At 42.2% G+C, this 144,179-nt stretch overlaps 5 protein-coding genes across 13 annotated transcripts in view; 3 read left to right on the forward strand and 2 right to left on the reverse strand.

The window, feature by feature from the left end:
- The first annotated feature begins 2,309 nt into the window (after nt 1-2,309).
- On the forward strand, nt 2,310-31,136 carry LOC135544324 (nuclear protein AMMECR1-like). Its single transcript, XM_064971843.1, has 6 exons — nt 2,310-3,836; nt 16,599-16,709; nt 26,543-26,657; nt 27,770-27,860; nt 27,968-28,064; nt 28,364-31,136. Exons 1-6 carry the CDS (start codon nt 3,391-3,393, stop codon nt 28,476-28,478), a joined length of 975 nt encoding a protein of 324 aa, XP_064827915.1. The 5' UTR covers nt 2,310-3,390; the 3' UTR covers nt 28,479-31,136.
- Nucleotides 31,137-41,686: 10,550 nt separating this feature from the next.
- On the reverse strand, nt 41,687-82,491 carry LOC135544325 (transmembrane protein 164-like). Of its 5 annotated transcripts, none has more exons than XM_064971848.1 (6): nt 82,459-82,491; nt 62,695-62,744; nt 57,636-57,702; nt 47,079-47,157; nt 42,665-42,765; nt 41,687-42,211 (listed from the first exon to the last, which is right to left on the reverse strand). In XM_064971848.1, exons 2-6 carry the CDS (start codon nt 62,706-62,708, stop codon nt 42,005-42,007), a joined length of 468 nt encoding a protein of 155 aa, XP_064827920.1. In that variant the 5' UTR covers nt 62,709-62,744; nt 82,459-82,491; the 3' UTR covers nt 41,687-42,004. The 5 variants fall into 5 exon arrangements, with proteins under 5 accessions (XP_064827920.1, XP_064827918.1, XP_064827916.1 ...); XM_064971846.1 differs by having other exon boundaries at nt 82,444-82,491; XM_064971844.1 differs by lacking the exon at nt 82,459-82,491 and adding an exon at nt 81,323-82,437.
- A 16,687-nt stretch (nt 82,492-99,178) lies between these two features.
- On the forward strand, nt 99,179-107,237 carry LOC135544326 (FUN14 domain-containing protein 1A-like). Its single transcript, XM_064971849.1, has 5 exons — nt 99,179-99,277; nt 103,291-103,456; nt 103,594-103,669; nt 103,870-103,998; nt 106,058-107,237. Exons 1-5 carry the CDS (start codon nt 99,259-99,261, stop codon nt 106,133-106,135), a joined length of 468 nt encoding a protein of 155 aa, XP_064827921.1. The 5' UTR covers nt 99,179-99,258; the 3' UTR covers nt 106,136-107,237.
- An 819-nt stretch (nt 107,238-108,056) lies between these two features.
- cmc4 (C-x(9)-C motif containing 4 homolog (S. cerevisiae)) lies at nt 108,057-108,918 on the reverse strand. 2 transcript variants are annotated; one of them, XM_064971214.1, is made up of 4 exons: nt 108,887-108,902; nt 108,671-108,774; nt 108,496-108,560; nt 108,057-108,383 (listed from the first exon to the last, which is right to left on the reverse strand). In XM_064971214.1, exons 3-4 carry the CDS (start codon nt 108,551-108,553, stop codon nt 108,238-108,240), a joined length of 204 nt encoding a protein of 67 aa, XP_064827286.1. In that variant the 5' UTR covers nt 108,554-108,560; nt 108,671-108,774; nt 108,887-108,902; the 3' UTR covers nt 108,057-108,237. The 2 variants fall into 2 exon arrangements, with proteins under 2 accessions (XP_064827286.1, XP_064827285.1); XM_064971213.1 differs by having other exon boundaries at nt 108,671-108,918.
- A 171-nt stretch (nt 108,919-109,089) lies between these two features.
- LOC135544327 (lys-63-specific deubiquitinase BRCC36) overlaps nt 109,090-144,179 on the forward strand; it is a 46,172-nt gene continuing 11,082 nt past the window's right edge. The window contains exons 1-8 of one of the 4 annotated variants that reach the window (XM_064971852.1): nt 109,090-109,300; nt 109,664-109,783; nt 109,981-110,265; nt 110,357-110,412; nt 110,641-110,772; nt 112,190-112,233; nt 112,368-112,525; nt 112,960-115,070. In XM_064971852.1, coding sequence (XP_064827924.1) covers nt 109,196-109,300; nt 109,664-109,783; nt 109,981-110,265; nt 110,357-110,412; nt 110,641-110,772; nt 112,190-112,233; nt 112,368-112,516 — 891 coding nt within the window. In that variant the 5' untranslated portion in view covers nt 109,090-109,195 and the 3' untranslated portion in view covers nt 112,517-112,525; nt 112,960-115,070. Of the gene's footprint in view, nt 109,301-109,663; nt 109,784-109,980; nt 110,266-110,356; nt 110,413-110,640; nt 110,773-112,189; nt 112,234-112,367; nt 112,935-112,959; nt 115,071-144,179 lie in introns of those variants that run through there. The other 3 variants (XM_064971853.1, XM_064971851.1, XM_064971850.1) reach the window with 3 other exon arrangements.

The raw sequence follows: 144,179 nt of genomic DNA on the forward strand, positions 1-144,179 counted from the left end.
CCTAATGTGAATAGCAAGTAGAACTTTGCTATTAATTGTATTTATCATTTTTAAAAGACAAGTATACTTTTTTTAAAATTACGTACAGTGCATATAGAAAGACTACCCCTCTTGAACTTTTTTCATATCAAACATAGAATATATCTTTAAGCATGGTCAAGTTAATAATTATGCTGTTGATGTATTAAATGGCCCGTGCAATCCAGAATCCTTGGAACGTCCCTACCCCATTGAAGTTGAAATTTAAAATGGTAAGGGTTGGGGGTTAGGGTTTAGCACTGACATGTATAAAACCACCCAGACACATCAAAGATGCAGTCGTCCTTCTGAACTGAGCTGCAGGATAGGAAGGGAACTACTTGGGTGATTTTAAAATAGCTCCGGAGTTCAGTGGCCATCTGCCCGGTAGTTGAAACCAGGATCTGTGAAGAGCACACTACTCTAGTTTGCCAGTGGCCATTGAAGTTGAGCATTTGCCCACTGAAGTAATTTATGACTCCAAACTGCAGTCAGGTCAAGACGTACTGGACGTACTGCTGTTTGGGGTTTTAGGCTGGGTTTCTGTACAGCACTTTGAGATATCAGCTGATGTACAAAGGGCTATATAAATACATTTGATTTGAAATTCTCTAAAATGACATCGGGTGCTGTCACAGGAAGGCCAAAAAGATGTATTCGACGCATATGACAAATAAAATTGGATTTGATGTCTCAATCAATTCTTTGTTCTGGGACCAGGGATCGGAGTGAACGGTTGTCATATTGCTGAGTCTACCTTTTATTAAAGGACATGTGGCAAGTAGTTTGCTGCTCTTGCAAAGAACCATCTGCAATATACAGTAGTTCAAAAGAAGATGGGCAACACACTGCAAAAGGTTTGAGCGCTTCAAGCTGATGCTCATTCATTCAGCCTAGCAGCTTAGAGGGCTCTGTATGTGTGTTCTCTCCAAACCTGCCTGATCTGATCTGCCTTGCTCAGCGCTGAGAAACCTTACTGTCATCCATTTTAAGCCCTCATTTAGGGAGCAGCCAGTCATCTGCAGAGGTGTAAACATTGCCTGGCTACCCATCCACATCGCTACAGCCAACTAATGTTTCTTCTCCACGATGAGTCTGGATTCCCCCCCCCCCCCCGATGATTTCTAGCACGTCAACACATTCTGACTTTTCAGATTGGTCCCAGAAACCGATGGGTTGGGCCAGAGCCGGCCTACATGACGATGTTAACTTTGATACTCTGATTGGTTAGATTTGTTAGAGGCGATCCAATCGCTGATGAATTTTTGTACCTCATCCCTCATTTTGAAGTCACACAAACGACTTATAGGATGGCAGTTTCAGACTGAATGTACTGTATGTACCGATCCATATAACAGTGTAATTAAATTCAGAGTGAGTCCTCAGGCAAGTGTAAACCTACACTTTTAGTGCAAGCATCTCATGTTCTGACCTTGGTATCACTCCCTCACTTACAGTACAAATGTGAAAGATCATAAGAGAACGGTCTTTGGTTTTGTGAGCTTACTTTTGCCATCTTTGGGGTCAATGATTAGGATAGGAAACTTTCCCAATATAAAGCTGATTCGTCCTTGTACGGCAGACCTCACTTGGGGATGTGAACCCTCGTTCATAACAACGACAACACTACTTAAGGTTTCAGGGGTGTTGATGTCATTGTATGATCATGGCTAGAGCTCATTAGATAACTAGTTTACGTCTACACCCCAACAACTGTCAGAGCCCACCATGTGATCTGAGTTATGACACCACGAACGATGGTTCCCAGTTGGTCCGTTATAGCCTAAAACCAGGCAGGTACTGTATGGTGATGTACCACCTAGGTTACACAATTATTACACTGTACATGCCTGTGTAACAGCAATATAATAAAGAGTTTACATTTCGGTTGGTAACTTGAACAGCATGGACCAATCTATTTTCAGTAGCCTATATTGGTATTTTGATAGTCTAATATCGTGAGGAATCGAATCCAATTTTCAAGTCTGCTATTCCTAAATCCCTCGCGCGGGCAGTCGATTCTGGAGAGCAGCTGATCACCTGCAACAAGAGGGCGGACGGCACATTTTACGACTGCAACGAAAAGGATTTGAAGGGATGCATGTTTGCTTTCTCTAAGTGAAGTCGGATACAAATTGTCTAAAGGAGCACAATTAGTAAATGAGAAATTGCAATCGAACATCGGCATCCTCACGCAGTTGAGGCCAAGTTGATTAGGAACTGAGGATAGCACAAGCAGCATTTTTTTCTGCGTAATTCGCAGCAAGAATTCTGATTTGACACGGACAGCATACGGTGAGACTACGCATTATGCGTAGGAATCGATCGCAAAACATTTCCTGGATCCTATTTCGGCGTTGAGAAGGTAAATACTGTCAGTGACTACAGATGATCACAGGTCCCCCCCTCCCCAACAGCACAGGCTATCAGGCAAATGGTAGCCGCTGTGAGTCGGGCGAAGAGCGAGAGACCAAACCCGGAGGATTTCGGACAGATGGAATAGAAAGAATGCTGCTCTCTCAAAATGCAGCACAGTAGACGGATAAGCTGACCAAACAAATATACAGCAAACTTTCAGCGCTGATTATGACGCTGGGGTTTAAATAATATGTTTTAAACTGTCCGAGAACTGACAAAATGCATGTGCAAACTGATCAGCTGGATTGTTGAAATGACTTGGTCGGCGCTGACGCTGTCTGATGGCTCAAACTGCATAATAGCCAAATGGCATTTTATTTTGCGTCGACTTGACGTTTGGATCTCCAATAGTGGATCAGTTGTCTAGCTAAAAGTTCGGATGAAAGTAAACACCTGGTGCAATGTTAAACTACATGGTCCGGAGCGTAATGTACTGTTCGTGCTGAAGCGTATGGGTCCTGCGTACTCAAGCTCCCGACTCCCACACAAAAAGGATTGTCTCTGTTGCGGGGGGTGCAGTGCAGTAGCTGTCACAGCTCCACATCTGGCTACTGACTGGATAGTTAACTAGCTAGCTAGCTAACTGTTTTTCCTCTTGGGAAGCTAGTGAGGTTGAATGAGTTTCTGCATCATTCGAGAGAAAGATTGCTTTGTGAAATCACCTCGGTGGTTATCGTGTTCCGAAGGGACCTGTATTTTGGACAATATCTGAGATCAATCGAACAGTTTGAAGTGATTCACGGCTGTCTTCTTAGCGAAAACACATAAGGACTTTGCGTAAGTCACGTATTTTTAAAGGTAAAGATAGGGTGACATTGCAGTCTCATCATATTGGATATAACGTCGCCCGACAAAAAAAAAGTGAAAGTGGGGCATTGTCCGTCACACGTATTAACGCAGTGGGATTTGTACGTCTGGTCGGCGTTCCCCCCCACCCTTCCCTTGGTGACGGTGATGGGTCGGAAGCGGTGTGTCGGTGCAGATTGTTCCAAGATGGCGGCCGGGTGCTGCGGGGTGAAGAAGCAGAAGCTGTCGGGATCCCCCGGGTCGGGGGGTCCTGGCGGGGTGGGGGCGGGAAACGGAGTGGCAGGGACCGGACATTGTGGATCGGACTTGGGGATTGGTTCCTCCTCGACTGTGGCGGCAGGGAACATGAATCGAGTGAACGGCCTGGGGTGTCCTGGGGGTAGTAGTAGTAGCACCAACGCGTTGTCCCCAACCCCGGGAGGCTACAACTCAACTGGCCTCTCCCCGAATCTAAGCCCGGGATCTGGTTCGGGAAGTGGAGGCAGGAAGATGGTTGTTTCGGCGGAGATGTGCTGCTTCTGTTTCGACGTGCTTTATTGCCATCTGTATGGATACCAACCTCCCCGAACACCTAGGTTTACAAACGATTCCTAGTAAGTTTCGTCCTAATATTATGTTGTTAAGTAGTAGCTACTATTGCTAACGTTAATGACTGAATAAGCAATGTTATCGACTGTGTAGTAAACGTTCTTACCTAACGTTAGCCAGCAAGTTACAGCAAGCAGATAACTAAACAATTGTAATGTAGTAGTGAAAATAAAAGTAAATTGGTTGAGCTGTGCAACTTTCGTAAATTAATATATTGCTGCTGCTACTTGGATAAAGTTTACTTTCACTGGGCGGTGTGGTGCTTACGTCTGCTAGCTAGCTCAACAAAGAAAAACAGTAGCTAGTTAGCATTAAAGGCTACGTTAGCTTGGTAGCAGCAAGGGCGAGTTTCAACTTTACAGTTTAGAAAGTTTAGAAAACACCACACAATTGTTGTGTTACGGCGCGTGGTGTGTTTGTCTATTTTTTTCCCGTGTTGTGAAAATGACACGGCTTGATTTTATTCCTTCATCCAAAGTCGAGATCTAGAATTTAACTAGCTGCCTTGTCTGTGTCAATCGACCATGACAGAGGACGGGTTTCCACTAGATAGGCCAGCGGCAAAGTCAAAAAATTGGCTGTATCGTATAAAACCAACGTTTTACCTTTTTGGTTTTAGTTCAAGGTTAGGGTTAGGCATACAGCTAGCAGCGTGTCTCATAAAGCCTCATTACACATTGACTTGCTCGATGTGGCAACACCAAAGATGCTATTCGATACGCAAAAAAATGTGAACCACATCGACGGAGTTATACCTGACAGGTATAATCGACGATTCTGATCAGTGATGACACAGGGGCCTACGATTAAAATACGATCTAGCCTGTGTTTCAGACAACTATAGACATACCTATTTGATGCAAAGACTATCAGGCTGTGAGATTGACTATACCTAACTACATTGCTTGTTTACAAAAACCGTAAGGATTAATTATAGAGACCCCCTCTAGTAATTTAATAGGATATGTCATAAACCCTCAAAGTTACAGAATGGATTCAAAATGGCAGCCATATTGGTCAGGGAGAAACCCAAACCAGTCTATTTGGAATGAACAGCAGAAGAGGTATAGTCCTGATTTTACTTTTGCAGGAAAATAAATGTACCTCATGTGATATGTACATTGTGTAATATAATTATTGTCATATGATTGTGTTTTGGGTTTATACACATTATGGGTTTTATATGCGTTTTCTGTATCCTCTAAAAATATGTAAACCATAAATGTAAAAAAAAAAATATTTATTGGAAAGCTGCAAATGATATTATATGATACAATATCAGTGCTTATTGCATTTACAACTTGTCTAAATCCTACCGTCAACTGATTTGACAGTGTATGGCTGTGGATTGACGACATTGTTTGAATGGAATGTTATATTGGCAGTTAATTTGAAAAATGTATGGAACCATTCCTCTAAAACTGTCTGGCTAGCTGACAAACATACAGTGCAGATAAATTCTCCAAATGCATTTTTATTTTTTTACACTGTTTTATCACAGCACTGGTAAGCCATGGTTGCTCAATTACCTGACCAACATGGCTGACCTTTGGACCATCATATGAAGTTTCATGTCCATTCTAGTATTCTTATTAGTAGCCTACAACCTTTGTTTTGGTTTATGATCGTGTAATTTACAGTTGTCCTAAACTCAAGTCATAACTGACATTCTTCAAGAATCCATACAGCATTGAATGTAATAACCATTAAAAAGCTGGACAGCTTCTACATATTGTTCATTTAAAGGGGGTGGTTTGTCCACAACACATTCATGACTAGAGACAATATTTTATGCAATATTAGGCCTACATTTACCAATGGCATTGTGTTAAAAACCCAATATGTGTATTTTGTGTTGGTAATGACAGTCTACACACTTAGTTAGGCATACATCATTACATCATCAGTTATTACAGCCAATCTACAGCCAAAGTAGCTTTAGGGAGCTGTTGTCATGGTCGCCTTTCCTTGCTCACAGTAAACATTGGGATGATATTTTTAATGAGATGCCAATGTACTTTTCTCCTCTAAGGCTGTTAAAATGGTAATTGGCCATTGTACAGCTAGATAACTGGGAAGCATTCTCTGCATACTAGTGTGCAAGACCACATTTTAACAGATAGGCATGTCAATAACAAACCAAATATGGCTCTCAGCCACCTTTTTGTAGCATTGTTACAACCATATACATTTCACACGGACTTTGTCTATACACACAAGTGTTTATTAAAAGAAAACACCAATGGGGGGTACACACAAGTGTTAACTAGTATATTAGTGCTGTGCCTTCATTTCAAAGTAAAATCAACATCCTGTCCATTCTATATCAATGTAGATGTTTGAAACATTAATGGGAGGCCTGGAGACAAACTCTATTGATACCATTCATTTCAACATTGTTTTCTTCTTTATAGCAAAATCCTGACAACATGCAGTCATTTCTTCCTTACTATATTTAACACACCATTTTTTCCAAATGTATAATAATTGCCTGCTTAAAACATACTTATGCGTCAAGGCATTTTGACATGTTTTTTTTAGGGACAATAATGTATGACTATCTTATAGATACAGAGTTTTACCACCCACCTTTATCATCATGCCTTTTGGAAATGGCCAGACATTTGTTTCTATAGATATGTCAGCGAAAGGATGCATATTTATATTTAACATATTCATCTCTTTGCAATCTCCCTTTTAGTTATTTAGCAGACGCTCTTATCCAGAGCCAATTACAGGAGCAATTATGGTTAAGTGCCTTGCTCAAGGGAAATGTCGACAGGTTTTTCACCTAGTCAGTCCGGGGATGCAACCTCTCAGTTACTGGCCCAACGCTCTTAACCACTAGGCTACCTGTCGCCCTGCTAGGCTACCTCACAAAAATGCATAAACCGGATCACATAAAGTATATGCTTCCCATTTTTGTTAATGTTGGATAGAGGAAGAGTAGCGGTAGAGCCATTGATTGAGAGTTGGACACTTGATTCCAGGTCTCCGTTTACACGCGCTGGGATTTCTTGACTTAGAGGTCTATGTATAGACTTACTAGTGTGAGAATCCTGGTAGCTGTTAGTTTATTGGAGGTGATTTCCCCTTGATTCCTAAGTACCAGCTCAGTGTCTGTTTAACAGTGAAACTAATTCAGCCTCAATAGACAGTTCTGTCACAAGTCGAACATCTTGTGTATGTTGGGGATACTCCGTATTCACCCAGTCTGAATCAGTGTGTTTTGTGAGTGTTACATGAAGCAGTAACCTGATAGTGCTCAGGGCCATGGTGATGATGCACTGTAATCTGTTGATCCGTTTGATGAACACTGTCCTAGGATTTAGGGGTCAAGTGAAAGTTCTGCCTGATGTCAGAAAATGGGACCGAAAATCCAAGCAGAGTGAGGCAGATGGAAAGGGGTGGAGGAGGTTGAAAGCCCAGTTTCATTTTCATTCATTGGGAATTTCCATGTGAAAGAATTTATTTGATATCCAGTTCCGCTCTTTTGGGAAGATTGAAACAAAACCTGAAAAAAATGTGTTGGGCTGTATTTCTTCAATAGAAGGCATCTCATACATTCACATTCATATGCTTGTTTGAAGTTACACATTCTTAAATAGGGAATTGATCACCCAGAGGTAGTTGTTTGCAACATGCTTGTAATGTTGGGATGTAATGCAGAGGGAAGAGATGAGTAATGCCATGACGGGTATACTAGAGGCAACAGCATACACATATGTTCAAGCCCCTCCCTGCTGTTCTGGCATTAGTATGGTACTAATACAGAGAGTGCTGTCTGCAATCTCTTTCCAGCTATGAAGACAAGGAACTGAACACCGCTCTGCTTTTCTATATTTTAACACCGGTGTCATCTTTATGCTAATTTTAGATTTGAATGGCAAGGGCTTTCCCTGTGTTGAGAGACTCAGTTCCTCTCCAAGTCTACCCCCGCTTGCATTAGCCTATATGTCTAAAATGGAGATGGGAGTAGTCTGATCCATCCAGGCCAGTGTGTTTACCACCAGGAGGATTCACCTGATCAGCGTGGATCAGCTCCAAGAGGGGGGTTGTTGACATAACCATGGCTGTATAATATAGTTGCTCTACCAGGGCTCAAATGAACATTAAACTTACCTCAGGCCTCGTGCTCGATTTATTCTAGACTACTAGAATGTGGTAGATGAACTGGGCCTGCCAGGTTGAAACCGCGTGCCACACACAACATGGTGGTTTCTGCTTGAGGAACTGATGATGTGAGGAACATGACACCAGCCCCCCCCCACACCCCATCTGATCTCTGCACACACTCCTGCCCACATCACCAGCTCCACCTGTGACCCATAAATCAGAAGCCAAAGGAGTGTAATATGTGCCCATATGCATGTGACTTATGACAATTTTGAATCTCCTGAATAATTGCCCCCTCAGTGTGAAAGCTGGCACTAAGCTGGGACTGGGTGCTATAGTGCAATGTGTAATTGTGACTATGGTGGGCAGTGATGTCATCAGGACTGATTAGTAGTCAGTCTGCAGTGGGAAGGTGTCTGTGTGTGAACTGGGCTCCAGATGTAGCAATGCGCATTAAAACGCCCCTGCAGCCTTTTCTAGTGTTTCCACTGTTTGGGGATGGCACTTATTTGAATGGACTGATTGGTATAGAGGAGAGGATTTGAAGCACCTCCTAAAACATTTCATGCGATGACATACCCCTTCATCTGAACTAATATGTACCTGTCAAGTTCTTCCATTTGGTTCGTTCCTCGTCAAAAAGCACCAGAAAGAGGATTGACACCCACCATCTTAGATGGTTCTGAAATAGTTTCTGTTGTTAGAAACAGATCAGATTAGCATAACTTTAACATTATTTTGCCGCAGCACCATACTACTTGTTAGACATAGGGAACTGATACTGTATACTCATTGGTGTAGTGGGTTTGGTGTCCATGGGTGGTCTTTGACAATTTATTGGGATTCCTCATGTCTCAGTCATTTATAGAAAAAAAGTTTGGTCCCAATTGACTGTTGAGTACTATATTTATTATATAAGTCCTATAAATTAAAAGGCCAATTAAGGTGCAATCAATTAGCTTAATTTCTCACAGATCAAATAATATACAAATAAAAAATCAATGTCGCAGGATTGCTAATCTTATATGTTTCTAACTATATATATATTATTTCAGACAATCAGAGATGGTGTGTGTAATGGCTTGCTGAAATGTATTTGACTTAGTCACTCAGTCCTAATTTAAAGCAGTGAGTAACTGGGCTCAGTTAAATATGCTTGACAAAGCTTTTTAAAAGCAGCCCTTGTTTGATGTGGGGGGACACTGTCTGTGTCCTCAGGGTTGGACCTCTGCAGTGCAGAACGCTGGTTCTCTGACTGGATTCCATCCCAATGTGTTTTTGTGAGTTGAGATGAAATCGTTTAGGCCTATCACGCGTTGCTACCCATCCATCACCAATGATCCATTCATCATGCTCTACTTTTTTTTATTTTAAATATTTACCTTTATTTTACTAGGCAAGTCAGTTAAGAACAAATTCTTATGTTCAATGACGGCCTAGGAACAGTGGGTTAACTGCCTGTTCAGGGGCAGAACGACAGATTTGTACCTTGTCAGCTCGGGGATTCGAACTAGTCCAACGCTCTAACCACTAGGCTACCCTGCCGCCCCAATCAGCAATGGATGGATACCAAATGGGTAGTGTTGGATCACCCTTTTACTCATGTACACTGAACAAAAATATAAACATAACATGCAACGATTTCAAAGATTTGACTGAGTTACAGTTCATATAAGGTAATCAGTCAATTGAAATGAATTCATTAGGACCTAATCTATAGATGTTACGTGACTGGGAATACAGATATGCAGGTAGGGGCGGGGATCAAAAAACAGTGCACATCTGGTGTGACCACCATTTGCCTCATGCCATGTGACACATCTCCTTTGCATGGAGTTGATCAGGCTGTGATTGTGGCCTGTGGATTGTTGTACCACTCCTCTTCAATGGCTGTGTGAAGTTGCTGGATATTGATGGGAACTGGAACACACTGTCATACACGTCAATTCAGAGATTCCCAAAAATGCTCAATGGGTGATATGTCAGGCGAGTTATGCTGACCATGGAAGAACTGGGACATTTTCAGCTTCCAGGAATTGTGTACAGATCCTTGTGACATGGGGTGTGCAATTATCATGCTAAAATATTTGGTGATGGTGGCAGATGAATGGCACAACAATATGCCTCAGGATCTCGTCACGGTATCTCTGCATTGAAATTTCCATTGATAAAATGCAATTGTATTTGTTGTCCATAGCTTATGCCTGCCCATACAATAAACCCACCACCACGATGGGTCACGGTGTTCACAATGTTGACATCAGTAAACCGCTTGCACACATGATGCCATCTGCCCGGTACAGTTGAAACCGGGATTCATCTGTGAAGCAAGCACTTTTCCAGCATGGCAGTAGCCATCGAATGTGAGCAGTTGCTCCCCATCGATGAGCAAATGTTGAAGTTTCAACGCTGAACTGCAGTCAGGTCAAGACCCTGGTGAGGACGACAAACATGAAGATGAGTTTCCCTGAGACGGTTTCTGACAGTTTATGCACAGTTTCATCAGCTGTCCGGGAGGTTGGTCTCATACGATCCAGTGGGTGTAGAATTCTGGTGTGGAGGTCCTGGACTGGTTTGGTTACACGTGGTCTTCGGTTGTGATGCCGGTTGGACATACTGACAAATTCTTTAAATTTACATTGGAAGCGGCTTATGGTAGAGAAATTAACATTCAATTCTCAGCCAACCGATCTGATGGACATTCCTGCAATCCGCATGCAAATTGCACGCTCCCTAAACTTGAGAGATGTGATATTGTGTTGTGTGACACAACTGCAAATTTTAGAGTGGCCTTTTATGGTCTCCAGCACAAGGTGCACCTGTGTAATGATCATGCTGTTTAATCAGCTTCTTGATATGCTACACCTGTCAGGTGCATGTATTATATTGTCAAAGGAGAAATGCCTTTTAACAGGGATTTAAACAAATTTGTGCACATAATTTGAGAGAAATAAGCTTTTGTGCATATGGACAATTTCTGTGATCTTTTATTTCAGCTCATGAAACATGGGTCCAACACTTTACATGTTGCGTTGATATTTTTTGTTCAGTGTAGTTTAATCACCCTTTAACACATGTTTAATTGAAATCATTGAGAATGTGTCTGCTCTTCACTCTTCAGGCACACACAGCAGTCTGGATGGGGGCTGGTATGGTATGTGAAGATGGTGTTGGCTGTGGGTGGGTGGGGGAATGGATGATGAGTGGAATCGTCAAGGACACAGTATGGCACGTGATGCAATAGGACATCCCTTTAGTATGTGGCCAGAAGGCTGGGATTACTCTTCAGAATGGGCACACAGAACCGAGTGGGAGCTCTGCCAAAAAAAGCTAGAGTAGAGGGACAGAGGAAAAATTGCCTGAATTACGCATAGCATAGTGAGCATCTAATAGGGGCCTGGGGAATATAATAATTTAATTTTGATTCTCGGGGGTCAGTGGACACAAAGACAATCATTCTGCTGTGTTGTTACCTGCCTGAACGGCAAAGATGATTTTTATTTTTTCTAGCTTTTTAAACCCAGGACACTCCCACAGTCTCCCTTTCATATCTGAAGTGCCCAATGGTCTGGTGTGCTATTTTCGTGACTCGGCCATGTTTTTTTTTTAGAAAGATTCTTTTGTTTGCTCAGACCTCATGGTGTGATTGATTTATCAGCAGTTCATTAAGATAAATCCATGTTGACTCGCAGGAGTCTGGCTTTTGTAACACACTGAACCCATCAACCCTGTCACCCCTCCCCCCAGAACTCTTAACACTCACCATAGAATGTTTAGTTAGCAGGCATAACTGGCCGCTCACTCGCAAGAGATTTATCATGGATTCTTGTCAGGAAACTGTATGATAGACAAATGTTCTAACTGAAATCCTTTTGAAGTAGAATTTCACGGTTTGGAAATGGAACCTCCGCTTTTGTCAGACCAATGGAAAACAGTCATTAAAGGTGGTCTTTCACCCCACAATGGTGACTGGGGTCACAACTGTAGCTCTTGTCAAATGTCCCTACCTCTGCACTTGCTTTCCCATAGATTAATGTCTTGGCTCACACAGCCTCTCTCAGGCTGCTGCTCACCTTATTTGCCAAGAGGTTCATCAGCCAGATTAAAAGCGATTCATTTTAAGTAGGGAGCTGCAGGCTGCGACCGTCAGTCTCTTGGGTTGGGTAGGTCTCTACTGCATAGCCAGGAAGTGGCCCGCCTGACGGATGGACTGACTCACTCACTGGCTGTCTGGAGGAGCTTGTCTGTCTGAAGTCAACCTATTACAGCAGAGCTGCCCACTCGCTTCAAAAGTATGGAGTTGTCTGTCTGTCCCTTGAGAGATCACTTCTTATTAGGATCAACTGACATCAATCAAGCAAGTTTGCGATGCCTCTGTCTTACACACACACTCACTCAGACATACTTTTTTTCCTCTGTGCAGTCTTCCTCCTCTCTACAGTCTTCTTTCAGACTGTGAAGTGTTTGTCCACTGTTGTTATTTCCAGGCGCTTATTGAGTGCTGTCTGTGCAGTCCAGAGAGTACTTGATTTTAATGTAGATTGCTCCTCAGCTATTCCTCACTCTGAACACATGTTGAGGATTAAGAATATTGACATTGTTGATTAGTAAGCAACTGACTTCTCTCTCCACCTCCTTTCCTTACTCTATCATATTCTTTCCCAAGACCGTCTTTCCTCCCTCCCCTCTGTATTGCCCCGGCTTTTAAATATACATGAAGTCATGAGCTTCAAGAAAGGCATTGATACTAAGAATAGGTACATTTTCTTTTCCTGGCCCTTTCTTTTTGAGGTGGTCATCATGGTAGATGTATCTACCTCCACATTGTGCCCTACTGGACTGATGTAATTCTTCTTCTGGGGAAGTGAGCTCATACAATGGAGAGTGTATTAATACTCAGCTCAGAGACGTCTCCTTAAGTATGAATGAGGCTGGAACCCTCATACGTCATCCTTCTCTGCCCAGATCAGGACTAGTTAAGCTATTTGAAAGTGGTCTATATTAACAAAGTGTATTAACCCATGCAAGTATTAGCCTTTTGTGTGGGAAAATACTTAGTTAGTGACAGTAATCCTAGGGGTAATTGAGAAAAGGTGCAAAATCTCTTAGGTGATTTGAGGGCTAAGAGGTGGAGCTGCTGCCATGCTTTTAGGTGATTAATTGGACACGCTAATCTGCAATATTCCCTGCATATAAACATATTGTGTTGGTGTGTTAAACATGTACAGTTGAAGTTGGAAGTTTACATACATTTTAGCCAAATACATTCCATCTCGGTTTTTCACCATTCCTGACATTTAATCCTAGTAAAAATTCCCTGTCTTAGGTCAGTTAGTATCACCACTTTATTTTAAGAATGTGAAATGTCAGAATAATAGCAGAGATAATGAGTTATTTCAGCTTTTATTTCTTTTATCGCATTCCCAGTGGGTCAGAAGTTTACATACACTCAATTTGTATTTGGTAGCATTGCCTTTAAATTGTTTAACTTGGGTTAATTGTTTTGGGGAGCCTTCCACAAGCTTCCCACAATAAGTTGGGTGAATTTTGGCCCATTCCTCATTCCAGAGCTGGTGTAACTCAGTCAGGTTGGTAGGCCTCCTTGCTCGCACACGCTTTTTCAGTTCTGCCCATACATTTTCTATGGGATTGAGGTCAGGGCTTTGTGATGGCCACTCCAATACCTTGACTTTGTTGTCCATAAGCCATTTTGCCACAACTTGGAAGTATGCTTGGGGTCATTATCCATTTGGAAGACCCAGTTGCGACCAAGCATTAACTTCTTGACTGACGTCTTGAGATGTTGCTTCAATATATCCACATCATTTTCCTTCCTCACAATGCCATCTATTTTGTGGAGTGCACCAGTCCCTCCTGCAGCAAAGCACCCCCAAAACATGATGCTGCCACCTCCGTGCTTCACGACTGGGATGGTGTTCTCAGCTTGCAAGCCTCACAACATGATGCTGCCACCTCCATGCTTCACGACTGGGATGGTGTTCTTCAGCTTGCAAGCCTCCCCCTTTTCCTCCAAACATAACAAAGGTCATTATGTCCAAACAGTTCTATTTTTGTTTCATCAGACCAGAGGACATTTCTCCAAAAAGTACGATCTTTGTCCCCATGTGCAGTTGGTTGCAAACCGTAGTCTTACTTTTTTATGGCGGTTTTGGAGCAGTGGCTTCTTCCTTCCTGAGCTGCCTTTCAGGTTATGACGTTATAGGACTCGTTTTACTGTGGATATAGATACCTTTGTACCTGTTTCCTCCGGCATCTTCACAAGGTCCTTTGCTGTTGCTCTGGGAATGATTTGCACTTTTCACACCAAAGTACGTTCATCTCTAGGAGACAGAACACGTCTCCTTCCTGAGCGCTATGGCGGCTGCGTGGTCCCATGGTGTTTATACTTGTACAGATGAACGTTGTACCTTCAGGCGTTTGGAAATTGCTCCCAAGGATGAACCAGACTTTTTTTTCCTGAGGTCTTGGCTGATTTCTTTTGATTTTCCCATCCATGATGTCAAGCAAAGATGCACTGGGTTTGAAAGTAGGCCTTGAAATACATCCACAGGTACACCTCCAGTTGACTGAAATTATGTCGATTAGCCAATCAGAAGTTTCTAAAGCCATGACATCATTTTCTGGAATTTTCCAAGCTGTTTAAAGGCACAGTCAACTTAGTGTATGTAAACTTCTGACCCACTGGAATTGTGATACATATATTATTTCATTTATAATTCAATCTGTAAACAATTGTTGGAAAAAGTTACTTGTGTCATTCACAAAGTTGATGTCCTAACCGATTTGTCAAAACTATAGTTTGTTAGCAAGACATTTGTGGAGTGGTTGAAAAATTATTTTTAATGACTCCAACCTAAGTGTATGTAAACTTCTGACTTCAACTGTGTGTGTTGTTTTTTGTTGGTAGAGACTAAACACAACATGTAGGCTACTGAGGGTACGTTGTCAGTTTACAGAGAACACAAAGCAGTATATCTGCTGGTGCACAATTCTCTGGGCACACATAACGCAAGACAAAATGTCACTGACTGCTGCCTCGCTTGATTTTAAAATGGATTTTAGCTCCCAATGCGCAGTCAAACTCAAACTATGGTGCTGACTGAGTCTATATGGCCATGACAAACAGGCAGAGTAAACTGGACAGGTTGCTGCTTTGACAGAAAAGGTTAACTGTACTTTGATCCAGAGAACACCTGAATGTAAAACCAGAGAGTTATGCTATGCCTAATAGCAAACTGTAACAGAAACCTCATGTAGCAATCTTATTTTTAGTACTTGCTATACACATTGTCAATCAATATCTGTCAGTGCAATGTTAGTTGAGAAAGACCTTTGTTGTCAGTGTCACCACTAGGAATGTGAGAAATCAATTCAAATATTGTGTCCACAATTGTTTTTCTCAACCCTACAGCGCATTCAAAAAGTATTCAGACCCCTTGACTTTTTCCACATTTTGTTACGTTATAGCCTTATTCTGAAATCAAATAAGTAGTCCCCCCCATCAATCTACACACTATACCCCATAATGACGAAGCAAAAACAGGATTAGAAATTTTTGCTAATTTATTAAAATTAATTTTAAAAACTGAAATATCACATTTACATAAGTATTCAGACCCTTTATTCAGTACTTTGTTGAAGCACCTTTGGCAGCGATTAAAGCCTTGAGTCTTTTGGGGTATGATGCTACAAGCTTGGCACACCTGTATTTGGGGAGTTTCTCCCATTCTTCTCTGCAGATCCTCTCAAGCTATGTCTCGTTGAATGGGGAGTGACGCTGCGCAGCTATTTTCAGGTTTCTCCAGAGATGTTCGATTGGGTTCAATCCGGGCTCTGGCTGGGCCACTAAACGACATTCAGAGTCTTGTCCCGAAGCCACTCCTGCATTGTCTTGGCTGCATGCTTAGGTTCGTTGTCCTGTTGGAAGGTAAACCTTTGCCCCAGTCTGAGGTTCTGAGTGCTCTGGAGCAGGTTTTCATCAAGGATCTCTGTACTTTGCTCTGTTCATCATTCCCTCGATCCTGACTAGTCTCCAAGTCCTTGCCTCTGAAAAACATTCCCACAGCATGATGCTGCCACCACCATGCTTTACCGTAGGGATGGTATTGCCCAGGTGATGAGTGGTGCCAGGTTTCCTCCAGACGTGATGCTTGGCATTCAGGCCAAAGAGTTCAATCTTGGTTTCATCAGACCAGATAATCTTGTTTTTCATGGTCTGAGAGTCTTTAGGTGCCTTTTGGCAGACTCCAAGCGGGCTGTCATGTGCCTTTTACTGAGGAGTGGCTTCCGTCTGGCCACTCTACCATAATGTCCTGATTGGTGGAGTGCTGCAGAGATGGTTGTCCTTCTGGAAGATTCTCCCATCTCCACAGAGGAGCTCTAGAACTCTGTCAGAGTGACCATCGGGTTCTTAGTCACCTCCCTATAGATTGATGAGAAAAATAAATAATTGAATCAATTTTAGAATAACACTATAATGTTGAAAAAGTCAAGGGGTCTTAATACTTTCCAAACACACTGTAAGTGAATACTGGACCTTCAAACTATGTATTGGGCCAATATTTTAACTGATGTTCTAATGTGTTTAACTCTAAAGGTCCTAACATTGTCTTCCCTTCTTTCTCTTACAGCCCGCTGTTTGTCACATGGAAAATAGGCAGAGACAAGCGGTTGAGGGGATGTATAGGTACATTTTCTGCCATGAACCTCCACCCAGGACTCAGGGAGTACACCCTTACCAGGTACGCCACTCTCTTAACTTGATCATACCCAGAGTTCCAAGCATGTACTGTATTCTTCTTTAGGCTGAACCACTGATATCAGTCTTTACATTGTCTGGCTTTTCCCCTAAACACAAGTCTTCCCAGGAACCGACATTAGCGCTGGCCCGGGGCCAATGAAAACATGTCGGATTAGTGGATCTCGTCAGTCACTGTCCCGACTGGCCCAGTAACTTTTCAGTTTATTTTTGCGTTCCAGTTGAACATTTACCTGCTCTGTTGCAATCTACCATTTATGTAAAACCATTGAAGACTACACACCGAACAGTCATGGTATTTGTATTTGAGCAATATGATTGGCCGCTCATTCAAGCATCACCACACTCCCGCAATTGACATTAGTTGATACCTTAAGCTGTCCAGAGCAAAAATATGCATTCATTCATCCATTTGCGGAGCTTATTTATTTTAGGGAAGGTGATTTACAAAAGTAAACCTTCAATAGTGAACATACTAGCAATATGCTGGCTACTGTTGATAGTCTGCACAAAAACACCTACTATTCATCTTGGCTGGCCTACTGTAGCCATTCGATATATTGCCTTTGTCTTAAAGACTAACTTTCATTTAAAAAAAAAAAAATTTGATCGAAAACCAGATGATTTAGACATAGTTGTATAGAAATATGTGAATTCTGGTCTTTATTTTGACAGTTCGTTACAAAATGTATATATTTTGGACTTTTAGTAGTAGATCTAGCTCTTTTTGCCCCTAGCGCTTCAACTCTTACCATTGATAAAGGAACTGTAGGAACACTTATGTCATCTCAAGGGAGGGGTTCGGTATGAAATACATTCCCTTCTAGATGTGCTGGGTGGTACCACCTCAGGTCTTACTATAAAATCAGGTGACAGTGTGCCTTATTTGGCAATGGACTTGGTAAGTGGAGTGTGCCACTATATTTTGCGTGACGCTTCCTTGACTAGACTACTGACGTTACACAATTTAAAAGGCAGTAAGGCACATTTCCGTCTATGACCAAATTAGAACTTTTTGCTTAGCGTTTCATAAAGATCTATGCACTTTTTTTACAAAGGAAAACAACATGTAGACTTTGAGGATTCTACGTTTATATTCATAGCTACATTCATTTTAAGAAGAAATAGATGACATTGGTGGTCATGTCAAGTCGTTGTATTTTTTCCCAACTGCTATGCCCGATCGGTGGCACAGTCCGCTCGACGGTTGCAGTTCAGTGGTTGTGAATTCTAATCCCACATGGGGCAGATATATATATTTTCTTCACATCCTTCATATTATGCAAACCGTGCCCACTCACTTCTAATTCTGAAAAGTAAAAGCATACCTGGGAGAGGGGTCGGCCTGGTAGTAGTAGGGGTTTGGGCTTGGGTACCGTATAAATCTGTGAGTTCATTTGACCATTGGAAAAAAAGCAACTGCGTAAAAACTGTAATGCAGATCGAAATGAATTGAGCCTTTAATCTTAATTTTCAAGGTGAAGATGGCACTTTTCTTCCCAACACAATACCGCAATGCCTCATTTCAAAGATTTGTTTTGCACACCATGGGGATGGTGAACTTTGACCGCAAGTGGCAATACATGTCAGGAACTCTGTGCCTGACCATCATGTTATTATCAGAGCATGTCAGTGGACTTCTGGTAATTATGTTTTAGTGAGAAAGTGTTGGGATCAGGTACAACTATTTTTACTCACCCCAAAAACTAATATTTATGAGCAGTAAATTCTCACCTTTGATGGCCACTGGCACGCTGGAGTGTGCTCTTCAAAGATGAATCCCATTTTCAACTGTACAGGGCAGATAGCGTGTATGGCGTTGTGTTAAGCGAGCGCTTTGCTCAACGTTGTAAACAGAGTGCCCCATGGTGGCGGTGGGGTTATGGTATGGGCAGGTATAAGCTACGGACAATGAACACAATTGCATTTTCAAATAAAAAATAGAATCAAATTTTATGTCACGTGCCGAATACAACCTTACTGTAAAATGCTTATTTACAAGCCCTTAACCAACAATGTAGTTTTAAGAAAAGAAGAGTTAAGAAAAAGATTTGCTAAACAAAAATAAAATAAATGAGCAACAATAAAATAACAATAACGAGGCTATATACAGGGGGTACCGATTCAATGTGCGGGCTACATGTTAGTCGAGGTAATTGAAATAATATGTACATGTAGGTAGGCGTAAAGTGACTCAATGGCACTTTACCGTGACGAAATCCTGAGGCCTAATGTCGTGCCATTCAGCCTCCGCCATCACCTCATGTTTCAGCAGGATAATGCATGGCCCCATGTCACAAGGATCTGTACACAATTCCAGGAGGCTGAAAATATCGGCAGTTTTTCCATGGCCTGCGTACTCATCAGACATGTCACCCATTGAGCATGTTTGGGATGCTCTGGATCAACATGTATGACAGCGTGTTCCAGTTTGCCAATATCCAGCAATTTCACACAGACGTTGAAGAGGAGTGGTACAGCATTCCACAGGCCATAATCAACAGCCTGATCAACTCTGTGAAGGAGATGTCGCACTGCATGAGGCAAATGCTGGACATGCCAGATACTGACTGGCTTTCCGATCCACGCCCCTACTTAAAAAAAAAGGTACCTGTGACCAACAGATGCATATCTGTATTCCCAGTCATGTGAAAGCCATAGATGAAGGCCAAATTAATTTATTTGAGTTGACTGTAGAATCTCAGTAAACTCTTTTTGAAGTTGTTGCGTTTTATAGTTTTGGTTCAGTGTGCATTACACAGCTTTTTATTACATATCATAATAACCAAATGTAGCCTATTAATAGCTGAATGCAGAGAGAATCATGGCAACCTATAGGCCCTGCATGAACCCAATGCATTTAAAAACCATGTCCGGGCAAGTAGAAATTATTTTTGGGCCAATGAGAAAAAAAAGTTAACGTTGGACCCTGCGCCCTCAGTGGAAGATAAAAGCAGAGCAGCTGGTTCTGACCCGTCAAGTACTATGAGACGGAGGGTGGTGAGCATGTGACTGGGGAGACGATTGTAGGCACTAGCAGGAGCACCGTGTCTGTGTTCTGTCTCCTGCTGGGATATCTCCACATTTTTGCCTCATAGGCATGAACAAAAAGAGAGGAGGGAAAAAAGGGATGACAGCAAATCTTTTGGGAGAAAACATTCACCCAACAGTTCCCTTTGGATATATTCAAGTAAACAATATGGCAGACATATTTTGAGTTCTCTGGGTGTGAATCTAGCTATCTTTTTGCGTTCTTATTATTCTGTCACTGAAAGGAACACCCACCATCATCGAAACAATTCTGTGTTGTTGGGTTTTGTAAGGAAATTGCTAATTCATTGGGGAGAAGCAGCATACCAGGTGGACAGGAACAAATAACACTATTTGAATGGGTGGGGGTGCACGTGAGACTGATCTGTAGCTCTCTATCTCTTTCTCACACACATACAGTGGCAAACACATTCACTCACAGGCACACATACTCACTGACATCTGGAACTGGTCTCCTATTGGCTACAAGTTAAGACTCCTGCCAGCCTCCTATTGGCCAGCGCTGTTGCTAGGATGACTCCACACGGAGGCCTGTAGAGGAGGTCATGCACTGCAACAGAGTTCAAACTTCTGCTGTCACAGAAAATGTCAAGTTTACTGGACTAAATCACTTAATTCATTTGATCTGATAACATAGGAGCCCTTACATTAATACTTAAGCAACATGTATTGTATTTATTTAGTTGGCATGCATATTTTTGAACAGCGTCAAGCAGAGTATTGGTGTGTTAACTGTGTTTACCCTACCTTTTGTTTTGGTTGAGTTCACCGTAGGTACAGTCGAGGTTTGAGGAGAATGTTTAAAAAAAAGTTTCCTCAGTGGATTGAACTGTATCTAGGTACCACAAATGGCAGGCCTCTCGGTTCATTTGTTTTTCAAGAGTTGGGAGGTTGGGGGAGGGGGAGAGCAGTGTGTTGTGAAGGGGAACCAAAAAAAACAGGACGAAGCGTCCAGATGAGGATGCCAATAAAGCTGAGGGTTTTGTTCACTCAGCCCGCCTGCCTCTGTGGGCACTAATGTCATTAGTGAGGCCTGGGGTACTTCTGGGAAAAAGGGGGCCTTTTGGTGTTTAACTCCAACAGTAACGTTATCAATATAACTGGCTTCTTTGATAAAATCAAAGATTATCCTTCATGTCTTGCATAAAAAAAGTAATGCTATGATTTTCTAGCTTGTTAGCCGTGTCTGACCATAAGGGCTGGGAGTTGCTAGGGAATCACGATACGATATTATCACGGTACTTAAGTGCCTATACGATATGTATTGCGATTCTATATGTATTGCGATACCGATGCTCCAAACATACGGCTCCCCATATGTCTGCTGCAGAGGAACAAGAGAGAGCCATGAAGAAAACTAGTTTTGTTCAGTAATGGAAATAAAAGTGCTGAAAACAAATTGGCTCCCTGTTTAAAAAGAAGATGGAGAACAAGCAACGAGGAAAAATAGTAAAGTTTTTGTGGAGGTACAGCTAACTAGCGCAAAATGTATATTAGAATATTGTCAAAACTATACAATCTATCGTCAAAAAGTAATATCCCAATATGCAACTACAGTGGGGCAAAAAAGTATTTAGTCAGCCACCAGTCGTGCAAGTTCTCCCATTTAAAAAGGTGAGAGAGGCCTGTAATTTTCATCATAGGTACACTTCAACTATGACAGACAAAATGAGGGGAAAACGTCCAGAAAATCACATTGTAGGATTTTTAATGAATTTATTTGCAAATTATGGTGGAAAATAAGTATTTGGTCACCTACAAACAAGCAAGATTTCTGGCTCTCACAGACTTCTTCTTTAAGAGGCTCCTTTGTCCTCCACTCGTTACCTATATTAATGGCACCTGTTTGAACTTGTTATCAGTATAAAAGACACCTGTCCACAACCTCAAACAGTCACACTCCAAACTCCACTATGGCCAAGACCAAAGAGCTGTCAAAGGACACCAGAAACAAAATTGTAGACCTGCACCAGGCTGGGAAGACTGAATCTACAATGGGTAAGCAGCTTGGTTTGAAGAAATCAACTGTGGGAGCAATTATTAGGAAATGGAAGACATACAAGACCACTGATAATCTCCCTCGATCTGCGGCTCCATGCTAGATCTCACCCCATGGGGTCAAAATGATCACAAGAACGGTGAGCAAAAATCCCAGAACCACACGGGGGGACCTAGTGAATGACCTGCAGAGAGCTGGGACCAAAGTAACAAAGCCTACCATCAGTAACACACTACGCTGCCAGGGACTCAAATCCTGCCGTGCCAGACGTGTCCCCCTGCTTAAGCCAGTACATGTCCAGGCCCGTCTGAAGTTTGCTAGAGAGCATTTTGACGATCCAGAAGAAGATTGGGAGAATGTCATATGGTCAGATGAAACCAAAATATAACTTTTTGGTAAAAACTCAACTTGTCGTGTTTGGAGGACAAAGAATGCTGAGTTGCATCCAAAGAACACCATACCTACTGTGAAGCATGGGAGTGGAAACATCATGCTTTGGGGCTGTTTTTCTGCAAAGGGACCAGGACGACTGATCCGTGTAAAGGAAAGAATGAATGGGGTCATGTATCGTGAGATTTTGAGTGAAAACCTCCTTCCATTAGCAAGGGCATTGAAGTTGAAACGTGGCTGGGTCTTTCAGCATGACAATGATCCCAAACACACTGCCCGGGCAACGAAGGAGTGGCTTCGTAAGAAGCATTTCAAGGTCCTGGAGTGAGCCAGTCTCCAGATCTCAACCCCATAGAAAATCTTTGGGGGGAGTTGAAAGTCCGTGTTGCCCAGCAACAGCCCCAAAACATCACTGCTCTAGAGGAGATCTGCATGGAGGAATGGGCCAAAATACCAGCAACAGTGTGTGAAAACCTTGTGAAGACTTACAGTAAACGTTTGAACTCTGTCATTGCCAACAAAGGGTATATAACAAAGTAATGAGATAAACTTTTGTTATTGACCAAATACTTCCACCATAATTTGCTAATAAATTAATTAAAAATACTACAATGTGATTTTCTGGATTTCTTTTTCTTATTTTGTCTGTATATAAATTGTTTTCCCCCATCACTATTGATCATGTATTTATACTGAGCCTTACAGACAGGCCAGCTTTAGTTTCTGTTTCGGGGCTTGTGCTAACCATCTCGGGGTTGTTTTAGTTTTCAGACACTTTCCCTCCCACTGCATTACAATCTCCCTGGTTTTTGTTATTCATATTTATAGATTTCCTAATGCCACAATCTCTCTCTCACCAGGCAGAACAGAATGCATGCTTAGGAAGATGTTCATGTGTTAAACACACAGTTAGGCTATCTTCTGACTGTAGGGAGGACAAAACGGGCACAAACAAGAAAATAACCATTGTCAAAGCACGGCACACCTCTGCCGTTGCGACCTGGTTTAAATGCTCATGTTTTTCACAGAGCATAATGTTCATGACAAAAGTACAGGATGATTCAAATGCAGATGGCTGCAAGCAGCTATTGTAACCAAGTAACGGTTGTCCTTTAATTATCCAGTTAATGTTTAGGGACTTTTGGCTTGTTACTCAGCAATTCTATAGAACACCCCTCCATCCTACCATATACAAAAATATAACTAACATAACCTTTTGAGCTTGTGTGTGTGTGTGTGTGTGTTTTCGGTTTTGTCTACGTCAAAAGGACCTTTAGTGCTGAATAAATAATGCAAAGCATGTACATGGAGCGGAGGAATGGCATTGCCCCAGGGACCTCCGGGAGGGTTTTACCTCACTGAGAGATGCTGCTCTGTGCTCAGCTTGCCTCAGAAATGTATGGAACTCATTTACACTGTGATGCCCTGTTCAGTTGCACCATTGCCTGTTTTAAAGGGAATTATTTAGCAGGGCGTTCATTTGATGAGTGGTCTGTCTCCCTAGAGGGGCCAGGCCTCCTGGGGTTAATATCAACCTTCATATCAGTATCGACCAGTAAAGGATATAATACAGTATTTTATGCAAAGTAGGCCTACTAGAGTGATTTTGTATTAAATTCTTTTTTAAATTCGTTTCTAGAAGTCTGTCTTGGTGTGTGATTTTAATAAACCTAATAGCCTCTCTGGCCCACAGTGGGAGAGAGAAGATCTGGTTGAGCTGTGTGTATCTGTCTGTGTGTGTGTCTGTCTGTGTGTGTGTGTGTGTGTGTGTGTGTGTGTGTGTGTGTGTGTGTGGGGGGGGGGTGCAGGGGATGAGACCGAGTATCTGACAATCCAATAAAGAATGCATTACCTTCAGAATCTGGGCAGAACTGGTTTGAATATGTCTGCCTCTCTGTCTGTCTGTCTCTCTCTGCCTCTGTCTCCTTCTGCCTGTCTGTCTTTCTGTCCATCTGTCTGTCTCTTTTTCTCTCTGTCTGTTTATCTGCATGTGTCAGTCATGTGATCTGCACTACTGTCAACAGGGCCTTTCAGCCTTGCTGCATGGCCTCACCCTCCCAGTGATCTGACATGCACTGTATCAGTGTCATACATGAGTGTGTGTTGGTTGTCCTGTTTCAGTAAACTATGAAGTGACTGACAATGTTCTCATCTCTCTAATTTATCTCTGCAAACATTTACCTTCCCCTTCATTGGTATTCCCTGTCTACAACTGGTATTAAAATGGCTTTTCCATTTCAGATTATAGATACCAATCCGATCACCGTTTAGCATCCACATCTGGTATTTAATCATTTAATTCTGTCCCTTGGATAAGCGTGCATCAGGAGTCTTGGTCTGTAGAGGAGGAACAGGTTAACGTCAGAGGATCTTACAAAGCATGTTTTGTCTCTGTGTTACACTTGAAGTCCAGAGCAGCCATTTTGTAGAGGTTGCGATCATCTGTTTGTTTTAGTAGACAGCCCTTTTAGAGGGCTGCTAGCGATGTCAAACTCAATGACCTGGTGCTCTGACACTGCCAGCCAGCCAGGCTAGTTACGTTCCTGTTGTACTCATTCTCAGGTGCAGTCTTGTGTTTGTATTCAGCTATAGGCCTATAAATGTGAACATGTGTGAAATGCAGTATTAATACAAGCCAGACCTATTTGGATAAAAGGGTCAGCTCAGTAAAAAGACAGATTTATTTCTTTAATGACTCTTCTGAGAGGATAAGCTTCACTACCCTCCTGTGAGTGCCAGAGGTATGTGGGTGCTGTTGTTTGTATCCGTCTCCTGTCTGGTTAAGATTTGCCAACCCTGCCCTCTAGTCAATCAGTCGGACCTGCAGCCAGCAGCATGTAGAATTCCCCTCTCTCACATGGAATCTTACACTGGCACTGCAGAGAATGGCTGCAGCAACACAGACGTTACAACGTCTCCATGGCTGTTGTTAAGCCACTGAGGCTCTGAGAGCTAATGTTATAGCAGGTCAGGACATTCTAGAATATGGGTGGACTGTCTAAAATCCAACTCACCACTAGGCTAACCATGATGTTAGCACAGGAAAAGGGAGGGGCCAGTGAAACAGGAGAAATTCCAGACATTGGAGGGGCCTGACTCGTGGGGGATGTCATTGTTGCTTGCTAAGGGCCTCTGTGAAATGCAAGATAACCTTCTGAAAGCTCTTCTGTCTAGATTGAAGCTTCTGAAAGTGTATTAGTGTAGGCTTGTCTGTTTGTTCTGTACAAGAGTGCTGTGTTGTCCTCCTCAATACTCACATATACACAAAAATGGATTTCCTTCACTCTGCCTTAGCTGCCCAGTAATCTGCTGTCTTGTCAGGTCCTCTGCTTATCATTCCCTCAGCGTGCCCTCAGCGTGCCCTCAGCGTGCCCTCAGCGTGCCCTCAGCGTGCCCTCAGCGTGCCCTCAGCGTGCCCTCAGCGTGCCCTCAGCGTGCCCGCAGCGTGCCCTCAGCGTGCCCGCAGCGTGCCCTCAGCGTGCCCGCAGCATGCCCTCAGCGTCCCCCAGCGTGCCCCCAGGTCCTAAGAAGTCAATTACTCTCAGGGAACCGGCCTGTTTTATGTCTTCACTATGTTGCTTCTCCATGCTCCTCTCCCACATTTCCCTCTAGTAAGAGAAATGACTGGGCCTCTTTCTACTGAACTCAGCTTGTCACTCCCAAGCTTGTCCTATTTAACACATCACGGACTTAAAAGGGATGCTGTTCAGTGTTCACAGTTCATCCCGTGTGTTGTTACCATATGAGTCTTCTAACAGTACAAATATGTAGAAGAGGCAGCACTATGACAGCATGCCATCACCACATGGGGCATTTCACTCCTATTGGTGAATTAGGACAGCGTGTGGTGGTAGATTATGGCTCATGGAGACTGTAACTGACTCCATTCATCTGCTGTCATGACATGAGCAGGAAGATGATGTGCCGTCGTGTGCAGAAAGGGTGGTGGCAGCAGTCTCTTGTTAGGATGGAGTGGAGTGGGGGAGAGAGGGAAAATTAGAATCTGATATGAAGAGTCTGTGGGTCCAGCCAATACGGAGACTCACCTGCCATCAGGTCATTCTATTTTTACATCCCCTCAGATAGGCACTTTCTGAAATGTAGCACGAAAATATCACTTCATGGCTAATGTCTTCTGAAAGGATGAAGGAAAATGCTTGCAGGGTTTCTTCATTTACATGTTCTCTTATCAGAGAGATTTGGTCTTTCTTTTCATTATAAACATAATGCCCTGTGGCTCATAGTAAGAAGAGATGAAACGCAAATATGGACTTTGGGTGGACATTGTCCTTGATAATCTGTTGGTCTTCCAGTTGAAACTGGTTCAAAGTAGTGCAGCTGATGTTGTCCCTAAATGTCCCCTGTTGTCTCCACAGTGCCCTTAAAGACAGCCGCTTTCCCCCCGTGACGAGGGACGAGCTGCCACGCCTCTTCTGCTCGGTGTCTCTGCTCACCAACTTCGAGGACGTCGGTGATTACCTTGACTGGGAGGTAAGAGACTGAAACAAGACAGGTAGCTATTAATTCATCTTATGCAATACTCTTCCGTCATTTTATTTTTTATTGAAATTAAATAGCCTTCACATATGTGAATCCAGCAGTTGAGGTTTACAGTGCACCGGAGAGCAGTACACTCCACTCAGAGCAGTACACTCCACACAGAGCAGTACACTCCACACAGAGCAGTACACTACACACAGAGCAGTACACTCCACACAGAGCAGTACACTCCACACAGAGCAGTACACTCCACACAGAGCAGTACACTCCACACAGAGCAGTACACTACACACAGAGCAGTACACTCCACACAGAGCAGTACAGAGCAGTACACTCCACACAGAGCAGGTGACTCTCCACACAGAGCAGTACGCTCTCCGCACAGAGCAGTACGCTCTCCGCACAGAGCAGTACGCTCTCCGCACAGAGCAGTACGCTCTCCGCACAGAGCAGTACGCTCTCCGCACAGAGCAGTACGCTGGGAGAGACAATCTCCAGTGTGAAGTAGAGATGAGAATGAAATAGGAATAGGCCTCTGCTGCAGTTTCTGGTTCTGAATGAACTGGTCCCCATTGCAGTCCTGGAGATCCACACAGCAAGCATGATTTAGGCCGACAAGCACCATACACAGGCAGTCTGTCTTTTATGTGAGGACGTAAGCAGTGACCTTGCAGACCCAGGGGGGGCGGGGAAAGGGCCCGTGGCGTGGGTGGGTGATTTTGAATTATAACTGAACAATCCCCCGAGTTATTTTGACCAGATCCTGACCCTCAACCAACAATCTGATTTGCCCAAAAGGCACCAACTCTTCCAACTGTAGGGTGTTCTGTAGGTTGTTCCATACGTGAGGTACGACGAAACTAAAAGCTGTTTTTCCTAAATCTGTAGTGACAGACGGAATTTCAAGAGTTAGCCCTCCCTGTGACCGGGTATGGTATCTCATACTTCTATAGGTTAGTAACTCTGTTAGGTAATGCTGCAGTTTTTCTGGAGTGTGTGGCCGAAGACATGTAGTGTATATAGGCATATGTCTGTTGTTCCTGTCCATTCATGTGATGTCTGTTCTGCCCTCTGTCTCTGTCTCTCCTTTCTCTGGCCTGTAGGTGGGTGTTCATGGCATTAGGATAGAGTTTTTCAATGAAAAAGGATCAAAGCGTACCGCCACCTACCTACCAGAGGTCGCAAAAGAGCAAGGTAAGTGGAATCGTGTGTCCCATCACCGTTGTATAATGTCTGTATGACTGAAGGTCTTGGTTCTAGAGAGAAGTGGGATTCAAGGAGATATAACCTTCTCTGTGCAGGATGGGACCACATTCAGACCATAGATTCCTTACTACGAAAGGGAGGCTACAAAGCTCCCATCACAAATGACTTCAGGAAGACCATTAAGTTGACCAGGTAAGAGAGGCTGCTCTCCTTTCACACCGGTTGCTGTCTTCCACTGCTGCTGGCCTTGGTTCTGCCTTCAGTGTAGATGATGAAAGTGTTACTTACTGCTGGGAATATGTGACTGGTGCATCATTACTGTAGGGGAACCTCCCAAAGCTCACCGTGGTCCTGTTTGCCACAGTACAGACAGGAATCAGTGAAGGAGCACTGCTGGATCCATAGAGCATTAGGGTGTAGAGATGCTAGTGCCACTGCCAGGTAAGTTGGGGTAACTGTTCCTTCTCTAACTTCCCTCTCCTCTTGTTTAGGTACCGTAGCGAGAAGATGACAATGAGCTATGCTGAGTACATTGCCCACCGCCAGCACCATCACTACCAGAACGGCACCGGGCACCCTCTACCCCCATACAACCATTATTCCTGACAGCGAGCCGCATGACCAATCACTGGACCTCTCTGCGGACCTTTTCCCAGGAGAGCCCGCCCCCTCCTGGTCTAGTTATCTCTACTACTGTACCATTTTATGATGATAGTTTCCGTTGCCATGCTGACGCTCTCCCAGACGTTGACGTGGCAACGGGTGGCAAAATGAGCATCAATTGATAATGACGAGAAAAAACAAAAATCTTTTATTTTTTATCTTCCTATTGATTTAGTTTTTGCAGCATATATATCAATATAACCCCTTTAGTTTTTATTTTTGTTCACAAATACTCAATTTTCCGAAATGTATTATTTTCAAACAATCCTAATCAGGCTTTTGATTCTGTGGATGGAAGCAAGTCATATATATGGTGAATTTGTAATGCATAAAGGTATAGGCTCATATTTCGTGTAGGCTTAGCTACAGTGTCCCATCTATTAGGGAAATGTTTTTCTTTTTCTGTTGAATCCTTTCTTCGTAGCCAGCTTGGCATTATGTGTGTCATGTAGCAAGCCAACAGCTGTTCTGGAAGACTCCATCTTTTCCTCAATTGTGCGATTCTTCTCAAGAAATGGACTTAGGTTGGTTTGGCCTTTGTAACCCTTGTAGTGCTGTAGATTGTAGGGTTGTGATGCCACGCCACTAGTATTTGCTGGTCTTTTTTATTACATTACCCCACACGTGTTTGCTTTTCTGTGTGTGGTTAGAAGTTTGTTGATAAGTTCACATCCGACAGGAGATTGAAAGCGCTATATTAAATCATGAATAGGATCGTGACAAAATGAAAGATGTTCATTTCCACCCCTGAGTGTTCATAGTGTTTTGTAATGAAACCTGCAAAACTTGAATTGAATTTGTACGGCTCCAGCTCAGATATTTTCACCCGCTCTTCTTTCCAACTTGAGAAACGTATGGAGGAAGCCATTTTAGCTGCGTCAAAGGAGGTTGTCTCTGTCCCTTGTCTCTGTGAAGCAGGCCGCTAGTGAAAGTGATCCACAGGGCTGGAGGTTGTGATAGGGTTGGAGAGTTGACTGGAGGTTGTGATAGGGTTGGAGAGTTGACTGCAGGGCTGGAGGTTGTGATAGAGTTGAAGAATTGGCTGGAGGTTGTGATAGGGTTGGAGAATTGGCTGGAGGTTGTGATAGGGTTGGAGAATTGGCTGGAGAGTTGACTGGAGGTTGTGATAGGGTTGGAGATTTGACTGCAGAGCTGGAGGTTGTGATAGGGTTGGAGAGTTGACTGCAGGGCTGGAGGTTGTGATAGGGTTGGAGAGTTGGCTGGAGGTTGTGATAGGGTTGGAGAGTTGGCTGGAGGTTGTGATAGGGTTGGAGAGTTGGCTGGAGGTTGTGATAGGGTTGGAGAGTTGACTGCAGGGCTGGAGGTTGTGATAGGGTTGGAGAGTTGACTGGAGGTTGTGATAGGGTTGGAGAGTTGGCTGGAGGTTGTGATAGGGTTGGAGAGTTGGCTGGAGGTTGTGATAGGGTTGGAGAGTTGACTGCTGGAGGTTGTGATAGGGTTGGAGAGTTGACTGCAGGGCTGGAGGTTGTGATAGGGTTGGAGAGTTGACTGCAGAGCGCATTGTCCTCTCATTCATTGTCCTCTGAGAAAAATACCTTCATCCTGTTATTTCATGCTAGTTGGTTTGAGAGGAAAAACCAATGAGGGAGACTTGAGTCTAGTGACAGGGATATGCTACAACTACTTAAAGCCATATTCTGTTTTTAATGCATGTGGTTGTTTTGTAGGCTTAAGATGTTTGCCCCCCCCCCCCCCCCTTCTCTGTAACCTCTGTGTTTACTTCCTCTACGAGTTTACTTTATTCTGGTGGCTTTGGTCCCAAAAGTTGGGTTTCCTCTCAAAATTTGTGTTTTGGTCCTGGCTAGGAATCTGGGCCTGTGAGACATTATCTGGACTTACTCAGTTAGTATGGGTTAGCATCAGGGATGCATTTATTAGCCGGAGTCTGTCGCAAAAAGTTTTGCAATGAAACCTGTTTACTGTTTGGTTCCTAGAGTAAACCGGCAAAATGGAACAAAACAGAGAGGACTACCTGAATTTGTATAATAGAAACTCATTTTCATTGATGTAAGTTTTACATTTGCAACGGAATCCGACTGATGAATACACTCCAGCGTTTGAACTCCTTTGTGCTGTTTGTTAAGAGTCCTCATCACTTCCGCTGCTTTTATACCATTTTAACTGAAGCTTGTGGCCACAATGACAAATAATGAAACCTGATGTCGGCCTAATCAATGTTTTACATCCACATTTGGCATTACATGCTTGATGACTGACGGTTGCCATAGTTGTGCACTTTCATGTGCTCTCGTTAAAACGCTATGAGATCTTGTGGAGGCTTCTGGAGATGGCATCTAGCTAGTCAAAACGCTATGAGATCTTGTGGAGGCTTCTGGAGATAGCATCTAGCTAGTCAAAACGCTATGAGATCCTGTGGAGGCTTCTGGAGATGGCATCTAGCTAGTCAAAACGCTATGAGATCTTGTGGAGGCTTCTGGAGATAGCATCTAGCTAGTCAAAACGCTATGAGATCCTGTGGAGGCTTCTGGAGATAGCATCTAGCTAGTCAAAACGCTATGAGATCTTGTGGAGGCTTCTGGAGATGGCATCTAGCTAGTCAAAACGCTATGAGATCTTGTGGAGGCTGGAGATAGCTTCTGGAGAAACGCTAGATCTTGTGGAGGCTTCTGGAGATCTAGCTAAAAACGCTTAGATCTTGTGGACATTACATTAGCTAACCTTAAACCCTTGGCACTGGTCATCGTGGGTTGATTTGTTCAAATCCGTTATTTCCTCATGACATGCTGCTGTTTGTTGAGGTGCTTGCCGTATTCAGGACCAGTTGCTCCCCGTCTCTGTGTCACTAGAAACCATGCATGGGTTGTTGGTCTGTCTTGTCAGCTGTTTTGGCAGAGGAAACTGGGAAAGGGTGGTCAAGCTGCATTCAGTCAAACCCTACATAAAGAACCAGGGATTTCAAGCAACCAGTTAGTCCATGTCCTCTTCAAGTGTTCCTTTTTGTCAGTCACATCTGTGCCCAGTAGTTGGTATGTTTTAGCAAGTGTAGTTAATGGATTAGCTAATGATCTCTGTGTCGTGTACAGGTTTGAGAGGTGCTTGTACAACAACAAAAAATAACAAACATATTTTATAAAACATCTTTTACCAACTGACAGTAGGGTTAATCCTTTTTATTTTATTTTTATATGCAAAATGTTAAGGGCTTTGGCACTCCATCCACAGTAACCCGAAATGACCCATATTTCAGTTGTGTTGATTTAATAAATTATGGACCAGTAAAATGGTGCCCTGAATGTTCCTCTGTCCTGTACTGTCTAACACTGACCTCAACCTACAGGGCAGTGAAGGGCCTTAAAAACCTGATTCACCCATTCACCTTCAGATAGACACATTGTAGCGGGAGGCAGATGGGAACCTTTCTTCTAATCATACCTGGACATTAGAAAGCTCCAGCTTACTTCATTAATCTAGCCTATTGTAGAAGGGGTTTGTCCACAGACATGCTTGGTTTCGATGTTATTGTGGTAAGGGCCTATCTATCCTGTTCTCTGTGCTTCCCTGCTCAGATATTGGATGGCATTCCCTTCATATTATCCTCTTGTGGTCAGGGAAATGCTGCTCAACAACATTGACAAGACAAAGGAGGCCTACTTAAAGAGATATATTGGCCTAGTAGTTTGTCACAAAAACAGTTTTCAGAGAACTGTAGGACAAGCTTTCCCTGTTGTTGAACAATCTGGTAACCTTTTTCTGGTCCATTCATTACAGCACAACCTGAATATTTTTCTGCTGCAAAATCAAGTCCACCATTCTCTTTTACATACTTACCGATATATGTATACACAAATGCAGTCCATTCTGTTGCATGTGTGTGTATCAAACATACAGTATGGTTTAATCCCTGACATCGAAGGCTTAGAGACTTGTATAAATCATCAAAAATAAATAAAATGGTGCTATTGGACCTCATGTTGGGGCGGTCGCAGGTTTCGTGACTGGTCATGCGGACTCATCGATCATATCCGACTTATTATCCTTGATATATGCAGATCTGTTCAACAGGTGTTTTTTTCCTACCAGTGTAAGTCAACACCCTGCAGGTTTGAAAGGACAAGAAGTCACTACTAATCCCCCTCCCCCCAACTCCCTGCCTCATGGCCTGGGGGTTAAAGGTATAGTCTGTCCTTCAGTAGATCGTGGCATCAGAAGGGGACATTCGCTCCTGGGCTGGGACAGTAAAGAGTTGGAGTAAAAGGGGTCTATCGCCCCTCCTCTCCAGTCTCCCATCGTAGGCCCCTTTCCCTGTCCAGCCCACGATTGGATGTTCCTCTTAGAAGCACACCCATAACACTTCATGTTTTACTCTGTTAATAAATCGTGAGTTTTTATAGCTGTCCTGTATCATTTACTCATCCATGGAGTTGATTATCAGCTTAAAGGTCATCTGACAGAAGGTTCTCACTCAACTCTGGCTCTTACAAACTCCCTCAAAGGAAGTCGTGCTTCTCATGTAATATTGTCATTCATGTAGCCCTCTATAACAGTGGTTTCTTTAAGCTGGACATGAGTGTGTGTTTAATTGGCAGGTTTAGTGAGCCAGATGAGTGATTGCTGATATCATCAGGATGCTCACATAATTATTGTATTTGACTTGGACAATTCGTTGCCATTCATGAATCACTCTTCCGTATGACCGTAAGTGTATCATGTAACGTAATTTGAACATGGAAATGACTGAACGTAAAGGTTCATGAATATCAATAAATCTCAGTCAAATGTGATGTGATTTTCCTGGTGTCCTTCAAAAGATTATTCTGAATGCTAATTTGCAGTTAGTTTAAACACACCTCTGCCCATGGACGAGTGACCATTGTTCATACTGACACAACTGGGATAATGTGTAAAGACAATGTCATTTGGTTCCATTGCCCGGTTTAGCCCCTGCATTCCTTGTATGTGTACCGGTATGCATATGTTTTTGTGGAATACTTAAGCTCCTATTACCTTTGTATGTTCAACCGAACCAAAGATGCCTCTGCCCCATAGAGATGTATAGAGATCATAACATGGAAGTAACCTGTTTTTGCATGGACATTTAGGGCTTCCTCCATTTTAAAATGGTCAACTGGGTGGAGATTCCTATGGTTTGGGAGTGATCGACCAATGAGCAGAGCATTGTTTTCTTCTTCAAATGAGTTTGTAATTGGCTTTAAGCTATATGACTGCCATCTAACGGCCACAATAAATGTAACACAATTTGGTTCAAGACTCCATCACTGCAGGTGGTAGTAAGTCACCAATGTTAGCTTTACACTTTTTTCAAACATCAAAAGAAGAAAAAAATTGACTACATTAAAATGGAGAAAGCCTCAATGGCACTGTGCGTGCTGTCACAGTCGCCATAATGGCATAGATACAACATAGCGATTTCTATACATCTCTATGTTCTGGCCAAGTCCAAATGCTGCTCTTCAGGCCTGGCTTCCTGTCCTTCCAAAAAACACCCCTGCAAGAGACAAAATGTTATTTTTTTCCGTCTGTTTCAGATTTTTTTTATCTGTTTTTTTTGTACAATTTCTAACTTGTCTTTTGATTTCTTTAGCAACCTCTTATTCAATGAATTTCATTGATTATGTCTGAAGCCTTACCCGGCATCAAGGACAGTGAAATTACTTGGTTGCACACAGTTTTTTTTATTTTGTTGTCGTCACTTGTATTTTCATTATTTTAATTTTTTAAACAAAAAAAACCCCCATAGCGTGCCTCCTAGATGTATGAGTTTCTGTGTTTCTTTCCTAAAGACCAGCAGTTATACTTTATATAAAAGATGAGTTTGTCCTTATTTTTTACGCCGTTAAAGATGAAAAAAGACCTCTTTTCTTTACTCTGGACCCAGTAGCTGCGCTGGTATACAATCGCACTAATAGATAAACAAAAAAAATACAAATAAATGAATCAATAATAAATGAAATAAGAACTACAATAAACTTGTGTTTGGAACTTTTATAAGATTTACTAAAATAAATAAATACTGTTTTTGTACATCAAAATCTATTATTTTCCCCAAAACTATTTTGGATCTAGTTTCTAAATTATTTGAGTTGTTTTCTATGTTCTGAAAATGTGTCGCTGTGCAGAGCAACTGTCTCTGCTGTGGTGGCATGACGGGGCGCGGGGTTGCCTGGTGTAACCCCTCACACCCACCTTTTATTTCTTCTACTTTTCATTTTTGGTTCCGTCTCTTTCTCTGCTTTAGTAACTTAAATGTTGATGGAATAATATGAACTGGGGGAAAAAAAGACTCCTTTAGAGCTAGAGTCTCCTTCCTCTCCCATTGAATTGCTGTTAGTGTGATGAGACTTGAAATGGGCATTTATGATAGTATGGCTCCAAAAAAATACAGAAAATGAAAAATGTTTTTAAAAAATGTGTGGGGAGGGAGAAAATCTTATATATAGATGGGTTATCAGTGGGTATGTGAGCAATGGCTGTGGATATGATCATGTAGTTTTAAACATTGTTATTACCTTTTAAATTCATTTAGCCAATAAAAATGAATAAAACCACGTGAAAAGATAAATGTGTGTGTGTGAGTTGTGTAATGGGTGTTTTTCCATGTTAAACGACTGATAATGTATTTGGTTGTATCCTTGGAAAGTTGGAGCCTGATTGCATGTCATACAAAACACATTAGGTTATATTTATAGCTTGGATAACAAGTCCATAGTAATGGGAAGGAAATAATGTAGGTGCTACACATTAGTGGTGTTAGAGGTGTTTGCCTGGAAGGACTGGAAAAGAGCTATATAACCTACACCCGTAGTGATGCGTGGGTAAAATCGTAGGAAGCCATTTTACAACCAATGTGCTGTGATAATTACTTTGTTTGCTTTATAACCTGTTAGTTCATATAAGCCACAGTGGCAGAATATATTAAATCACACATTTGTTTCATTGCAAAACCGGAGAGCAACATCTGTCCGATGAAGTCCACTAAACATATTTCATGTAACAAACAGTTAATGATCTACAGCATGGTCAAGCAAGGTAATGTTTCCAACATTTTCGGACTACTATTGATTTAGAACCAGTTACCGCAAGTCACAAAGAAAACAGGAGCTGCCTCAACTATTCCAGCACCATTTCAACTTCAACATTATCTAATAACCTCCACTTAGTCTAATGCAGTGACAACTAAAAGATACCAAAAACGATTTAGTCAAATTAACTTAAGCTAAATGTGATGTGGCTGAGCTCACTCAGTTTAACTCAATGCTGATTGGCTTTTATTATTGAATTTTTTATCAAGGGAGGCCAAATGCTCACTGACATCCCATCCCAGGCAGCAATAATGTCCTACTCTTTTTGACCTGACTGCATCATATACAGTTGAAGTCGGAAGTTGACATACACTTAGGTTGGAGTCATTACAACTCGTTCTTCAACCACTCCACAAATGTCTTGTTGACAAACTATAGTTTTGGCAAGTCGGTTAGGACATCTACTTTGTGCATGACACAAGTGATTTTTCCAACAATTGTTGACAGATTATTTCACTGATAATTCACTGTATCACAATTCCAGTACGTCAGAAGTTTACATACACTAAGTTGACTGTGCCTTTAAACAGCTTGGAAAATTCCAGAAAATGATGTCATGGCTTTAGAAGCTTCTGATAGGCTAATTGACATCATTTGAGTCAATTGGAGGTGTACCTTCAAACTCAGTGCCTCTGCTTAACATCATGGGAAAATCAAAAGAAATCAGTCAAGACCTCAGAAAAATAATTGTAGACCTCCACAAGTCTGGTTCATCCTTGAGCAATTTCCAAATACCTGAAGGTACCACGTTCATCTGTACAAACAATAGTACACAAGTATAAACACCATGGGACCACGCAGCCGTCATACCGAACAGGAAGGAGACTCGTTCTGTCTCCTAGAGATGAAAGTACTTTGGTGCGAAAGGTGCAAATCAATCCCAGAGCAACAGCAAAGGACCTTGTGAAGATGCTGGGGGAAACAAGTACAAAAGTATCTATATCCACAGTAAAATGAGTCCTATATCGACATAACTTGAAAGGCTGCTCAGCAAGGAAGAAGCCACTGCTCCAAAACCGCCATAAAAAAGCCAGACTACGGTTTGCAACTGCACATGGGGACAAAGATCGTACTTTTTGGAGAAATGTCTTCTGATCTGATTAAACAAAAATAGAACTGTTTGTCCATAATGACCATCGTTATGTTTCAAGGAAAAAGGGGGATGCTTGCAAGCCGAAGAACACCATCCCAACCGTGAATCACGGCAGTGGCAACATCATGTTGTGGGGCTGCTTTGCTGCAGGACTGACTGGTGCACTCCACAAAATAGATGGCACCATGAGGAAGGAAAATTATGTGGATATATTGAAGCAACATCTCAAGACATCAGTCAGGAAGTTAAAGCTAGGTCGCGAATGGGTCTTCCAAATGGACAATGACCCCAAGCATACTTCCAAAGTTGTGGCAAAATGGCTTAAGGACAACAAAGTCAAGGTATTGGAGTGGCCATCACAAAGCCCTGACCTCAACACTATAGAACATTTGTGGGCAGAACTGAAAAAGCGTGTTTGAGCAAGGAAAAACTGAGTTTAAATGTATTTGGCTAAGGTGTATGTAAACTTCTGACTTGTAGATACGCTACACATACTAAGACAGCTAGTTCATTCGCTCTGATGTTTTCTCCAGTGAGATACACTTCCTTCAATTCCCAAGAGGCTGAATGTATGAAACACAGAGAAGGGGGGGGGGGCATTTTTAGGGAAGCCTGGCGTCCATAAATACACGCCACTAATCTACACTTAAAAAAATATAAACACAAGATTTTACTGAGTTACAGTTCATAAAGGAAATCAGTCAATTGAAATAAATAAATAATGCCTTCATCTATGGATTTCACATGACTGGGAATACAGATATGCATCAGTTGGTCACTGATGCCTTAAAAAAAAAAGGTAGGGGCGTGGACCAGAAAACCAGTCAGTGTCTGGTGTGACCTCATGCAGCACGACATAGCCTGATCATTTGATCAGGCTGTTGATTGTGGCCTGTGGAATATTATCCCAAACCTCTACAGTGGCTGTGTGAAGTTGCTGGTCATACACGTCAATCTACAGCATCCCATACATGCTCAATGGGTGACATATCTGGTGAGTATGCAGGCAATGCAAGACGTGGGACATTTTCAGCTTCCAGGAATTGTGTACAGATCCTTGTGAAACGGTACCGTGCATCATCGTGCTGAAATATGAGGTGATGGCGGTGGATGAATGGCATGACAATGGGCCTCAGAATCTTGTCTTGTCAACTCCGTGCATTCAAATTCCCATCGATAAAATGCAATTGTGTTCATTGTCCGCAGCTTATGCCTGCCCATATCATAACCTCACCATAGGGCACTCCTCTGTTCACTATGTTGACATCAGTAAACAGCTCGCCCACAACGCCATCTGCCCAGTACAGTTGATATCGGGATTCATCCATAAAGAGCACACTTCTTCAGTGTGCCTGTGGTCATCGAAGGTGAGCATTTACCCACTGAAGTCAGTTACAACCCTGGTGAGGACAACGAGCACAGAGTCTGTTTCTGACAGTTTGTGGAGAAATTCTTCAGTTGTGCAAACCCACAGTTTTATCAGCTGTCCGGGTGACTGGTCTCAGACAATCCTGCAGGTGAAGAAGACGGATGTGGAGGTCCTGGGCTGGCGTTGCATGTGGTCTGCGGTCATGAGTCCGGTTGGATGTACTGCCAAATTTTCTAAAACAACGTAGGAGGCGGTGGTAGAGAAATTAACATTCAATTCTCTGGCAAATGCTCTGGTGGACTTTCCTGCAGTCAGCATGCCATTTGGACACTCCCTCAAACCTTCAGACATCTGTGACATTGTGTTGTGTGACGAAACAGCACATTTTAATGGCCTTTTATTGACCCCAGCACAAGGTGCACCTGGGTAATGATCATTCCGTTTAATCAGCTTCTTGATATGCTACACCTGTCAGGTGGATAGATTGTCTTGTCCAAGGAAAAATGATCACCCACCCTAATGTAAACACATTTGTGCACCAAATGAATTAAGCTTTTTGTGAGTATGGAACATTTCTGGGATCTTTTATTTCAGCTCATGAAACATGGGACCAACACTTCACATGTTGCATTTATATTTTTGTTCAGTGTATTATTAGTACCTGAGGTATTCACTGAGAAAATACAATTAAAGGGCAAAAATCACTTTTATTGTCAATAAATACAACAGTGCACATTCACCCAGAAAAAAACAAGTGTACAAAAGTAAACCATATCACTTTTTTTCTTTACATGTGTACTTGTTAGGTAACACAAATATCCCTCATTACAAAATGGGAGCGATCCAATGATCGAAGTGAATAGGAAATGAAAATGCTACTTAAAACCTCTTCAATTGGCTGTAATACTTCCCTTATAACAGGGGTTCCCAGTTACTGTCCCAACGTAGAGCTATGCAGGTTATCAATAAACAGATGCACTATGTATTTAGAACATATATATTGGGCTACATGTATGGACTGAAACTGGGATGGCACACATCAAGAACTACCAAACTCCAGAAGTCTTTCCCATTGTGCATATAAGCGCCTGAGCAATGGGGAAAATGGAGCAGCTACAACCCCACTTTCAGAATAGAGGTGCAAACATCGGTTTTAAACCCCACTTTTTTTTTACCAGAAAATGATCATCTATTGGATAATTTTAAATGATTAGTAATGTTTGTATTAAAATGTAATGTCCATTTGATAAATAATCAGAAGGCCTAATATTACATGCTTACATCTGTGAAATATTCCCCAAGCTGTTTACAGGCATTTAACACCATTCTGCATTTTTGTCATCTATTTTCCCCAACTTCAAATCAATTAAATCACATTTGCTACTTAATGGAAAAAATGGAACAATGGAACAGTTCTGGCTGAGCCCCATATGCCAGTTCACAATGGCCGCTTCACGGTTATAATGTAGCCAAGTGATATCTGTATGCGACTATGTTCTAAATAAAAAAGCACAGGGTATTTGGATCTCCATAAAACAGCTCTGCTTGCGGACCCGGCTCCACGAGGGGGCAAAAGCGGGCTTAGCCCCCTCAGTTAAAACGTGTGCCACTTCAGTTTTACGTCTCTATATAAAAACAGCAAAAAAGTTCAAATTATCGAGTGACAGGTTGGCGCAAAATCAGTATCTGCGCACCTCAGTGTATGTATATGTGTAGGGGGGGCTATGGAAAGCTACTAGGCGGTTAAGTATGACTCCTTTGGGGTTGGTTTCCATAATACGCGTGGGGAAAATGATGCTCATCTGTGGTAGGCTACGTGAATAATGTGATACGCCTCTGCCTGTAATAGGCTCATTTGATTTTGATTTATAAGGGCAGGTCAAGTTCAGTTAAATCCCCACCACTACAGAGTTTAGTTAGCTTCTTAGCTAGCTGTAAAAGGTGTTAGTGTTATTAGCCTATTTTGCTCTAACCAGCTAATCTGCCACGATGGATATCAGAAACGAAACCGCCGCCAAACCCAGCAGCGATGATGCTGCCGAGCTCCAGCTCGCTCAGCGTGAAGAGCCTGCTCACTCTTCCACAAGTGCCACAAGCATAATGTCTCCACAGACCCCTCCAGCTGTTCCTGATCTTGGAACAAAGAAGCCAGCCCAGGTTAGCAAAGAATTCTACCATAGCTGCAGGTTTTCTGGGCCTTATTCCAAGGCGGGTATTGTAACTGGAAGCATGCTATTGATAGAATAAAAGGATGCGCTTGGAACGCATAAAGCATTTGAAATGCACTGCAGAAAGAAAACAAAGTTTTAAGTGCTATGGGAACTGAGGTGTCAACACTTGTTAATGATAGGCAACTGGCACAAACTCCTTTTCCACTTTGACAAATGTGTTTAGTCAGCAGACGAAGCATGCTACACCCAAGGAAAGCTCAACTAATCCAACTGGCATTTGTGTGGGATTTTACTAGAAGATTTCAGGGAGAATGGAATGATTGATTACTCAGGAAGTTCCACAGAGCATCAAGGAGGCTGCAACTCTGAAAAGGTAAGAAACAATCTAGCTGGTTGGTTTTTATCATAATCTTGGTAGTATAGCCAGTGACATCCTTTTCAGCAACAACCTAGAGTATGAATGGCAAATGTATTTTCATTGCCAAAAAACAAAAAGGGCTTGCTTAGTGTGTAGGGTGCTGTACATGGTGCTGATAGAGCACTCAATGGTCTCGGCCTTTGAACTTTTACGTTTATTGTGATAAGCAGAATTCATTATAATTCTAATCGAAGGACCCAAATGATAGCTACATATCGATACATTTCACCATAGAAATAGAACGTAGGCTTTCTTGGCAGCCTATTGGTTTTCATGTTTTTAAAATGGAACTGAAATGGAAACGTATTTATGGTAGGCCGGCATTGCTTAATTGATTACAGGGGGAGGAACAGGGTTGGAGAGCCCTGCTGTAGGATGTGGTCTTTTGCATTCTCCTTTTGTTACTGTAACTAGCCCAGATTCTGTCATGCCTTTATCAATCCGCTTTTGTTTATAGGCCTATAGTAGAACTAACTCTTTTGTTCTGTTCACATTCATTTGTTCACATTCGCTGTGTCATTTTTCTAAGCCAAACTGCTATTCAGTATTTTTGTTTGCATGATTAACTAGTCTACTACTTTCAGCATTTAGTTTGCAGTATTTTGGTAATACGGCTGTGTGTACGCCTGCATTCACATTAGGCAATTCACCTATTATAAAAAGCCTATATTGTAGCCTATATTCATTACCAAAATGGCCTTGTGTAGGGCGCTGTCCATTGTGCTGATACAGCACAGTGGAGCTGGGCTACAGATTTCATGTTAATCTGTCACTTCAAAAAGCACTCACTGGTCTGAGTCTCTGCATTTGAATTTAGTTTATTACGTTATAGCGTGATAAGAATTCAATATAATTCCAATGCAAGAACCCTTAAAAATTGTGTCCCCCTCACCGAGTTCAACTGCACCCCTTAATCACTTGAAGCCTGTCCTGGTGCCGGGTCTGTGTGCTTGGCTTGGTAAGTCATTTTGACCAAATAAGCCATTTCTACCCTTTTTTAATCAAATATGTACACTGCTGAGACAAGTACATTGTTTTATTGTTTATGGTGACAGCGCTTCAAACGGTGCCAAAAAAAGTCAAGCCCCCCTCCAAGCATTTGCACCCCCACTTTCAGACAAAATCAGGCGCCCATGATTGTGCATGCATATAATGCAATCCAGCACAAACACTAAAGGAATGATATTTCATTGACTCTGAAATGATTATAACTTTACAGTAAATAAATATGGTAAAGGTGGTACAGATGCATTAAAAATGTGGATAGAAAATCCCAACATAACAGGCGTTTGGATTGGAAAAGGCTACGTTCGTGTTTGTCTCTGTGTGTGGATGTTCAGTCAATCTTCTTGCTGCGCAGTCTGGCGGTGTCCAGCAAGTACCTGCAGGTGGGGCCGGTGTGTTGGGAGAGGAGGGTCAGGGCCTTCCCATGGACCAGGGTCAACAGAGTCTGGTGACCCGCAGCCCAAACCCGGTACCAAGGCCCATAAAATGGATCTGACACTGCTGGACACAGCATGTTGTTCAGATTGACCTCGGTCATCTGGGAAGAGGGAGAGAAAGAGACAAAAGTGAGAGACTATGTAGAAGGAGACACACTGAGGCCACAGGAGGTTGGGGAGGACTGGCTAGTGGTAATGACTGGAGCGGAATTAGTAGAATGGTATGAAATACCTTAAACACATGCTTTCCAGGTGTATAATACCATTCCATTTGCGCCGTACCGGCCATTACTATGAGCCGTTCTCCCTTCAGCAGACCTACTGTAACGGTGGCCTTGCTTGGTGTTTGTTTCCTTCGTGCCATCAGTCAGGCAGAGTGGGAGAAGAGCAGTCCGCTGTGTCATGCAGCTCATTAGTCATGCTAGTGTGACCTGTACATTAGTGTCAGACTCCTATATCTGTGTCATGTGTCTCGTTACTGGCCTCTCTTTTAAGAGCGAGTGAAGAGGAGTTGCACCGAGTGTCCAGTAGAGGGCTCCCTCCATCAATCTTACCAGGCCCAGGCCCTGCAGGAACAGGAAGTGATAAAGGAACAGGATGCCAGTGGAGAGGATAGCCCACCACATGTCCCCCAGGGGCTCCGGCTTGTACACACCTGGGGGAGGGGGAGGCAAGAATAGTAAATGTATGAACATAATTCAAAACAGAACTGAAAATACAGTTATGGATTTCTTCCATTTTATGGCAGACTAATCAATATGGGTATTCTCAAGTTCCCTTGAAAATTAAAGAATGCAGCTGGCAGTGGATTTTTTTTGTCCCGAGACCCACTATTGCATGCCTTTTCACAATGGGTGTGCCGATCTGTCATACTCATATTCGTAATGGGAATGACTTGTGATCGGAAAACCCGGAAGTGCAATTTAAAATGCCGGTAATGGCTATATCTCAAATGTGCATTACTGCGCTATATCACCCAGAGTACATCATTAAGTTTCTTCACTCATTGTAAATAAAAAAATGCCCATGATTTACTTACTTGGTCCTATTCAATTATGAATGGAATAGACTAATAAATTGCCTAATGCATGGCCAGTTACTACGGACTGCATTTATTCCAGACAGATTCAGATGAAGGCAGGCACATTTTTTGCCCCATTTATTGTTTCACTTTCGTGAGAAGCAAAACTTCTCTCCCAACACTTTTACAATCAAAATAAACAATCTACATTTGTGATATTATTTTCTAATGATTTGTTGCGTGGCAAACATGCCTGTGCGAGAAAAAGTAGCGAGCAAGCAGGGGCTTGGATCATGACAAAACGAGAGACTTATACATATTATGCGGACAGAAAGTAGGCCTACTAAACAAGGCAAAGTAGACAGACAAAAACAACTTATGGCCTCAGCAAAGTGTGAGAGCAAAATTGCTAAATGATGCTATAATACTGTAATTGCATCAAATGGTTGTTTTATGCAACAGAATAAGGGGTTGTTAGAACGCTCATCTGTGTGTTCTACTGAGGGTGGGCCTCTGGGAGATTAAACACTGACAGGAGATTTATGTCTTTGTGTGATACCGCATCTCCCACTGGGGTACCAGGGGGAGATGGCTCCAGTATGGAGTTGGGGGGCCAGACCCTGGTCTCCATACAATGAGGACAGTATTTACAGCAGATACTGTTTGCTGTGAATTATTAGCAACCTTGTGACCCATCCATACAGCCTTTGTTTGTCACAAACATCCAGGGGGATGGACTTTGCTACAAAACGCTGTCGCTCAAATCCGCTGGTTGAGTTTTCAGAGGTGATCACCACCAGCTCCATTACTGCACTGATGAAATAATAAAGCCTGATTGTTTTGAAGAAATCTAAAAGTCTCTCCTTCTGATAACAATAATTCCACCACAAAGGTCAAAAGGAAATAAATTGATTTAACAATGACTAGCTACGGATTGTGATTTATACACGGAGAAAGGGAGACTTGTTCCCTGAGACGAGTGAGTGACATGAGAGCGGCTTGTTCTAATCTCAACGTTGCAGCAGGTTTAACCAATCCCCCGTCCATTTTATTTACAGACAAAAACTACCTAATAGTAGTTTAGAGCACCCAGCGCCTCACACAACTTGAGTGAAAGAAAAATACGTGCTGTCAGCTCCAGATTACAGATAATTAGAAAATACTTGTCATAATCGTATTTGAAAAATGATCCATATCCTTTTTGATACTTGTTTTGTCCGAGTACTCAGCACAGCCCTACTTTTCACTATGTTAAAAAACAGTGTTGAGTAGATAAGTGTGTGCATGTACTAAGAACGTTTGTATTTTTAATAATATTTGTATTGAGTTTTATTGAATATCACGTAAAAATGTGTACTGACAATGCAATTGTTTGTCCAATGCGGTTGCTTAAACATAACAATAATAATCAAATGCAGCCTTGGCTTTAATGAGGCCCTTCCCATCCCAGACTCCCATTTTTGTTAATATATTACAATGATTCCCTACACTATTCAGTGCATGTTTTCTCACAAACTAAAATTGAGCAAACAGTGCATAATGTTTGCAGCCAGGAAATGAGAGCGATTTCTACATTGGCCACTTGACCCGATGTCCACTAGATAACAGCCAAAAAGTCAAAACAGCTTTCCTACTTTGACAACAGGTGCCGGCCCGGCGGGAGATATCAATAAGCAAATATCACAACACTGGCCAGCCAAACACAACACTGGCCAGCCAAACACAACACTGGCCAGCCAATCACAACACTGGCCAGCCAATCACAACACTGGCCAGCCAATCACAACACTGGCGGGTAAATAATACTGTGAAACACTATCATTCCACTATTACTGCAGATATACAGTGTCTTCGGAAAGTATTCAGACCCCTTGACTTTTTCCACATTTCATTATGTTACAGCCTTATTCTAAAATGGATTAAATAAAAATCATCAGCAATCTACACACAATACCACATAATGCCAAAACGAAAAAAAAAAAAAGGTTTTTAGAAATAGTTGCAAATTTATTACAAATAAAAAACAAATACCTTATTTACATACTGTAAGTATTCAGCCCCTTGCTATGAGACTCGAAATTGAGCTCAGGTGCATCCTGTTTCCATTGATCATCCTTGATGTTTCTACAACTTGGAGTGTCCACCTGTTTCTGGAGGAAACCTGGCAACATCCCTACGATGAAGCATGGTTTGGAGGTGTTTTTTCAGCAGCAGGTACTGGGAGACAAGTCATGATCGAGGCAAAGATGAACGGAGCAAAGTACAGAGAGATCCTTGATGAAAACCTGCTCCAGAGTGCTCAGAACCTCAGACGTGGGCGAAAGGTTCACCTTACAACAGAACAACGAGCCTAAAACCACAGCCAATACAACACAGGAGTGGCTCTGAATGTCCTTGAGTGGCCCAGCCAGCGGCCAAACTTGAACCCAATCAAACGTCTCTGGAGAGACCTGAAAATAGCTCTGCAGCAATGCTCCCCATCCAACCTGACAGAGCTTGAGGATCTGCAGAGAAAATGGGCAAAACTCCCCAAATACAGGTGTGCAAAGCTTGAAGCAGTATTATTAGAGAAGAAAGATAAAGGTTTTGTTCGGGCGCCAAGCAGGTATTAACCAAGCCAAAGGAAAAGTGTAGAATAGAGTGTACCACTACCAGACCCACACACATCAGCAGAAGAGACTGCCTAGAGTGTAGCCTGTTTACCAGAGGAGAGAAGAGAGAAGACACACCATATAAACCCACATCACAGCACAGGGTGACCCTACCAATAATACCTCATACAATAATAATAATAAATGGCAGAGCAATTGAACCGCAACTTTATTTCCTCCTTCCTTTACTGCTGAAGCGCTCTTAAAGAGGCAGCGCACAGTGAAGGCTCCGTGCAGGATTTCTCCACAAGCTTGTAGCATCATACCCAAGAAGACTTGATGCTGTAATTGCTGCCAAAGGAGCTTCAACAAAGTACTGAGTAAATGGTCTGAATACTTATTTAAATGTCTAAAAAAACCTGTTTCTGCTTTGTCATTATGGGGTATTGTGTGTAGATTGACAAAGAAAATCAACAATTTAATCAATTTTAGAATAAGGCTGCAATGTAACAAAAAAGTTGAAAAAGTTAACGGGTCTGCATACTTTCGAATGGCACTGTATTACGGACATTTTCTGAAATTACAATGCAGAAAAATCCTGCGTGTAGCACCTTTAAGCCATACTGTTAACTCTACAGTACAGATATGGACTTGGTTTTTGTTTAGTTTTTTAGCTCGCCAGTGATGCTGCTATGACAGGGATATGAATTATTCCTTATGTTCACAGATATGTTGTGTTTAATACATCAGACTGTTGTTCCAAATGAGTTTGAATTTGTTAGGAGCCAGGGTGGTGTGTGACCGTGTTTTTTCGGTTTCATTTTGAAGCAATTTAGCATTTTCATCCTATTGGAGAAATGGTAGATCACGATGGATAGTTCATTCCATTCTCTTTGTTCAAATTGTAGCCTAGTCTGTTGACCCAATTTGTAAGTCGCTCTGGATAAGAGCGTCTGCTAAATGACTTAAATGTAAATGTAAATGTTGACTCCCGATGTATTGGAGCTAATTCTAACAGTCTCTATTCCTCTGAATTGTTAAGTTCATTTAGTTTTTATTGCCATATTAGGTTTGATTTTAATGTTAAACATGGATAATTATCACATTCTCACAGAAAATAAATAATGTCAACAGTGTTTGCAAGAATCGCATCACAACACTAGATGGCAGTCTAGTTTACTCCAGGGCTCTGCCTCTCTCACTGCAACAATTTCATAACTGGGAGGAGGGTTTTGATTGGTTAAGGTAGTAGTGAGAAGTAACTCAAGATGGTTCAAATTCTTAATGATAGTGAAGCACCCATGGAATGGAGACAGAGCACAGAATTCCATAAGTACAAAAGAAGCTGGCACGTACCTCCTTTCCTGAAGAGGTATACAGGCACCAGGTAGAGCAAGGAATGCTGGATGTAGTAGACCTCCTTCTCAAATGGAAGCTGAAGAAACAAAATGGACCAGTGTTCAGTATCTACATGATCATCATCAGCTTCATTATAGCAGTACAGATATGTACATGTCAACAATTAGTGTTTGCCTTACTATATTGAATGTTAAACAATGCCCTGCTCCTGCATTTCACATTGTTTGGCTATGGAAATATTTGAAACTGTGTGTGTGAGAGCACAATTGGATCAAAACATGACTGGTGTTTCGGATTCAGTTAGACTAACTTGCGTAGAAAACAAAGAGAACCCTTCCCTAGGCATGAGTGTAACCAATCTGTAAATTGCCAGCCAGCCTTAACAGTGAAAGGATCTGTGAGTGAGATGGTGAGCTGGAACGAAAGGTGAGAGGTCGGTTGGTAAAGCACTGGAAATCCACAGCAGTTTCTCTCTTGTCATGTCAGTCACTTACAATTAGGCCATATCAGCTTATTGTTTTTAGATTTAGTCAAGTAGACAGCCTTCTTTTTTTAGTCACTCAGTAAGATATTAAAACTGCACATGTTTCTCTCCACCCCATGGCAAAATGAGTAACCGGGTTCCTTTGACATGAACTTTTTTTAGCCAATTGTCTTTTTTTTTTTTTTTTACACCATAGAGAATCAGATAAAAATGTAGGCTACACTGCCCATTGGCTTCATTGCATATTCAAGCCTGTCTCAAAATACAACACTCCCCTTTTAAAGCTCTCCTAGAGGATGGTTGGCCACCCTCTGTAGTCTGTAAAATATTGCAACATTACAATTACAAACAAATACTTTTATATATATTTAAAAATAATTCCCTCCAGGGCTTGAAATGAAGGACGCCCCGTCGGTGTCTATGGTTGAAAATAGACTCTGGGGCAGTTCTGGGACGACAGAACGTAAAATCATACAACCACTGTACATTAAACATGTATAATTAAGCAAATGAGGCTGATGTAACAGATCAGTCTGTTTAGCCTAAAATATTGATACAGTTTTAATTCTTCATATTATAAACTCAACAATGCCGACATGGCTGTAGAATACGTGCGAAAGTTCCAAAATGCAATTAGCGGAAAACACCGTTCTCAAAAGCGCTCCGCATGTGTGAGCGGTTTCATGCGACATTGATGAAAATATCAATTCGAAATTAAGAAAGACTGGAGCTCTAAAAATGCATCAACTAGCAGGGGTTACTAATATTATGCCTTTGGCTTCTGGACAATAAAATACTGTTGAAAACCAATGAGAAAAATGCTGGTTTCAAAGTCATGATGGTGTTAATAAAATAATTCCCTCAACATTTCTATGGTTGTATTTTGGTTAGGCTACTTTGAAACAAGACATGCTTCATAAAATAAAACATTCAGGGTTTCAACAATTAAGTTTATGGTTAAATAGTCGTAAAATGCTGACCGCCTCCACTCTGATTCAAGTTGTGTTGTGACCATTTGATCTAAAACGAACCGTGCCTGGAGGACAACTTGTAAATAGCCTCGTTATGTGTTATTTGTGTTATTTTAGTATTACTATTTTCTTTTGATCAATTTGTTAAAATGTTCTTTTTCGTACTAGTTAAATTAAAATTATATTAACTGCATTGTTAGGAAAGGGTTCGTTTAGTAATAATTTCATTAAATTATTTAGACCTTAATGTTAATTATTATTTGTCAAACATGACTAGTGTTTAGCCTCGATTTTCTGTCATTAAAAAAAAGTCTAACTTATGTTTGGCCACATTTTCTGGCGCCTCCATCACGTCAGTATCAGTTTGGACATGAAGCTGTAGAGAATATGCAGAAGGCCCAACAAAATGTAGATTTGGGGCCCCCAAAATGCTCTGACTGCATGTGTGGGTATGGATGAGGGTATGCAGATGCACCGAGCCATTACGCCCCCCCCATGATGAGTTCAGATTGTATGTGGCCCCCACCCCCATCAAAGTTGCTCATCCCTGCCTTGGATGACCGTGTCTGTGCTGTAGCATACACCCTTGCCTTTCGTGACCACGGACTTTGCTGATAGTAAATACAATTTCTCAAATACAATACAATTTTCCTCACTGTTTTGTCAGGGGTTCCTGAGAGTGTCCTGTCACATGTTGCTGCTGTTACTCAGCCAACAACACAATAAACCCTGACTGCCTGTCTCTCGACTGCCAGGCAGCAGTAAAAGAGGTAGGAATTGGTGGTCATAGGCCCAGAGCAAGTCAAGGGGACTCAACCATACCGAAGGGCAACGCCACCTAATGAGGCCATAGTTATGCAAGTAGCATTTGTCTTTATTGCTGTTCAACATTCAATACAGTTGACACAAATGGCTGGAAAACTTGACTTGAGACATTCAAAGGATGCATCCACTTTTTAAGAGAGACAAATCTTCTGTATGAACAAAACCTATTCCATATCCTTACTGCTCATCAGAATGACCATCTGTCCAAACCGGACAGCATAGATAAACAATCTTCAGGAAATAAACTAATTCCATTCAGGTATTGTGAACGGGACTAAAATTAAAATAAATGTCTTGTTTGGTTTGGATATTTACCACCATTTTTATTTATTTATTTTTATTTCACCTTTATTTAACCAGGTAGGCAAGTTGAGAACGAGTTCTCATTTACAATTGCAACCTGGCCAAGATAAAGCAAAGCAGTTCGACACATACAACGACACAGAGTTACACATGGAGTAAAACAAACATACAGTCAACAATACAGTATAAACAAGTCTATATACGATGTGATCAAATGAGGTGAGATAAGGGAGGTAAAGGCAAAAAAAAGGCCATGGTGGCAAAGTAAATACAATACAGCAAGTAAAACACTGGAATGGTAGATTTGCAATGGAAGAATGTGCAAAGTAGAAATAAAAGTAATGGGGTGCAAATGAGCAAAAATAAATAAATAAAATACAGTAGGGAAAGAGGTAGTTGTTTGGGCTAAATTATAGGTGGGCTATGTACAGGTGCAGTAATCTGTGAGCTGCTCTGACAGTTGGTGCTTAAAGCTAGTGAGGGAGATAAGTGTTTCCAGTTTCAGAGATTTTTGTAGTTCGTTCCAGTCATTGGCAGCAGGCGGCCAAAGAAAGAATTGGTTTTGGGGGTGACCAGAGAGATATACCTGCTGGAGCACGTGCTACAGGTGGGAGATGCTATGGTGACCAGCGAGCTGAGATAAGAGGGGACTTTACCTAGCAGGGTCTTGTAGATGACATGGAGCCAGTGGGTTTGGCGACGAATATGAAGCGAGGGCCAGCCAACGAGAGCGTACAGGTCGCAATGATGGGTGGTATATGGGGCTTTGGTGACAAAACTGATTGCACTTTGATAGACTGCATCCAATTTGTTGAGTAGGGTATTGGAGGCTATTTTGTAAATGACATCGCCAAAGTCGAGGATTGGTAGGATGGTCAGTTTTACAAGGGTATGTTTGGCAGCATGAGTGACGGATGCTTTGTTGCGAAATAGGAAGCCAATTCTAGATTTAACTTTGGATTGGAGATGTTTGATATGGGTCTGGAAGGAGAATTTACAGTCTAACCAGACACCTAAGTATTTGTAGTTGTCCACGTATTCTAAGTCAGAGCCGTCCAGAGTAGTGATGTTGGACAGGCGGGTAGGTGCAGGTAGCGATCGGTTGAAGAGCATGCATTTAGTTTTACTTGTATTTAAGAGCAATTAGAGGCCACGGAAGGAGAGTTGTATGGCATTGAAGTTTGCCTGGAGGGTTGTTAACACAGTGTCCAAAGAAGGGCCAGAAGTATACAGAATGGTGTCGTCTGCGTAGAGGTGGATCAGAGACTCACCAGCAGCAAGAGCGACCTCATTGATGGATACAGAGAAGAGAGTCGGTCCAAGAATTGAACCCTGTGGCACCCCCATAGAGACTGCCAGAGGTCCGGACAGCAGACCCTCCGATTTGACACACTGAACTCTATCAGAGAAGTAGTTGGTGAACCAGGCGAGGCAATCATTTGAGAAACCAAGGCTGTCGAGTCTGCCGATGAGGATGTGGTGATTGACAGAGTCGAAAGCCTTGGCCAGATCATTGAACACAGCTGCACAGTAATGTTTCTTATCGATGGCGGTTAAGATATCGTTCAGGACCTTGAGAGTGGCTGAGGTGCACCCATGACCAGCTCTGAAACCAGATTGCATAGCAGAGAAGGTATGGTGAGATTCGAAATGGTCGGTAATCTGTTTGTTGACTTGGCTTTCGAAGACCTTAGAAAGGCATGGTAGGATAGATATAGGTCTGTAGCAGTTTGGGTCAAGAGTGTCCCCCCCTTTGAAGAGGGGGATGACCGCAGCTGCTTTCCAATCTTTGGGGATCTCAGACGACACGAAAGAGAGGTTAAACAAGCTAGTAATAGGGGTGGCAACAATTTCGGCAGATAATTTTAGAAAGAAAGGGTCCAGATTGTCTAGCCCGGCTGATTTGTAGGGGGTCCAGATTTTGCAGCTCTTTCAGAACATCAGCTGAACGGATTTGGGAGAAGGAGAAATGGGGAAGGCTTGGGCGAGTTGCTGTGGGGGGTGCAGTGCTGTTGACCGGGGTAGGAGTAGCCAGGTGGAAAGCATGGCCAGCCGTAGAAAAATGCTTATTGAAATTCTCAATTATGGTGGATTCATCAGTGGTGACAGTGTTTCCTATCTTCAGTGCAGTGGGCAGCTGGGAGGAGGTGTTCTTATTCTCCATAGACTTTACAGTGTCCCAGAACTTTGAGTTAGTGTTGCAGGAAGCACATTTCTGCTTGAAAAAGCTAGCCTTGGCTTTGGGGAGGTACCTGGTAGGTTCATTGATAATTTGTGTGAGATTGAGGGCATCAAGTTTAGATTGTAGGATGGCTGGGGTGTTAAGCATGTTCCAGTTTAGGTCGCCTAGTAGCACGAGCTCTGAAGATAGATGGGGGGGCAATCAGTTCACATATGGTGTCCAGAGCACAGCTGGGGGCAGAGGGTGGTCTATAGCAGGCGGCAACGGTGAGAGACTTGTTTTTAGAGAGGTGGATTTTTAAAAGTAGAAGTTCAAATTGTTTGGGTACAGACCTGGATAGTAGGACAGAACTCTGCAGGCTATCTTTGCAGTAGATTGCAACACCTCCCCCTTTGGCAATTCTATCTTGTCTGAAAATGTTGTAGTTTGGAATTAAAATTTCATAATTTTTGGTGGTCTTCCTAAGCCAGGATTCAGACACAGCTAGAACATCCGGGTTGGCAGAGTGTGCTAAAGCAGTGAATATAACAAACTTAGGGAGGAGGCTTCTAATGTTAACATGCATGAAACCAAGGCTATTACGGTTACAGAAGTCGTCAAAAGAGAGCGCCTGGGGAATAGGAGTGGAGCTAGGCACTGCAGGGCCTGGACTCACCTCTACATCGCCAGAGGAACAGAGGAGGAGTAGAATAAGGGTGCGGCTAAAAGCAATAAGAATTGGTCGTCAAGAACGTCTGGAACAGAGAGTAAAAGGAGGTTTCTGGGGGCGATAAAATAGCATCAAGGTATAATGTACAGACAAAGGCATGGTAGGATGTGAATACAGTGGAGGTAAACCTAGGTATTGAGTGATGAAGAGAGAGATATTGTCTCTAGAAATATCATTGAAACCAGGAGATGAACAAAGCACACAACATGGTTGACAACTATTTAGAAAATAGTTTGGAATGAAGTATAAATGTGCTTTCCTTGCTATTGAGATATGAAATTGAAAAAGTGCTTGATGTGTGTTCTGGACAGAGAGCAGATAGTTGGATATAAAACACAGGAAGATAACAGTGATCTTGTAATTACAGTGAGAAATGTTTTAGCAACACTCACTATAACAGGCCTCACATACAGAAATGACAAGTTTTAAAACACACCCAATAGGCCTATCTAAATGTATAAAATGAAAACATCTTAAAAATGATCAACACACTAACACAGCCATATGATCTCTGGTGACCATGTGACCGTTGAGAAATAGCAATAGCATTACAAAGCACAGATCAGTGTGATCACAGATCACTTTGATGACGCAGTGTATGTGTGAACCCTCCTCCCCCTCACCATGTAGCTCAGATTTACCAAACTCAGTCCTGGTGACCTCAAGGGGTACACGTTTTGGTTCAGCTGTGTAGTGTTAGGGCAAAAACCAAAACGTGCACCCCTTCAGGTCACCAGGACTGAGTTTGGAATATAGCTTTACAAGACATACTCCAGCTGGACATGTGGCTCCTCCCCAGGACAGAGCACGCCCGTCCCTACACACCAAATCAAATCAAATTGTATTTGTCACACATGGTTAGCAGATGTTAATGCGAGTGTAACCCCCCCCAGGTTTGCGCCAGCATCAAGGACAAGACATGGTTCATCTTCCCTCTCTATGATAAAGGAATTGATAGACTGTTCAAACAATAAAAGTACTGGGAATTTGAGATGTGTGAAATTAATCTCTATGCTCCACTGACACCTCCCTTTGGTTAAATCCTGGCAAGGATCTATCATACAAAAGGCCACTAAAATATGCAGTTGTCACACAACGCCACAGATGTCTCAAGTTGAGGGAGCGTGCAATTGGCATTTGAATGCAGTAATGTCCATTAGAGCATTTGCCAGATAATTGAATGTTCATTTCAATACCATAAGCCTCCTCCAACGTCATTTTAAAGAATATGGCAGTATGTCCAAACGGCCTCATGACCGCAGACCACATGTATGCAACTCCAGCCCTGGACCACCACATCCGGCTTCTTCACCTGCGGAATCATCAGATCATTCACCCAGACAGCTGATGAAACTGTGGGTTTGCACAATCAAATAATTTCTTTGCAAACTGTCAAAAACCGTCTCAGGGAAACTCATCTGCATGCTTCCTCACCCGTGTATTGACCTGACTGCAGTTCGGCGTCATAACCAACTTCAGTGGGCAAATGCTCACCTTAGATGGCAACTGGTATGCTGGAGAAGTGTGATCTTCACGGATGAATCCCAGTTTCAACTGTACCATGCAGATAGCAGACAGCGTGTACGGCATCGTGTTGGCAAGCGGTTTGCAGATGTCAACGTTGTGAACAGAGTGCCCCATGGTGGCAGTGGGGTTATGGTATGGGCAGGCATAAGCTACAGACAACAAACACAATTGCATTTTGAATGCACAGAGATACTGTGACGAGAGCCTGAGGCCCATTGTTGTGCCATTTATCTGCTGCAATCACCTCATGTTTCAGCATGATAATGCACAGCCCCATGTCGCAAGGATCTGTAAACAATTCCTGGAAGCTGAAAATGTCTGTTCTTCAATGCCCTGCAAACTCACCAGACATGTCACCCATTGAGCATGTTTGCGATGCTCTGGATTACAGGTCAACCGATTTATGATTTTTCAACGCCGATACCGATTACTGGAGGACCAAAAAGGCCGATACCGATTAATCGGCCGTTTAAAAAAAAAATATATTTTTTTTTATTTGTAATAATGACAATTACAACAATACTGAATGAACACTTATTTTAACTTAATATAATACATCAATAAAATCAATTTAGCCTCAAGTAAATAATGAAACATGTTCAATTTGGTTAAAATAAAGCAAAAACAAAGTGTTGGAGAAGAAAGTAAAAGTGCAATATGTGCTATGTAAGAAAGCTAATGTTTAAGTTCCTTGCTCAGAACATTTTTTTTATTTTTTAACCTTTATTTAACTAGGCAAGTCAGTTAAGAACAAATTCTTATTTTCAATGACGGCCTAACATGAGAACATATGAAAGCTGGTTGTTCCTTTTAACATGAGTCTTCAATATTCCCAGGTAAGAAGTTTTAGGTTGTAGTTATTATAGGAATTATAGGACTATTTCCCTCTATACCATTTGTATTTCATTAACCTTTGACTATTGGATGTTCTTATAGGCACTTTAGTATTGCCAGTGTAACAGCATAGCTTCCGTCCCTCTCCTCGCTCCTCCCTGGGCTCGAACCAGCTACACAACGACAACAGCCACCATCGAAGCAGCGTTACCCATGCAGAGCAAGGGGAACAACTACTAGAAGGCTCAGAGCAAGTGACGTTTGAAACACTATTAGCGCGCGCTAACTAGCTAGCCATTTCACTTCGGTTACACCAGCCTCATCTCGGGAGTTGATAGGCTTGAAGTCATAAACAGCGCAATGCTTGACGCACAACGAAGAGCTGCTGGCAAAACGCACAAAAGTGCTGTTTGAATGAATGTTTACGTGCCTGCTTCTGCCTATCAACGCTCAGTCAGATACTTGTAAGCTTGTATGCTTAGTCAGATTATATGCAACGCAGGACACGCTAGATATCTAGTAATATCATCAACCATGTGTAGTTAACAAGTGATTATGATTGATTGTTTTTTATAAGATAAGTTTAATGCAAGCTAGCAACTTACCTTGGCTTACTGCATTCACGTAACAGGCAGTCTCCTTGTGGAGTGCAACGAGAGAGAGGCAGGTCGTTATTGCGTTGGACTTGTTAACTGTAAGGTTGCAAGATTGGATCCCCCGAGTTGACAAGGTGAAAATCTGTTGTTCTGCCCCTGAATAAGGCAGTTAACCCACTGTTCCTAGGCCGTCATTGAAAATAAGAACGTGTTCTTAACTGACTTGCCTAGTTAAATAAAAGTATAAAAACAATGACAAAAAATGTAAATTATTATTATTATTTTTAAAATCGGCAAATCGACGCCCAAAAATAACGATTTCCAATTGTTATGAAAACTTGAAATTTGCCCTAATTAAATCGGTCGACCTCTACTCTGGATTGATACGTACGACAGCGTGTTCCAGTTCCCGCCAATATCCAGCAACTTTGCACAGCCATTGAAGAGGAGTTGGGCAATATTCCACCGGCCACAATCAACAGCCTGATCAACTCTATGCGAAAGAGATGTGTCGTGCTGCATGAGACAAATGGTGATAGACTTTTTTTTTTTACCCACGCCCCTACTTTTTAGGTATCTGTGACCAACATCTGTATCCCAGTCATGTGAAATCCAGACTAGGGCCTAATGAATTTATTTCAATTGACCGATTTCCTTATATGAAGTGTAACTCAGTAAAATCTTAGAAATTGTTGGATGTTGCGTTTATATTTTTGTTCAGTGTATATACAGGGTCAGTGCAAGTACCACATTTACACAGTGTGCTGTACTGTAGTAGTTGAGGTACATTCTATCTGAAACTTATGTAATGTTCACTTTCCTGAACAGCCCCAGGTACGTCCTGAAACATGATATTCCACACTGCCCACGAGCAGGTGCCATTGACACATGAATGGATGTCTGTTGCATGTGTATGAGACACAATGACTTGACACAAACAGAGAAAGTCTATAGCCTAGAGAACATGCCCCACATGGGATGGAACCAAGAGACTGAACTCTTATAACCATCTGACCTGTGGCATTCAAAAGCGGAGTTGTTGACCCATAGAATACAGTAAAAGTGCACTTTCACATCAGATCATCAGACCTACAGGTTGTGATCACAACACCTCTACTTCCCAGAGGTATGTAGGGGGATTGGAACAAAACCAATAAGGTAGAAGTCTAGAGGAAGCCAAAAGAATCCTCACATACAATGTTGTCAGAGTCATTTCAGGGGCTGGGCCAGACTCAGCATTGAATTGAGTATTGTTCTTTTTTGAACAAGAGAAACTGAAGTGCTTTTGTGTCATTGATGGATGAATGTTTGGGAAGGTGGTAATGAAATGTGGAAAGGGCCGAATAGGCCTAATTGAATTTGGGCTTGGTTTCCATGGCTGAGATGTGATTAGTAGCAAGAGAGACATGATTCAAGAGCAGGGAGCAGAGCTACTCTTGAGGAAAAGGGAAATGCAGTAAAAAGAACAGCCTAAGGACAGAGAGAAAAAGAGCAAGTGGGGGTTGTGAAAGGGCAGCTTCACAGTTATTCTGTCAGCAGCAGCCAAGCACAGCTACTGTAGGGCTCTGCTTTTGCTGTTTCACATTCAATTACTGAGTGCGGAAGGCTCAGAAAAAGAGTATCTTCTCCCGATCCTATTCTGTGACCACGTCACCATGGTTACATTGGATTGAGAGAAGTTGATATTTTCCGAGATGCATTACACATCTGCCATTGTCAACTAGAGACGGTTACATTTGCTTACAGAAAAACATCTCATCAAGTCCCTGAGAACAGTTGGACGTCATCGCTGTGTTCATCTTCTGCACAAAGGACAGTTATGTTGCTTTCCCACAAGGCTAGGAGATGCAACCTTGAGGTTTTTCTATGTCCTGATACTGTATTTTTCAAACAAACATGGTATTTCAGCTTCCTGATAAAGTTGTATTTATTTGAAAAATACTTTTTAACCATAAGCAATGCAAGATGTGTTTTTCTGTGCTTCACATACTAGGCCAAAATGTGTATTTGATATGCATAATGAAATATGCTCTTTGAAACTATGAAAGAGTGGAAGTCTAATTGTGAGTGACTGCAGTGCTCGCTAATACAGTGAATTTAACAGATAGGTGATGGTTTCTTACCAGCCTAGTGTTGACCACAGGGAAGACAAGGGCCAGTAGGGCACCGTTCAGCATATGGACCTGAAGCCTGCAGACAGAGAGTACACGTCACACACTTAACGGCAAAATCAACAAAACCAAATAAGCGTTTGCTTAAGATTCTGAAAGCCAAATGCATCATATACCATATGATACCAACCAGCACCTGTCAAAGTGCTAGGCTAGTATGGAAACGTGCTACACTTGGACCGGTGGTTTAATTCAATGAACTTGGGCATCCGCAGATTTGAATTTAGGTAGATTCATTGTTTGTGTATCTTATATACTGGTGTATATATCCTAATTTTGTAGTATAACCAACATCTGGTTGTTGATCATCTTCAGCATGGCCCATGTGACATAATCCTGTAGCTTTTGCATTACATCTCATTTCCTTCCCTCAGGGAACCCAGATTAGTCTTCATATCCTTTTCAGTCATTTTGTTTCTATGCAGACTAGTTCATCTACATTTCAATTCTCCTATGACTGCATGGCAGAAGGACAAGGCAAGGTCCTGATTGGAACAGGGAGGGTTTGGAGGCCAGCATGGCTGTGGTCCAGCTCCAACCCTCCTGATTAAGTAGAGGACAGAGAACAGGGCCCAGGTGTTCTGTACTGACCCCTACCTTAGGGTTCCTCCCTCTGCTATAAGACCCTACCCACATAATTAGAGGCTGACAGGCATGTCTGCAATTTGGGAGTGATTGGTGCTGTGATACAGATCCTAGTTGGAGTCTCAATGACTTTGAGTGATGTTTGTTATCTACAACTAATGGCTCTGCTCTTTTCTCTATGGGGATCCTTTAGGGATGGAACGATTCACCAATACGCATCGGTCCACGAATCAAATGTTTAAGATCCAAGTGCATCGATTCGTGGACCGCAAACCCGACGCAAATGTAGCATGCGTTGGTCAGAAAATCTATTCAAATGTTATGAATAGGCAGTTATATATTTATACACACACACACAGCTCCAAAAATAAAGGGAACACTAAAATAACACATCCTGGATCTGAATGAATGAAATTCTTATTAAATACTTTTTTCTTTACATAGTTGAATGTGCTGACAACAAAATCACACAAAAATTATCAATGGAAATCAAATTTATCAACCCATGGAGGTCTGGATTTGGAGTCACACTCAAAATTAAAGTGGAAAACCACACTACAGGCTGATCCAACTTTGATGTAATGTCCTTAAATTAAGTCAAAATTAGGCTCAGTAGTGTGTGTGGCCTCCACGTGCCAGTATGAACTCCCTACCACGCCTGGGCATGCTCCTGATGAGGTGGCGGATGGTCTCCTGAGGGATCTCCTCCCAGACCTGGACTAAAGCATCCGCCAACTCCTGGACAATCTGTGGTGCAACGTGGCGTTGGTGGATGGAGCGAGACATGATGTCCCAGATGTGCTCAATTGGATTCAGGTCTGGGGAACGGGCGGGCCAGTCCATAGCATCAATGCCTTCCTCTTGCAGGAACTGCTGACACACTCCACCCACATGAGGTCTAGCATTGTCTTGCATTAGGAGGAACCCAGGGCCAACCGCACCAGCATATGGTCTCACAAGGGGTCTGAGGAATTCATCTCGGTACCTAATGGCAGTCAGGCTACCTCTGGCGAGCACATGGAGGGCTGTGCGGCCCCCCAAAGAAATGCCACCCCACACCACGACTGACCCACCGCCAAACTGGTCATGCCGGAGGATGTTGCAGGCAGCAGAACGTTCTCCACGGCGTTTCCAGACTCTGTCACGTCTGTCACATGCTCAGTGTGAACCTGCTTTCATCTGTGGAGAGCACAGGGCGCCAGTGGCGAATTTGCCAATCTTGGTGTTCCCTGGCAAATGCCAAATGTCCTGCACGGTGTTGGGCTGTAAGCACAACCCCCACCTGTGGATGTCGGGCCCTCATACCACCCTCATGGAGTTTGTTTCTAACCGTTTGAGGAGACACATGCACATTTGTGGCCTGCTGCAGGTCATTTTGCAGGGCTTTGGCAGTGCTCCTCCTGATCCTCCTTGCACAAAGGCGGAGGTAGCGGTCCTGCTGCTGGGTTGTTGCCCTACTACGGCCTCCTCCATGTCTCCTGATGTACTGGCCTGCCTCCTGGTAGCGCCTCCATGCTCTGGATACTACGCTGACAGACACAGCAAACCTTCTTGCCACAGCTCGCATTGATGTGCCATCCTGGATGAACTGCACTACCTGAGCCACTTGTGTGGGTTGTAGACTCCGTCTCATGCTACCACTAGAGTGAAAGCACCGCCAGCATTCAAAAGTGACCAAAACATCAGCCAGGAAGCATAGGAACTGAGAAGTGGTCTGTGGTTGCCACCTGCAGAACCACTCCTTTATTGGGGGTGTCTTGCTAATTGCCTATAATTTCCACCTGTTGTCTATTCCATTTGCACAACAGCATGTGAAATTTATTGTCAATCAGTGTTGCTTCCGAAGTGGACAGTTTGATTTCACAGAAGTGTGATTGACTTGGAGTTACATTGTGTTGTTTAAGTGTTCCCTTTATTTTTTTGCGCTATACACACACACACACACACACACACACACACACACACACACACACACACACACACACACACACAGAGCTTTAATTAAGCGCAATGTTCGATGAAACAAGACAATGACTCAAAAAGGAAGCCAGAGATCAAGATAACTAGAAGGGGGGAAAAAATTAACTTGACGAGCGTCCTCCTGCTCCTACTGGCATTCGCAGACTGCCATTACTCTCCTGAAGTTGCCAGTAATAGGTTGCCGACTCCTCATGTGGAATGCCAATTTATTTGACTAATTCTACTGATCTGCATGCCAGTTATGGTTATCATATGCACATTTTTGTGGAACAGTTTAATTTAATTTATAATAAAGTCTATCTCAAAATAATTGGTCTGTTAATCAAAATACTGTCCAAATCTAAAATCAAAATAATACAAACTTAAAAAGTAACTTCAATTGCCATTGCAAACTATGTAAAAAAATTGCCTATAAAGCCAACAAATAAAAACATTGCTGCCTACAGGTAGAAAATATCCTGATAAAAATAAATATCCTAGGAATCACATTGGAACATTGTATCAACTATTAACTTTGGTCCAGCCCGAAGTGTGCTATCAAATTTGCAAAATTGTATAATATATTTTGGGCCCTCAGAGTTTCCTGCACCAGTGAGCTCGGGACAGACACAGCTGTAGGCTATTTGCGCAAGGGATAAGAAGTAATCAGGAAGGCATATTTTATGATGTTTCCACTGGATCAGAGCATGATATTTTTCATTTTCACGCTGAGTGGTTATGGAAAGGGAGAAAGCTGGAAAGATTTTTCAAATACATTGAGGAACTATTGTCATTCTCAAAGGATGTAAAAACAGCTTGCTGTTTGAGGTGAAGAAAACATTACTTTGAGAAGCTCCACAGCTCATTAGTGGTGGTGCATTAAGCCAATCAGAAACACTATCAGATCCCCAAATGGGCACATTTATATGCCCACATTTGCATGCTGACACGTTCGCCAGGTGTACGTTTCCTCCGACACATTGGTGCGGCTGGCTTCCTGGTTAAGTGGGAATTGTGTCAAGAATCAGTGCGGCTTATGTTATGTTTCAGGGGGACGCACGGCTCTTGACCTTCGCCTCTCCCGAGTCCGTACGGGAGTTACAGCAATGAGACAAGACTGTAACTACCAATTGAATACCAAGAAATTGGGAAGAAAAAAGGGCAACAAAAAAAAAATTGGGGAAAAAGAGGGACTCCCAAGTATACAGACTACACTGTTTGACTTCAGTCTTGTTGTGCCCCACATGTCCATTGTTTCTGAAGCTGTGTTGTACTATAGCAGCTTTTTCCAAAATGAGCTTCAATAATGATAGTCCACTTGTTTTTGAATTACTGTACTAACAAAAACTCTTATGGGATGTTGGCAATATTACACACCTCGGCTGTGATTATGAAATGTCCTGAGAAGGAACCGCAGCCTGACCGCCAGTTGATGGAACTAAATTTGCATGGCATTGGTTTGAAATGTCATGCTCTGGTGTGGTGAAATGTGCACGGTAGTCATACATCAACAGCATAGTCAACTGTTGCTTGTGACATTCTAAAACCACAATGTTCTTTTCACTTCCGTGGCAGTGCAAAAGTCCTAAAAAGGTTAGTAAAACAAGGAAAATTCAGACAAGTGGGGACATTTTGTCAGACCCCATAAGGAAAAAGGCTATTTTAGGGTTAGGGAAAATAGGCTTTTGAAGGGGAATAAATGTTTTGGTCCCCACAAGGATAGTAAAACCTGTGTGTGTGTGTAATTAATGTTTGTGCATGTACTACGTAGGCACCTGAGCTGAGCCATAGGGGAGACTAGGCATCTACCACCCCACTGTCAGATTAGAGGGGGGGCAGTGTTGCCTGTTTTTTGTCCACCCCACCTTGGTTCTGAAATTACCATCCCCCACTAACTTGTAATTTTAGCATATTATGTTTTTGAGCTAGTAATTTATCAATATTTATTGTTTACAAATTAAAAATGGGCATTAACAGATATGTGGAACCATGAAGCCAGTGTCCAGTCAGTCTCATTGGATCTCCCTCCTCATCTCTCGAGTGTAGCCTAATGCATGCAACCAGCTAGAGCAACTTCACAAGGAAGAGAACCAATTCAACAGATTGTGGTAAACCCTCAGAATTCCCCTCAGCTTCACATATTGTACATGCAGTTCCTGGTTAAGTTCAGTGTCCTACTGTGTTGGGACTCAGTAAGATGAGCACTGAGGTGTTGACAGGGTGATGGTCTATTTTAAGAAGAGCTTTGACAGTCAGTTGAAGTAATGCCTGGGAAACTCCAGTCACTGGCTAGTCTGCGTTCTCACATAGCTAACTCAGCATGACACCTTAATACATGGTGTGGTCAGGAGGATAGAATGGGTGGGTACTTGGGGTGAGGGTGGTTGGATACGTATGAGGGTGGTGGCTTGTTGAGGTGGGGTTGGGATTTCATGGCAGTGAGAGTGTGTAAAATGGAGGTACTCACCTAAAGAGGACCATGGCTGTTTTACATGGCGGACAGGCCAGCAAGAAGATCTGTGGAAAAAGATGAAAGAACACTGATAAAAAAAAATATGCTACTGATATATTCAACTCCAAGTCGGGTCCTTTACGGATACTGGGTAGGCCGTGGTGCTACACGAGATACTGGGTAGGCCGTGGTGCTACACGAGATACTGGGTAGGCCGTGGTGCTCCACGAGATACTGGGTAGGCCGTGGTGCTCCACGAGATACTGGGTAGGCCGTGGTGCTCCACGAGATACTGGGTAGGCCGTGGTGCTCCACGAGATACTGGGTAGGCCGTGGTGCTCCACGAGATACTGGGTACTGGTGCTCCACGAGATACTGGCCGTGGTGCTACTGGGTGGGCCGTGGTGCTCCACGAGATACTGGGTAGCTCCACGAGATACTGGGTGGGCCGTGGTGCTCCACGAGATACTGGGTGGGCCGTGGTGCTCCACGAGATACTGGGTGGGCCGTGGTGCTCCACGAGATACTGGGTGGGCCGTGGCCGTACTGGTGCTCCCACGAGATACTGGGGCCGTGGTGCTCCAGGGTGCCGTGGTGCTCCACGAGATACTGGGTAGGCCGTGGTGCTCCACGAGATACTGGGTAGGCCGTGGTGCTCCACGAGATACTGGGTAGGCCGTGGTGCTACACGAGATACTGGGCCGTGGTGCTAGGATACGTGGGTGCTCCACGAGATACTGGGTACGACGAGATACTGGGTAGGCCGTGGTGCTCCACGAGATACTGGGTAGGCCGTGGTGCTCCACGAGATACTGGGTGGTGCTCCACGGATACTGGGTGGTGCTCCACGAGATACTGGGTAGGCCGTGGTGCTCCACGAGATACTGGGTAGGCCGTGGTGCTACACGAGATACTGGGTAGGCCGTGGTGCTCCACGAGATACTGGGACGATACTGGGTAGGTGGTGCTCCACGGATACCGTGGTGCTACACGAGATACTGGGTAGGCCGTGGTGCTACACGAGATACTGGGTAGGCCGTGGTGCTACACGAGATACTGGGAGTACTGAGATACGCGGCAGTCCTGCGTGCCCGCGCACACATGCAGCTTAGAGGGCACATTGCTCCTCAGCACCCTCCAAATTGCATGATCCCTCAACTTGAGACATCTGTGGCATTGTATTGTCCCCAGCACAAGGTGCATTTGTGTAATGATCATGCTGTTTAATCAGCTTCTTGTCAGGTGGATGGATTATCTTTGAAAACGAGAAATTCTCACTAACAGGGATGTAAACGAATTTGGGCACAAAAGTTGGGAGAAATAAGCTTTTTGTGCATATGGAACATTTCTGGGATTTTTATTTTAGCTCATGAAACATGGGAGCAACACTTTACATGTTGCATTTATATTTTTGTTCGGTTTATTTAACTCCTTATTTTTGGCACTAAACAGTCTCCATATGTACTTCCATTAACTTTTTCAACTGGTACTGGAGGACCTTCAGAACGAGTCTTGTGAGGCCTGTGGTCGTCCTAGAGCAAAACATGTTTGTGAGAGTTTCCCCTTTGCACAGATCGGGTCATATTAGTGTGCAGCCCAAACTGTTTGGACGCTACAGACAGAAGTTGGCAGATCGGCGGAACCGTCTTCAGTCCCAAGACGCTTGTGGGGGTCGTAGAGCAATCACAATAGTTTGTAGGCCAAACCGTTCGGACACTACATATGATTTTCTGAAAGGGACGTCTCATGGCCCACAGCTGCAGAAGTGTGACAATGTGATGGATTGAGACGTATCCAATGCAAACAAAAAACATCTCCAGCTTAAACTGACTGATTTTTATGGGGACAGTTTTTTTTTACTAATTCTATTTCAGCGGGGGTGCTGACATTAGGGGGTTTAAACACCTAGATTTCTGCGTAATCTAAATTCCTTCAAGGTCCATTGCTGATATAGTCCCAAAATGTCATATGATTTCAAAAGCAGGATTATATAATGCAAAATGCCTCATACTGGCTGTATTTCTGTATTTTTGAAGTTATACATCTTAAACTTGATTGCTGACATGCAACATTTCGTGGGACTATACTCTTATCTAATCATTTGTCAATTAGACAGGGAAGTTGTTAAAAGATGACTACACATCAGTTCCAGCAGTGTGATCTGCACAAGCAGCTCAAGCCACCCACTTTTGCGGGAGGGAAGTGAGTTCGGAAAAACTGAAAGTATGCACTCACATACAAACGTCTCCAAAAAGAACATGGTCGCTGTGATAATGTTTATTTTGATTGCCAATTTTCTACATTTATCAAAGTCCCATCAGGTAGTCTGATTTCAGATGTGTCCATGTAAACAGGATTGAGGGAAATCTTTCTTCTTGCAAAGCAGGTACACTTTTTAAACTATTATATTAAATCTGAGTATTCACAATAATCGTATTATTGTGTGCATGTAAACGTACCGAACAATGGATAAAGTGAACACTTACAACCTTCTCAACTGTCATTTGCTGCATAAGCTACTAACCTAAAGCAGATGACATTTTAAAATGGCAGATGCTCTGAATGATGGAGCCGAAAGGAAATTAGTATGAATATTTTATTACCATCAAACCCCTGCAACTTATCCAGAATGCCACAGCCCGCCTGGTGTTCAACCTTCAAGTTTTCCCATGTCACACCGCTCCTCCACATACTCCACTGGCTCCCAGTCAAATCATCACTCACATCCACTACAAGACCATGGTACTTGCCTACGGAGCAGCAAGAGGAACTGCCCCTCCCCATCTTCAGGCTATGCTCAAATCCTACAACCGGACTACTCCGTTCTGGCACCTCTAGTGTCTTGGCCCTCCCACCCCTATGGGAGGGCAGCTCCCGCTCAGCCCAGTCCAAGCTCTTCTCTGTCCTGGCACCTCAATGGTGGAACCAGTAAACTAACTCGCATTTGACTCTTCCCACCCTACTAGCGCTGACTTTGCTGATAGCTACTTTGAGGAAACGTACTTACTATGACTGAGATGTTGCTGTCCTACCTAGCTATCTTAAAGGGAATCTTTGGGATTTTGGCAAATGAGGCCCTTTATCTACTTCCCCAGAGTCAGATGACTGCACTAACTGTAAGTCCCTCTGGATAAGAGCGTCTGCAACATGACTAAACTGTAAAATTACCAGTTTGCAAATATTTGTTCATTGCACTTGTGCGAGCATGCCTTCGTATCTGTGAGTATTGTGCTAGACTGCTAGTAGTGTTCTGTTTTGGTGGACATTTTCTCAGCCAGATGTGACATTCTGAATATCTTGGTCTGTCAAGGCCAGAACCCTGTTCTCATGCTGCTCACTGCTCTTCCCCTCAAGAAGAATAGGCCGCTTTACACACTCATCCTTCTCCAGTCACAGAGCTGCCTGCCTACCCACCTCTCTGCCCAGAGACTCTGCATGGGTTTTGTAAATGCCTTAACACAAAACAGGAACAAGCATGTCTTGGATGTAAATTAGGGTTTTGCCATACAAATTTGCAGGTTTACTCACTGGTATGGTATCTGACAACAAAGAGTTTTTGGCCAATACATGTAAAGACTGGTGCGTGCTTATTTGCATGTTGACGCAGGTAGCCTAATTGAATATGCAGCACCAAGAGAAGGCCCCATGCTATACCCTGCTGGGTGGGGCTGTGATACTAGAGCAGTGTTTCCCAGGACCAAGGTGGGCAGGCAGGGAGCTTAGTTTTTAGACCTAGCACTTTTAAGTGGATTCAAATAATCAAAGTTTGATGAGTTAGTTATTTGAATCCGCTGTGTAGTGCTGGGGTGGGAAAAAAACTACATTTCCACTGAGTGTGGGCCCCAGGAACAGGTTTCCTTGTACTAGAGCACTATAGCATTCTACCCTTAGCTTGACTGGGCTATGGCATGCTGAGCCATGTTGTCATCTACTTAGTTGTTGTTCAGTGCAGTAGACCCTTATGGAAACCATAGGTGGACCCCCCCCCCCAAAGACCAATTAAAGAAGCATTCGTTCTCAGGATAATTGATCTCCAGAGAATGGTTGTTCCCATTCAATCGAACATCCTGAGACATACACCTCTGGAGACCTCCTTCCAGGGACAACATCTTGAGTTCTATCTAATGAGATAATGACAGGGCAAAGCATTCGTTATGTGTGCATGCTGTGCTTTTGTTCCAGCGAGATGACACAGTGGTGAGTAACAATGGGAAGCCCCCCGCAGAACAGCCTCAATTTGACGGGGCATGGACTCCACAAGATGTCGAAAGCGTTCCAAAGGGACGCTGGCCCATGTTGACTGGACGTCCTTTGGTTGGTGGACCATTCTTGATACACATAGGAAACCCAGCAGTGTTGCAGTTCTTGACACAAACCGGTGTGCCTGGCACCTACCACCATACCCCATTCAAAGGCACTTACATTTGTTGTCAATCCATGTTTTAATTGTCTCAGCTTAAAAATCATACTTTAACCAGTCTCCTCCCTATCATCTACACTGACTGAGGTATATTTAACAAATGACATCAATAAGGGATAGAGTTCACCTGCTTAGTCTGTCATGGAAAGAGAAGTGATCAACTGACCAAGGTATCCCTGTTTGATATTACCCACAGCCTTGTAGGGCTGACCCCATTTAGTAGACTGATCGATAAGCTGTTGGTCGACCGAGATTAGTCGAGCAATAGCCAAAAGAAATATAGACATACAGTACCAGTCAAAAGTCTGGACACACCTACTTATTCGAGGGTTTTTCTTTATTTTACTATTTTCTATATTGTAGAATAGTGAAGACATCAAGACTATAAAATAACCCATATGGAATCATGTAGTAACCAAAAAGTGTTAAACAAATCTAAATATATTTTACATTCTTCAAAGCAGCCACCATTTTTCAAAGCAGCTGCCTTGATGACAGCTTTGCACACTCATGGCATTCTTTCAACCAGCTTCACCAACTGTCGTGAAGGAGTTCCCACATATGCTGAGCACTTTTTGGCTGCTTGTCCTTCACTCTGCAGGTCCAACTCGGGGAGGCAGGTAGCCTAGTGGTTATAGAGTTGGGCCAGTAACCGAAAGGTTGCTAGATCGAATCCCAGAGCTGACAAAATAAAAATCTGTCGTTCTGTCATTGTAAATAAGAATTTGTTCTTAACTGACTTGCCTAGTTACATAAAAGGTAAAAAAAAAAAAAAAAATCATCATCCCAAACCATCTCAATTGGGTTGAGGTTGGGGGATTGTGGAGGCCAAGTCATCAGATGCAGCAATCCACTCTCCTTCTTGGTCAAATAGCCCTTACACAGCCTGGAGGTGTGTTGGGTCATTGTCCTGTTGAAAAACAAATAATAGCGCAAACCAGATGGCGTGGCATATCGCTGCGGTAGCCATGCTGGTTAAGTGTGCCTTGGATTCTAAATAAATCATTGACAGTGTCAACAGCAAAGCACCCCCACGCTTCACGGTAGGAACCACACATGCAGAGATCATCTGTTCACATACTCTGCGTTTCAAAGACACGGCAGTCAGAACCAAAAATCTCAAATTTGGACTCATCAGACCAAAAGGACAGAATTCCACCAGTCTCGTCTTCATTGCTTGCGTTTCTTGGCCCAAGCAAGTCTCTTCTTCTTACTGGTGTCCTTTAGTAGTGGTTTCTTTGCAGCAATTTGACCATGAAGGCCTGACTCACGCAGTCTCCTCTGAACAGTTGATGTTGAGATGTGTGTTACTTGAACTCTGAAGCATTCAATTGGGCTGCAATTTCTGAGGCTGGTAACTCTAATGTAATTATCCTCTGCAGCAAAGGTAACTCTGGGTCTTCCTTTCCTGTGACAGTCCTCATGAGAGCCAGTTTCATCATAGCGCTTGATGGTTTCGCGCTGTTATTGCCATAATATGGATTTGGGCTTTTATCAAATAGGGCCATCTTCTGTATACCACCCCTACCTTGTCACAACACAACTGATTGGCTCAAACGCATTGAGGAAAGAAATTCCACAAATTAACTTATAAAGAAGGCACACCTATTAATTGATATGCATTCTAGGTCACTACCTCATGAAGCTGGTTGAAAGATGCCAAGACTGTGCAGCTGTCATCAAGGCAGAGGGTAGCTACTTTGAAGAATCTCAAATATATGTTGATTTGTTTCATACTTTTTTGGTTACCACATGATACCATGTGTCTCATTTCATGGTTTTGACCTCTTCTCTATTAGAAAATAGTAAAAAGAAAGGGAAGAAATTCCACACATTTCCCGACCCCATAGGCCTCTCTGGCACTCCCCCCTCTGCAAGTCTGCATGGCTCACGAGTGGCAGTTAACTAGTGTTCCTACAAGCTTTAACATCACTGCATCTCAGTGAAGAGGAATCACTACAGTCCCTGATTCGAATCCAGGCTGTATCACATCCAAGCTAAAACTTTAATATTTGTGTAAAGTCTTCACAGTTGTTCTGTGGGTGTCACAGAGTAGACTGATACCCCATTTCATTGCTTCACATTCCAACCTTTTTTAAACATTATCTAGTCTAAATATTGCATGATTCCACCAATTGTAACCTTCTGCGTCACTTTCAAAGAGGTCCTTTTATTTTGAGGGCAAACCACAAACTCCACTGTTGTGCCTAATCTTTATTGTGGCTAGCTTCACAACACAACCCGGTCCGGTCGAGCCTCACTGGCTAGATGAAGCTAGCTGGCTGCTTATAACGCTAGCTTTGGGCAACAGGGTTAAGTAGCTGGCTAGCCATTTATTTTCATGAACTGAAGTTCAATTTCAATAGGAAAACAACAATACTTCACAATGATTTAGGAATCCTTGTGTGTAAGAACAATGAAAATGACTGCAGTTCCTACTGGCCATTATTTTCAGGCTGGTTGTATTGGTGCTATCTCGGTACCAAGCTAAAGCTAGCTACCCCAGAAGTTGCGGTCAAACAAATAATGCTTTATTAGCTAATAGCTATTACTGTGTAACTCTGGTAGAGCAAAATGTGTACCGCTGCTCGACCAGTCAGCGAAAGCCAACATCACCCACGACAGAGAACAGTTGATAGCCAAGGTCAATGAATACCATCATCTTGGCGTGAATGGATTTTGCCTTTGAGTTGTCTCACTGAAACTCTTTCAAATGACTGCTCGACTTGTTGACTGCTCGATCCAGGCAGCAGACATTGTGGGCTTGGTTAGGAATGCTGTGTTGCATGTGTAGTGCAACATTTTACGTGGTGTCATTATGTCATGTACCTATGTTATAAAAGGTATGCACGTCAGCTTTGACATCGGTTTTGCACATCAGTGTTAAACTAGACACCGGGCCGATACCGATGTTGTCATTTTTAGCTAATGTCGGCCGATTCCGATATGTTCACCGATATATTGTGCATCCCGAATTCAAATATATTAAACTTAAAATAAATAGTTTCAACGGTATTGTGGCTTTTACCGAAATACTCCGGTATACCGGCCAAGCCTAGTTGTCGTTGTTGCATATTATATAGCAGAGATTCTCAACTCGTGGGTCTCGACCCCGCAGGAGATTTTGAATAGGTTGTGGGTGTTGGAGGAAAAAAATGAAAATAATAGCCGAGGGGGGGGGGGGAACACTCCTGACTGAACTTAAACAACTAAAACCAGGAAGTGTAGAAATTATAAAGAACCTAAAAAAAATTGGATTTAAATCTGAACAATTTTTCTTCAATCACTGTATTTTTAATATAGAGCTGTTAGCAGAGCTTTTTAGCGGATTTGGTTGATTTTGTGATCTCAAACCAGTGAGCTTATTAACATTCTTCATCAAGAATATGGACAATATTTAAATTATTGACAATGAAAAAGGTGGGAATGTTGTTCCCTTGTCAAATAATTGCTACATTTACTATCAATATAGAATTAAAAATAGTTTTCCAGTTTGCATTTTTGGCATAAAAATAAATCAGGATGCGAATATTTGCTCGAAACTGACAACCTGGTGAAATTTGGGTCCCAAAATAAAACCTGTTGGGACCCACAGCAAAAGAATCCACTGTTCCTTTCCACGCAAAACCTCCAACTTACTCCACAATAAGTCACAGCAGCTTATCTTTGTCCACAGACTGACCAGACACGAGACATATGCTAATGAGGGGCCACAGCGCAGACCAGTAACTCTAAACCTCTGGTTAACATTGACCAGGATACAAAGAGTTTCCAGAATAGTAAACGGTAAGTGGAATTGGCAGTGAAAGGCATCTCCCAGTTAGTCTCTAGGAGGCGGGCAGAACTATGACTCCTCCTTATTTACCAGACAAATATTGGTCTAGTGCAAACAAGTCAGATAAACAGTCAAACAGCTGGCAGCCTGTGAAAAGGTGCTTCATATACAGTCATCAGAGTGACTGATTGCATAGATATGCCTGTTGGTCATTGATACAAGCAGAATTGTACAAATTTAAAAGATTAGACTGCACTCACTTTGCTTGATGTAAATGCTTATTTAAAAAAATGTATCACTGGAGGTACAGTGCCTTGCAAAAGTATTCACCCCCACTTATTTTCCACCATATTTTGCAAATAACTTCATAACAAATCCTACAATGTGATTTTCTGGACTTTTTCTCATTTTGTCTGTCATAGTTGAAGTGTACCTATGATGAAAATTACAGGCCTCTCATCTTTTCAAGTGGGAGAACTTGCACAATTGGTGGCTGAGTAAATACTTTTTTTGCCCCACTGTATACACACACACACCTATTCTGAAAGGCCCCAGAGTCTGCAACACCACTAAGCAAGGGGCACCACCAAGCAAGCGGCACTATGAAGACCAGGGAGCTCTCCAAACAGGTCAGGGACAAAGTTATGGAGAAGTACAGATCAGATCAGCGCATGTCAGACCATAAACCAAGCAATGAGGTCGAAGGAATTGTCCGTAGAGCTCCGAGACATGATTGTGTCATGGCACAGATCTGGGGAAGGGTACAAAGAAATTATGCAGCTTTTAAGGTCCCCAAGAACACAGTGGCCTCCATAATTCTTAAAATTGTACAAAACTTTGAAAGTTTAGTCAAGTACAGATGCATAAACGATCAAGCGATGACACATTAGAGAGGAAAGAAATTCCACAAATGAACTTAAGGCACACCTGTTAATTAATTGAAATGCATTCCAGGTGACTACCTCATGAAGCTATTTGAGGGAATGCCAAGAGTGTGCAAAGCTGTCAAAGAAAAAGGTGGCTACTTTGAAAAATCTAAAATGTATTTTGATTTGTTTAACACTTTTTTGGTTACTACATGATTCCATATGTTGTTATTTCATACTTTTGATGTCTTCAATATTATTCTTTATTGTAGAAAATAGTAAAAATAAAGAAAAACCCTGGAATGAGTAAGTGTGTCCAAACTTGACTGATACTGATACTTCCGGCGCCGACAGAGATTGCCGCCTCGCTTCGCGTTCCTAGGAAACTATGCAGTTTTGTTTTTTTACGTGTTATTTCTTACATTAGTACCCCAGGTCATCTTAGGTTTCATTACATACAGTCGAGAAGTAAGATCAGCGTCAACTCACCATCAGTACGACCAAGAATATGTTCTTCGCGACGCGGATCCTGTGTTCTGCCTTACAAAACAGGACAACGGAATGGATCGCATGCAGCGACCCAAAAAAACGACTCCGAAAAAGAGGGAAACGAGGCGGTCTTCTGGTCAGACTACGGAGACGGGCACATCGTGCACCACTTCTTAGCATTCTTCTTGCCAAAGTCCAGTCTCTTGACAACAAGGTTGATGAAATCCGAGCAAGGGTAGCATTCCAGAGGGACATCAGAGACTGTAACGTTCTGTGATTCACGGAAACATGGCTCACTGGAGAGACGCTATCCGAAGCGGTGCAGCCAACGGGTTTCTCCACGCATTGCGCCGACAGAAACAAACACCTTTCTGGTAAGAAGAGGGGTGGGGTTGTATGCCTTATGGCTAACGAGGCATGGTGCGATGAAAGAAACATACAGGAACTCAAATCCTTCTGTTCACCTGATTTAGAATTCCTCACAATCAAATGTAGACCGCATTATCTACCAAGAGAATTCTCTTCGATTATAATCACAGCCGTATATATCCCCCCCCAAGCAGACACATCGATGGCTCTGAACGAACTTTATTTAACTCTTTGCAAACTGGAAACCATTTATCTGGAGGCTGCATTCATTGTTGCTGGAGATTTTAACAAGGCTAATCTGAAAACAAGACTCCCTAAATTTTATCAGCATATCGATTGCGCAACCAGGGGCGGAAAAACCTTGGATCACTGTTACTCTAACTTCCGTGACGCATATAAGGCCCTGCCCCGCCCCCCTTTCGGAAAAGCTGACCACGACTCCATTTTGCTGATACCTGCCTACAGTCAAAAGCTAAAAAATGAAGCTCCCACGCTGAGGTCTGTCCAACGCTGGTCCGACCAAGCTGACTCCACACTCCAAGACTGCTTCCATCACGTGGACTGGGACATGTTTCGTATTGCGTCAGATAACAACATTGACGAATACGCTGATTCGGTGTGCGAGTTCATTAGAACGTGCGTTGAAGATGTCGTTCCCATAGCAACGATTAAAACATTCCCTAACCAGAAACCGTGGATTGATGGCAGCATTCGCGTGAAACTGAAAGCGCGAACCACTGCTTTCAATCAGGGCAAGGTGTCTGGTAACATGACTGAATACAAACAGTGCAGCTATTCCCTCCGTAAGGCTATCAAACAAGCTAAGCGTCAGTACAGAGACAAAGTAGAATCTCAATTCAACGGCTCAGACACAAGAGGCATGTGGCAGCGTCTACAATCAATCACGGACTACAGGAAGAAATCCAGCCCAGTCACGGACCAGGATGTCTTGCTCCCAGGCAGACTAAATAACTTTTTTGCCCGCTTTGAGGACAATACAGTGCCACTGACACGGCCTGCAACGGAAACATGCGGTCTCTCCTTCACTGCAGCCGAGGTGAGTAAAACATTTAAACGTGTTAACCCTCGCAAGGCTGCAGGCCCAGACGGCATCCCCAGCCGCGCCCTCAGAGCATGCGCAGACCAGCTGGCTGGTGTGTTTACGGACATATTCAATCAATCCCTATACCAGTCTGCTGTTCCCACATGCTTCAAGAGGGCCACCATTGTTCCTGTTCCCAAGAAAGCTAAGGTAACTGAGCTAAACGACTACCGCCCCGTAGCACTCACTTCCGTCATCATGAAGTGCTTTGAGAGACTAGTCAAGGACCATATCACCTCCACCCTACCTGACACCCTAGACCCACTCCAATTTGCTTAACGCTCAAATAGGTCCACAGACGATGCAATCTCAACCACACTGCACACTGCCCTAACCCATCTGGACAAGAGGAATACCTATGTGAGAATGCTGTTCATCGACTACAGCTCGGCATTCAACACCATAGTACCCTCCAAGCTCGTCATTAAGCTCGAGACCCTGGGTCTCGACCCCGCCCTGTGCAACTGGGTACTGGACTTCCTGACGGGCCGCCCCCAGGTGGTGAGGGTAGGTAACAACATCTCCTCCCCGCTGATCCTCAACACTGGGGCCCCACAAGGGTGCGTTCTGAGCCTTCTCCTGTACTCAATGTTCACCCACGACTGCGTGGCTACGCACGCCTCCAACTCAATCATCAAGTTTGCAGACGACACAACAGTGGTAGGCTTGATTACCAACAACGACGAGACGGCCTACAGGGAGGAGGTGAGGGCCCTCGGAGTGTGGTGTCAGGAAAATAACCTCACACTCAACGTCAACAAAACTAAGGAGATGATTGTGGACTTCAGGAAACAGCAGAGGGAACACCCCCCTATCCACATCGATGGAACAGTAGTGGAGAGAGTAGCAAGTTAAGTTCCTCAGCATACACATCACAGACAAACTGAATTGGTCCACTCACACATACAGCATCGTGAAGAAGGCGCAGCAGCGCCTCTTCAACCTCAGGAGGCTGAAGAAATTCGGCTTGTCACCAAAAGCACTCACAAACTTCTACAGATGCACAATCGAGAGCATCCTGGCGGGCTATATCACCGCCTGGTACGGCAACTGCTGCGCCCTCAACCGTAAGGCTCTCCAGAGGGTAGTGAGGTCTGCACAACGCATCACCGGGGGCAAACTACCTGCCCTCCAGGACACCTACACCACCCGATGTTACAGGAAGGCCATAAAGATCATCAAGGACATCAACCACCCGAGCCACTGCCTGTTCACCCCGCTATCATCCAGAAGGCGAGGTCAGTACAGGTGCATCAAAGCTGGGACCGAGAGACTGAAAAACAGCTTCTATCTCAAGGCCATCAGACTGTTAAACAGCCACCACTAACATTGAGTGGCTGCTGCCAACACACTGACACTGACTCAACTCCAGCCACTTTAATAATTGGAATTGATGGGAAATGATGTAAATATATCACTAGCCACTTTAAACAATGCTACCTTATATAATGTTACTTACCCTACATTATTCATCTCATATGCATACGTATATACTGTACTCTATATCATCGACTGCATCCTTATGTAATACATGTATCACTAGCCACTTTAACTATGCCACTTTGTTTACATACTCATCTCATATATATATATATATACTGTACTCGATACCATCTACTGTATCTTGCCTATGCTGCTCTGTACCATCACTCATTCATATATCCTTATGTACATATTCTTTATCCCCTTATACACAGTGTAAGACAGTAGTTTAGGAATTGTTAGCTAGATTACTTGTTGGTTATTCCTGCATTGTCGGAACTAGAAGCACAAGCATTTCACTACACTCGCATTAACATCTGCTAACCATGTGTATGTGACAAATAAAATTTGATTTGATTTACTGTATATGGATCATTTCTAAAGCCAGGCACATTCAACAGTTAAGCTATTGATTACAGTCCTAGTTTAGTTGAGGTTTCCTCTCCTCACTTTTCTTAGACAATTAAGGCAAGGACTGTTTTCTCGTTCCCAAACTCTGCTGCTTCCCCCGCTGCACTGTTCTCAACACCAATATGCTGGTTAACTTGGCTATTATGCACATAGCAACATGGTCTAGGAAAAGGCACCAATTCAACAAGCACGTATGCGTTTCAGAACCGCGGACATAGACCATTATCCAAATGCGGGAGAAAGAGGATGCTATAAAATGTCATTCTAACCAAATATAATACCCATATACAATTTCAGTAGCACGTCTTAGACTGATGGACTGTGTCATCCCAACAGCCTCCACAATGGATCAGTCCACTCACAGGCACGAATCAGACAGGTGTCTTGTACACCATGATTTTTTAAATATTTTTTGCTGCTGCTCAACTAAAGAAATCTTGGTCAATTAACAGCTTATCAACCAAACTAATCAACCAGTGGACTAAATGGTGTCAGCCCAAGTAACAGGTTCTAACTACTCTTTCCGTTGACATGTTGGATAGCCTTGGGCTTCAGAGCCAAATAAAACATACTTTCTTGATGACTGCAATATTGTAATCATAACATGCCCTTTTTCTGATCAATGATCTGAAACTGATGACATTGCCCTTTACATGATTCAACATGATCCTCTTAGTTAAATTGAGTGGGATAAGATCAGACAATTACAGTGCACCGCAGCACACCACTTTGGGAAGAGGGGGATACTCATGCACAACATTACAACAGATGAGCCCCTACCTCCTCAACACCCCCTGTGTTGAGTGCTCTCCAAATGTCAGCTCAGTAGACACACTCACAGCCCACACCTCATGTTCAGACTGAGGCTGACTGAACATCAAACCCCTCATTGTGTACTAGGTGGGCAGCTAGTCAAGATACATTCCTCCTACCAGCCAGCATTTCTTCTCCTTCACCATGTGTTTCTATCTAGTCCCCTCCTCGCCATCAGGACTCCCTTAATTGAAGCTACAACATGATAACTCAAGGAACAGGGAGAGGCTAGTGAATTGGTTTCCCATGTCAGATTGTGCATGCAGCTTTCACTGGTTAAGGAATGTTTCATCCTATTAAAATACATTACTTTGACTTCAATTTCCCCCATCACTAATGCATTCATAAGTGATACAATCTTTCTGGATGCCACTGCAAGTAAAGGCAGATTCCGTTGTAAACAACATAGGTATTTCCATAGCCACGTGAAAGATGTTCCTGAAATCAGTGCACAATAAGATGTGTTTATACTCTACAAGGTAGAAAGTTAACATATTGGACACGATGGTAAACCTATGCAGAACGGTTTTACAGAGAGGCAGATAACATGCTTACTTAAGTGATAATGCCCGAGAAGCCGGTGTTTGGAGGATATATTGGCACGGGCCGGCTTCTGCGGCATTATCACTTGTGTACAACCGGTTCCTAACATATTAAAATAATGTTTGACATATTCCCATTAAAAACGTTACTTAAATTTAGTCATACTATTTCATCCTTCCACAAGATATAGTCCCGACACAAATCTAGGGTTTCTACCCAAGCCGGCTGGTCGTTCATTCTATCGGTCCGGTTGCCAGAGACGCAACCCAGTCGTTCAGTCTTTTTGTTCTGTATCTATGGACGCGAACCAGTCGTTCGTTCTAAATGTTCCATTGCCATACTGGCTGGCAACGTTCTTATCCCGTGCTTGCTAGCTAGCCAACTACGGCTAACTTAGTCACATCAAAAAGTGAAGGCAAAAAAACAAAGTAGCTGCATTTGCAAAAGCTGTTTTCTAGTGACATTTATTTGGATACAACCATAACAATGAGCTAATGAAGCGCGATTTCGCCTAGCATAGAAAATGTGCTCATTCGTCAGGACACTTGATCAGAGGACCTAGCCAACAACACAGCTAAGACAATTATTTCAAACTGAAGCTGGAAAGTAGTTGCACCTCATTTCGTTTCACATTTTTTAAAACGACATTTCATTGTATATAGCCATAAATTGATGCCAGCTGATTCATTCATGATTTCGACTGACTGAGAAACACTGCCTGCCTGTCTGGTCCCGACTCATTCATTACTATGGGACAGCTGGAGATCGAATTTGAATATTGAAACAATGTTCCAAATGTCAGAGACCAACTAAGGCTTACACAAATCTCCACTATTGAAAACGAAATGTTAGTGTAAAAGAAATATGAGATCATGTCTGGATGCTTTTTATAGTAGAGATCAAGTTTATAAATTGCCTGGCTGGGCTGATGAGACAGTGGATTGCACAGTCAGATAAGAGTAAAATCGGCTAAATCTATGATGTTAAAATGCCTGTGGTAATTTGTGGAATAGACACCGGCTGGAATATGGTTTTCACCAATCAGCATTCAGGATTAGAACCAGCATAATGTGCTTAGTGCATAATGTGCTGGAACAGAGAGAGACAATCTTTGTATACTGACCGATTAATCAGAATGGCCGATTGGGGCCGATTTCGAGTTTTCATAATCGGTAATCTGTATTATTGGACACCGATTTGCCGATTTTTATTTTTTACACCTTTTATTTAACTAGGCAAGTCAGTTAAGAACACATTCTTATTTTCAATGACGGCCTAGGAACGGTGGGTTAACTGCCTTGCTCAGGGGCAGAACAACAGGTTTTTACCTTGTCAGCTCGGGGATTAGTTTTTGCAACCTTCCGGTTACTAGTCCAACGCTCTAACCACCTGCCTTACATTGCACTCCACCTTTTATGCGAGGGCAGCAAGAAGCCAAGGTAAGTTGCTAGCTAGCATTAAACTTATCTTATTAAAAAAAACAATCAATCTTAACATAATCACTAGTTAAACTAGTAATATCATCAACCATGTGTAGTTATCTAGCATGTCCTGTGTTGCATATAATCGATGCGGTGCCTGTTAATTTCTCATCGAATCACAGCCTACTTTGGAGAAACAGGTGATGATTTAACAAGCGCATTTGAGGAAAAAAAGCACTGTCGTTGCACCAATGTACCTAACCATAAACATCAATGCCTTTCTTTAAAATCAATACACAAGTATATATTTTTGAACCTGCATATTTAGCTAATAATGCCTGCTAACATGCATTTATTTTAACTAGGGAAATTGTCACTTCTCTTGCGTTCCGTGCAAGCAGTCACGGTATATGCAGCAGTTTGGGTCGCCTGGCTCATTCTGAACTGTGTGAAGTCCATTTATTCCTAACAAAGGCAGTAATTAATTTGCCAGAATTGTACATAATTATGACAAAACATTGAAGGTTGTGCAATGTAACAGCAATAATTAGACTTAGGGATGCCACCTGTTAGATAAAATACGGAACGGTTCCGTATTTCACTGTAAGAAGAAACTTTTTTTTTCTCGAAATGATAATTTCCGGATTCGACCATATTAATGACCAAAGGCTTGTATTTCTGTGTGTTATTATGTTATAATTAAGTCTATGATTTGATATTTGGTAGAGCAGTATGACTGAGCGATGGTAGGCAGCGGGCTCGTAAGCATTCTTTCAAACAGTACTTTCGTGCGTTTGCCAGCAGCTCTTCGCAATTCTTCAAGCATTGCGCTGTTTATGACTTCAAGCCTATCAACTCCCGAGATTAGGCTGGTGTAACCGATGTGAAATGGCTAGCTAGTTAGCGGGGTGTGTGCTAATAGCGTTTCAAACGTCACTTGCTCTGAGACTTGGAGTGGTTGTTCCCCTTGCTCTGCATGGGTAACGCTGTTTTGAAGTGTTCCTGGTTCGAGCGAGGAGAGGGACGGAAGCTATTCTGTTACACTGGTAATATTAAAGTGCCTATAAGAACATCCAATAGTCAAAGGTATATGAAATACAAATCGTATAGAGAGAAATAGTCCTATAATTCCTATAATAACTACAACCTAAAACTTCTTACCTGGGAATATTGAAGACTCATGTTAAAAGGAACCACCAGCTTTCATATGTTCTCACGTTCTGAGCAAGGAACTTAAACGTTAGCTTTTTTACGTTCTTCGCCAACACTTTTTTTTTGCATTATTTAAACCAAATTGATCATGTTTCATTATTTATTTGAGGCTAAATTGATATTATTGCTGTATTATATGAATTTAAAATAAGTGTTCATTCAGTATTGTTGTAATTGTCATTATTACAAATAAATAAACAAATAAAATAAAAAAATTGGCCGATTAATCGGTATAGGCTTTTTTTTTTGGTCCTCCAATAATCGGTATCGGTGTTGAAAAATCATAGTCGGTTGACCTCTAGTGTGGATCAGAAAACCAGTCAGTATCTGGTTATGGGTATATGCATAATTTGCCTGATGCGAGAGTTGATCAGGCTGTTGATTGTGGCCGGTGTATCGTTGTCCCACTCCTCTTCATTGGCTGTGCAAATTTGCTAGATATTGGCGGAAACTGGAACATGCGGTCGTACACCTCTAGGACATTTTCAGCTTCCAGGAAGTGTTCACAGATCCTTGAGACATGACACCATCTATCATCATGCTGAAACATGAGGTGATTGAAGCAGATGAATGGTACAACAATGGGCCTCAGGATCTTGTTACAGTATCTCTGTGCATTCAAATTGCCATCGATAAAATGTAATTGTGTTAGTTGTCTGTACCTTATGACTACCCATACCATAACCGCAACGAGGCACTCACATCAGCAAGCCGCTCGCCCAGACAACGCCATACATGTGGTCTGTGGTTGCGAGGCCAGTTGGATGTACTGCCAAATTCTCTAAATGACGTTGGAGGTTGCTTATGGTAGAGTAATGAGCATTCAATTATCTGGCAACAGCTCTGGTGGAAATCCTGCTGTCAGCATGCAAATTGCACGCTCCCTCAAAACTTGAGACATCTGTGGCATTGTGTTGTGTGACAATATTGCACATTTTAGAGTTGCCTGTTATTTCCCCAGCACAAGATGCACCTGTGTAATAATCATGCTATTTAATCAGAATCTTGATATTCCACACCCGTCAAGTGGATGGATTATCTTGGCAAAGGAGAAATACTCACTAACAGGGATGAAAACAAATTTGTGCACAACATTTTACCGAAATAAGCTTGTTGTGTTAGTATCTAAAATGTCTAGGATTTTTTAATTCAGCTCATAAAACATGCGACCAACACTTCACATGTTGTGCTTATATTTGTGTTCAGTGTACATTGAGTAGGTCTACTCTACACAGAAATTAGTAGGCCCATCTCAAGTTCACACTTAAAATTTGAGATACGAGTCCCCAAAAGACAAAAGTAACTTTAACGGGCAATCAGCAGTTGAAACCATAGTCAAGCCCCCGTTTCCGTAAAAAAAACTGAGGGATGGGGCTGGAGAAATGTAACCACTCAAATTTAAAGACAGCGCTATGGATGAAGGACTGACCATCCATGATATCAAAACTATAGTTTTAACCATGTTTGGAAGCTATAGTGGTTGTTTACAAACATTGGAGAAAAACATGGGTCAAGTTTTGCTTCTGATGGGTTACAACAGTTATACTTAGCTCGAGTCATTTAGAAGTTACATTCTTCAAGAATCAAATGGGTACATATCATTCATGTATAAATGCAAAATGTATACATGCAACAGCAGATTGCCCCTTTAAAAGTACGTTTAAATCCTGTGTGAATAACACCATGTATGTTTGCAAAAAGTGGTTGTTGCTAGTATTCCCAGCCCTGTAGCAATCTTACCTGCAACATGGTCACAACATGACAAGGATTCAGTAGGTATATCACTGTCTTTTTGGCGAATTTGAATCCAACCTCAACTCCAAACGTCATACACAAAGCAACCAGCAACAGGTTCTTGCCCAAACTGTCCTCTTTTATGCTTGGACCATCTTTCGCTATCTCTTTGAGTTCTTTAGAAATGTTGATTTTCCTCAGTGCGACGACAACTTCCACGATGGAAATCAGAACCATGACAAAACTCTCGCCGATACGTTGTTGGGGTACAAGAAAGGCGGCACATTCTGGGCCCCCGTTGCCTTCAAACTTTGGGTCCACGCCGCCATACAACCAGTCTAAAAGACTGTAAATGTTATATCTAGACATATTCCTCTTCTCGTTTTGGAAAAGGTAAGAACAAGACGGAAATAAAATATAGTACACTGACTTCTTGTCGAAACATGAACTGTAGTATTTCACCCTGGCAGTGATCTCTATAAAGAACGCACAAATGTACACCCCAGTTGCCACCGCCTCCTATTCTTGACAAGTAGTAGAAATTCAGCCAGCTAGACTGCGTGTGTGTAACTGTAACTCGGAGGCCGCCAGTGCGAGACCAAATTGCAGTGTGGGAGTAGCTAGTTAACTATAGCTGCTTCCCAATCATATGGAAACCTGGTCATTCATATTAAAGCTATGGTTGTACCCCCGTGTACATATAAGTAACCAAGTGATTAGCTACCGGCATGTCGACCAAGTCACATATTTGCAGTGGCATTTTAGGCGTTTAGCTATTCATTAGTTGCAAAAATGAAGTTAGCTAGCTGGCAGCAGCATCCAAAGATATTGCTACGAGTAGGATAAATAGTAGCAAATTCAACAGTCCAGTTGTAGTTCTTATGTTGCTATATCTCATCGAGAGAGGTCATCGTTGGTCCCCAGTTGCACTATTCAATCCAACCATTTATCACAAGCCAGCAGAATCGCGAAGATTTAACATCGTTCGATCAAGCACGAGACTGTGATGGTAGCTTACTAACTGGTTACATTACAACTGATATAAGAGTCCACGTGCGTTGTAACATACGGTTCTTGCTGCCTACAACGCCGCTTTCTTTCAGATATGTTTGTATTAAAGAATATACCATAGCTTTCTTTACCAAACCAGTTTAGCTCTATCCATCAAGTTCCTTCTAACCCATTTAAAATTTCGTCTCTACACACTAGGAAAATGACTTCCTAGGGGATAGTTGCGTTTAAACCCCGCCTTTTTCAGTTAACCCCTGGCTACTAGACCCCCTTTGTATACAGATGTCTATACATTTACAATCTGCTGTATCTGATATGTGTAAAAAGACAACAACATAACATTCATTGACAATAACAAGTGTTCTATATTTAAGAGCGGTAAACATCATTGAGGTTTTTTTTTTAGATGGAAACCAATATATTAAGCTGTGCAAATAAAATGTATCATTATTATTTCAGTCAACAATAAGTGACATTTTAATGGACCTGTGCTGGGTGTATCCATAGGGTGTCGCTCTCGCAGTATCTCATTAATATAAGTGCAGGCTCGCCCTCTAGTGGTTCTTCATCACAGCTGAAGAAGTGACCCCAGGAAATTTGATAGGGGTACATATCAGCACATACAGAACAATTAGCCAGATATTTTGCTGAATGTATACATGTGAAGCATCCGGTTGGCGTTTCCACTCACTACCAAAATTGTGATGAGAGGAAGCCCAGTGACCGGCAGTGGAGAAGATGGAACGATGTGGATTTTGTTCGACATTCTGCCAATTGTATCACTGATGAAACATTTGATCTCCATCTAATTTTCTGTTTCCAAAACTAGAATCTAAAACAAACAGAGTGGACTGCGTTGTGTAGACGTTACCCTTTGCCAACGTAACATAATAATGTTTTTGGACGAATTGTGCAAGGGCGAATTGAGTTATTGCACCCGCGCATTTAACAGAGTAGCGTTCCAAACGGAAATATGCAAATAAAGGCTAGAACGCGCCAATATGATCTCACGAGCTCGTGCTTGGTTCTGCCCGCTATGATTTATTTGCTCCCATTGGAAACGACAGACTTCTGGTCTGTTTTAGGTTAACGTTAGACTGATGTCAAATATTTGTATAACTATGTTACATATTGATCTCGCCAGCTTGTAGTCCTAAAACCCGGAAACGAGTAACCTCTAGTTCGTTCACCCATCCCTATGGGAAAATAATAGGATTTTGGAATAAACTTCGAAAATAAGGTCTGAGGTTAACACAGGTTTAGGAGATCTTATACGTTTTGTTCTATGATACAGCAGCAGTCGGTTAACATGACCTTTATGAATTATGAAGCCTTTATGTGGTTTTTAAAATAAAAGTAATTTAAAAATAATCACCAAAGATATGTTAGCTGATAAAGAGTCTCATTGAATAAAACACAGTCTCGTATGCTTGTGTTTACGACAGACCTTCCTTTGGGCGTTTATACAAAAACGCCATTAATTTCTTCCATAGGCTTTGTTTGTCCAACGAACCGAGACAGAGTTCGTTCCTACAAAAATATAATGTTACTATTTCTCTCTATACCCCATGTCTGCACTCCCCACCCAGAAGCAATGTGCTTTCCCACCTGCCCGTATATAGAACCTACAGGAGATGGTTAATTCATACAATTGATTTGTAGGGCTCATGAAGCAATGGCAGTGTATTTTTCTGAGAAGAATATAATTTTTTTGCACAGAACCTGTACAATATGTGCTGACTGTAACAGTGGAGGCTCCTCAGAGGAGGACCATCCTCCTCAGTGAATTTCAGACATTAAACAAGTTATCATTTTTAGATATAACTATACTAAATATAACCAAATAATTGACTATTAATAAATAAATAACACCATTTTGCAATGAAGGTCTACAGTAGTCTCAACAGCACTCTATAGGGCAGCACCACCACTCTGGGTACATTGACTTCAATACCAAACCGAGGAGGCTCATGGTTCTCATTCCCGTCCATAAATGTACACAGTAATTATGACAAATTTAGGAGGACATCCTCCAACCTATCAGATCTCTTTTGCAGCATGAATTGACATGTTGTCCACCCAATCAAAAGATCAGAGAATAAATCCAGTACTGAAAGCATAACTACAGCTAGCTAGCACTGCAGTACATAACATGTGGTGAGTAGTTACCTCAAAAAGAGAGAAAGACAATAGTCTAACAGTTTTGAACAAATTAATTTCTTCCAAAATTATGGAGAAGTAAAAGCAGTTTCACTTACTCAGCTAGCAAATGCAGCTAGCAAGTTTAGTCTACTCAAACACTGCTCAAACAGGGGGGTGCTACGTTAGCTAGCTGGCTATGACTATCCAAACAACTCTTCCAAGTCAAGGTAAGCTTTTGGTTTTACTAATTTATTGCCACCGGGTCCCGCCGGTGTAAGTGCTGAACTGCTTACTGACTGTACGCTGTAATGTTACTGCATGATTGTAGCGGATTTACCAACACGTTAGTTCTATTAGCTATGTTGACTATGACATTTCTTTAGCTAATATGGTAACAACAGCTTGGCTTGGAACAGCTGATGTGTTGTGCATTGAAGTCCACAAGCGAAGGGAAAAGGTGAGAGGGGGGGAGTGCATAGATGCAAGAATGAATACAAAGTGGCTGCTATGAAAGTGGAGGGATGTACATCAGGGATGTATTCATTCTGCCGATTCTGTTGAAAAACTTTTCTTAAACATAAGCAAACGGAACAAAATGGGGATAAACATACCTGAATTTGTCCAATAAAAACTCTTGTTTGAAACTGTTGGACTAATGATTACACCCTATATAAGCTAGATGCAGGCAAGAGTGTGCAAGGCGGTATTGGATGTGTCACTGTCTGTTCGTGTGTCACTGTCTGTCACCTCAACATTTTCTCTCAACCTGTGTGCACCTACATGGTAAACTTTCATTCATAGGCTAGGTTGTAGCAACTTCATGATGGGTGTAGGGAAAATTTGAGTATCATGTATGTAGTAGCCTAAACCTATCGCTGTTACATTGAACTGGGTGAATGGAATATGAATGACAGTGATCCAATATGATGTAATAGAAATAAGGCCATGCCCATTAACAAAAACAAATGTGTCCTCCCTCATCCTAAACGGCACTGACTGCTACTGGACTGTAAATTGCTAGGATTAGAGATTGCAATCAAGACGTAAAGGTAAATGTGCAACCCTTTCTTGACTTAAACTGCCTATGGTTTGGATTTTCTTTGTCTGATCTAATACTGTCTCCATAATCATCAAAGACCATGTACATACAGACAGAAAAAAGCCCCACCCACCCTCTGGGGGTGGGCGGTAGTGATGAGCAGTTACTTCCTGTACTTTGGGCTTCAAAACACTAAAACGTTTCCCCTCTATGGATGTTGGTGTCAGTATGATTCACCAAAATGTTTATGCAAATAAAAAACTTCTAATGGAGTGCACAGCAAAAATATTGACATTCAGATTTCCTGAAAAGATTATGAGATCACTCCAGCACTAAGAGCTGAACTGGGCCCACACCCACCACACTCTGTTTTCATAGTTTTTATGTCAACTAATAGTCTTTTTTTATGGAGATAATCCATACTTGGGAATATCAAGCCATATCAAAGGCATAAACGCTGGTAATAAGTTAATGTTAAGATATCCTTTCCATCAATACTGTCTCTACATCAACCATCAGGGTCAGTTGTATGGCTCTCTGGCAAATGTGTTATGAGCCTGTCATCATGTGGTCATGTTTCCATGTCTACATAAATAACATGGATTCTGCCTGTTCATGCCCTCTGTTCCTGTATGCGGACGATTCTGGTTTCACATAAGAATAAGGAGACAGTTGAAAAGACCCTAAGCAGCAAAAGTCAGTGAGTGGTTATCCGACAACAAACTGTCTCTGCATTTAGGCAAGACAGAATGTATCCTGTTTAGTTCCAAACACAAAGTAAGAAACTTTTCCAACTTCTAGGTCAAGTGAAGTGGTGAACGGAAAATGCTCTGTTACATACTTGGATATGAACTGGACCAACACGACAGGTGAACTCATGGCTCTGAAGGTCATTGGGAAGGTTAACTCCAGGACAAAGTTCCTGGATACAGAGACTATGAGGACCCTGGAAACATCTGATACAGTGCCACTATGAATATGCTTGTATCTCATGGTTCAGTGGTATAACAAAAAATATGAAGTACAAACTTCAAACGGCACAAATCAAACTAATGAGAATTATACTCAAGCTCTTCCCTAGGACGCACATTGGTCCTAACCATTTCAGGGAACTAAACTGGCTTCCAGTTGATCTCCGGGTGGTGCAGATCAAACTGTTGGTGGTTTTAAAGTTATACATGACCTTGCCGCCAGTTACCTGTCTGGTTATTTTTATTTCATTAGAGACTCATAGCCATCACACCAGAGACAGTGTTGCCAATATCAGACCACTCTGCTATAGGAGCATGGCTGGAAAAAGCTCTTTCCTTAACACTGGCGTTGTGGAATGCAATGGTGTACCAAACCATATAAAATCCATTCCTATGCTAGAAAGTTAAGATAAACCTTAAGAAATGGTTTATGGACAAAATGTTATAAAACTGCACAGGCTTAAAGGAATGTATAATTGTTTTCAATGAACATTACATGGTAATCTATTTTATTCCTTTTACGGTTTCCTCCCTATTGATGAGATGTGTTTGAGATGTACTTGGTTTTCATGTTATAATCTTGTGTATATTTTGTTTTCATTGATTTTCATGAGGACCACAATGGAAATACAAAACTTCAAAACACTAAAACGTTTCCCCTCTATGGATGTTGGTGTCAGTATGATTCACCAAAATGTTTATGCAAATAAAAAACTTCTAATGGAGTGCACAGCAAAAATATTGACATTCAGATTTCCTGAAAAGATTATGAGATCACTCCAGCACTAAGAGCTGAACTGGGCCCACACCCACCACACTCTGTTTTCATAGTTTTATGTCAACTAATAGTCTTTTTTATGGAGATAATCCATACTTGGGAATATCAAGCCATATCAAAGGCATAAACGCTGGTAATAAGTTAATGTTAAGATATCCTTTCCATCAATACTGTCTCTACATCAACCATCAGGGTCAGTTCTATGGCTCTCTGGCAAATGTGTTATGAGCCTGTCATCATGTGGTCATGTTTCCATGTCTACATAAATAACATGGATTCTGCCTGTTCATCCCTTTGTTCCTGTATGCGGACGATTCTGCCCTCTTGGTTTCACATAAGAATAAGGAGACAGTTGAAAAGACCCTAAGCAGCAAACTGACTAAAGTCAGTGAGTGGTTATCCGACAACAAACTGTCTCTGCATTTAGGCAAGACAGAATGTATCCTGTTTAGTTCCAAACACAAAGTAAGAAACTTTTCCAACTTCTAGGTCAAGTGAAGTGGTGAACGGAAAATGCTCTGTTACATACTTGGATATGAACTGGACCAACACGACAGGTGAACTCATGGCTCTGAAGGTCATTGGGAAGGTTAACTCCAGGACAAAGTTCCTGGATACAGAGACAATGAGGATCCTGGAAACATCTGATACAGTGCCACTATGAATATGCTTGTATCTCATGGTTCAGTGGTATAACAAAAAATATGAAGTACAAACTTCAAACGGCACAAATCAAACTAATGAGAATTATACTCAAGCTCTTCCCTAGGACGCACATTGGTCCTAACCATTTCAGGGAACTAAACTGGCTTCCAGTTGATCTCCGGGTGGTGCAGATCAAACTGTTGGTGGTTTTAAAGTTATACATGACCTTGCCGCCAGTTACCTGTCTGGTTATTTTTATTTCATTAGAGACTCATAGCCATCACACCAGAGACAGTGTTGCCAATATCAGGCCGCTCTGCTATAGGAGCATGGCTGGAAAAAGCTCTTTCCTTAACACTGGCGTTGTGGAATGCAATGGTGTACCAAACCATATAAAATCCATTCCTATGCTAGAAAGTTAAGATAAACCTTAAGAAATGGTTTATGGACAAAATGTTATAAAACTGCACATGCTTAAAGGAATGTATAATTGTTTTCAATGAACATTACATGGTAATCTATTTTATTCCTTTTACGGTTTCCTCCCTATTGATGAGATGTGTTTGAGATGTACTTGGTTTTCATGTTATAATCTTGTGTATATTTTGTTTTCATTTATTTTCATGAGGACCACAATGGAAATACAAAACTTCAAAACACTAAAACGTTTCCCCTCTATGGATGTTGGTGTCAGTATGATTCACCAAAATGTTTATGCAAATAAAAAACTTCTAATGGAGTGCACAGCAAAAATATTGACATTCAGATTTCCTGAAAAGATTATGAGATCACTCCAGCACTAAGAGCTGAACTGGGCCCACACCCACCACACTCTGTTTTCATAGTTTTATGTCAACTAATAGTCTTTTTTATGGAGATAATCCATACTTGGGAATATCAAGCCATATCAAAGGCATAAACGCTGGTAATAAGTTAATGTTAAGATATCCTTTCCATCAATACTGTCTCTACATCAACCATCAGGGTCAGTTCTATGGCTCTCTGGCAAATGTGTTATGAGCCTGTCATCATGTGGTCATGTTTCCATGTCTACATAAATAACATGGATTCTGCCTGTTCATCCCTTTGTTCCTGTATGCGGACGATTCTGCCCTCTTGGTTTCACATAAGAATAAGGAGACAGTTGAAAAGACCCTAAGCAGCAAACTGACTAAAGTCAGTGAGTGGTTATCCGACAACAAACTGTCTCTGCATTTAGGCAAGACAGAATGTATCCTGTTTAGTTCCAAACACAAAGTAAGAAACTTTTCCAACTTCTAGGTCAAGTGAAGTGGTGAACGAAAAATGCTCTGTTACATACTTGGATGTGAACTGGACCAACACGACAGGTGAACTCATGGCTCTGAAGGTCATTGGGAAGGTTAACTCCAGGACAAAGTTCCTGGATACAGAGACTATGAGGACCCTGGAAACATCTGATACAGTGCCACTATGAATATGCTTGTATCTCATGGTTCAGTGGTATAACAAAAAATATGAAGTACAAACTTCAAACGGCACAAATCAAACTAATGAGAATTATACTCAAGCTCTTCCCTAGGACGCACATTGGTCCTAACCATTTCAGGGAACTAAACTGGCTTCCAGTTGATCTCCGGGTGGTGCAGATCAAACTGTTGGTGGTTTTAAAGTTATACATGACCTTGCCGCCAGTTACCTGTCTGGTTATTTTTATTTCATTAGAGACTCATAGCCATCACACCAGAGACAGTGTTGCCAATATCAGACCACTCTGCTATAGGAGCATGGCTGGAAAAAGCTCTTTCCTTAACACTGGCGTTGTGGAATGCAATGGTGTACCAAACCATATAAAATCCATTCCTATGCTAGAAAGTTAAGATAAACCTTAAGAAATGGTTTATGGACAAAATGTTATAAAACTGCACAGGCTTAAAGGAATGTATAATTGTTTTCAATGAACATTACATGGTAATCTATTTTATTCCTTTTACGGTTTCCTCCCTATTGATGAGATGTGTTTGAGATGTACTTGGTTTTCATGTTATAATCTTGTGTATATTTTGTTTTCATTTATTTTCATGAGGACCACAATGGAAATACATTTTAAAACTTTTTTGTGTCATCCTCAATGATTTGAATGGCATTGTACTGTATCCATGTGTGGTTGTTTTGTGTTTATAAAATGGTCAAATAAATCACACAAAAAATGTAATCACAGAACACAACACCTGTAATGTACTTAGTTTCAAGAATAAGTCATAACAAAGTTAATAATTATCTGAAACTTTGAGAAATAGGTTTTAATGACAATAACCTTTTTTGTTTTGTGATCGTTCTGAAAGTCAAATTTTATTGACATTTTAATATCAAATGAATTCATGAAATAAAGTTGTCCTTTCTTTTTTCCCTAAGATCTTTTGCAAAGAAATGTGAGGTGACTAGGTGAAAAATCTGTTGATGTGCCCTTGAGCAAGGCATTTAACCCTAATTGCTCCTGTTAAGTCGCTCTGAATAAAAGTGTCTACTACATGACTAAAATGTACATGTCAAAATGTAATAAAGTAATTCAAATAGCCTTCATCATATGACCAAATCCTCTTTTCATTTTTAACATGGCTCTGATACCGTAGTTGTAATAGAGGTCAGAAATCAAAAGGAAAACTTTCGCTAGCATGATTCATTGTCTGTTGTATGCTGTTCATATGGAATAAAAAGACACAAGATCATTTTGAAAAAGCACTAAAATCAGAAGTCATAATACACAATCCGTAGAAGATGTCAAATTAAATACTGTTCTCTTATCTTGACAGAAATATAAATTCTGCTAATGTTTGAAAGAAAATGTTGTTATTATACTATATGCGTAAGAGTGTGTCAACGAGCTGTAAGAAATGGCTGTAGGGACAGTACCTAAAAAGTGACAAATTCATAATTCCCATCCAGGTGCCGGGAGAGACCCAGGGGAAATTTGATTGAATGTGACAGCTGTCCCCTCCTCTGTCACACACACTTTTTAAGGCGACCCAAAGGAACCTGTCCTCCCTGACATCACAAACATAAGGCAACTAAATGTTTAAACTACTCTCTTCTGCAACCAAGGAAGTAACCTTTTTCATCTGATTCTTAGAATTCAGGGTCTAGTGAAGCAGGAAGGATGTGGAGCAATAAGCAGTGCTGCTGAGAGGCACCAAACGAGGGGTTCAGTGGAGACAGGTCCACACAAACCAGCAGGTAGGTCTATGAAAAAAAAAGTTTCATTTTGAATGTTTTAATGGTGTGAGAATATTCATAATGTGATCCATTGACTTGTGACAAACTTTAGAATTAATTCAAGGCAGAGGTCTATATTCAGCTTCTTGTACAGCCCAACAGACTATCACACTTTACAACAAAACCTTGAAAACAAACAATGAGCTATGGCTTATTCTCTTTGGATCTTTTGTTTATGGGTATTGGCCAGGATATTGGTATGGTACTGGTGGATGAAACCATATGGACAGTAAGTTTTTGATTCCATATAGTTAGAATGAAATGTAGATAATTTTTTATAAAGGTGAAAAGATAACATTGTGATAACCTACATTCATTATGGAAATAGTGGTTCTGCTGTCAACTGTCAAATTTGGTCAATATAATGTTTACATTAACCAGCCAATAAACATAAACATCACTCATGAATGCTTATAATGAATAGGACATTTCCCTCTTCATCATACAAACACAGAGATATAGACAATTTCACTTTCACACAGTTATAGACACTTTCACTTTTACAGAGTGTTTTTTAAAAACAGTATGTAAAACACAACATGTGACATGGAGCTTAAAACCAACCCTGCTGAGTTGACTGAGATGCAGTTATAATAAATAATCTGTTATAGTGTCTTTATGGGTGTCAAGAAGTGGTTGTTTGTAATCAATAAGGCAAACACTTGCATTTAAATTGGCAGGTCAACATGGGTGAAATATGTATATTGCTATCTATTTTTATTCAAGGGAATGGTTTGATTTTCACAGTCCAAAGATTGGACATATTTAAAACACATATAAATATTACAGCAGGCAACGGATATATCAAAATTGCAAAGGATAATATACACAAAAAAGTCTAAATACTTGTTTCCATTGTGGTCATCTTCAAGATGGATCTGGACTCAACATGGGTCACTCACACCAAGATGTCCACTGCTAACCCAGTTCTCAGTGTAAGGTCTGTGTGATCAAAGTAGAGCTACATCTGATTACTGGGTCAGTAGTGACGTTATAAGCTGCATGTGCCCTAACAGAACACCTCATTGGGTATGTAGACCTTTATACCAACTGTATTCTTGTTTAATAAAATACACATTTGACTAAGTATAGTGTTGGTTCATTATTTATTGGAGTATAAAATGTGACTTTTGTTCTACTTAGTCATCATCATGCCATACATGATAATCAAGGATAATATTAATAATAAAAGGTGTCTCGTATAAAAGTGAATAAAGCTGTCTCAATGTAGCCTGTAGCTGTATTTTTTAGTTGGCTGTTCAGTATTGTACAAGTGGTAGGCCTACACAATGTTTAAATATGTCTAATATAGGGCTCTGGGGGATTTTGGATAGAATGAGGATGGTTGGATTTGTCATAAGTGCATCTCAATAATCTATAGAAGCCTCTTCTTTTGTATCTTTGCTTTCATCTGCACTTATTGATTTGACGCCTGAACGCAGTGTTTCCCAAACTCGCAATGGTGTAAATATACATAGTTTTTTGGAATATCTATACTATTCATATTTTTGACAACTTTTCCTTTACTACATTCTTAAAGAAAATAATGTACTTTTTACTCCATACATTTTCCCTGACACAAAAAAGAACTTGTTACATTTTGAATGCTTAGCAGGACAGGAAAATGGTCAAATTCACATACTTATCGAGAAAACAACCCTGGTCATCGCCATTGCCTCTGATCTGGCGAACTCACTACACACAAATGCTTCCTTTGTTAATAATGTCTGAGTGTTGGAGTGTGCCCTGGAAATCGATAAATAAATAAAACCAAGAACATTTTGCCGTCTAGTTTGCTTAATATAAGTAATTAGAAACGATTTAGACTTTTACTTTTGATACTTAACTATATTAGGAATTACATTTACTTTTGATACAATGGTATATTTAGAAACAAATACTTTTAGACTGACTCAAGTAATATTTTACTGAGTGACTTTTACTTGGGCCATTTTGTAACGGCATTCCTCCTCTTCTGAGGATCGGAGGACAAATGCGCGGTGTGGTAAGTGTCCATAACGTTTATTATAAGATATAAACTGAACACTATGAAACATAAAACAATAAATGTGAACATAAATGAAAACTGAAACAGTACCGTGTGGCAACAAACACTCACACGGAAACAAACACCCACAAACCAAAAGTGAAACCCAGGCTACCTATGATTCTCAATCAGAGACAACTAACAACACCTGCCTCTGATTGAGAACCATACTCAAATCAAATCAAATTTTATTTGTCACATACACATGGTTAGCAGATGTTAATGCGAGTGTAGCGAAATGCTTGTGCTTCTAGTTCCGACAATGCAGTAATAACCAACAATTAATCTAACTAACAATTCCAAAACTACTGTCTTATACACACAAGTGTAAGGGGACAAAGAATATGTACATAAAGATATATGAATGAGTGATGGCACAGAGCAGCATAGGCAAGATACAGTAGATGGTATCGTGTACAGTATATACATATGAGATGAGTAATGTAGGGTATGTAAACATTATATTGGGTAGCATTGTTTAAAGTGGCTAGTGATATTTCCCATCAATTCCCATTATTAAAGTGGCTGGAGTTGAGTCAGTGTGTTTGCAGCAGCCACTCAATGTTAGTGGTGGCTGTTTAACAGCCTGATGGCCTTGAGATAGAAGCTGTTTTTCAGTCTCTCGGTCCCAGCTTTGATGCACCTGTACTGACCTCGCCTTCTGGATGATAGCGGGGTGAACAGGCAGTGGCTCGGGTGGTTGTTGTCCTTGATGATCTTTATGGGCTTCCTGTAACATCGGGTGGTGTAGGTGTCCTGGAGGGCAGGTAGTTTGCCCCCGGTGATGCGTTGTGCAGACCTCACTACCCCCTGGAGAGCCTTACGGTTGTGGGCGCAGCAGTTGCCGTACCAGGCGGTGATACAGCCCGAGAGGATGCTCTCGATTGTGCATCTGTAGAAGTTTGTGAGTGCTTTTGGTGATGAGCCGAATTTCTTCAGCCTCCTGAGGTTGAAGAGGCGCTGCTGTGCCTTCTTCACGATGCTGTCTGTGTGGGTGGACCGATTCAGTTTGTCCGTGATGTGTACACCGAGGAACTTAAAACTTACTACCCTCTCCACTACTGTTCCATCGATGTGGATAGGGGGGTGCTCCCTCTGCTGTTTCCTGAAGTCCACGATCATCTCCTTTGTTTTGTTGACGTTGAGTGTGAGGTTATTTTCCTGACACCACACTCCGAGGGCCCTCACCTCCTCCCTGTAGGCCGTCTCGTCATTGTTGGTAATCAAGCCTACCACTGTAGTGTCGCCTGCAAACTTGATGATTGAGTTTGAGGCATGCATGGCCACGCAGTCGTGGGTGAACAGGGAGTACAGGAGAGGGCTCAGAACGCACCCTTGTGGGGACCCAGTGTTGAGGATCAGCGGGGTGGAGATGTTGTTACCTACCCTCACCACCTGGGGGCGGCCCGTCAGGAAGTCCAGTACCCAGTTGCACAGTGCGGGGTCGAGACCCAGGGTCTCGAACTTGATGATGAGTTTGGAAGGTACTATGGTGTTAAATGCTGAGCTGTTGTCGAGGAACAGCATTCTCACATAGGTATTCCTCTTGTCCAGATAGGTTAGGGCAGTGTGGTTGCGATTGCGTCGTCTGTGGACCTATGTCTAGGGTGTCAGGTAGGGTGGAGGTGATATGGTCCTCGACTAGTCTCTCAAAGCACTTCATGATGACGGAGTGCTACGGGGCGGTAGTCATTTAGCTCAGTTACCTTAGCTTTCTTGGAAACAGGAACAATGGTGGCCCTCTAGAAGCATGTAGGAACAGCAGACTGGGATAAGGATTGATTGAATATGTCCGTAAACACACCAGCCAGCTGGTCTGCGCATGCTCTGAGGACTCGGCTGGGGATGCCGTCTGGGTCTGCAGCCCTGGGAGGGTTAACACGTTTAAATGTTTTACTCACATAGGCTGCAGTGAAGGAGAGTCCGCAGGTTTTGGTAGCGGGCCGTGACCAGTGGCACTGTATTGTCTTCAAAGCGAGCAAAGAAGTTGTTTATTCTGCCTTGGAGCAAGACATCCCGGTCCGCGATGGGGCTGGTTTTCTTTTTGTAATCCGTGATTGACTGTAGACCCTGCCACATACCTCTTGTGTCTGAGCCGTTGAATTGCGACTCTACTTTGTCTCTATACTGACGCTTAGCTTGTTTGATTGCCTTGCGGAGGGAATAGCTACACTGCTTGTATTCGGTCATATTTCCGGTCACCTTGCAGAGCTGGATGCTGATGTGACATGCTGTGACTTCTTGGGAGACACACACACACATCTTCTACATCCTGAAATATATTCCTGGGGGGGGGTATTATTATTTACTATTATCATTATTGTTGTTATCATAACTATCAAACTTAATATACTCTTTCTTAAGTTACAGTACGCTCTGTACATTGCAATGGAAGCACAGTGTGATTTCATTAAAGCATGTATAAATTATGAAATTCTCATCACTAGTGGATATGTTTTTTTGGGATCCCCATCCGATTGTGTGATTTTCTTTTTAAAAGGAAAACATGCAGCAAATTAGGCGATGCTGGTGCCTAGTACACACATCCCTAGAGGTTCCCTTACATTACTTAATGACAGCAATCTGTTTTCTTTCTAGACGATACTGAAAACCAAATGCACGGCGAGCTGTGAACTGGGTATATAGTCTGCGTGTAATGCTGAAGGCTTGATGCATGGAAAGATATAATAGTTGTGATGACTTGTTGAGTAGTTCTAGATATCACTGAAAACCCCTTTAGTAATAGAGGATTTTGTTTGCATGGTGGTATTGTGAAAGTGGGGTGTAATTTGACTTGGTCACCCAATGAGGCACTACTCTTCATTTATTCTTCCTTTTTCTTCAAGGAAGCAGTTGTTCTTCTAAGGGACACTTTAGAGGCAGCAAGGTGGTGTGAACTGCAAACATTTAAAGGCACCGTTTCCCTCCATAGTGTAATTGGGATGGACACGGAAGACCGCATTACAACACTTAAAGAAGTACGGTTGTATGATGGCCTGGATGAAGAGGAACATATTATCCTCTAGGAACCATTCATGTTCCAGTTACAGAGAGATGATTAGATGTTCTATGTGGAGGCAGTTGATGTTCTATGTGGAGGCAGTTGATGTTCTATGTGGAGGCAGTTGACAACAAGAAAAATACTGTCTTTGCCTCTTTTGAGGAGCAGGAGTGAAGCCATTTTTGAGGAGTGGTCAAACCTTGTTTTTGTCTGCTTTGTTAATTGTGTTTATGTTGTTTAGTAAAGATGACTTAGAAGTCACCCGAGTCTCTGATCTCTTCACTGGAGCTGGTATAACTTAATGTACAAAGCACATTCAGCTTGTCAGTATGTCTATATGGTATAGTATGTCTCTATTCTCATGAGGAAAGTAAATAGGATTATAAATCAAGATAGGTAGTAACTGCACTGATATGCTCAATTAAATAATATATTAAAGTTATAACATTTATCAACACAATTCTAACAGTACATGACATGCATAAAAATACATTGTTGTTCACTGCAAACACTGTCAGTAGCTTGTCTCAAATATAGCATGAAGCAAAAAGTGTTACAACACATCTGCTGGTACTTTAAGGAAGTCTCAAAAGTTTTGCTCGCCTGAGGTGGAGTATCATATGATAAGCAGCAGACCTTTCTATTTACCCAGAGAGTTTTCATTTTTTTTAATGCAGTTTTACTGAATTTCTATCAACATGTTAAATGTGCAACCCGAGTAAAATTCTAGACCACCTCTACTCCACACACAAAGCTCTCCCATGCCCGCCATTTGGCAAATCTGACCATAATTCTATCCCCCTGATTCCTGCTTATAAGCAAAAATTAAAGCAGGAAGCACCAGTGACTCGGTCTATAAAAAAGTGGTCAGATGAAGCAGATGCTAAACTCCAGGACTATTTTGCGAGCACAGACTGGAATATGTTCCGGGATTCTTCCGATGGCATTGAGGAGTAGTACTTCACATCAGTCACTGGCTTTATCAATAACTGCATCGAGGACATCGTCCCCACAGTGACTGTACGTACATACCGCAACCAGAAGTTATGGATTACAGGCAACATTCGCACTGAGATAAAGGGTAGAGCTGACACTTTCAAGGAGCGTGACTCTAACCAGGAAGCTTATAAGAAGTCCAGACGGATTACCAGGATGTGTACTCCGAACTGGCAAGTGTCTTCACTGACATTTTCAACCTCTCCCTGTCTGAGGCAGTAATACCAACATGTTTCAAGCCGACCACCATAGTTCCTGTGCCCAAGAACACTAAGGTAACCTGCGTAAATTACTACCGACCCGTAGCACTCACGTCTGTAGCCATGAAATACTTTGAAAGGATGGTGATGGCTCACATCAACACCATTATCCCAGAAACCATAGACCCACTCCAATTTGCATACCTCACCAACAGATCCACAAATGATGCAATCTCTATTGCACTCCACACTGCCCTTTCCCACCTGGACAAAAGGAAAACCTATGTGAGAATGCTAGTCATTGACTACGGCTCAGCATTCAAAACCATAGTGCACTCAAAACTCATCACTAAGCTAAGGACCCTGGGACTAAATGGCTCCCTATGCAACTGGATCCTAGACTTCCTGATGGCCCGTACCACAGGTGATAAGGGTAGGTAACAACACATCCACCACAAATCCTTAACACGGGGGCCCCCTCAAGGGTGTGTGCTCAGTCCCCTCCCGTACTCCCTGTTCACTCATGACTGCATGGCCAGGCACAACTCCAACATCATCATTAAGTTTGCTGATGACACAAGAGTGGTAGGCCTGATCACTGACAATGATGAGACACCCTATAGGAAGGAGGTCAGGGACCTGACCTTGTGGTGCAAGGACAACAACCTCTCCCTCAAAGTGATCAAGACAAAGGAGATGATTGTGGACTACAGGAAAAAGAGGACCGAGCACACCCCCATTCTCATCGACGGGGCTGTAGAGGAGCAGGTTGAGAGCTCCAACAAACTAACATGGTCCAAGCACACCAAGACAGTCGTGAAGAGGGAACAACAAAACATATTCCCCCTCAGGAGACTGAAAAGATTTGGCATGGGTCCTCAGATTCTCAAAAGATTTTACAGCTGCACCATCGAGAGTATCCTGATGGGTTGCATCACAGCCTGGTATGGCAGCTGCTCGATCTCCCACCGCAAGGCACTACAGAGTGTAGTGTGTACGGCCCAGTACATCGCTGGGGCCAAGATTCCTGCCATCCAGGACCTCTATACCAGGCAGTGTCAGAGAAAGGCCCTAAAAATCGTAAAAGACTCTAGCCACCCTAGTCATAGACTGTGCTCTCTGCTACCACACGGCAAGCGGTACTGGAGCACCAAGTCTAGGTCCAAGAGGCTTCTAAACAGCTTTAACCCCCAAGCCATAAGACTCCTCAACAGCTAATCAAATGGCTACCCAGATTATTTGCAGCCCCCCTCCCCCCATTCTGCTACTGCTCTCTGTTATTATTTATGCATAACCACTTTAACAACCCTACCTGCATGTACATAATTATCTCAAATACCTCGACACTGGTGCCCCCGCACATTGACCCATTGACTCTGTACCGGTACCCCCTGTATATAGCCCCACTATTGTTATTCACTGCTGGTCTTTAATTATTTGTTTTTCTTATCTTACTGTTTTCTTAATTTTATTTATTTTGGTATTTTCTTAACTGCATAGTTGGTGACGGGCTTGTAAGCATTTTACATTTCACCTGTTGTATTCGGTGCATGTGACAAATAACATTTGATTTGATATAATATTTCTTACGATCTTCAAAAATTAAATACGCTTTTATTCAACGTGTGCCTTGCGCAAACGTGTGTGTTTGTATTCAGTGTGACTGTCAAACCTCAGATGGGCCAAAAAAAAGGTGGGCGGGGTCAAACGTGGGCCGAATCGCACACTGCAGTCAGCCGTACATGGAGAATGTCTCGCTTCGCCTCTTCTTCTACTCGGCCAGTTTTCTGCTCCGTCACGTGATATTCCGGATGGGCTCTCGATTCAAATCCGGGTTGAAACGAAGTGACTTGAGAAAAAATGGCCGAGAAGAAAAAAGGTGAGAAACAAGCTAGCAACAAATATTTGAAATATAATACATAGTTTAAATATATTGATCTAGGTAACTATCCACAAAGTTTTTAATCTGACTGAAAATATAAAATACTGGCACGCAAACTGCATGCGTTTGCCTTTCTTTACGTTAATGCACTTGAACGCTGCCCTTCAGAAAGTTAACTAGCATGTGCAGAATATTATGCTAGCTAAAAATCGCAGTTAGTTAACGTTAGCTAGATAGATAGAAAGAACTCGGTGTGAAATGCACATCTTTGCCTCCGTTTGCAAGTCACCACGCCTGCTATTCAGCTAGCAGCTGTAACGGTAGTTGGCTAACGTAACTTCCAGTGCCGCTGGGTGTGTTGGTCGGTAGTTAGGTTAACCAGCTACTGAACTACTAACATTAGCTAACACAACATTTACTACTAACTAAGACACACACATTGCGTCCATTCAATAACTTTGTAATATAATATGTCATTAAGCCTTCCTTAACTGATATGGCATACATGACTGGTATGTTTCACTGTGCCGTTACTGAGGTCTCTTATAGGGGATAGTGAAGGCCATTTTATGGGACCCCGCCTACTTTCTTGTCCAATCTTGTAGTATTACTAACCACTTATTTTTGTTATTCGATGAGGTTTAATGGCGGTTGGCATCAAATGTTCCTTTACTGCTACCTAAGAGGCTGGAGTATAACTCCCTTATAGAAAATAAATCAACAACCCACCACCCTTCTCCACTATTTAAATCTATCTAGTCCTTCCTCAGGCCAACAGTCTAAAAGGGCGGGACACCACCACACCCTGTAACTCAAATGTGTTATTTCATAGTATTGATGTCTTCACTATTATTCTACAATGTAGAAAATAGTAAAAAGAAAGAAAAAAACCCTGTAATGAGTAGGTGTTCTAAAACCTTTGACCGGGAGTATATATATCCTAACATCACTTTGTCGGGTAAGGACATCAACATTAACATCAACTCAAAAGGACAGACCGTCTCTTCTGTTTCACCACTCACACCACCCTGTCTGCTTCACTCCAAACGACACCGGGAATCTTCCCCTTCAGTTGGTTAACTTTCACATTTACCGCTACCCCAGTAATCACTTCTTTCAATGGTGTCCTTTTCTTGAGAGCAAAACAATTCTTCAATCACTTCTGGTTACCTTTACTGATTCTACAGCACCCAACTCTGTTTTCACCCATCCTGAAACCACAAATGTATCAGCCAAAAGGAAAGGGTCCACTTTTCCAAACATTTCACTCCTACCAGACTCTTCTTTATCCTGACTCTCGGTGCAAGCCTCGGGCTCTGAGAACTTCACACCTTCCCCCTCTGATACTTTGCCCTCAATCACTTCTATTTCTCCTCCTGTCTTCGATCCGGTGTACAGTACACTCTGCTTACACTTTCTACCATTCTTGTTTAAAAAAAAAAAAAATCCTTTCCCCTGCACTTTAACTGATTCAAGCTCACCCTCTTCCTGCCTCTCTCTGACTTATATATATATATCCCATTTAGCAGACGCTTTTGTCCAAAGCGACTTACAAGTCGGCTGGGGCCACTACTTTTACATATGGGTGGCCCCAGCGGGAATCGAACCCACAACACTTGGCGTTGCAAGCGCCATGCTCTACCGACTGAGCCACACAGGACTTCCCCTGCCTCTCTTTTTCCTGAGGAAGGCTTTCCAACAGTCTTGAAGGAGTTCCCACATATGCTGAGCACTTGTTGGGTGCTTTTCCTTCACTCTGCGGTCCAACTCATCTCAATTGGTTTGAGGTCGGGTGATTTGTGGATGCAAGGTCATCTGATGCAGCACTCCATCACTCTCCTTCTTGGTCAAATAGCCATTACACAGCCTGGAGGTGTGTTTTGGGTCATTGTCCTGTTGAAAAACAAATGATAGTCCCACTAAGCACAAACCAGATGAGATGGCATCTCGCTGCAGAATGCTGTGGCAGCCATGCTGGTTAAGTGCTTTGAATTCTTTGAATAAATCAGTGTCACCAGCAAAGCACCATCACACCACCACCTCCATGCTTCATGGTGGGAATCACACATGTGGAGATCATCCGTTCACCTACTCTACGTCTCACAAAGACACGGCAGTTGGGATCCAAACATATCCAATTTGTACTCATCAGACCAAAGGACCGATTTCCACCGGTCCAATGTCCATTGCTCGTGTTTCTTGGCCCAAGCTAGTCTCTTCTTCTTATTGATGTCCTTTAGTAGTTTCTTTACAGCAATTCAACCTAATGAACTTATCCTCTGCAGCAGAGGTAACTCTGGGTCTTCCTTTCCTCTGGCGGTCCTCATGAGAACCAGTTTCATCCTAGCACTTGATGGTTTTTCCCACTGCAGTTGAATAAACTTTCAAAGTTCTTGCTTATTTGAGCTGTTCTTGCCACAATACTGACTTGGTGTTTTACCAAATAGGCTATCTTCTATATACCACTCCTACCTTGTCACAACAACTGATTGGCTCAAACACATTAAGAGGGAAAGAAATTCCACAAATTAACTTTTAAGAAGGCACACCTGTTAATTGAAATGCATTCCAGGTGACTACCTCATGAAGCTGGCTGAGAGAATGCCAAGTGTGTGGAAAGGGTGGCTACTCTCAAATATAAAATAAATTTGGATTTGTTCAACACTTTTTTGGTTACTACATGATTCCATATGTGTTATTTCATAGTTTTGATGTCTTTAATATTATTCTACAATAAAGAACGTAAAAATAAAATCCCTGGAATGAGTCGTTGTGTCCAAACCTTTGACTGGTACTGTGTGTATGTGTGTGTGTATATATATATATATATATATATATATTGTATTTTACCCACTTTTTCTTCCACAATTTTGTGATACCCAATTGCGATCCAATTACGATCTTGTCTCATTGCTTTTACCCCCCCCACGGGCTCGGGAGTGGTGCAGGTCGAGTCATGCGTCCTCCAAATCATGACCTGCTTCTTAACAACCACCCGCTTAACCCGGAAGCTAGCTGCACCAACGTGGCGGAGGAAACACCGTTGAACTAAAGACCAAAGTCATCCTGCAGGTGCCCAGCCCGCCACAAGGAGTCACTAGAGCACTATGAGTCAAGTAAAGCCCCCGGCCAAACCCTTCCCTAACCCGGATGATGCTGAGCCAATTGGGCTCCGCCCTGTGAGACTTCCGGTCATGGCCTGTTGTGACACAGCCTGGGATCAATCCCAGGTCTGTAGTGATGCCTCAAGCACTGCTCTGCAGAGCCTTAGTCCGCTGCGCCACTCGGGAGGCCTTATTTATATATATTTTTAAGTTGTGCACTGGGCATTTTACTAGTCCTGTATTAGAAGACCGGTATCGCTGTCTGTAGCGCAGGCAATTTTTTACAATTATATTTATTTGTTAAATGACAGCCAAGCATCGATGATCCTTTGGTCTTTGCATGCCTCCGAAGGCACCGCAATTGCGTCACATCCTCCATACGGAGCCTCCGACCACATTTTCAGATCAAGCATAAATGGGCTTTTAGGGTAGGGATGTCACAAGGATCCTGGATAGCACTGACCTTAAAACAAACAGGGCCAATTCCATAAAATGAAACAAAAGTGTTTCACTATCAATGGTATGCATCAAAAAGGATTGTGTCTGCCAGGTCAGTGTGTTTGATCTTGAGACAGACCAAATCTCTCGACTGCTGAGCTGATCACAAGTTTGTCTGACTGAAAGTGAAATTGATGGCCATCTGGTCTCTAGGCTGGTCTATTTTAGGCCTCTATTTTCAAGTGTCCAGAAGCCTGGATTTGTAAAGGTCAATGTAGTCTACTTTCTGGCATCAGACACAGCATAAGATGCACACTGTATTTCAGGGTCCTGCAAGGTCATGTGAGCCAAGGACGATCAAGCGTATGACTTTGAAATCAATGTAATAATTGGCTATATCAAATTACAACTAGATACAGTTACATGGTGGCGGTTCTGACTCTTTTTGTGTGTGATTTGTTCTTCTAGATAAGAGTGAGGAGGTGGTAGAGTATCTTCTAGATAAGAGTGAAGAGGTGGTAGACTATGCCAAGAAACAGAGATGGTGGAACAAAATTTTTGGCAAGAACTCTGGGCCAGTAGCAGAGAAGTATGATGTTGCCACCCAGCTTGCCATTGGTGGAGTGTCTGGCTGGTGAGTCAATCAGTCCTGATTTGTGTAATATGAATAAATAGTAAATGGATAAGCCATGTGAATTTGCTGTGGTGTTCTACAATTGGAACCATTTATGAATTGGCAGGTCTCTGTTTAATAGCTGTTTTTCCTCTTAGGTGTGCTGGGTATTTGTTCCAGAAAGTTGGAAAGCTGGCGGCTTCAGCAGTGGGTGGAGGCTTCTTTTTGCTTCAGGTAAGGTGTGACTTCTTATGCTCTGCATTAATTTATTTTGTGTTTGAAACTCCATAGTTCTAAACAACACCTGACCGACTTATTTACCTACATTTAACACATATTTGACACTCATGTTTCACATTAGGACACATGGAAGTGTGTTATGGCTCAACCTCAGTCACATTGCCATTATTGGTGTGTGATTAATTTCCTTCTAGATTGCCAACCACACAGGGTACATCAAAGTGGACTGGAAGAGAGTGGAGCGTGATGTAAACAAGGCCAAGAAGCAGCTGAAGTTGAATACAGAAAAGCCCAGTAAGGAAGTCAGGACAAAAGTGGATGAGGTAAGGGGTCATCATGGTCTACTATAAAATGGTGGATGTTTTCTATCTGATTCACACTTCACATTAGCTTATTCGCCTACCTCCTCATGCCTTTTGCACACATTGTATATAGACTCTCTTTTTTTTTTTTTTTTTGTCTACTGTGTTATTGACTTGTTAATTGTTTACTCCATGTGTAACTTTGTGTTGTCTGTTCACACTGCTATGCTTTATCTGGGCCAGGTCGCAGTTGTAAATGAGAACTTGTTCTCAACTAGCCTACCTGGTTAAATAAAGGTGAAATAATTTTTTTTTTTTAAAGGTGCGAGTTCAACTTATTTAAGTTTTAAAGAAGCCTGAGTTTTGGTGTTCCCCGAAACAAATTACATTTTGTCTGATGGTTATTGTCATGCAAAAGACTGCTAGTATCAAGGTAAAGTTTATCCTCTGCATACAGTCCCTGATGCACGCCTTTGGAACCGCTACATTTAGAAAAGTCTAATAAATCAATTTAATATACACCACAGTAAATCTGTTTATTTTAGTCAGGACTAAAACATTAATGTTATTGTAATAAAACAGCAGGGAGCAGGTCTCGAACCCTCGACCCCGAGGTCATGTGCGCTATCGACTGCACACGCACTGTTGTGGATGCAAGGTCCGATCACTTCTGACACCAGTGTAATGAAACGGCAGGGAGCAGGTCTCGAACCCTCGACCTTCGAGCCCGAGGTCCTGCGCGCTATCGACTGTGCCGCAAAAGCATGCTCATGCGGCAGGTTCGATTTCCGCGCTTATAAACCCAGGGTCGTTACATTACGAAGAAAATGTAATTCAGAAGAACAGAATATGAGTTGGCCTACTGTAGGCCCATGTTATCTGGCTATGCTCCATGCTGTAGGCTTGTTAATTTGACTGACAAGATATGCTTAAGTCCTGTGCCATTTTATCAGATTTTATAGTAAATTGAATTTGAGGATATTTTTCTCATTACAGAGCGAGTGCTCGTGGTGTGGCTATGTTGAGCGTAAAAATGGTAATGCAAGATTTAGCAACTTTAGTAATGATACAAACCTTATGCTGCACAGCTGTCATCTCATCAAGTGATCATATTTTCACCCATCAGACTATTCTCAATTGAATCTTGTCATTACTAATATGTAAAATTAGTTTAGATTTAGAATGGTCCATTATCAAATGGGCAGGGGGAAAGTGACATGTCATCTCTGTACGCACACAAATTGCAAATGAAGGCTGTGCGCTTTCCTGTGGGTCTGCTTTGTAGGCTACTTCGGTTTTACAGTGGCGCATGTTCTTAATATGAGCAGTTGAGGAGTAAATATAAGAACACTAGTTTCACTCCATGCATAAACCAACCACTGTTTGAGGAGCATGCTCTAGCTGCCGGACAGGTGATATTCCACCCCAAACTCTGTATGCCATGGGCTCTCCAACCCTGTTCCTGCAGCTACCCAGTGCTTAATTAGGGCAAGTGAAATCACATCAATAGTGACATGTTTACACAAGGAAACATATTTCACTACACTGTTGACAGCCCTTCTGCGCACTTAAGAAAGGAATAAAGGAGAGCAGAAGGAAATATTCTGTATAGCTGAAGGTAATGTGTCAATTAATTCTTAAAATCCCTATTTAGTAGGCTATCAAAATCAAATGCAAATTCACTAATTCTTGGCTAACTAAGTCGCACTGCAAAATCAATTGCTTAGGGCTATACGTTCTCTCCCAGACTCATGGATAGACATTTTGGAGCGTCACATAAGGTAACCAGTCCATCCAATATGCATAATAATAGAGTCCACACCCAAAGGTCACTACTCAAATCTGTTTAATTTTAGAGTATAAGCTAGACCAATTATGTACGAAAGACTTAAATCAGTTTTGTTTTGCTGCCATATGCATAATATGTGGTAGGCTATGTGTTATATAATGGCACACTCATAACTTTAACGTTTTGTCATTTTGGGCTTGGGCTCATAAGGAACGGGCTTCCATACTAAGACCAATCCTTATCAATACTCTCCTAAACTTAACCATGCATTTGTGTTTTTCTTTTTACCAGGTGCAGACATTTGTGAAGAAGAATATTGTCCTTACAGGAGGTTTTGCTGGGGGATTTCTGCTGGGCTTGGCCTCCTAAATCTACAAATTCATCTCTTTATTTAATATTGTGTCAAATACAAGGCTGAAAAAAAGCGTAAACCTAACCAGCTATCTAGATATGCAAGTAGACTACATGTCAAACTGTAACTCATAGGCTTGATGTGTGTTGTTGGGCTCATGAGAATGTGTCCAATTGAAAACACAGCTATTTAAAATACTATGTTTATCATTGAGGCTTATGCATGACCTAATTTATTATTACATTTTCCTATGTATTATTCTGGTATAATACAGTACTTATTTGAGATATGTTTTGAAATCCACCAAAATATGTCTACCTGGATACATGTAAATGCATTCTGTCAGATGGAACTGGAGCAAAGCCCTTTTAACTTGTTTTCCCTAATTTGGGATTTGTTTAGTAATATCCTTCATTTTCTAAATTGTTAAGATCAAGGTTGTATGTGTGTTTATGTTCCCTCAAACCAAAGGGTCTCAGAGTTAAACAGAAATACATGTGTGAGTAAGTACTGTACAAGGGGACTAAGAGGCTGCAGTAACACAAGTTTGAATGGTATTAGACATTTTCTTACCTAAATTTCCAAAGTGTAATTCAAGGACAATCATGGTGTGTGCGTGTTAATCATCCCAAATAGTAGTGACTTATTTACCAGTGGATGAGAATGCGTGTCAAGTTCTTACTTGAGAGCAGAGATTTAGAAAGCCAGACTGGACATATCTGGCTTTCTAAATCCCTGCTTGAGACTGAGGTCTGAGTCAGATTTGTTTGCAAGTACAGATTGTGTTGATTTAAAGTTGCATGATCAAAAGCTGCCGCACAGCATACAAGAGTCCAGTGTATTTACAAATGACTAAGGACAATTATGGAATGTACTGTAATACATGGAACATATCAATACGCCTTTGGTAGAGAACATGTGATGAGGCAATGCACTGATAGGAATGCAAGTTTGCTCCAATGTTTATCCTCCTCAATGCAACCCTTACCCAATTACTTAGCAAAGTGTAAAATGTGCTGTTCAAAAGCTTCATAGTATTTTTTTCACTGTTTAAAATTCTATATTTTGTTACAAACAAAATGTAAAATTCTGGGAGAAGTAATAAAAAAGTGAACTGTCTTTTTAGAATGATTTTGTTTGCCATCGTTTCACTGAAAATACAGCTATAGTAAGTTGCGCAACTTTGTTTTAGAAGTGGGGGGACAACTGGGTGGAGGGTCAACTTGGTGGAGGGTCTGGGGGCATCTGAAGCTAATTTCCTGCATTTCTACACAATTTAATATGGCCCTTCATCACTATTTGAAACAACATAAAGTAAGCAAAAATGCTGTCATCAAGCTAGGTAAGAGATGATTAAATATGTTTAAGTGATAAGACTGAACTAGATCAATAATTTGTTGCACCTTTAATCAATAGCCTACCAAATTAACAACTCTTACAAATAAAGTACAACGCCTTTTGATGATCAAATCTCAGCCAGCCAGCCTGAGCCATCTGCATGCCTGACACCCACCAGTCTAGTCAATAACTAAACTCTCCCCCCCAACACTTCCTTCCCATCTTTTTGTTGTTTTGTCTCAAGGAAAGGTTTGGAAAACAAGTTTTATAAAAACAGCTACACATTAACACACAAACAGTACACCTTCCATATAATTCATAGGCCTACTAGTACTCTAGAGCTTTTTTTTACTTGCACACAATTTAGCTGGGTCACCTTGTCCCTAGGGGTCCACGACCCTGCAGCACCCCAACCCAACACACCCCACTCAGCTTGAGGATCTTAGTGAAACATTCATTATTGGGTTCAGGTGTTTGGCCAAAGTGCTAACCAATAGTACGGCAGACACCCAGGGCCAGGATTGAGCAGCCCAGCAGCACCTAAATAGGTATCTCCCCTGACATGGGCATGTTTTCTATATAGACTCCTTTTGTTGTACTGTTTTCCAAAGGCATCCAGACGTTATGAAAGTTGCACAGTATAGTATACCCTTAAATAGATTTAATTAATTACAAGATTATAGGATAATTTACTGTCATTATAAACAACTTTATTACATTTGAAGCATTGTCATTATGTACAATTTACAAATAAGACCGTTGTCCAGTGTCCACAATCAGGTCAGGATGCACCAGGAATTTTAGGCTCTGTAGACCTTTGTTCCCTGGCGAACCCTGAGCAGCAGATGGAGTTCTCGCCTGCGTGCTCACAGCATATACGCATAGCTCTTATTACGTCCTCGCACCTGCTCTCTATGTACTTGTTTGCTGGAAGACAAAGACAGTGGGCTAAGTGCGTGTAATACAAGAAACCCAATCAGATATCAAAAGCTATTCACGTTAGAAATCAGAAATAGATTATGTTGTGGAAAACCCTCACCTTGTAAACACTTCTGAATTGCGCATGCTTGCTTCTGACAAGGATCTTTCTGTGGCATTTTACCACTATCAAGAAAACACAGACATGTTTGATCACTTGGACAATCAGCATAAACGATTAACCACCTGTACATATTGCAATTAGCCTATGATACTGAACTGTCATGATTGTATACCTGTTCGTTCTTCAAGAGCAATACAAACGTCCCCGGAATCCCGGGTGTTTACCAAATGTCGTCCGACTGGATTGGCTGTCCTATGGCCTTTGCTGATTAAACTGCTGATAATTATAACAATATTATTTTGTGATGTGTATAAATGTATTTTATGTTTGTGGAAAACCCACGACTGTATAAAAAGTGTAAGATTTTGAGGGCTAAGAGGTCAAATACTTTGGCACACTTATGTAGCTCGGATCACATGGGGGATCTCGATTGCAGCGTTCTCGCGTCCTCTCTCCTCGCCTCCTTCTCAAAACCCATTGGATGAGAAATCTACTGGTCCCGCCGCTATGATCGTCTCTTCCAATAGGTTTGAAGGAGAGAGGACGCGAAGACTTGTTAACCCTTGAGATTCACCCATGGAATAATCCGCCTCCTTGCAAAACCGTACTGTTATTGATGTAACACACGCTTTGATAAGGAAGTAGATAGTTAACTCTAGTTTGTGGAGTTTGATAAATAGCTAGCAAGTCCTATAACATGGCAGTGAGCGCAGTTCACCTCGAATCAGATGCCTTTTTGGTTTGCATGAATCATGCATTAAGTACCGAGAAGGAGGAAGTAATGGGACTCTGCATCGGAGAGGTAAAGTTACGTTTACTAGCAATTTAGCTATATAACTTTATCAATCCGTTTATTGGTCGCGTACACGTTGAGCAAGTGTTTTAGCAGATGCAGCGAAATGCTTGTGTTACTAGCGCGACAAATAGAAAACGTTACATGCATTCTAGTATGATTAATCAGGCTGTAATACACACTTGGTATGTACAATTTAATTGTGTATTCCAGCCTGATTTATCAGACTACATGCATGCATGTGTATCCCTTGTTGCATTTATATTTTCAGTTGGCATATGCCTCCAACTTGGTATAGTGACACATTTCATTGATTCGCTAACAACTCTACTAAGTATTCTGCTTTCTAAGTCACCTGGTTTGTTTACACAGGTGGACACCAACAGCATCGTCCACATTCACTCTGTTATTATTCTGCGACGCTCAGACAAGAGGAAGGATCGCGTGGAAATCTCGCCTGAGCAGCTATCTTCAGCTGCTACCGAAGCTGAGATATCCTTTGTGCAACATGTCTCATTCATGAAAAAACAAATCTGTCTTCTGGTGGTGTCTTGCAGGAGATCAGTGTGACAAAGTCAGTGTCATGGATGTCACAAATGTCAGTGTGTCCGGTGGAGGTTTCGTAGGATTCCTGGGGACAAAGCCATTGTATTATTTCTTTGGTAATCCGTTTCCTTAGTAAGAGCTACAGGTTGGCTGATATGACTGGACGGCCGATGCGTGTAGTTGGTTGGTACCACTCTCACCCCCACATCACTGTGTGGCCATCACATGTGGGTAAGAGCCAGAGCACCCCTCTACCACATCAGTTCCACAACTTTAGTTTTCACTGTCATGGCAAACTGTTTCAGTTGGCGTGTCTGTGTCATTCATTTTCTACAACAGATGTAAGGACACAGGCCATGTACCAAATGATGGACCAGGGCTTTGTTGGGCTGATATTCTCCTGTTTCATTGAGGATAAGAACACAAAAGTAGGGTTTAAATGACAGCAATTTGAAATATAGAAAGTCATTTTGATATACAAATGGGCATTGAATGAATTCAATGATCATTTTCTCTTAGACTGGTCGAGTTCTCTACACCTGCTTCCAGTCTGTACAAGCCCAGAAAGGCTCTGAGTAAGTGTGCCCCTGTTTGGAAACCACTGTTTGCAGTGAAATTAATACCCTATCCAACTCTCTGTTAAACAAAATGAGGTGTTATTAGATTCTCGTTATCTTTTCTCCCTCATGACTACTAATTAGAGGAATATTCAGTCCTTCTCAGAGCAGTTGTCCCCAAAAAATAAGCCATTTGACAATATCGGCACAAATGCTGAATTGCATACCTGATCTGTGTTGATAAAGGTACGAGAGAATCGAGATCCCAATTCATGTGGTCCCACATGAGGCCATTGGGAAAGTGTGCCTTGAATCAGCAGTGGAGCTCCCAAGAATCCTCTGCCAGGAAGAGCAGGATACCTACAGAAAGATTCACAGGTATGTAGCCTCGTAAGCCCAGGGGGTGAGTTTTATTTTGGTTCAATGTTTGCTTTGTTGTGACTGTACTGAACGATATGTTTTGCCGAAATGTTGCATGGAAACCTAATGTTGAATCACATTGAATTCTACGTTGGGCAGAAATGAGCGTTTGAATCAGGAAAGTTTCTTCTCGCAACCTCTACAAGTCAGAATGTAGAATAAAGTTATATTTTAATGTACTTTACCAGTTGTCTGTGCGGTTGGTCATATTGGCGGTAGGAATGTGAGACCATGTATCCGCAGGAGAGTATAATTGCATCAACTTTTCAAAGCGCTGGTAGTGCGTTCAGATTTCTATCACCTGCAGCATGTGCACAAGAAAAGACTACATGCACGAGACACATCCATAATTTCTGAGCTGGTGCACGTGTTGACATGGTTGTTGTGCGCATGCTTCAGTTGCTAGAGATCTGAAAGCACTACCAGGGCTTTGAAAAGTTGATATCCCCGCACAATTACCCCGTACACCCTGTATATAGCCTCATTGTTCTTTTGTTACTTTTGATTATTTTTTACTTTAGTTTATTTGGTAAATATTTTCTTAACTCTGTCTTGAACTGCACTGTTGGTTAAGTAAGCATTTCACAGTAAGGTGTGACAAAGTTTGATTATACTTTACTGTAGATATGTCTCACATTACTACCTCCAAAAGGACCGACCGTAACGGACAACTGGTAAAGTCTGTCAAAATGTATTTTTTTCAACATTCTGGCTAGTAGAAGTCGTGAGCGGAAGTTTTACTGTGTCAAACGCACATTTCTGACTGACGCAGAATTCAATGTCGGGTTTCCAGGAAACACACAACGGTACACATCGTTCTTCAACAGGTACGTTTGGTGGCTGTGGCGCGCTGTGGCCTGATCAATATGGTGGTGACCATTTTGAGATCGTAAAACTCCTGCAGCACGCTATGCATAATTGCCCTCTGGGACACCATAATCCCGTCATTCATCAACTGGTTGTTTAGTACAGTTCCATTGAATTTAACCTTCAACACTCTTCTGTCGTATTGAACGCACCCCAGGCTTCTAACGTTTTGTTCGAAAGCCTGTGGAAGTTCTCAGGATGACAATACAAGGGGTGGAGTCTTGATTGAAACTAGTGATGCATTGAATGTATTTGATTAAACTGGCCTGGGTTGTACCAGGCTATTGCCCGTCACATGAGCGGGTGAAGCCAGTGAGGGAGGAGCTCCCTGGTACCACTTTGGTGTGTTTTGAGCCCCCCTGCAATTGCCTCTGCCACGCTGAACACATTTCCCCTTTGTCTACCATAATATACAAAATTGTCTTGCTGCACACACAGGACACAGGGAAGCTCATTGTGTATTGCTCATTGTTAATGGAATAATTGTAGTATTTCATTCCTTTTGCAGCTTAACTCACCTGGATCCGATCACGAAGATACACAATGGCTCAGGTTGGTGTCATGTATTTGTTGACAACTGATATTAGATTGTATCAGCATGCACATTAATATCACAGACGGTGCATGTGTCTGGACTGCTTTGTCCACCTGACGTGTGTGTGTGTGTGTGTGTGTGTGTGTTTCAGTGTTCACTAAGAACCTGTGCAGTCAGATGTCTGCTGTGAGTGGTCCCCTGCTGCAGTGGCTGGAGGACCGTTTGGAGCAGAACAGACAGAGCGTCATTGAGCTGCAGCTGGAGAAGGAGAGACTAACTCAGGAGCTGGTAACCATGTGAGAGAGAAAGGTAAGGAAAAGACTTCTGTTTTTGCAGTGCCGTAAATCTTCTCACACGAGGACAAGTGACTAAGGGAATCTCATCATGGCTAAGTGATCTGTGAGCGTGGCATTTTAACCACCATCTACCTGAATCTTTCTCCATCGTAACAAAGTTTTTTGCTCTGAACGCTTGTCTTTGCTTCCTGTTTGCCACTGTTTCCTGTTAGGTCATGTTCTGTTTACTAATAAACACTACTGTATTTTTGAGAGACATTGTCACATGTTTTTCCCTTGGCACTGAGTATTGGATGCGTTTTTTCATTTTCATCAACTTATATTTATGTTATGAAAGGATGTCCCCATGTGATTTGCTAATTTCTTTAAATGTGACATAGTATATCCAGGTATTTGCTTATTAAATTATTTTTTTAATGTTTCATGTTTCTTTATTTGTGCTCTTAGGTGTCAAAGGAGATGACTCATTCACTCTCTGATTACTTGTAGTTATGAATGTTTTCATGAGTTTATGGAAATGTACAGTGCATTTGGGAAGTATTCAGACCACTTTTTCTACATTTTGTTATGTTACAACCTTATTCTAAAATGTATTAAATAAATATTTTTCCTCAATATACACCCAATACCCCATAATGACAGTGAAAACAGGTTTTTAGAGATGTTAGCAAATGTATTACAAATAAAAACAGAAATACCTTATTTATGTAAGTATTCAGACCCTTTACCATGAGTCTTGAAATTGAGCTCAGGTGCAACCTGTTTCCATTGATCATCCTTGATGTTTCTACAACGTGGAGTCCACCTGTGGTAAATTTCAATTGATTGAACACGATTTGGAAAGGCACACACCTGTTTATATACAGTGCATGAAAGTGCAAAAACCAAGCCATGAGGTTGAAGGAATACACTGTAGAAACCTAATGTAAGACAGGGTTGGGTCGAGGCACAGATCTGGGGAATAATATAAAATGTCTGCAGCATTGAAGATCCCCCAAGAACACAGTGTGGCCTCCATCATTCTTCAATGGAAAACGTTTGCCACCACCATGGCTCTTCCTAGAGCTGGCCTCCCTGCCAAACTGCAATCGGGGGAGAAGGGCCTTCATCAGGGAGGTGACCAAGATCCCGATGGTCGTTCTGACAGAGTTCTAGAGTTCCTCTGTGGTGATGGGAGAATCTTCCAGAAGGACAACCATCACTGCAGCACTACACAATCAGGTCTTTATGGTAGAGTGGACAGATGGAAGCCACTCCTCAGTAAAATGCACATGACAGCCTGCTTGGAATTTGCCTAAAGGATCTCAGACCCTGAGAACCAAGATTCTCTGGTCTGATGAAACCAAGATTGAACTCTTTGTCCTGAATGCCAAGTGTCATGTCTGGAGGAAACCTGGCACCATCCCTACGGTGAAGCATGGTGGTGGCAGCATCATGCTGTGGGGATGTTTTTCAGCGGCAGGTGACTGGGAGACTAGTCAGGACCGAGGGAAAGATGAACAGGGCAAAGTATGGAGGCGCACAATTGCTCCGGAGCGCTCAGGTCCTCAAACTGGGTCGAAGATTCACCTTCCAACACGTCAATGACCCTAAGTACACAGCCAAGACAACGCAGGAGTGGCTTTGGGCAAGTTTCTGAATGTCTTTGAGTGGCCCTGCCAAAGCTGAACTTGAACCCGTTTGAACATCTCTGGAGAGACCTGAAAATAGCTATGCAGTGACGCCCCCATCCAACCTGACAGAGCTTAAGAGGTTCTGCAGAGAAGAATGGGATAAACTCCCCAAATACAGATGTGCCAAGCTTGTAGTGTCATACCCAAGAAGACTCTAGGCTGTAGTCGCTGCAGAAGGGGCTTCAACAAAGTACAGAGTGAAGGGTCTGAATACTTAGAGTACCGGTCAAAAGTTTGCACATACCTTCTCATTCTAGGGTTTTTCTTTATTTTGACTATTTTCTACTTGGTAGAATAATAGTGAAGATATCATCAAAACTAGTAAATAACACATGGAATCATGTAGTAACCCCAAAAAAGTACTAAAATTTCAGCTTTTTATTTGCTAAAATGTCTAAACAGTTTTTTGCTTTGTCATTATGGGGTATTGTGTGTAGATTGATGAAGCAAAAAAAACCAATTTCATACATTTTATAATAAGGCTGTAACGTAACAAAATGTGTAAAAAGTCAAGGGTATAAATTCTTTCCGAATGCACTGTATTTCTATTCCAAAACATTAACCCACTCAGCTCCTGCAGAGTTTGAGTTCTATGTGAGGCTTTTGGTCGGATAACCTCAGAATGTGTTGGTTCTCATTCTGATAGAATGGCATTAGTAGGGGCAATTTGTAATGAACTATTTCATATGAAGGAGGGGTGGTGGAAGAGTTAGGATATCTGTTTGGTTAATATGGCATTGTTAGCTAAATTATGTTTTTTATGTAATTTTATACCTGTATTTTGGTGTATTAATTTTAGCTTATTTAGTAGTCAGTTGCTTAGTCATCGTGTGCCTTGTCATGCTTGTATGGGTTCTGTTTGAGGGATTAAACCCCCCCCCCCCCCAGTCTCACTTTTTTTTTTGATGACTCACTGTCTACAGTATTTGTGTCAGTTGAATGAAGCCATACCAGTTCCAAATCTAGGCTACACCACATTCACATGCAGATGTATGCAGCTCAAATTGGGTGAGCAGTCATTTAAAAATGACTGGCTTTCAGAGTCATATTTCAAACATCTACATACATTTTATTTTTAGTGCAGGAATAGTTCTGCAAACTTCCAACGGCTCTCAACAGCCTGGTTTTGTGTGTACAATAGAAATGATAGAGAGATTTTATTTTTTTGATGCTTTGAAAAGATCTGACCATCTCTGAGAGTTGCTATAGGAACAGCTCTGCCCATCTGCTGGAGTGGTTCAGTATTCTGTCTGTCATGGTGCTGCTGCATTCACATGAGCAGAGGGAAAGCAATTTCCTGAGAGACATATCTTCATTATGGTCTTATTCAATGATACCTCACAATGTTGAAATAGCCTTTAGTGAGGTGAAAGAGTTGCATTGTGAGAGGAACTGTAGGGGGCCCTGTTAGCAGTAATACCAACCAAAAATCAGTGACAAGCACAAGGCGTCATGCATGGCAGATGGTGTCGACAGTATTAAGGCCTATAAATGAGCTGTAATGCCTCTAGAGCTGACTTGAAATCTGCCAATCTAAATGCTTTGACTGTCATCCTAATCACTATCACAATAACAATCATCCTCTTTACAGTCTCAATCATTCTCAAATGTTCTATGTTATTCCTCTATGTAGAGGCATTATTCTCCAGAGATACAAGGTTTCCTCATCTCAGAAATACAAACAAATGCATGGTTAAAAGGTACTGAGGTTGGACTTGGCAGATAACTGAAGTGAATGTTATGTGCTGTATTCTCACTTGGCCTTGTGTAATCACATTTTCATCAACATCCCAATACACAGATGCTCTCATCAGTGATTCTCTGTGGATGGTGGTTCACTGAGCGTCATAGCATTGCTAATGTGTAATGTGGGATGGCATTGCCTGCATCGTTCACTGTGCATCCGAGACTCCAGTATAGAGATGGAGGGAAGGGGAAACCCATGATTCTTGGGAAATGGAGGTTGGGTGACAAGTTGATTATTGTAAACTGCCGACCCGGGAACTGCTGTAATTCATAGTGACTTCTGCCTCAGCCCGCCCAAGGTTATATAGAACTGTAATATACTGTATTGTTTCAGAATAGATACATGACTGAAGTCGTCCACCGTCAAACCTTTCAGATTACTTTTTAACATGCCACAGAGGGAATGCTGTTTCACGTGTCATACGCTACCATTGCCACAAATGATGCATTTAAAAAAAAAAGTTCATCAGACTAATTTCTGGTAGATTTATTCAATTACTGTTATTGCAATTTATTGCAGAGGGGAACATTAATTTGTATTTCTTTCAGTGGGCCTGTTCCAAGCAATAATTTCAATTGTATTGACCCCAGTTAGTGAGGGTTGAATGCTTTTCAGGTTGGATATTTTATAAGAATAATTTAGTGGGTGCTTATACAGTGGGGCAAAATAGTATTTAGTCAGCCACCAATTGTGCAAGTTCTCCCACTTAAAAAGATGAGAGGCCTGTAATTTTCATCATTGGTACACTTCAACTATGACAGACAAAAGTGAGAAGGAAAAAAATCCAGACAATCACATTGTAGGATTTTTAATGAATTTATTTGCAAATTATGGTGGAAAATAAGTATTTGGTCAATAACAAAAATGTATCTCAATACTTTGTTATATACCCTTTGTTGGCAATGACAGAGGTCAAACGTTTTCTGTAAGTCTTCACAAGGTTTTCACACACTGTTGCTGGTATTTTGGCCCATTCCTCCATGCAGATCTCCTATAGAGCAGTGATGTTTTGGGGCTGTTGCTGGGAAACACTGACTTTCAACTCCCTCCAAAGATTTTCTATGGTGTTGAGATCTGGAGACTGGCTAGGCCACTCCAGGACCTTGAAATGCTTCTTACGAAGCCACTCCTTCATTGCCCGGGCGCTGTGTTTGGGACCATTGTCATGCTGAAAGACCCAGCCACGCTTCATCTTCAATGCCCTTGCTGATGGAAGGAGGTTTTCACTCAAAACCTCACGATACATGGCCCCATTCATTCTCTCCTTTACACGGATCAGTCGTCCTGGTCCCTTTGCAGAAAAACAGCCCCAAAGCATGATGTTTCCACCCCCATGCTACACAGTAGGTATGGTGTTCTTTGGATGCAACTCAGCATTCTTTGTCCTCCAAACATGACGAGTTGAGTTTTTACCAAAAAGTTATATTTTGGTTTCATCTGACCATATGACATTCTCCCAATCTTCTTCTGGATCATCCAAATGCTCTCTCGCAAACTTCAGACGGGCCTGGACATGTACTGGCTTAAGCAGGGGAACACGTCTGGCACTGCAGGATTTGAGTCCCTGGCGGCATAGTGTTACTGATGGTAGGCTTTGTTACTTTGGTCCCAGCTCTCTGCAGGTCATTCACTAGGTCCCCCCGTGTGGTTCTGGGATTTGTGCTCACTGTTCTTGTGATCATTTTGACCCCACGGGGTGAGATCTTGCGTGGAGCCCCAGATCGAGGGAGATTATCAGTGGTCTTGTATGTCTTCCATTTCCTAATAATTGCTCCCACAGTTGATTTCTTCAAACCAAGCTGCTTACCTATTGCAGATTCAGTCTTCCCAGCCTGGTTCTGGTCTACAATTTTGTTTCTGATGTCCTTTGACATCTCTTTGGTCTTGGCCATAGTGGAGTTTGGAGTGTGACTGTTTGAGGTTGTGGACAGGTGTCTTTTATACTGATAACAAGTTCAAACAGGTTCCATTAATACAGGTAACAAGTGGAGTACAGAGGAGCCTGTTAAAGAAGAAGTTACAGGTCTGTGAGAGCCAGAAATCTAGCTTGTTTGTAGGTGACCAAATACTTATTTTCCATCATAATTTGCAAGTAAATTCATAAAAACTCTACAATAGGATTTTCTGGATTTTTTTTCTCTCTCATTTTGTCTGTCATAGTTGAAGTCTACCTATGATGAAAATTACAGGCCTCTCATCTTTTAAGTGGGAGAACTTGCACAATTGGTGGCTGACTAAATACTTTTTTGCCCCACTGTATTTGTCCTATTTCACACAAGTGTGTATTATACAACCGTGAATTGGAAATCTGTCCCTAAGATACCCTCAGAGTGGGGTCATGGTCGGGGTCACGGCCAGGATCTGCCATTATCAACAGCGACCCTTGAGAAATTAGGGTTAAGTGCCTTCCTCTAGGGCACATCGACATCTTTTTTGGACTGATGAATCAGTTTTCAAAGGTTTGTTTATCTTTTCTTCTTTTTTCTCTCAATCTGTTATTGCTTTGGAATCCTTGTGTGAGACCAGTGGTCATGACATCATCCCATTTACAGTAGACCGCATATCTTTCCATCCCCCAAGGACTCAAGCATATGGCAGTGGTTTGATGGAAAGGTCAAGATAACGCTGAACTAATAATAACACGCATCAGCTGTAATTCGCTCTGTGGATGGAAATAAATGCATTGTCATAGCCCATTTGATGGTGCTGGAAAAAGAGGCCTTTCTCCCTAAGCACTTCCAATTGTTTAAAAAATCCCTAGAAACTAGAGGAAAAACAACTGCAAATTTACTACACATATCTATGTCCGTATGAAATAGATAATTAAAAACCAAATATTCACCACTTACTGAAGCTTCATCTTGTGGAAATCCGGCAGTGCAAAACACATGCAGGTAGATTCTTCATCAATTCTTAGTTTTGGAGGTGACAAAGGACAGCAGGGAGAAGTGGAGGAGAGTGTAACTTTTAAAAGAGCCCCTGTACACAAAAAAAAACATGTAATTTGCATAAAGGTATCTTGTTTTTAGATTTGTATGGTCCCTTCCATGGAAATTATGTTGATGGTGTTGACAATAATTATGATGATGATGAACATCACTAGAGAATAGTGATCCTCGATTTCAAACAATGATATGACAATGGTATTTCCACAAGGGGGCAGTGCAACCCTACTTACTGTGTACACATCAAGGATCTTTCTGCTGCTCACATGACATGCAGGAATGCAGGACTGAATTTTCATCACATATCTTAACACATTTAAAAACTTTTTCTTACTAGATGCTGTATGTTTAGCACATGTAGGTTGTGTGTACTCTCAAACAGTAGCTTTACACCAGAATAAAAGCGACAAAATCGGACTCAACCGTCTGATTAGTCCTATGGACTAGTGACACTATTATTATTAAGCACCTCTGGTTGTGGAGGATGTGAAGAGAAAGTGACGTTCCACCGCCATCATAGCAGATCCCTTCCCATAATTTCTGTGTTTATTACTTCTGGCAGAAGGGCACTTTTTATTGAGTGTGAAGAGTTGAATGGAGTGTGAACTGCAAGGCTCTATGAATCAGAGAGTGTAGGGAGGGCAGGGTAGGGAATGGGAGCTGTGGTGGAAGACCAGCCCATAATGGGACACAACAGGTCTAGGGCTACAACAGGGAGTATCGGGAGGCTGGCACACAGGTGCATTTCTGGCTTCAGATGAACAGTCACGCACCAGATAGTGACAGTGCTTAATGACTATCTCTGAAATAGACAGGGGCCGATCAGACACTGTCCTCTGCATGCACACACGTAAACGCACACACACACGGGCTCCTAAAGTGCCTATGTGAAAACCAGAAGCCACTGGCAGCTTAGATTCAAATAAACTTGACCTATCCCATGCAGACCCGGCACCAAGATAAAGTGACTAAGGGGGCAGTTGAAATCGGAGATGGGTCACATTTTTGGGGAGTTCATGCATTGTAATTAAATGTAATTCTGCTTATATCACACTATGCAACAAACAAAGTTCACATGCAAAGGCTGAGAGATCATTGAGTGACGATTTCATGCCAATCTCCACTGTGCTACACACTAAAGCAAGGCCGTTTTGTTAATGAATATAGTCTACAGGATAGATAGGCCGTTTGTAACAGGCGAATTACCCTATGTGAATGCATTCGTCTTCCCAAAATAATGCAAACTAAACGAATGTGCAGCCCACACCGATACAACCAAGACATTTTTTAACTCCTACAGCCAGGTGTAAAAGGGTTGCAAAAGGCAACTAAATGGTTGCAGTCTGAAGACCTGCCTTATAGGCTTTTCACTGAAGTCATACTCTCTAATTTCCGTTTTACTTCAATGAAAAAGCCCTCCATCTACGCAATCAACAGTAGCCTAGGCCAAGGCTCCTCTCTGCTTTCTCTCTCTCCTCAGCAGCAGACCTGCTCTGGACAATTTGCCCGGCTACAATTTTATTTATCGGCTTTTCATTTATTTTATATGCCAAAAGTCAGCAATTCCGGGCTAACGTAAACCCTGTGCCCTAGTGGCTTTCCATAGCCCCTATACACACACTGTGGTATGCTCTGTCCATTGTGCTAACGCAACACAGCGAATATACAGATTCTCCACCAACCTGTCACTCAATCATTTGAACTTTTTTGCTGTTTTTATATAGGGATATGAAACAAAAAACTATTTTCCCTGTAAACTGAGCACATGCGCAGTAGCCCGGCAAATAAATATCAGACCACAGAGAACTTTTTAGAGCAGTGGTCACCAACCAACAGGTCGATTGCTATCTGCAATGCATTCATTCCTAGTCAATCGTCAAAAATTTCTGTAAAAAACCCAACGATAAAGATTTCTGTTCCTATTTTTTTTTTGTCTCTGGCTGTTGGCAGTAGGTGCACCCGATTCAGCTGCCCTGCACACCGGGTAGGTGACTTTTGCCATTTTAAACCATTTCATGAGTCTGAAGGTACAAACTCTGCCTTCCCAGAGAGGAAATCAAGTGCACTGTAAGCCTAACACTGGCCAATCGGAAGGCTCAGATGACCTTGTCTGCATTAACGTAGCAGGCATAAAAGAAAGCTACAGCAAAGTTGATACTGTGAGATTTCAAAACGTTTAAAACCACGACTAGAGAGAGACTGTCAAAGAATACAGCAAAGAGCCGCTGTTTTTATGACTGAGTTCATGTTTAAGTTCTTACTCAGCACTGTCAACATTTTGTATTCAACTCTTTAATAAGCCATAAAATGCACTTTCTTCCTATTTCCACTCAGCGCTACAACAAGAACTGCAGTAGTGATGAATGAGTAGGAAAATGTATCTATATATAGGCTTGTGTTGTTGTTATTATTAGCGGTTTGGGTCTTTTTTTAATATTGAGGAATATTTCACTTTCTCTGTTCATAGGAGTAACAACATGAATTTGTGCATGAGGCAGAAATAATGCGGTGCGACTCGAGTTTTTCCATCAGCTGAAAGACGATGTCCCTTTTTGGTCTTCGTCAGTAGATGAAAGGGAGAGCGGAGGGATGTTGAGAGTCCGCTGAAATTGACCTTCAGATGCAGGCACCAACAGCCCAGTAGAATAAAAAGCAAATGATTTAAATGTATACTCACTCAGCCATGCCTCAAGCAATGCAACAACGGATCTTTTACTGGTGTGATCATATAGCCTACCTGAAATGTTGAAATATAATTTAAAAAAATGTCCCGAACAACAATGCATTGGCAGGGCAATTCAAGCAAAGCTAATATGCGGTGATAATGTATTATGCCTATTGCTTACTGCACAAGCCTCATTGCTACAGTACTGTTTTTAATTGGTTCATGTTGCATAGGCTTATGTTTTTTTGAGTCACGTAAAAAAAAATTGGGGCGGTAGATCTCGGCTTCCATTTTAATTCAGAAAGTGATCTTGACTCAGAAAAATTTGATGACCACAGTTCTCTGTTAACACTATCAACATTCCCCTTTACTGTGGCAATTGTTATATAATCAACACAATATTAGCCACTTTCAATGCAACATACCGAAACAAAACAAACTATGCAAGAGATTTTGTTATAGGCAGAACTCATCCGAGTATAATTATATTGAAGGACGTAACTCACTAACATAACTCTACATGCTTTACACTTGCCTAAAATACAAATGGCTGAATATAACAGGAACATTTATGCTCTTGAACAACAAAATAACTTGGAAACATAGATAAAATACTACTGTTAACCCATGTTCTTTTGTCATTGTTTGGTTCCTGATATTTATCGTTCCAGCTCATGGCCTGAAGAGCTCTCTAAGAATCTTAGTGTTTCTATCACCACCTCTACCACGAGGACCTTCATCTTTTTCCTGGTTCCCAATCCCACTCTATAAGGTCTAAGAGTATTTACGTCTTAGATTTTGTCTGGATGTATTATTTCCATTACACAAATGGTTCTCCGCTCTTAGTTAAGATCTGAAGCAGTTTGTTGCATACCGTGGGCAATCAGCAGCAGTGTCGGCTCCCTCCTTTTTTAATTTACTTATTTACATTTAATAACAACCTGTGACGTCGTAAATCACAGCATACATGAAAATTAAAAAAAAGATGAATGTGGTAGTTACATCCACCCGTGGTGGTTGTATAGGTGAGGAGTCGAAGTGAATACTAAAATGTGATTGCATTTCCCAGGCCTGAACCACGGTGACGGGGCACTCACTCCCAGAGATCGTCAGACCACTGGTTTCTTATGAGACCCATTGATGCCTCACAGGGGTTTATTCCAACCCTATTGCATTGATTATCTATGTTTCGTTTCCTTGTTGTGACTTGCAAATAGTCTTTAAAAAGGCTTTATATGGGCATACAGTGACTTTGGAAAGCATTCAGACCCCTTGACTTTTTCAAAACATTTTTTTACGTTCCAACCTTATTCTAAAATTGATTAAATAAAAAAAAATCCTCAGCAATCTACACACAATACTCCATAATGACAAAGAGAAAACAGTTTTTTAGAAAAAGTTGACAGTGCATGTCACAGCAAAAACCACGTGGTCGAAGGAATTGTCCATAGAGTTCCGAGACAGGATTGTGTCGAGGCACAGATCTGAGGAAGGGTACCAAAAAATGTCTGCAGCATTGAAAGTCCCCAAGAACACCGAGGCCTCCATCATTCTTAAATGAAAGAAGTTTGGAACCAAGACTCTTCCTAGAGCTGGCTAAGAACCTGATGATCAGAGCTCGAGAGTTCCTCTGTGGAGATGGGAGAATCTTCCAGAAGGACAACCATCTCTGCATCACCCCACCAATCAGGCCTTTATGGTAGAGTGGCCAGACGGATGCCACTCCTCAGAAAAAGGCACATGACATCCCATTTAGAGTTAAAAGACTCTCGGACCATGAGAAACAAGATTCTCTGGTCTGATTCTTTGTCATGATGTGGTATTTTTTTAATGTGGTGTAGATTGATGAGGGGGAAACAACTATTTAATCAATTTTAGAATAGGGCTGTAACCTAACAAAATGTGGAAAAAGTCAAGGGGTCTGAATAATTTGCAAAGGCACTGTATACTGAGCCAATCTACTCTTTTCCTCTATGCTAGTTTTATTGTCCATCATTCATAGCCTTGGGGTTGGAGAGGTACATTGATCACAGAACCGCAGAGTTCCAGTAAACCATTTCATGACTTCTATTTTCTAGATGGAAGTACACTATATATACAAAAGTATGTGGAGGCTATTTCAGCCACATGTGTTAGTGACAGGTGTATAAAATTGAGCACACAGCCATGCAATCTCCATGGACAAACATTGGCAGTAGAATGACCTTACTGAATAGCTCAGTGACTTTCAACGTGGCACCATCATAGGATGTCACCTTTCCAACAAGTCAGTTTGTAATATTTTTGCTGCCCCAGTCAAATGTAAGTGTCGTTATTGTGAAGTGGAAATGTCTAGGAACAACAACGGCTTAGCCGCGAAGTGGTAGGCCACACAAGCTCACTGAATTGGACCATTGAGTGCTGAAGCACGTAATGTGTAAAAATCGGCCGTCCTTGGTTGCAACACTCAGAACCGAGTTCCTAACTGCCTCTAGTATCAACATCAGCACAGGAGCTTTTCGTCGGTAGCTTCATGAAATGGGTTTCCATGGCCAAGCAGCCTCACACAAGCCTAAGATCATCATGGTCAATGCCAAACTTCATCTGGAGTGGTGTAAAGCTCACTGCCATTGGACTCTGGAGCAGTGGAAATGCGTTCTCTGGAGTGATGAATCACGCTTCACCATCTGGCAGTCCGATGGATGAATCTGGGTTTGGCAGATGCCAGGAGAATGCTACTTGCCCCAATGCACAGTGCCAACTATAACGTTTGGTGGAGGAGGAATAATGGTCTGGGGCTGTTTTTCATGGTTCGGACTAGGCCCCTTAGTTCCAGTGAAGGGAAATCTTAACGCTACAACATACAATGACATTCTAGATGATTCTGTGCTTTCAACTTTGTGGAAACAGTTTGGGGAAGGCCCTTTCCTGTTTCAGCATGACAATGTCCCGATGTACAAAGCGAGGTCCATACAGAAATGATTAGTCAAGATCGGTGTGGAAGAACTTGAGTGACCTGCACAGAGCCCTGACCTCAACCCCATCAAACACCTTTGGGATTAATTGGAACGCCGACTGCAAGCCAGGCCTAATTGCCCAACATCAGTGCCCGACCTCACTAATGCTCATGTGGCTGAATGGAAGCAAGTCCCCACAGCACTGTTCTTCCCAGAGAATGGAGTCTGTCATAGCAGCAAAGGGAGGACCAACTCCATATTAATGCCCATGATTTTGGAATGAGATTTTCTATGAGTAGTTGTCCACATACTTTTGGTCATGTAGTGTATATAAACTGAGATGTGAGAGAGAAGATGAACAGGTGAACCCTTCAGACACACCAGCAGCAGCTCCCCTGATAGAACACGACAGTGAGAGGAAGAGTGATCCGTGACACTTCCCCTTGTTTTGGTTCAGGAGTATGTCTCTCTGGTCCCAGCCCTGAATCCTGGCCCAAGCTCCTCCAGGCAACCCTTTCTGCTTGACAAACTTCCCCAGTTTAGTGAATTGTGTTTGGGCCAGAAATGCAGGAAAGGTGCCTATGTGTGTTCAGTCAGATGAGTTGAAATGTGGCTGCTTGGTTCACTTGTGGTCGTCTGGACGGAAGATAACACTGGTGCCCAGACAGACTCTTGTAACTTCAGTTGGGCTGCAGACAGTTGCCTTTTGTTGCATGGGCTGTGTTGAGCTAAGCTGAAATGAATGCGTTCTATCTACCCTTGGGGTGTGGTGTCATGAGTCTCCTTTTTGAAATATGTGAATTTTACATGTCATGTTAAAGGTCCAAAGCAGCTGTTTTTTAAAAATGTATCTCAATATCAAATAATTTCTGGGTAACAATTAAGTACCTTAAAGTGGTTGTTTTCAATTAAAATGGTCAAAAAGAAACAAAAATACTGTAGCTTCTTAGCAAAGAGCAATTTCTCAAGCAAAAATTTTGCTAGGACTGTCTGGGAGTGGGGAGGGGAATACAACTGAAAACTAGCTGTTTTTGGCAGAGGTTTGGAACTCTCTTTCTTATTGGTCTATTAACTAATTTACCACCAGGGAGGCCAAAACTCCAACCCACAAAAACAGGTACCAATTTCAGGCGATGTTTTCAAACAGCTCTTACATTAAATGGATATTATCAGTTTCACATAGTGTGGAAATATACAAAAAATACAGGACAATCATGTTTTTGACTGCACTGAGCCTTTAAACATTTCACTTAAGTGGCTCCATGCATGAAAGAAAATGAGTTTTTGTCACGCTGTCACTACCAAGCATAGAGGAACTCACAGTTGTTTGGTTTACCCTGCTGAAAAGAATCCAAATGTGCCTCCAGATATCATGATGAATCAAGGACCACATTAAAGTCCAACATCTGAAACCTTGGTTGGTGTGTGTATGTCTTGTGTGTGTGTGTGTGTGTGTGTGTGTCTATTTATTCTCTGGTGGCAGTAAAAATATAAATAACAGCTCAATCAACATGTTGACCTCACTCTCTCTATGGCAATTGGTGAGGACAGCGTCAACAGTAACCTCTACAGCAATTCAAGTAAACACTTTCGTTGATTCATAAAGTTTGCAAATCCTAACTTCAGTAACTCTCTTCCCCACTTGTGTTTAAGAAATGCCCTGTCACAGCCCAGGCAACCCACTTCATCATGAGGGAGAAATCACATGTATAACTGCAGAGGCCATTACTGTGATTGTGACTAAACACCATGCAAACATTTGTAAACAAATGAAGTGGAAGGGTCATTCATCCCTCTTACACAGATCAACTTGTCCCAAATAATAGAGCTAAGTAGAGGAGCCTATTGTGAACTCTGCAAGGCAACTACTGTGCCCCAAGCGTGCCACAGTAACTGAACTTCCTGTGTCACGAACACTAGGTGTCACTTTGAATTAGGACTCCCATCACCCCACAAAAACAAAAAAAATGGCCCAGAAATGGGTTAGAACATACACTGTAGGCCACTATGACAAGAGGTCTTCAGTTGAAATCAAAATCATTGTTTGATGTGAGACCAGAATGAATATGTGCGTGATAAGACCGTTTATTTATATTTGTGTATCTGTGAGAGGGATGGGATGTATGCCTTCACATGGGCGGATGGATAGTATACTGTCTCTTGCATGCCCTGGAATTGGAGAGGCTATTTGACTTGGACTGATGTAATGTAAAGAGCTTTCTAACCCTGAAGATGTATAGGACATATGACAGCACCAGCCAGTAGCCACAGACTATTTCTCTTCTGGAAAGAATCATTCAAGGCTTCTTGTTGACATGATCAGCAACAAAATGTGAAATGCACTCCACATTATGGCAGTGTGCAATATCATTTTTTTTTAAATTGTCACTCAATTCTATTTCTGTCCTGTGACACTCATCCTGTAGCAGCAAACAACAACAATATTTGGTATCGATTCCCTACTAGTACCACTGCAGACAACAAGTGAAGCACATCATGCATGGTCAATCCATTGAGTGATGCGAGGCTGCTATAACAGGAAATGAGAGGCTGTCACAGATGAGCAGGCTCCTCCTGGTCTGGAGAGAAACAGGATATGAGATACTTGACCTCTGACCCATATCACTGTAGATAACAATCTCTGATTTCGTCAAAACAAAGTGGTAAGACCCACTAGGCACAAATAGGTGGAATCAACGTTGTTTCAACAGAATTTGTCAACATATTGTGACGTGGAATCTATGTGGAAAATACATTGGTTTTTGCAAAAAGTCATCAACAAACTGTTGTTTTGAGGTTGAAATTTCAACCACATAATTGTCATCATGGTAACCAATTTTCAGCATAGACAAACCTTGTATAAAATATGTTGAATTCATACCTTTAAAACCATGTCAGATCTTTAACGTTATATCCACTATCAGAAAAAAGGTAAAATATACCTGCTGGAGCGCGTGCTATGGGTGGGTGCTGCTATGGTGACCAGTGAGCTGAGATAAGCCAGGGCTTTACCTAGCAGTGACTTATAGATGACCTGGAGCCAGTGGGTTTGGCGACGAATATGAAGCGAGGGCCAGCCAACGAGAGCATACAGATCGCAGTGGTGGGTAGTATATGTGGCTTTGGTGACAAAACGGATGGCACTGTGATAGACTACATCCGATTTGCTGAGTAGAGTGTTGGAGGCTATTTTGTAAATGACATCGCCGAAGTCCAGGATCAGCAGGATAGTCAGTTTTACGAGGGTTTGTTTGGCAGCATGAGTGAAGGATGCTTTGTTGCGAAATAGGAAGCCGATTCTAGATATAATTTGGGATTGGAGATGCTTAATGTGAGTCTGGAAGGAGATTGTACAGTCTAACCAAACACCTAGGTATTTGTAGTTGTCCACATATTCTAAGTCAGAACCGTCCAGAGGAGTGATGCTGGATGGCGGACAGGTGTGGGCAGCGATCGGTTGAAGAGCATGAATTTAGTTTTACTTGCATTTAAGAGCATTTGGAGGCCACGGAAGGAGAGTTGTATGGAATTGAAGCTCGTCTGGAGGTTAGTTAACACAGTCCAAAGAAGGGCCAGAAGTATACAGAATTGTGTCGTCTGCGCAGAGGTGGATCAGAGAATCACCAGCAACAAGAGCGACATCATATATGAATACAGAGAAAAGAGTCGGCCCGAGGATTGAACCCTGTGGCACCCCCATAGAGAGGTCCGGACAACAGGCCCTCCGATTTGACACACTGAACTCTGTCTGAAAAGTAGTTGGTGAACCAGGCGAGGCAGTCATTTGAGAAACCAAGGCTGTTGAGTCTGCTGATAAGAATGTGGTGATTGACAGAGTCAAAAGCCTTGGCCAGGTTGAATACAGGTGCACAGTACTGTCTTTTATCGATGGCGGTTATGATATCGTTTAGGACCTTGAGCGTGGCTGAGGTGCACCCATGACCAGCTAGGAAACCAGATTGCATAGTGGAGAAGGTACGGTGGTATTCAAAATGGTCAGTGATCTGTTTGTTAACTTGGCTTTCGAAGATTTTAGAAAGGCAGGTCAGAATGGATATAGTTCTATAACAATTTGGGTCTAGAGTGTCTCCCCCTTTTGAAGAGGGGGATGACCACGGCAGCTTTCCAATCTTTGGGGATCTCAGACAATACGAAAGAGAGATTGAACAGGCTAGTAATAGGGGTTGCAACAATTTCGGCTGCTAATTTTAGAGAGGGTCTAGATTGTCTAGGCCGGCTGATTTGTAGGGGTCCAGATTTTGCAGCTCTTTCACAACATCAGCTGTCTGGATTTGGGTGAAGGAGAAATGGGGAGAGTTGGGAAAGTTGAGGTGGGGGGTGCAGGGCTGTTGACCAGGGTAGGGGTAGCCAGGTGGAAAGCATGGCCAGCCGTAGAAAAATGCTTATTGAAATTCTCAATTATCGCGGATTTATCGGTGGTGACAGTGTTTCCTAGCCTCAGTGCAGTGGGCAGCTGGGAGGAAGTGCTCTTATTTTCCATGGACTTTACAGTGTCCCAGAACTTTTTGGAGTTCGTGCTAGCTAGCCTTTGCTTTCCTAACTGCCTGTGTATATTGGTTCCTAACTTCCCTGAAAAGTTGCATAATAACTAAATAGATTCACTGTTGCTATCGAAGTCATTCCAAATGGTATGTTTAACAGAGCAAATGAAGTCATATATCACCAATGAGACTATTTAGGCCTATATTTATAAGTCATCAACAGCTATTGTTTCAATTCAACCCAGAGTTCACCTAAAATAGACAATACATATAGGCCTAGTGTTTCAAGCTTTGGTTGATGTCAAATTGAATCTTCAAGTTAATAATATGTTGAAAATGAATATGTTGTATTCATGTCTCCATTACAACCAGAAATCCAAGTTAAAGAATAGGACTAAATCGAATCAAACTTGATTTAAAGTGCATTTAAAGTTTGATTTGTTTGTTTTAGTCATATCCTTTAACTTAGATTTTTGGTTGAGATGGAGATGTGTATCCAACCTATTAATTATTAATTTGTTGTCAAACTGGAATAAAAAAAGATACATCTCTTAAAATGTTGATATTTGGTTGCATTGACAACAAAACATAATTCAAAATCACTTTTGCAATACAGCCTATTAACAAGTTATCAAATTATATGTTGGATTCATGTTTCCAACTGAATCCAAAAAGAAAAGTTAAAGAATAAGATTGTCAGTAGCTCAGATTTGTAACGGCTGTTGGAAGGAGAGGACCAAGATGCGGCGTGGTACGTGTTCATGATTTTTATTAAACTGTACACTGAAACACAAAAATAACAACGGGAATAACCGAAACAGTCCTGAAAGGTGAAAAACACTTAACAGAAAACAACTACCCACAAAACCCATGTGGGGAAAAAGAACCTAAGTATGGTTCTCAATCAGAGACAACGATAGACTGTCTCTGATTGAGAACCACACCCGGCCAAACAACAAAGAAATACAAAACATAGAAAATGAACATAGAATGCCCACTCTAGTCACACATTGGCCTAACCAAAATAGAGAATTAAAGCCTCTCTATGACCAGGGCGTGACAAGATTAAACTATCCAAGCATTAGATACATCTCCTTTAAATGTTGATATTTTGTTGCATTGTCAACCTATGACAATTCAATATGATTTTGTAATACAATAAATAGCCTAAAGTTAAGGCTATCGTACCATCCAATCTATCCGTTTTTTGAGGTTACTGTACTATAAAGTCTTATTATGTAATCATAGAAAATGTGCATGTTCAAGATAACAAAATCTAAATCAATCAAACCCCATTTTATTGGTTGCGTACACATACTGTATTTAGCAGATTTTTGGGGGCAGTTATCGCAGGTGTAGCGAAATGCTTATGTTCCTAGCTCCAACAATGAAGTAATAACAACTATACAAAAAAATACATGCAAAACACAAAACAAAAATATTAGAAAGAGTAATGTCAGAGTCCAGAATATAAATATATGTGTATAATGGTATGTATAGACATTATAGACAGTATATGAATAGAAAAGGTGTGTATAGCAGTAGTTACAGTGCATTTGGAAAGTATTCTGACCCCTTTTTCCACATTTTGTTACGTTACAGCCTTTTTCTAAAAAGGATTAAATAAATGTTTTTCCTCATCACAAGATATCCCATAATGGCAAAGTGAAAACAAGTTTTTAGAATAGTTTTCAAATGTATAAAATATAAAAAACAGATACACCTTATTTACACAATTATTCAGATCCTTTACTATGAGACTGGAAACTGAGCTCAGGTGCATCATGTTTCCATTGATCATCCTTGATGTTTCTACAACTTAATTGGAGTCCACCTGTGGTAAAGTCAATTAATTGGACATGATTTGGAAAGGCATACCTGTATATATAAGGTCCCACAGTTGACAGTGCATGTCAGAGCTAAAAACCTAGCCATGAGTTCGAAGGAATTGTCCGTAGAGCTCTGAGACAGGATTGTGTCAAGGCACAAATCTGGGGAAGTGTACCAAAACATTTATGCAGCATTGAAGGTCCCCAAGAACACAGTGGCTTCCCATCATTCTTAAATGGAGGAAGTTTGGAACCACCAAGACTCCTCCTAGAGCTGGCCGCCAGGCCAAACTGACAAATCGGGGAAAAGGGCCTTGGTCAGGGGGTGACCAAGAAGCTGATGGTCACTCTGAAAGAGCTCCTGAGTTCCTCTGTGGAGAAGGGAGAACCTTCCAGAAAGACAACCATCTCTGCAGCACTCCACCAATCAGGCCTTTATGGTAGGGTGGCCAGACGGAAGCCAAGATTGATCTCTTTGGCTTGAATGCCAAGTGTCACGTCTGGAGGAAACCTGGCACCATCCCTAAGGTGAAGCATGTGGTGACAGCATCATGCTGTGGGAATTCTTTTCAGCAGCAGTTACTGGGAGACGAGTCAGGAGCAGAGTACAGAGCAGAGGAACAGAGCAAAGTACAGAGAGATCTTTGATGAAAACCCGCTCCAGAGCGCTCAGGACCTGACTGGGGCGAAGGTTCACCTTCCAACAGGACAACGACTCTAAGCACACAGCTAAGGAAACGCAGTAATGGCATCGGGATAAGTCTCTGAATGTCCTTGAGTGGCCCAGCCAGAGCCCGGACTTGAACCCGATCTAACGTCTCTGGAGAGACCTGAAAATAGCTGTGCAGCGACGCTCCCACATCCAACCTGACAGAGCTTTGGAGAAACTCACCAAATACATGTGTGCCAAACTTGTAGCGTCATACACAAGAAGACTCGAGGCTGTAATCACTGACAAAGGTGCTTCAACAAAGTACTGAATAAAGGGTCTGAATACTTATGTAAATGTGATATTTCAGTTTTTTATTTTTATAACTAAGCAAAAAAAAATATTTTGCTTTGTCATTATGAGGTCTTATGTGTCGATTGATAAGAAAAAAAATATATGAAATACATTTTAGAATAAGTCTGTGACCTAACAAAATGTGGAAAAAGTCAAGGTATCTGAATACTTTCCGAAGGATGATATATATATATATATATATATATATATATATTTATTAGGTGAGTAAAACAGTATGTAAACAGTAAAGTGACCAGTGTTCAATTACTATATATGTAGGACAGCAGTCTCTAAGTCACAGGGCTGAGTAATGGGCGGTAGCCAGCTAGTAAGAGTGACTAGAGTTCAGGGCATGGTACTGGGCGGAGGCCGGGCTAGTGGTGACACAGTCTGATGGCCTGGAGATATAAGCTGTTTTTCAGTCTCTCAGTCCCAGCTTTGATGCCCCTATACTGTCTCCGCCGTCTAGATGGTAGTGGGGTGAACAGGCCGTGGCTCGGGTGCTGTAGATGTCCTAGAGGGCAGACAGTGTCCCCCCGGTGATGCGTTGGGCTGACCGCACCACACAGCCCTACAGGATGATCTCAATGGTGTGTCTAGAGAAGTTTGTGATGGTCTTAGGGGCCAAGCCGAATGTCTTTAGCTTCCTAAGGTTGAAGAGATGCTGTAGTGGATGGACCATTCAGGTTGTCAGTGATGTACACAACAAAGAACTTTAAGCTTTTCTCCCTCTCCAATGAGGCGATGTCGATGTCACAGGTCTGTGGCGATCTTCCCAATATAAATATCTTTGCAGAATCTCAAACAGCCATTGATCAGATGCACAATGTATTTTTAATGGATCTCAACTACAATCGAGGAGATTTGGTTGTGATATGAGATGAAGCACAGTGATAACACATTGAGTTGTATTGTATTCCCATTTGAACTTTGTTGTGCTTTTAAATGGCTGAGAGTGCAGGAGTGATAACACATTTAGATGACAACTATACCAAAAATCAGACATTGTTTTTCCATTGTTATTTGGTTTCTTTTAGATGGTTGAAATCATAATGATAACACATTGGGAATTCAACAAACTTCTGGCTGTCTTTTTGAGTGGGTGAATAAAGGTTGAAATCTCATTGGTCAATGTCTCAACCAAAAATTACCCACATTTCCACAATGAAATGATGTGGTGTGCCCATTGGGTAGATTGAATGGTTAGAATCTCTTTGCAAAGAAATACTTCTGAAACAAATTACATCCTCATAAGATTTTTTACTAAATGGAATATCCCTAACACCTGGTTAAACTTGAATACAGTGAAATCTAGCAGAACAATATTAGGCGGACAGTCTCTGGTGTGTCTGATCCTAATTGTTCCTTACATGACAAATGTGTTTGTGTGCAACAGACAGGTTAAGCCACATAACTGTTCTACAGAGGGATTGTTTCAGAACCATGAACTGTGCAGCTCTACAGGTCCATCGGTGTGTCAACAGGGCACTCCCTCCCTAACTCTCCCTCCTGTGCCTCAGTCAGCCCTGTGTTTGTATCGACAAAAATGGGGTGTTTGGCCTTATTCGATATGGCGGCCGCTTCACTGAGCCGCAGTTAGAGATCATACCACAGACCCAGGAGAAACAGTATTCCCCACGCCGACCGGATCTCCCTCAGCCTCTGTTGTCAATACCAAACACAATCAATGGAGGTCCCAGGGTCAGAATTGTAGCTTCATTTGTGGGGATGCCATTTCTCTATTTGGGCCAGGGAAGAGAGTGGGGTAAAATGTAATGGTACATTCTATAGTATGTAAACTTGGTGCAATGTTCTTGTTCACCTAAATTATGTGTCATTGTGGAATATACACTGCTCAAAAAAAAAAAGGGAACACTAAAATAACACATCCTAGATCTGAATGAATGAAATATTCTTATTAAATACTTTTTTCTTTACATAGTTGAATGTGCTGACAGCAAAATCACACAAAAATGATCAATGGAAATCAAATTTATCAATCCATGGAGGTCTGGATTTGGAGTCACACTCAAAATTAAGTGGAAAACCACACTACAGGCTGATCCAACTTTGATGTAATGTCCTTAAAACAAGTCAAAATGAGGCTCAGTAGTGTGTGTGGCCTCCACGTGCATGTATGACCTCCCTACAACGTTGGTGGATGGAGCGAGACATGATGTCCCAGATTTGCTCAATTGGATTCAGGTCTGGGGAACGGGCGGGCCAGTCCATAGCATCAATGACTTCCTCTTGCAGGAACTGCTGACACACTCCAGCCACATGAGGTCTAGCATTGTCTTACATTAGGAGGAACCCAAGGCCAACCGCACCAGCATATGGTCTCACAAGGGGTCTGAGGATCTCATCTCGGTACCTAATGGCAGTCAGGCTACCTCTGGCGAGCACATGGAGGGCTGTGCGGCCCCCCAAAGAAATGCCACCCCACACCATGACTTACCCACTGCCAAACCGGTCATGCTGGAGGATGTTGCAGACAGCAGAACGTTCTCCACAGCGTCTCCAGACTCTGTTACGTCTGTCACATGTGCTCAGTGTGAACCTGCTTTCATCTGTGAAGAGCACAGGGCGCCAGTGGCGAATTTGCCAATCTTGGTGTTCTCTGGCAAATGCCAAACATCCTGCACAGTGTTCGGCTGGAAGCACAACCCCCATCTGTGGACGTCGGGCCCTCATACCACCCTCATGGAGTCTGTTTCTGACCATTTGAGCAGACACATGCACATTTGTGGCCTGCTGGAGGTAATTTTGCAGGGCTCTGGCAGTGCTCCTCCTGCTCTTCCTTGCAAAAAGGCAGAGATAGCGGTCCTGCTGCTGGGTTTTGCCCTCCTACGGCCTCCTACGTCTCCTGATGTACTGGCCTGTCTCCTGGTAGTGCCTCCATGCTCTGGACACTACGCTGACAGACACAGCAAACCTTCTTGCCACAGCTCGCATTGATGTGCCATCCTGGATGAGCTGCACTACCTGAGCCACTTGTGTGGGTTGTAGACTCCCTCTCATGCTACCACTAGAGTGAAAGCACCGCTAGCATTCAAAATTAACCAAAACATCAGCCAGAAAGCATAGGAACTGAGAAGTGGTCTGTGGTCACCACCTGCAGAACCACTCCTTTATTGGGGGTGTCTTGCTAATTGCCTATAATTTCCACCTGTTGTCTATTCCATTTGCTCAACAGCATGTGAAATTTATTGTCAATCAGTGTTGCTTCCTAAGTGGACAGTTTGATTTCACAGAAGTGTGATTGACTTGGAGTTACATTGCGTTGTTTAAGTGTTCCCGTTAATTTTTTTGAGCAGTGTATATTTATATCCTAATGGTTATAGTCTAATAACAGAGAGAATGTTATTTCACCAATGATGTCTGCATGTAAAATGAGGAATTAGAGCTGCTTGTCATACTCTCTTTCCTGTTGTCCAAAAGCCTCTCCTCGAAGACAAAAGAGACAAAAAGGTGACTCATGGAAGAAAAAAAATGGGATGGGAGAGATTTGAGTAGCGTCTGGCAGGCTATTCTCAGGTTCAGTGGTTTATTTGATGGATGGGGCTTTACCAAGCAAGTAAATAAAATATGTTTTGCTGTATCAGGCACTTTCAACAAATTAAAGTCAATATAGCGGAACGGCCTGTCCCTAGTTCCCTCCATCTGCTCCTCAGGAGGCAGCAGGGATGAGACAGAAAGAGACCTGGGCTCTATGAGCTGCTGCAGCATGATGCTCCACTTCCACACTCCATCGTTCCCAGCCAAGCCTCTCTGCCACCCTCCATGTATCATTGGAATTATTCATAACACCTGTCCAATCAGACAAACCACTGAACCTCTTTGACCTTGAAGGGATACTTCGGGATTTTGGCAATGAGGCCCTTTATCAACTTTCCCAGAGTCAGATGCACTCGTGGATACCATGGTTATGTCTCTTTGTCCAGTATGAAGGAAATTCAATGTTATTTCGGGGGGCAATGCTAACTAGCTCAATGACTGGAAGTCTATTGGTATCTGTTTGTACACAGAGACATAATTGCCAAAATCCATATACTCATATGGCATACAGTATCTACACCCATTCTTTAATGTTTCATGTTAAGGTTTTACTGGTGAAACATTTCCCCTGGATTCCCTCAATACCAGTATGATATTTATAGATTGTGTCTTACAGAAAAATAAGGAATACTCTAAAAATAACATGTTGTACATGGCTTCCAACAGGAATTCCCAATTGCAACAATTATGCCAGAAAGGAGAGGAATATAACAGAAATAGAACAAGTACAGTTGGATCCCCACCCTCCCCGCATACATATCTCCCAAAACTGTCCCAAACTGGCTTTTGCCCACATTCAAATGAAAGTACAAACTGTTCATATTTGTGTCTGATATCTGTTCTGAAGGCTGTTCCAGACCCAGTCTGCAATCAGAGGGAGAAGTTAGAGGCAGTGGCTGGGGACCCAGATCAGATGGTACCTTTTTTCCCTCACTGCTCCCTAGAGTCCCTTTGGTGGCTGTGGAACCCTTTTCTCTAGTTTCTCCACACTTTCCCTCCATTTCTCTGCTGATTCCTGCTATTTGGTTTGCAAGCTGTTATTTAGCTGTCTAGTGCAGTCAAAAAACTCAATTTTCCTGTGTTTTATATATATTTTCACGCTAAGAGGTTGAAATAGGATGGCCCCGGGGGGTAGGGCTGCCGTCTTATCGGCTCTCAACAAATCATGCTATTTTGTTAGTTTTTTCGCATTGTTCGTAACTTGTTTTGCTCATAATGTTGCTGCTACCATCTCTTATGACCAAAAAAAAGCTTCTGGACATCAGAACTGGGATTATTCATCTCAAATTGGACAAGGAGTTCTTCAATTAGTCGGACGCGAGGGATTTACTGCAGACACCCGACCAGGCCCTGATCCCAGTGATTCGCTGGAGAAGGAAACTGAGATTTCGAGGCAGAAGATCAGGGTGCCTTGCAAGGATCAGATGACGAGAGGCTAATCTGCTCTTGCACTCCGTTCTGCTAGCTAACGATCAATCGCTGGAAAATAAATGGAATGAACTGATAGCACGTATATCCTACCAATGGGACATTCAAAACTGTAATATCTTATGTTTCACTGAGTCGTGGCTGAAAGACGACATCAAGAATATACAGCTGGCACGTTATGCACTCTATCGGCAGACAGAGCAGCAGCCTCTGGAAGATACGGGGCGGGGGCCTATGCATTTATGTAAACAACAGCTGGTGCACGATATCTAGGGAAGTCTCAAAGTTTTGCTCGCCTGAGGTTGAGTATCTCATGATAAGCTGTAGACAACACTATCTTCCTATAGAGTTTTCATCTGTATTTTTCATAGCTGTCTACATACCACCATAGAGCAAGGTTGGCACTAAAACCGTACTAAATGAGCTGTGTTCCGCCATAAGCAAAGAGGAACACGCTCATCCAGAGGCAGCGTTCCTAGTTGCCGGTGACTTTAATGCAGGGAAACATAAATCAGTTTTACCGAATTTCTATCAGCATGTTAAATGTGCAACCAGAGGGAAAATAATTCTAGTCCACGTTTACTCCACACACAGAGACGCGTACAAAACTCTCCCTCGGACTATTAAAAAGTGGTCAGATGAAGCAGATGCTAAACTACAGGACTGTTTTGCATGCACAGACTGGAAAATGTTCCTGGGATTCTTCCGATGGCATTGAGGAGTAGTACTTCACATCAGTCACTAGCTTCATTAATAAGTGCATTGAGGATGTCGTCCCCACAGTGACTGTATGTGCATACCCCAACCAGAAGCTATGGATTACATGCAACATTCGCACTGAGCTAAAGGGTAGAGCTGCCGCTTTCAAGGAATGGGACTCTGACCCGGAAGCTTATAAGAAATCCCGCTATGTTCTCCGACAAACCATCAAACAGGTAAAGTGTCAATACAGGACTAAGATCGAATTGTACTACACCGACTTCGACGCTCGTCGTATGTGGCAGGGCTTGCAAACTACTACAGGCTACAAAGGGAAGCGCAGCCGAGAGCTGTCCAGTAACACAAGCATACCAGACAAGCTAAATACAAGTGAATACCGTATGTTCTATGCACGCTTCGAGGCAAGTAACACTGAAACATGCATGAGAGCATTAGCTGTTCCAGATGACTGTGTGATCACGCTCTCGGCAGCCTATGAGAGTTAGACCTTTAAAAACGTCAACATTCACAAGGCCGCTGGGCCAGATGGATTACCAGGACGTGTACTCCAAGCATGCGCTGACCAACTGGCAAGTGTCTTCACTGACATTTTCAACCTCTCCCTATCTGAGTTTGTAAAACCAACAAATTTCAAGCAGACCACCATAGTCTCTGTGCCCAAGAACACTAAGGTAACCAGCCTAAATGACTACCGACCCTTAGCACTCATGTCTGGAGCCATGAAATGCTTTGAAATACTAGTCATGGCTCACATCAACATTATTATCCCAGAAACCATAGACGCACTCCAATTTGTACACCGCACCAACAGATCCACAGATGATGAAATCTCTATTGCACTTCACACTGTCCTTTCCCACCTGGACAAAAGGAACACCTATGTGAGAATGCTATTCATTGACTGCAGCTCAGCGTTCAACACCATAGTGCCCTTAAAGCTCATCACTGAGCTAAGGACCCTGGGACTAAACACCTCCCTCTGCATCTGGATCCTCGACTTCCTGACGGGCCGTCCCCAGTTGGTAAGGGTAGGTAACAACACATCCGCCACGCTGATCCTCAACACGGGGGCCCCTCAGGGGTGCGTGCTCAGTCCACTCCTGTACTCCCAGTTCACTCATGACTGCACGGCCAGGCACAACTCCAACACCATCATTAAGTTTGCAGATGACATAACAGTGGTAGGCCTGATCACCGACAACAGTGAGACAGCCTATAGGGAGGAGGTCAGAGACCTGACCGTGTGGTGCCAGGACAACCACCTCTCCCTCAACGTGATCAAAACAAAGGAGATGATTGTGGACTACAGGAAAAGGAGGACCGAGCAAGCCCCCATTTTCATTGACAGGGCTGTAGTGGAATAGGTTGAGAGCTTCAAGTTCCTTGGCGCCCACACCACCAACAAACTAACATGGTCCAAGCACACCAAGACAGTCGTGAAGAGGGCATGACAAAGACTGAAATGATTTAGCATGGGTCCTCAGATCCTTACTAAATGAGTACTAAATCCTTACTAAACTGTACTAAATGAGCTGTGTTCCGCCATAAGCAAAGAGGAAAACGCTCATCCAGAGGCAGAGCTGCACCATCGAGGAGCTGCACCATCAAGAGCATCCTGACTGGTTACATCACTGCCTGGTATGGCAACTGTTCAGCCTCTGACTGCAAGTCACTACCGAGGGTGGTGCATATGGCCCAGTACATCACTGAGAGGAAGGCCCTAAAAATGGTCAAATACTCCAGCCACCCTAGTCATAGACTGTTCTCTCTGCTACCGCACGGCAAGTGGTACCAGAACATCGAGTCTAGGTCCAAGAGGCTTCTAAGCAGCTTCTACCCCCAAAGCCATAAGACACCTGAACAGCTAATCAAATGGCTACCCAGACTTTTGCACCCCCCCCCCCCCATATGCTGCTGCTACTCTCTGTTATTATCTATGCAATAGCCACTTTAGCCATAATAGCATAACCCTACCTGCATGTACATAATTACCACAGTTACCTCAACACCGGTGCCACGGCACATTGACACATTGACTCTGTACCGGTACCCCCTGTATATAGCCCCACTATTGTTATTTCTGCTGCTCTTATATTATTTGTTTTTCTTTCCCCCCAAAAGTAAGAGATCTTTTCTTAAAACTGCATTGTTGGTTAAGGGCTTGTAAGTAAGCATTTCACTGTAAGGTAATCGGCGCATGTGACAAATACAGTGACAAATACAGTAATGACCCTTTGTGTAATTGCTGTTTGAAAAGGCCCCCTGAAATATCTGCCTTTTTTGGTGGGATGACATCACCAGGTGGTAAAGTAGTTAATAGACCAATAAGAAAGAGATTTCCAAACCTGGGGCAATAAAAGTCACTTTTCACTTTTCACCTCCCCACTCAGAGCACTCCCAGGCAGTCCTAGCAAAATTCTTGCTTGAAAAATAGCTTTTTGCTAAGAAGTTTTTTGTTGTACTTTTTTGACCATTTTTATTGAAAACAATCACATTAACGCAATTAAATTGTTAACCAGAAATGATTTGATATTCAGATAAAAACGACTGCATTGGACCTTTAAGTGCCTCCGTTTATGTGCAATCCAACTCCATTCACACACGCTCTAGCAACCACGTGTACGCATGTTAGTTCTCACATCAACACATGCACACATTCACATTTTCTCTGATTCCAATAGCAGTTTTACTTGGTAACCCTCCATAAGCCTGTTATTATGGCTACATAAGCATGAAATGATAGCAGAGTTACACATTTGCTGGTATTTATGGACAGCAGTAACTTAATTATGAAATTGTTTAATGTGGGAAAAACTCAGTGTACAGTGATTACAGAGGACCTTTGCATAGACAGTATACCATTTCCCCACAATTTAAAGTATTTTACTGTGATAAATGGAGGTGTAACCATTAACTCTCTTCTGATGTGTTCCAATGCTGTAATCTGTAAGGGGCTGTCACCTGCTTGTAGACTTGGCCACCCTAACAGGCAGTCTTTATGTGTCGACTCATGACAAGAACTATGGCGATTGTAGAGATTTAAACTATGGGAGCGGGAACCATCAATCTGAGAGGAGGGCCTGCGAGAAGGCCGCCCCCCTCACACATCCATAGATACCCTGTCACAAGGCTCAGATGCATTCCATTGGGCTCCTCATCTTGATTTAAAGGTCTCTCAAGTGAGGAAGATAGATTGGTAGGGGAGTGAGGTAAAAAAGGAGTTAAAACGGGTTAAATGCTTTCTGTCCTCTACTCTCTCGTGTCAACAGTCGGTCAGTCCAGTAAAAATTAGGACACCATTCAGATATAGGCAGTTGCGATGATACTACGTTTTCCCAGAAAATTTTATAGTCTCTTGTGAAAAATGGTCTCTTGTCAATGAGGCTTGAAATGGTGTACCTTGCAGGATAAGATACCATATATGACGAGGAGGATTAATGTGGCTCTATTGTGCTGAGGTGCATGAATGTGTTTTCATGTACCAACGTACCTTCACTCTCTCCTGACATCTCTTCCTGTCCTCTCATTAATAATCACCAAGGGGCTGCATCTGCAGTAATTTCACCCACGGTCGCCTCACCCCCTTGGCTGGGTGGGACTTCCTGGAGAAGGGCCTGTTTTCAGTGTAACCCAGTCAGCACAGACTGAGGTGCTCTGATGCGGAGCAGCAGCCTGCAGACACACAGCCAAGCAAGGATAGAATTTATGTAGCTCTCTCTGTGTCCTGCAGTGTGGCAGAGACAAGTTTTACAGACGGGTGGATCTTGCCATCCCCAGAAGCTACTGGCGGCCAAGGGAGAATGGCTTTCCATTCTGCTGTATTAAACTGGTAATGAGGACAGACCAGCCTTCTCCATGCAGCTCCCACCTCCTGTTGTCACATTAGGGCCGGTCCTAGGCATAAGCGACATAAGCAGTAGTTCAATTTACTACTAAAAGTAAGAATAGTGGAGTACATCACATGCAATTTCGAAATTTGTCTGTGGACCAGCAGTTTTTCTCTTGTTATGTCAGTCACTGACAGTCACTCAATTAGCCATGTGAGCTAACAATTTTTAGATTGGTAGTTAGTCTAGCCAGCAAACTTGTAGTTATCATGGCCGAATACCAACCGGGCACGCAAGGCACATGCCCAAGGGCCCTGACCTCCATGGTGTAAGTCATGAATTGCAGGGAATGTGCTTTAAAACCGCAAAAATGTATCTCCACCCCATGTAGAACGAATGTAGAAGTGTTCAAAAACATATTATATTTTATTTACAATAAAAGTGACTCCAAAATACAATAAATTATGTACCATTCATTTGCATTGGGCACAGCATAAACCAAAACACAACCAAAACAAACAAATTCATACAACACGTTTGTAGTCACAAGCTTTAATGTACTGATTGCGTGCTAGAAATATGGGACCAAATACAAAACTTTTGACCTAATTTAATACTGTAAGTGAATTTGTCCAAATACTTGTGACACCTTCAGATGGGGGGGCTAGATACATGAAGTGCTTTCATTTCTAAACAGTAAAACAGATATGTATGAAAATACCCTCAAATGAAAGGTGACATTCTGTACTGTCACCAAATTAAAATCTTTACTGTCCAAATAAATACGCAGGGGACTATATTCATCAAAATGGAAAAGAACAGAGTTGCTAAGCTCATCACTTAGAGGCTGTGAGTGATTGGTGACATGTGATCTGTGATTTGATTTAATATTTGAGAGAGTCTTGTGGAGCTTTCAGCTCTGTGTAGACGGTGTGGGACTGGGAATCCTTGAGAAAAGGACCCAAGAAGGGATTCCGACATGACCTCGATAAAAAGTTGGGACCTCTCAGCTATGTGCTAGCGCTGCAGCTTGTTCAGCAGGAAAGAGGGCCTTGACTCTGGTTTGTGCCATGACAAACCTGCTACCCCCGGGGGTGCTACAGTTGTAACAGACTTGCAGGTCAAGACCACCCTGGAGGAAAGGTGCCATTGTAGGGAACTAAGGGAAAACACCATCATACAGCAGTTTTAATGTATTATTCAAGCAAGGTATTAGTGATCTGTGGAATGCAGCGGTGTATAGTTGAAGGTACTGCATGTACAGGCATACATACAACTATTATTGACAAATGGTGCAGGTGATTGAGGTTGCCAACTAAGAATGTCAGGATGTGAGAGTAATTTAATATTGATTGATAAACAAGCAGAGGAGGCTGGTGGGAGGCCCTACAGGAGGATGGGCTCATTGTAATGGCTGGAACGGAATAAATGCTTTTCATATCTTTGATGTGTTTGATACCTTTTCATTACTTCCATTCCAGCCATTACAATGAGCCCATCCTCCTATAGTTCCTCCCACCAGCCTCCTCTGTAAACAACATATCTTTAAAGTACCACAACAGCACTTTTTTATTTATTTTTTATAACTTAAAGATGATGCCCAAAGCTTACCCATGATGTTGCACAGCGATTTAAGTCAATAAGTTAACATTTTAGTCAAAGTAGGATACACAGTGTCTTCAGAAAGTATCCATACCCCTTGACTTATTCAACATTTTGTTGTGTCTGAATTCAAAATGGATTAAATATATTTATTTCTCTCACCCATCTACACACAATACCCCACAATGACAAAGTGAAAACATATTTTTTGAAATGTTTGTTAATGTATTGAAAATTCATACATATATATCTAATTTACATAAGTATTCACCACCCTGAGTCAATACAGAATAGAATCACTTTTGGCAGCAATTACAGCTGTGTTTTTCTGGGTAAGTCTTTAAGAGCTTTGCACACCTGGATTGTACAATATTTGCACATTATTATTTAAAAACTTATTCAAGCTTTGTCCTCCCTTCAGAAAATCAGATCACAACTCCATTCTGCTCGTCTATTCCAATAGGCAGAAACTCAAACAAAAAGTACGCTTGCTAAAGTCTATTCAACTTTGGTCTGACCAATCGGAATCCATCCTTCAATATTGTTTTGATCACGGGGACTGGGATATGTTCTGGGTTACTATAACTCTGAGAATAACATTGACGTATACACTGTGACTGAGTTCATCAGGAAGGGGATATTCCCATTATGACTATTAAAACCTAACCAAACCAAAAACCTTGGATAGATGGCAGCATTCGCAAAAAACTGATACCGCGAACCACCGCATTTAACTAAGGCAAGGTGATTGGGAATACGGTTGAATACAAAACAGTGCAGTTATTCCCTCCGTAAGGCAACCAAACAGGCAAAACATCAGTACAGAGACAAAGTGGAGTCGCAATTCAACGGCTCAGACACGAGAAGTCTGAGGCAGGGACTCCAGACAATCACGGATTACAAAGGATGAAGACCAGCAACGTTGCGGACACCGACATCTTGCTGCCGGACAAGCTAAACCCTTTCTCCACCCGCTTTGAGAATAACACAGTGCCACCGACGGGGGCCGCTCCCAAGGACTGTGGGTTCTCTATCTCTGTGGCCAGCGTGAGTAAGATATTTAAGCGTGTTAACCCTTGCAAGGCTGCCAACCCAGACGGAATCCCTAGACGTGTCCTCAGAGCATGTGCAGACCAGCTGACTGGAGTGTTTATGGACATAGTCAATCTTTCCCTGTCCTAGTCTGCTGTCCCCACTTACTTCAAGATGTACACCCTTGTTCCTGTACCCAA

Source organism: Oncorhynchus masou, chromosome 8, assembly GCF_036934945.1.
Source record: "Oncorhynchus masou masou isolate Uvic2021 chromosome 8, UVic_Omas_1.1, whole genome shotgun sequence".
Lineage (NCBI taxonomy): Eukaryota > Metazoa > Chordata > Actinopteri > Salmoniformes > Salmonidae > Oncorhynchus > Oncorhynchus masou.

Excerpts from the sequence above, each read along its gene's own strand:
- LOC135544324 (XM_064971843.1), top strand. The coding sequence starts at position 3,391 with ATGGGTCGGAAGCGGTGTGTCGGTGCAGATTGTTCCAAGATGGCGGCC. Across the intron at positions 27,861-27,967 it reads AGAGGTCGCAAAAGAGCAAG|GATGGGACCACATTCAGACC; the intron begins GTAAGTGGAATC and ends TTCTCTGTGCAG. Across the intron at positions 28,065-28,363 it reads AAGACCATTAAGTTGACCAG|GTACCGTAGCGAGAAGATGA; the intron begins GTAAGAGAGGCT and ends CCTCTTGTTTAG.
- LOC135544325 (XM_064971844.1), bottom strand. The coding sequence starts at position 81,685 with ATGTCTAGATATAACATTTACAGTCTTTTAGACTGGTTGTATGGCGGC. Across the intron at positions 62,745-81,322 it reads ATGTTGTGACCATGTTGCAG|ATCTTCTTGCTGGCCTGTCC; the intron begins GTAAGATTGCTA and ends CTTTTTCCACAG. Across the intron at positions 47,158-57,635 it reads CTGTGGTCAACACTAGGCTG|CTTCCATTTGAGAAGGAGGT; the intron begins GTAAGAAACCAT and ends TTGTTTCTTCAG.
- LOC135544326 (XM_064971849.1), top strand. Across the intron at positions 103,457-103,593 it reads ATTGGTGGAGTGTCTGGCTG|GTGTGCTGGGTATTTGTTCC; the intron begins GTGAGTCAATCA and ends TTTTCCTCTTAG. Across the intron at positions 103,670-103,869 it reads GAGGCTTCTTTTTGCTTCAG|ATTGCCAACCACACAGGGTA; the intron begins GTAAGGTGTGAC and ends ATTTCCTTCTAG.
- cmc4 (XM_064971213.1), bottom strand. The coding sequence starts at position 108,553 with ATGCCACAGAAAGATCCTTGTCAGAAGCAAGCATGCGCAATTCAGAAG. Across the intron at positions 108,384-108,495 it reads AATTCAGAAGTGTTTACAAG|CAAACAAGTACATAGAGAGC; the intron begins GTGAGGGTTTTC and ends TTTGTCTTCCAG.